Source organism: Ostrinia nubilalis, chromosome 24, assembly GCF_963855985.1.
Source record: "Ostrinia nubilalis chromosome 24, ilOstNubi1.1, whole genome shotgun sequence".
NCBI classification, from domain to species: Eukaryota; Metazoa; Arthropoda; class Insecta; order Lepidoptera; family Crambidae; genus Ostrinia; species Ostrinia nubilalis.
In genome coordinates this window covers 6,779,678-6,914,509 of record NC_087111.1, presented here as the reverse complement: position 1 = coordinate 6,914,509, position 134,832 = coordinate 6,779,678, and the positions used below count along the sequence as shown (strand labels likewise).

The 134,832-nt window shown below is 37.8% G+C and overlaps 4 protein-coding genes and 3 long non-coding RNA genes across 7 annotated transcripts; 1 reads left to right on the top strand and 6 right to left on the bottom strand.

The window, feature by feature from the left end:
* Positions 1-26,705: 26,705 nt before the first annotated feature.
* LOC135083973 (uncharacterized) lies at positions 26,706-27,538 on the bottom strand. The gene is made up of 2 exons (XR_010259738.1): positions 27,170-27,538; positions 26,706-26,878 (listed from the first exon to the last, which is right to left on the bottom strand). It is a non-coding gene; the product is annotated as an uncharacterized LOC135083973 (long non-coding RNA).
* A 15,742-nt stretch (positions 27,539-43,280) lies between these two features.
* On the bottom strand, positions 43,281-46,654 carry LOC135083735 (uncharacterized). Its single transcript, XM_063978463.1, has 4 exons — positions 46,436-46,654; positions 45,370-45,711; positions 44,278-45,150; positions 43,281-44,002 (listed from the first exon to the last, which is right to left on the bottom strand). Exons 1-4 carry the CDS (start codon positions 46,616-46,618, stop codon positions 43,700-43,702), a joined length of 1,701 nt encoding a protein of 566 aa, XP_063834533.1. The 5' UTR covers positions 46,619-46,654; the 3' UTR covers positions 43,281-43,699.
* Positions 46,655-53,386: 6,732 nt separating this feature from the next.
* On the top strand, positions 53,387-102,161 carry LOC135083648 (protein polybromo-1). The gene is made up of 36 exons (XM_063978354.1): positions 53,387-54,068; positions 54,563-54,712; positions 54,848-55,019; positions 55,250-55,380; positions 55,595-55,849; positions 56,814-56,981; positions 59,419-59,536; positions 59,849-60,080; positions 65,424-65,533; positions 67,273-67,520; positions 68,151-68,427; positions 69,131-69,395; positions 70,689-70,787; positions 71,834-71,995; positions 72,777-72,983; positions 73,523-73,705; positions 74,457-74,605; positions 75,978-76,096; positions 76,586-76,699; positions 77,154-77,320; positions 78,022-78,088; positions 78,174-78,279; positions 79,389-79,522; positions 80,090-80,209; positions 81,030-81,153; positions 81,689-81,877; positions 84,958-85,101; positions 85,585-85,709; positions 93,774-93,800; positions 96,643-96,745; positions 97,816-97,857; positions 98,849-98,971; positions 99,476-99,707; positions 100,123-100,199; positions 101,063-101,237; positions 101,677-102,161. Exons 1-36 carry the CDS (start codon positions 53,943-53,945, stop codon positions 101,957-101,959), a joined length of 5,523 nt encoding a protein of 1,840 aa, XP_063834424.1. The 5' UTR covers positions 53,387-53,942; the 3' UTR covers positions 101,960-102,161.
* Positions 60,472-65,346, bottom strand: LOC135083757 (uncharacterized). Its single transcript, XR_010259689.1, has 2 exons — positions 64,393-65,346; positions 60,472-64,058 (listed from the first exon to the last, which is right to left on the bottom strand). It is a non-coding gene; the product is annotated as an uncharacterized LOC135083757 (long non-coding RNA).
* Positions 88,391-90,419, bottom strand: LOC135083756 (uncharacterized). The gene is made up of 4 exons (XR_010259688.1): positions 90,233-90,419; positions 89,881-90,023; positions 89,307-89,521; positions 88,391-88,985 (listed from the first exon to the last, which is right to left on the bottom strand). It is a non-coding gene; the product is annotated as an uncharacterized LOC135083756 (long non-coding RNA).
* Positions 102,162-102,196: 35 nt separating the features above from the next.
* Positions 102,197-105,656, bottom strand: LOC135083742 (protein BCCIP homolog). Its single transcript, XM_063978479.1, has 7 exons — positions 105,466-105,656; positions 104,828-104,954; positions 104,173-104,300; positions 103,856-103,992; positions 103,470-103,606; positions 102,887-103,032; positions 102,197-102,364 (listed from the first exon to the last, which is right to left on the bottom strand). The coding sequence occupies exons 1-7, from the start codon at positions 105,583-105,585 to the stop codon at positions 102,293-102,295; spliced, it is 867 nt and encodes a 288-aa protein (XP_063834549.1). The 5' UTR covers positions 105,586-105,656; the 3' UTR covers positions 102,197-102,292.
* A 2,878-nt stretch (positions 105,657-108,534) lies between these two features.
* LOC135083745 (odorant receptor 85b-like) lies at positions 108,535-131,561 on the bottom strand. Its single transcript, XM_063978484.1, has 11 exons — positions 131,488-131,561; positions 124,859-125,016; positions 122,745-122,897; positions 122,157-122,336; positions 120,761-120,913; positions 120,168-120,294; positions 118,534-118,630; positions 116,247-116,348; positions 111,160-111,248; positions 108,822-108,888; positions 108,535-108,668 (listed from the first exon to the last, which is right to left on the bottom strand). The coding sequence occupies exons 1-11, from the start codon at positions 131,544-131,546 to the stop codon at positions 108,612-108,614; spliced, it is 1,242 nt and encodes a 413-aa protein (XP_063834554.1). The 5' UTR covers positions 131,547-131,561; the 3' UTR covers positions 108,535-108,611.
* Positions 131,562-134,832: the final 3,271 nt, after the last annotated feature.

Sequence of the window (134,832 nt, the reverse complement as noted above, 5' to 3'; positions counted from 1 at the left end):
TTCCCAATTAAAAAGGTGTGTCACGAATTTAGTTGAAACCACAAAACTTTTGCTACATCAAACGTTACATTTACAGCCTTTGTGCTGCATTTGCGGCAAAAAATTAAAGCAACATAAATTACAGAGCCGTAATTATCGCGAAAACACGTGTTATTGAAAGAAAGCCGTAATAACACACGACTGTTAATTTGCGCTTGTGAAGTAATTAACGCTGAATGATCCGGGGGTATATCTAAAGTACACGTTTCGATCCCTTTATTCGTAACTTAATACCACAATTTCGAGGCGATGGTAGGGCAAAACTCCTTTGTGATGATACCAATTTAAATAAACCCGTGCGATTACGATCCTGGAGTATTTAAATACGTCTTTCACATACGAAATTGGAGTTTTGGAAGCTCAAGTTAAGCTGGGGGTCTTGAAAAACAGTTGTGTATACGAAATATTTAAATTGGAAACGGAATAATTATGGCATACAATCATAGGATGTTATTACGTTACGTTTGTTTTAGAACCGCAATGTAAAGGTAGGAAATTTGTTTTGTAAAGGTGTTGCAAGCTGTAATTATTCTCTTGGGTTATATCATTTGTTTAATTTACGGCGTGGAAACAATTTTGGATCGCATTATGAGTTTAATGTGCCATTTCTTTTCACAGCTTGAACGTTTCATGTGAAAGAAAAATGCTAAAATGTGTTGAAAGCTTTATTCTTGAAAATACACTGGCTGATTAGAAAAAAAACAGATTTTCAAAAAACGAAATGTGCCATTGTCTAGTTTCGAATATTAGCCAGAGGTGTACGAGACGCAAAAGTTTAGAAAGATTACACGAGTAATTTGACCAAAATGTTCACATCACAATCTGATACGTCAGTCAAAGGACGTCACTTATATAAATTCTTCCCGAATGTACGCGAACGTCTAACTAGGCGATGGTTAGAAATCGACCATTGCTCGTCGCAGTTCCTCACGGGACATGGCAACTTTAAACATAAACTTCACGAATTCAAACTAGTTCCGTCTCCTTTTTGCGAGTGTTCCACTGATGATGTCAGTCATGAGCAGTCTGCCCATCATATCTTGTGGGAGTGTGATCTTTGGAAACATGAACGTGATATAATGCTTAATTCAATACAACATACATCTGTTTCCGCAATTTATTACACCGATCTTGTCGCGACAAGGAAAAATTTCCGTGCTTTTAAGCGATTTTGTGAAAAATATTATTGGCAGGTAGTTGCTAATTGCTCATAAGATAGGCCCCCTTAATTTAATTTATTGTCCGTGGTGCATAATCTTTTTCTTAAAGGTTTTAAACCTTTGTTTGTCACCTGTCATCCGCTTTGCAATGGAGGGAAGTCGAACCTTAATTTCGAACTCCTCCTATGTTCTTCTGATTAATTTCGTTGCGGGTCCAATGACAGTTTAACTTTCCCCCGGGACAAACTTGACCTTCATTGGTTGGGTTTTTGTGGCGGTCAAGCTGTAGATCCTGGCTACACAGGAGTTGCAGTGGTGGGAACGAGAGGTGGGAATCACAATCTTATTCCAATAGACAATTTGACACCATTCCCCAATAATTCGAAATCACAACTTTTCTAAAAACACATTATTTTCATACTGGTCTTAAAAACTTCATTAATTTTAAATTACCTGTAAATTACGATTTTTGGTTGCGTTGTAATTGAAAAAAGTAGTTTAATTGAGTTGACAAAAATAGTGACGTCACTTGTAGTGCCATACAAATTCTATGGGAGAGTTTCGTGTTGACAGTTTTAAAAAGTACGTCAATTGATTGGTGGTGTGTGTTGTCTATTGCAACAAAAGAAGTTCGTTCGTTCGTTCCACAATGAACGGTCCTGCGCTGCCCGCATCCAGGCTCTTCCCGTGACACAGCCATGCTCGTAGAGACAATGGCCGTTGGGGTAGGAAAGTTCTCGAGTGGCGACCACGGGCTGGACGTAGCGTGTGCAGACCTCCTACTAGGTGGACCGACGATCTGGTAACAAAGAAGTGTTGCGAACTTATTGGCTACTTTTGGCGACATGAACTATTTGACGCTGACTGTACCTCTGGAAGAAAATAGAATTTTCAAATTTTTAGCACAATATTTTTAGGACATCCTGTAACACGCCTTAACTCATTACCACCGTCCTTTCTAAACGAACTATCCAACGGTTACCGTCATAGAATTAATAGAAACATCATTTTAATTACAATAATGGCGTCAGATAATTAATTTTAGACAGGCGTCGCCGCGGGCTCCGACAGATGCGCATGGTTTTTGTGAATCGGTTTTTAAATTAAATATAATTAAACGTATTTTAGACTTATTTATGTTAAGTGATATGGTGTTTAATTTGACTAATAGGATTTATATTCCTTTAGAAGTGAATAAGTGTTTCGTGAAACTTGTAATGACTAAAAGAGTGACTGAAAACTGAAACTGAAAATAAGCGAGAAAATGAAAAGAAAAATGATTTTCAAAATGTTACACTCAGATACGTGTAAAGCTGAAACGTTGCTACACAATGTTGATAGCTCCTGAAAAAAAAATTACCCTCTTTCTGGCGCATGTCGGATAAAAACAATAATAAAATTGCGTTCAGAAATCATAAATAAGCTTTGTAAAACTAGGTAAGTATACTTTGCGTCCATTTAGATCCTTAATGGAACACTGAATAAAATATGACCACACATTAACGGAATTAATCGCCAAAAAAATAGACCCACATTTTTCACGGCGCATAGATCCAAAATCGAGTGCATATCGAATCAACAAGAGAGCGAATAATAAATCATTCGCGCATTCGATTTCAGTATCGATTCGAATGCACTTCGAGTACAATCGCATGCACATAAACCTTGCTCTAATTTTGAATTTAAGACTGTTCCAAATTCGAACTTAAAATTGGAAGCGTAAAGCTGTTGACTGTTGTATTGATAGTTGTGCGAAAATGAACTCTATGTCAAAAAATAGAATACAGGGTTGCCAAAATCGCACAATACCGTTGGAAGTGGAGTGAAATCGCAACAATGGCTGATAATGAAGTGGTTTTGTCATGTTTTTAGGCGTGCGGCATGTGTGGGTATATTAAGGCACAATTATGTTATAAATGGCCGCTTATTGGACGATTAGCAGCCGGATCGAGTCCGTTGGGAAACTAGGTTTCGTAAGCGGTACAGTCGTGGTGAGTAAGGTAAGTTTCATTTATATTTTATTGCTATGGTCAATGTGATTTTATACTTACGTGGGTGATTTCAAATAGCACTTTGTAGACTGTAGACAATATTATAAGTACGATGACTTTAGACAGCAATCGAAGTGTGAATATAACATAGGTTATTACAACATTTTCTTAGGTTAATTAAAGTATTACCTAAATCATGAACACAGTTTTTCATGTTAAAAACTTACTGAACAGAATCAAGGTGCAATGGACAGGACAAAAATAAAAACACTGAAATACTTAAATAGCAAGAACTTGTTTTATGTAAGCGTTTGCGTATCGTACCATCTTTCTTTAATCCTTAGGTAGTGTGGATCTGGACGATATTTATTTCTAGCTTCTCAGTGGTTTCCCAGAATGGTTGATCCCACAACTATAAAAAAATAATCTTCTGATTTGTGTTAAGCATTTTGCTATCACCAGTACCTGTTGAGGTGTTTACGCCTTTTCCTCACTAATTGCCAGTCGGCAAGGTGACTTCAGTCGGCCATTATTAGACAATGACACGATCGTCTTCGTTTGGCAAATAATTAATACGTAATTAGCACTTCGATGACTATGGAGGCGACGTGTGATGACTGATACCACAATGAAGGCACATCAGGTTTTATAGTTTTGTTGGATAATAGTACTTATTGTAACTGCGTATGGTTTATTTAAAATTGCGTAAGGTTTGATAATCATTGCTTTGAAACCTTGACAAAGTATCACTTTTGTGTGAGTATCATAAGATCTTTTTTAGCCTAAGTACCGTACTATACCTGCAGTAGTACATACCATCGCAATGAGCTTTATTAGTGCTTTTTTTGTACTATAGATCTTAAAGGTCTATTATTTTTTATGAATTCTATTCTTTCTTCTATGGTGTGGGTAATTACAAATTCGTTCGTTCGTTCGTTCGTTTCAGCCAAATGACGTCCACTGCTGGACAAAGGCCTCCCCCAAGGTTTTCCACAATGAACGGTCCTGCGCTGCCCGCATCCAGGCTCTTCCCGCGACCTTTACCAGATCGTCGGTCCACCTAGTATGAGGCCTGCCCACGCTACGTCTTTCAGTCCGTGGTAATTACAAATTATGGTCACAAATTGTCCAATATCTAGATTATTCCATTGATCCTGTTGGATATTTAAAGGTGACGTCAGATATTAAGGTCCTAGCAAATTGCTTAACGCCAGGTCCCTTGACTCTCTTTACACGTTCAAATTAAAGTAGACCTATTTAGAAGAATGCTAAACCTTTAACCATCTTATAAAAGTACTAGCTGACCCGGCTAACTCTGTTCCGCCTTAATGGCAATAAATAAGCAGACTTTTTTTTATTTCGAACGGGATAAAAAGTATCCTATGTCCTTCTCCTGGCTCTAAACTACCTCCCTGACAATTTTCAGCTAAACCGGTTCAGCCGTTCTTGAGTTATAGTGGTGTAACTAACACGACTTTCTTTTATATACAGGATGGAATTTTGTATTGCCACCTGGAGGGAAAGTACTCTTAATACTGCAGATAGATAATTTTACTGAAAGAAAACATTCCTTTATTTTTGAAAAGAAAGAAAACTGCATTCATAGATTTTCGAATTTTTTTCGAAAATTCACTACCATACCATACAATTTTCTGTTCATAATTAAAATAATTTAAATTTTTATGGATTTCCTTTCATTTGATTTATCAAGTTTGTTAGAGAGATTTCATCCTTATACTTGACCCTAACGATCGATGCAATAAAAATACAGGGTGTAATTTTTAACAGATTTTAGTTGGTTTGATTCCCGGGTGTGGCAAGCAAATTTTTGGAAATCTTTGAGTGCAGTTCTATTTCTTTTCAAAAATAAAGGAATGTTTTTTTGAGAATTTTTTTCTATCTACAATATTAAGAGAAGTTTCCCTCCAGGTGGCATTAGAAAATTCCACCCTGTATACAGGGTGGAAACGATAAGTGATCTCACTCGATTATTTCTAAACTATACAAGATATTGAAAAACTGGTTACTGATCCTGAAAGTGCTTCACGAGCTCTTTCAAACGGTACCAATAATAGGTTACAGAATAAACTGGAACTATCCGAAAATTTAATGTTTCCAGCTTCCATACTAAATGTATGCCAACATTGCCAACCACACAATATTAGAAGTGTAATTTATTTTTTGTTAAATTATAAACTTAAAAAGTCGGTTAAATAAACTTGTGACTTGCATCTTATTTGAAATTATTTGTGGAAAACATTAGTTTTAGGCTTTACTTGCTATAATATTATCAAGAGATGAGTGTCATGACTGTGATAGTACTAAATGTATGGAAGATGGAAACATTGAATTTTTGGATAGATCCAATTTATTTTGTAATCTATTGTTGATACCGTTGGATAGAGCTCGTGAAGCACTTTTAGGTTCAGTAACTAGTTTTGCGATATCTTGTGTAGTTTTTAATATTATGTAACTTTACCAAATATATGGAAGCTGGAAACATTGAATTTTCGGATAGTTCCAGTTTATTCTGTAACCTATTATTAGTACTGTTTGAAAGAGCTCGTCAAGCACTTTCAGGATCAGTAACCAGTTTTTCGATATCTTGTATAGTTTAGAAATAATCGAGTGAGATCACTTATCGTTTCCACCCTGTATAGACTTGTATCAATCTAATACGTTTCTAATACTACTTATTAAAAACAGTTCTACTCCATACAAGTAGATATCGGAGCTTTATTTAACTGGTTATTAAAAATAAGTTTCCAAGTTATTAAATCCATCGCAACACGCCTAACAAGCGTCGTCGGGTCGCCGTGTGACATGACACGTGTTTAATCTCTGCACGAATCATTTGGGCGCCACAGAGTTGCTACAAGTCTGAGAAGAGAGAGCTACAGAATTACTACATGCTAAGCTTATTTAAAGCCATCAGATCGTCATGTTCTTTGACATCTGATTCTGATCTGGTGGTGTCTGAGTATTGTCTCGAAGCGCTGAATACGGCCTGAAAGATATTATGAAAATCAGCTCATTTGACGGAGCTTTTTTTTCTAATTCCGAATCTGCAATAAAATGTTTTTGGCTTAGGTGTGGGTACCACAATGCTCTTTATGTAAAGGTGCCTTATGGACTACTTTTATTGGTTAAATTTTTAGTGTTCATAAATGTAAAAACTTGGTAAAAAAATGAAGACTATTTTAATCTCATTCCATTTAGAAGCTTTGGACGCACACTCCTGCTATGCGCCTACCTGATAAGATTTTCAAGCCAAAAGGGAGCTTTAAAAATTCAATCGCACGTCGCATCTCTATGGCGTTTTCCATTTTTCAAAAGCCAAGGCGGCGCGGATCAAAATCTGTTTGAATAGCTTATGTATCAATTGATTTGGGATAAGTACTAATGAGGCGCGGTTCCTTTGGTGACCGATCGCTGACTGTCATCCAATAAATTAAGCTACGAATGACCATTTTTAACCTTATCATAAAGGAATAAGGATAAGTAAGTAGTAAAGTTAAGTTTGTAAGTCAGTAAGCCGATAATAACATTAAGCATCTATTTAACGTCTGCTCTGACGGGAGTGACGTGCTTTGTAACGACAGCACGTCAGGCTATTTTTTGTTGCAAAATGAACCCTATTAGAATGTAATAACGTCCACAGTATTTACGTTGATGTGCCGCCTTGGAATTGTTTTATTCGTGCGGTCGATTTACTTTGAGTCATACACTGAGAAGTATGATTAACTGAATTATTTTTCAACTTTATCTAAGAAGAATTTAGTTAACAATAGAAAAAACTTTGTAGTAAGCAGAATGTTTATGTATAATATTTGTTCTGTGTTTTGTTAATGAGCACCATGCAGATTGCAAAGTTGAAAATTAACATTGATTGTCTAAGGGGAGTTGCACCACCTAAACTTTGACCGTAGCTATAACGATAACCGGTGTTTTATGTATGGATTTTGACAGATTTTTGACGTTTGTAAAAGTTTCTTTAACTATAACAAACGTCAAAACTCTGTCAAACTCCATACAAAAAGCACCGGTTATCGTTGAATGAAAGTAAGATGGTGAAACTCAGTCTCAGTATTCAACTATGTATTAGAACAGTTTGAAACCAAAGTGAAATTATTTTTTTATCATTGACAAAGAATTTGTTTGAAGTTTACTTTACCATCTTTAAAAAAACCACTACAAATTATTATTTCACGTTCTGAACCGAATTTCATAAAAATTATAACTACGCACTGTTTCGTTTCACGTACCAAGTGTCGGGCACATCTGTAGCAAGAAGCCCGTAAATCATGTGAGCAGAAAGGATGTTTAGTGAAACGAAACGTTTCCAAGATAAAAGCTTAGCCCGATTTGATTGCTCGTATATTTTTATACTTGTCTTGTTTCTGGTTACATTGATACAGTGATGATAATTACAATTACCTAGAATACGGTAGACCCTCTTACTATTAAACTCTATATTAACGCGCGTATTCCCAAACATTACTATGAGGTCTCACTTGCTGCCCCATCGGCCGTCAATTCTGCGTACTCTGTGCCCTGCCCATTGCCACTTCAGCTTGCTAATCCGTCGGGCTATGTCAGCGACTTTAGTTCCTGTACGAATCTCCTCATTTCACAATAGCACAAGATTTGTTCATTTCGTGTAAACGATTCGATCTGCAATTCGAATGTCCATTCGGTAGCACATCAAACTTTACATTTTGTTGCAATAAAGAACCTATCACAACTGCACAAGGTCCCTCAATAATTACCTCGATGTGCTGTAATTTCAAAAGCAAGCTAATAGCTTAGAAGTAAATCTCCCGTTCCTGTTTACGAAGACATGATTAATATCAAACACGGTAAACATCAAAGGCGAAAGTTACGATTATGATATTCGTGTGAAATTAATAATTAAGTAAACAACAGACAGATGAGCACTAAATCATGGCTTTTGTTTTATTTCATTTGATATTATATCGTTTGTGGAGGTAATAAATGTTAGATGTTACGCGCGTATGGCTCTGCTACATTTTAGCTTCATTAGTTCATTGCTTTGATCGTAATGAGGAGCTAGCGTTGGAGGACGTAGAAAAGTCGGGACATAAAAAAGCGTGACATGGAAAATTCATAGATGAGAAAGTGAAATTTTTATAAGATTATTTTAATAAGGATAGGATAAGACATTAATTCACGGAGATCCATGATCCATTGAACCTTATAATCAGATCCAATTTATCTCTGGCTGGCTCAAAGGTTGAGCGGAAGACAATGCCATATGGTATGGTGGTGGTGCCATAAATAATAATATTGTGATGTGAAATAAAGTTTTAAATAAATCAAATAAGAGAGAGAAAATACCTACTACTTTTTAAAATAATAATTTCGATGTCCCGCCCTTGCTTTTAGCGGGACACGTTCTTGTAAGGGTAAACACGGGACGTTTCTGCAAATGAACATTAGCAACACTAGAGAGCGGAAGTGTGTGAAGTGTCCAATCAATCGAGGCAACTCGGATGAAACCATCAGGTGCTTTGCGGGTGCTGCTAATGCTTTACACAACGTATAATCCACAGCACATAAGACTATACATTTTTATTCTAAAATAGCACTTAATCCAACGACATAAGATGCCAGTGTTAAGTTTGATGTGCCGTCGTTGGTACACCGTATTCATAGATTTTAAGTACAAAAATGTTACTGATAATTGCGAAAAGTAGCAGAAACACATTAGCTCCACTTTGACGGCAGTAAGAGCTTATTTAAGTTGATTACCTAAAGGAACCGAATCTTAGAGAACATAAGACGGTAGCACTACTTACATGGTAAGTATCAGCAAGTTTAGAGAAGCTAGATTGGTCTGATTACCTACAACTTCGTAGTAAGCTCATGATGCTACGCTTGGAAAAGTTAGGGTTCCTAAAGATATAAACGGGCAGGCTATTTATTACAAAGCCGAACCGTATAGAAATTACACTCGTTCAGCTTCATTTAACTTAGTACTGATTGGTTAGTTAGTTCATTTGGGTTGGCTCTTTGAGTATTGAGTATGGAATGGTTTTTTCCTGGAACATCACATTAGGTAGATAATAGCATAGTTTAGTTTAGTTTGGCATACCTACCTACCATTGTAATTCTAATTACCTACTCATTAAATAATTTCAATTATTCTTCATACTAATCCTGCTCTACATTACATTTTACAACTAGTGCGGAGCCGGCTTATACGAGTATTTCTAATGGTGACACATAGAAAAGTTAAAGAGCAAACAAACTGTATAGAATATTAAAACTAAAGTACCTACTTAGACATTGTAACTTCTAATTTGTAATCAGAGCATACATTCTCTACATTGCAAAATATTAATTACTTCTCTAACAAACATCAAGTCCTCAAAATGCGCAAAGGCGTGTACATTCTTAATAAACCTAAAAGGTTAACCTCATTAACTTAGCTAAATGGCCACACATAGGCTTTGCAAATGACCACAGTATAGTAACATTTAGTAAAGTGAAAATTGAAAATGGTGGAAATAGAAAGTAGAAAAGGCCAAGCACATTGTAAATAATGATCACGTGAAGCGCTTAATATGTAAATACAATTATGGATAGATTTTCCTCCCTCTACAGCATACTTAGACATTTTTTTATAATTGGAAATACGAGTATAAACGGGCGGGGCACATAGTTCGCAGAACTGATGCCCGCTGGGGCAGAAAAATTCTCGAGTGGCGACCACGAGCCGGAAGACGTAGTGTGGGCAGGCCCCCCACTAAGTTGGACCAACAATCTGGTGGAGGTCGCGGGAAATACCCGGATGCGATCAGCGCAGGGCCGGTCGTTATGGAAATCCTTGGGGGAGGCCTTTGTCCAGCAGTGGACTTGGCTGAAACGAATGAAAGAGAAAATTGAAAATGGTGGAAATACAAAAGGCCAAAAGCTCATTACAATAATGGTGATATTATGTAACTACAATGTACAAATAACAAGCTAATTCTAAAAAGTACCTGTTAAAATCTGCATTCTATACAGGTATTTTCTGATAAAAGACTATTGTACAGATAAAAATAAACTATAATACATTTGACGCAAAATAACAATATCTATTACAACTAAATAAGACTCCACAGTCTAGCTTTTTCTGCCAAGAACCTAATAGAAACTACTTCAGCTACTAACTTTACCTACTCTGTGACACCAATCAACTCTCTAGATTTTACAGCTGTTTTGTGAAACGCGTGATTGGCCCACGAATATACCTACTGTAATTTAGAAACACTGTTTTATTGGAGATATTACGAAACCATTGTTGGGTGGAACCATTAATAAATATTCAATTTAATAGCCATTGTCAGCTCGTATATGGGATTTTAATTGCAAGGTTATAAAAATGCGTATAATTGATTCTGTGGCGAAAACCTGAATATAGGATTAATTGCCATGACAATACATGGTTCATCCCAACTTAATATTATAAATGCGAAAGTAACTCTGTCTGTCTGTCTGTCTGTCTGTCTGTCTGTCTGTCTGTCTGTTACGCTTTCCCGCTTAAACCTCGCAACCGATTTTGATGAAATTTGGCATAGAGATAGTTTGAGTCCCGGGAAAGAACATAGGATAGTTTTTATCCCGGTTTTTGAAACAGGGACGCGCGCGATAAAGTTTTTCTGTGACAGACAAAATTCCACGCGGGCGAAGCCGCGGGCGGAAAGCTAGTAGTGAATAAAGATATAGTCTTAAACACAATTAAGGCAGAAAACCCTAATTTGTTGATTGTATCGAATCTTCATCATCATCATTTCAGCCGAAGGATGTCCACTGCTGAACTAAGATCCCCAATGATTTCCATATTTAGTGATTGGTAGTGGCCTGCATCCAGGGCCTTCTTGCTACCATAGGAGAATGTTTGATGAAAAGTTTTCACACCATAATTGCTAAAAAAAAAGAAATAGGGTAAAATAGACGATGAAAATATAGAGGAAAAGTACTGTCAATTGTCATGATACATTTTACTGAAATCCACCTGCTGGTAAGTTAAGTAGTTGACATTGAAATTCTTCACAATAACATTCTTCTTCCATTATTAACAACATGCGTAAAATTAAGAAAGATAAATGTACGTTTTCTTAATTAAATTACTAGTTTTTTCACAGTGTAACCAATCGTCTGGAACCAAATTTGAATATTAGTGTTTATGTCCATAATTCTTAAGCCTTAAAATAAATAAATTATGCATCCATACTTAATCGAAAGATGCGTTGAATATTTGCAAGAGTGTATATTTTAGTCGAAGGGTCTTAAATTTTTGATTGCGAGTTATTTGCCAATTTCCATCATATCATTTTCGTGAAAACTCGTTCGTTTCAGCCAAATGACGTCCACTGCTGGACAAATCCCCCAAGGATCTTCTGGCCCGTGGTCGCCATTCGAGAACTCATGAAAATTATAAGTAGGTAAAGTGCAATACTCAACATTGACTACACAATCAAATTTTCGCTAAGACGACTGCAGAAGCACGAATTTTGTGTTGATATGAAAAGTGAAAATGACAGAAAGCCTTTTTCAATAAGTTTTCGTCGACTATCGCAATATACCCGGCATTTTTGCAATTTGCAGTGACGTTTTATAGCAACCCTTGTCGTCCAGGAACGTGAGTGTTGATGGTTTTCGTTCCGTTATTTGATCCTTGTTCTGTTCAGGCAAGTGCACGCGACTTAGCATTTTTCTACAGTATTCTAATGAGTTATTGTGACAGGTCCTAGATGGAACACACACGACGAAACACGACAAAAAAAAATTGGGATCTAAGTAGGTATTCGTATTACCATGAAAATCATAAAAGAGATCTTTTAGGACTTTTTTTATGCATGACAAGGCATTTGACCGCAATCGCACCTGGTGTTAAGTGAGATGCAGTCTAGGATGGTACCTGCCCTGTAAGTGCCTATTCACTCTCGCCTTGAAAAGACCCGGATTATAGTGTTCAGGAAAGACAGCAGCAGGCAGCGAATTCCTCGATATTATGAACGGAATTGTAAGAAATTGTTTCAGAAAGGTTATGTATCTAAGACAGCAAGTACAGTTACATAAATTAACTATCTTCTTTTTCTTTGTTAGCCATTTCCCCATATTTGAGATCGTTCTGCGGTGCTAGGAGTCTGTCCTGGGTTGTCGAAACATTTGTTTGGACACGCTCTCCTTGGTCTAATTTAATAAATTAACTCATCTCGTAAATTGCCAAGATTTTCTAAAGTAATTTTCATCCTTTTATTTATTTTTGTCATTGTAGCAATTATCACATTATCCTACTGCAATATATTTTTCTATTTTGTAAATTATGTGATACTGAATAAACATGTTTTCATTCTTTCTTTCAATCAATTCACTCTCTACTATGATTCACAAGGCATAAGCTTTAAACCTCCCATCACAGATGCTCCACCATTATTCTTAGTTCATAAAACGCAATAAATTTCCCCAGCCCGCACATTTCACCCAAATGCCACCATATGCGACCCACCGCGCGTATTTAATACTAATATACGAAGAACATAAACAAAGCCTTAACTCAGGCCCATTTTGGGAGCGAAATACTCCTAATTATGTCGAAATAGGCGTTAATAGGATATCTAATAGCCATTTTTATGGCTCTACGAGCCGCCAAAGGAACCCTTGTATTTATTGACCCCCTTTCGGCTCTAAGTTTTTGAGTAAACACGTCGGATCAGAGATTTCAATTCAATTTGAGCTTTTTATAAGCTCGAGAGCTTGCGCGTTTCCGTTTGTTGTACGGTAAGCGTTTTTGTTTTTTTACTTGGGTGTTCGGTAGTAAAAAGCTGTGTAGGTGTTCTATTAAAGTTATAGAGTTGTATTGAATAATTTACTCTGATTATTATCCTGGTAATTTACTAGTTTTCCGCTCAACTCTAGGGAGAGTATAGAACTGCAATATTTGTTGTGTAATGGCAGAGTAAGAAAAAAATTCGAAGTATTTGAAGAAAATATAATGTAGAGATACATAGTGACATGAAGTTTTTTCTTTTGTTGTGTTCGTTAGCAGTTTCATCTAGGAAATTTTAGTTTTAACGAAGGCCTATAGGGAAAACTAGTTTTAACTAGAGAAAACACGTTTTAACTCAAAGCGGGCCTTCTGTAAAACCTATAAATAAAGAAATTGTATGGAACGCTGGTTTATTTAAACTCTACATAAGTTTTACACGACACACGAAAAATATTTTTATCTGAAAACTGATTTCTGAATCATTGTGCAAAACAGGCTGGGTTGCATCATCTTACTTTAACTTTGACAAACGTCAAAAATCTGTCAAACTTCATACAAAAAACACCGGTTAACGTTATAGTTACAGTCAAAGTTAGGTGGTGCAACTCAGCCTTAGGTTACAAAACGGTCACGTTGTTCCGTAATTTTGAACCATCCATAACAGAGGTGTCAACAGAGACAAACAACTTGGAATTGACCCTTGACTCTGCTGTCAATCATGTTGTTCAACATAGCTATCAATATCATCGATATATCGACGTGTATGACATTTACTTTGACATTTTAAATTGTCCTGTGTACAGGCGATGGCATATCAAGGTAGTCAGTGGCATTTTATGAGATAGGGAGTTTTATTGAATGAAAAGATTGAAAGCTGATTATGAGAATCAAAAAATCTATTAAAAAGATGGCCATTATGGGTCTCTACTCTTTTTGCCAATTTCCCTTTTGGGCTCTACCAGTGTTGAAGCTTCAGGAGTTATACAGATAATATTATATATCTGTATAACTCCTGAAGCTTCAAAAGTCAACGGTGTAGGAAAATGCAACCAATCTACTCATCAGCTAACCTAAAATTTGATACTTTCAAACGTCAAAAAATTAAAAAAGGTAGCCCTACCCCTTTGTGTCTTTTCACACTTTTCTTCATAACTTTGGGCTCTACAGTGTTGTAATAAATCAATTTTGCAACCAATCTACCCATCAGCTAACTTATACAACTATGTATTTGCCACTTCGTAATGTCCAAAAATTAAAAGAGGTAAGTAGCCCTTATGGGCCCCTCTTCACTTGTCATTTTATTTGGGCTCTACCACTGATGTTGTAATGAGATCGATTTTGCAACGAGGTAGTAACACTGTAGCTGAATGTGTGCTATTCTAAAACCAACTCTTGAAGCTTTAAAGTCAAATGTATAGGCCTGCCAACCCATCACCTAACCTATAACAAGATTTGCTACTCAGGAACCTCAAAAGGTAGCCCATAATAGGGCTTTTCAAATATTCCTAATCATTTAGGCTTTAGCACTGATGTTGTAAATATGTAGCTACGTCTATGTGATATGCAGATGTATGTGTGCTATTCTAAAACCAACTCTTGAAGCTTGAAGGTATAGGAAAGTGCAACCAATCCACCCATCAGCCAACCTAAGCGACTATGTCAAAAGAATAGGCTGCACCATTACTTACGGCTCGGTCAAGCTCGCCATAAGCGGTAATAGCGTGCCAGACACCTCATGACGTGGGAGGGAGACGCAGCTATACGAGGGAGAGGGATGCCAGACCAGAAGCGCCGCTCCGCGTCAAAATACGTGCTTCATTCGTTTTATTGCCTTGCGGTGAGGGCGCGGTGGGAACCTGTCGATATCGAGACATTTATCGATATATTTTTTAACGTCTTATTTTGACGTTTAGATTGTAAAAACTGCAGTCACATCTCTAATGTTATCTGTCTACCTAAGCTACCAGGCTCGGCTCTATTAGAATCATCAATTCATAGACCTACTTGCTTGACTTACTTGACTTAAGGTCCTATGTCCCCTAGATGGGGCAGAGGGCGTCCACAACAGTCCTCCATCGCGTTCGGTCTTGAACTTCGCGCTTGATCTCGCTCCAGGTCTTGCCGATCTTCTTCGCCTCATCCGCTACAGTGCGCCGCCAAATAATATAAAATAATATGAATATTGTTCAGTAAAGGGTCAATCTTGAAATTGGGCGTATTCGGTTGATTCCCCTGGCACTTTTTAAAACTTAAGAGTTTAAACTTTTACTAACAAAAGGCTAAATATCACATCATTGTAAACATATTTCACAAATAGGCATCACTGTCAAGTGTTTAGATATAAAGATATATGAGTTTAAAATTTTGGTGCCAGGGGAATCAATATAAAATGCCAGGGGAATCAAAATAAAACATTTTGTATAGAATAATCGTTTATTTTAATTAAACTTACCAGTCTTTTGGTTTCATTTTGGTACTTTAGAGTCATCACTAATCTTATAAATAGTATTATAAAATTTAGTATTTTAAATTATCTAAAATCTATCAAATTAATATAATTAAATCATCTAACGTAAAAAAATATCTAACACAAGTCAATATTGTAGACGGTATTGTATGCATAAAAGTATAACACCTTTTCATGCGGCAACAATGACGCTATATTATGTAACTAACAGCGATATAAATGAATATGATTTGCAAATGGACAAACAATAAAGTAGAAAATATTATAATTATCAGTGGAATCCGAGTCTTTCCTGCCATAGAGAGCAGACGTTACTACTTTACACATAGAATCGAAAATTAAGGTTTTATTTACTGAAGGCACATTAATCCTGATGATAGATCAGATGGAATATGATTATCCGATTGAATGCTCTGAACTTCAGTTGCAGCTAGCCCATAATTTGGGTTCGAAGTAGAAAGTTTATCGAAGTAATTTTCTTTTACAGTCCTCTTTGATTTCGCGGTTTCAGATGTACCAGTGCTGTGCACATTTAAACTTTTGATATTATAAAAATCTATATGTTAACCATGAGGACAATGTATTGGTTCTTCCAAACATTTTTCTAAATGACAGCTAAGACGTCTCATGGTGAGGACTTTTATTGATCCATATCACCTGATGAACATCCATGGTGCCCCGGAATTCTCTTAAATCAGAGGAAATTAACAGATCCTTCTCCAACATACCAGATTCTTGATTTTTTAAAGTGGCCACGGTAATCAATGACCTAGTGAAACAAAGCCAGGGGAATCAAATTCTTACCTTCGTAAATCCGGCTTAGAAACGTCGAGACGTATGACCTCTACTCGTGATGTTCAGAACGCGACTAAAGCCACTTGCCGATGTGCACGTTTTCGCTGTAGACATTTATAATAGCATGGCAGGTGGCATTTAGTGACGCGCCAAGGGAATCAATCGTTGCGCTCGGACAAACACAAACTATTTTTTAAATAAAAAAGAGTGATTGGCACAGACTTTGTGTATTTATTAAATCATTAAACAACTCACCCTTTAACTCTTAAATTACAAAAAATCTTAAATTTATGACTATAGATAGGTAAATTATTAATGGTTTGTTCAAAAAATTACAAAGGGACAGCCCAGGGAAATCAAATATCAAGGCTTCGAAGATTTTTTTCAGATGTTTTAAGCTAAAATAAACACCGTTTTTGTTGTGCCCCATTTAATTTAAACATTAAAATAACAGAAAAAAAAATCTTACATTAAAATTTAAACGTTATGGGTAGTTTTTGCCCCCGGACATTGTTTTTTTTGGCTTTCAGGATTGACCCTAAAACAACCAATCAATCTTATTCGTGATTGCAATTTGACAGTAACAAAATAACCACAGCGTAAATGTAGTTAGTAAATAAAAAAGTAAACAGTAAAGAGCCTATATGACCGTTTTAGAGTGAAGATTAAAAAAATAACGCGTAGGTAACAGGCCTTGATGATTGACATTAATTACCTATTTTCAACATTAATTAATTAACATTTGAGCGAGGCTCTCTGAAGGTTCTCAGATGTCTATGATAATGATTAACACATATTTAAAATTATCAATATCAGTCATTTAACTGACAATTTGTTGGAACCAAATACACGTATCGGCTTGCTTTAAATTATATAAAATTTTAAAATATTGACAGCTTCTCGTTTAAATGTCTAGTGGATTGTAATCTCTTGGCTTTCAGGTTCTGGTCGCGATTACTTGAATGGGAGGAGAATTGTATTAAATGACTTGAAAATAATAACAAAATTTTGATATCTCAGGCTGTGTTGAACCATCTTACTTTAACTTTAACAAAACGTAAAAATCTGTTAGACTCCATACAAAAAGCACCGGTTATCGTTAAAGTTACGGTTAAAGTTAGGTGGTGGAACTCAGCCTCAATGTCTCTGTAATCTTGTCAGCTCAAAACATCGAACTTCAAAAATCTGTCAAACTCCATAAAAAAGCACCGGTTATCGTTATAGTTACGGTTAAAGTTAGGTGGTGCAACTCAGTCTCAATATCTCTCTGTTTAAAACATCGATAACTCTCACCGCCACCCGCCTTGCTCGCGCCCGCACTGGGGCGGCTCGGCGGCAACATCAAAGGCGGCCACCTCTTTGATGTGGCCGCCGGCGCGCGCCTCCAAACGCCGTAAGCGACAAATCCATACGTCATCCTCCTGTCATTATAACGCCTCACAATCGCTATGGGAATGTTGTATTACTCACAAGACAATATAAATTGACAAGCCGGCTTAATAGTGCTCGTGTCATTCCTGATCATCTGAAGTCAAGTGGTTAATGGATTATTTCAATTAGTTGTAACGCTTTCAACGATTTCGTCGATTATAGTGTGATTGGCGCTGTTTTGTATGCGTACAAATTTTATTGTATTGATACGTTTTACCGAATTTAGATAGTCGATGTAGAGATGTTCGGAAGTGACCGTAATATTCGAATTGCGTTCAATTATGTGTCGGTATGTTGAATACGATTAACGACTGTTGTTGATAAGTGAAAAATGTTATGTTTGATTCAAATGTTTCGGTATTAGGCTGATGATTCGGGGGTCGCAAGTTTGATTCCTATCGATGGCTGAACTTATGTGATTCACTTTTAATTATATTGTAAGTAAATGCTGTAATAATGTTGAAACAATAAATTACTTATTATACAGGGTGTTAGGTAAATGGGTATATGAGCCGACACTAGCCCATGTTAACATGGTCATATAAATGGTGTCAGAAAATTGATATCTTCATTTTAATTATTTTAACTTTCATACAAATCGGATTTTATAAAATTTAATAATAAATTAATTTGTATGAAAATGCTCATATACCCATTTACCTAACACCCTGTATACCTAATTAATAAAATATAATTCTTATATCGAATAAAAAATAAATCAAGTGAAATAGTGAGCACCTAACTAATTCCTCAATTCTGCATTTTATTCACAACAATAAATATTTTTTAGTAATTGGGAATTAACACTTCCAGATTGATTTCGAATGATTGAATGCCCTCGTTTATAAAGAAGCCTGTCCATTTAAGTTTATTTTTAACTCTAAAGTAGTCACGCTATCTGAGATTGACATGATTGACAATCAATGACTTTTGGAATATAAATTGATTTCGCCGAAGTTGTAATGTCAGTGCTCGTGAAAACGGTTTGTGGTTAACATATTATAATAATGTAGGTACATTTATTGATTTAAACTTGCACAATGGATTTTGATGGTTTTGATTTTCAGTTAGAAATTAACCACATAACTTTGATGTGCCCTTAAATTTTAGCTGTAATTTTGTTTAACTGTTAAAACATCTCAACATTGTCTTTGGTTAAAGTTTATGCTAAAGACCAAAATGAAATTACCAAATGACCTAAGTATGTCAGAATGTATACTATTCTATTGCCTATTATGCCAATAGTCATTTATTTAACTCATTTCTTCAAGTATCAATCCCTCTAAGGCTGAGTTGCACCACCTAGCTTTGGCCGTAACTATAACGCTAACCGGTGTTTTTTGTATGGAGTTTGACAGATTTTTGACGTTTGTCAAAGTTAAAGTAAGATGGTGCAACCCAGCCTAAAAGGTGAATTGAGATTAGAACCATTGCGTCACCAAATAGACAATTTCCATTCGGAAATAACCCAAATGAAGCCTAGACATACAATTTCAATTTTGTAATAACCTAAATGCCCAAATAGCAGATTGAAGCCCACTTAGGCCTTTCCTGAACTGGGTCCGCGCACCTAACAATAGATGGGCCAATTGTAAGAGCATAAAAAGAAAATTATTGGGCGGGAGAGTCGCGAGCATTGTGCACGATAATTTGGTAACCCTTCGGTCCCCGTCGATTATTTCGTATCTTTGTTCCTTATGTTAATTTCTATAGGCGTTGGAGGGTTATGCGGTTGAATACAATGTGCTGGGAATTTTGTACGGCGAAACGTGATGAATGAAAAATTGCCTTTTCGTTCATATTGGTTGGTTTGGAGGAAGTTAGTGGGAAAATTTCAGTGATAAACGTAATTATGTCAGTTACCTTCACCAGATATTCCAATATGATAATAATTGGGTTGCACCATCTTACTTTAACTTTGAAAAAACGTCAAAAACCTGTTAAACTCTATTAAAAAAACACCGGTTATCGTTATAATTACTGTCAATTTAAAGAAAATCAATCAATTTAAGCGCAAGAAAAAGCTTAGTTTATTTTCAGTAGTTTCATGGTGTGTGGTCTTGAGTCTTGACTATTTAGTGCCATTCAAATTCCAGATTGTACAAATTGGTTCGACAACCTATGTCAGCAGTCAGCTAGAACTTGAAGGGTTAAAAATACATCTCCCGATCAACCGTACTATAAGTGCAAATAGATTGCTTTAAAAATATACTTACTTAGGCTGAGTTTGCACCACCAAACTTTATCGGTAACTATAACGATAACCGGTGGTTTTTTTATGGAGTTTGCCAGATTTTTGACGTTTGTGAAAGTTAAAGTAAGATGGTGCAACCCAGCCTTAAACTTGCTGATTTACAAAAAAGATTCTTTTCGACTGTATTTACGCAACTGTTGACCGAAAAAAAACCGTTTAGACTTTTTCAACTTATTGTTCCCAAGCCCCCGCTGCGATCCGATTCTGCATTTGTAACCTTGACAAAATCCGCGGTTGCCGGCCATTAGAGCGACCCGCCCCCTAGCGGACCTTTCGGTAATTAGCGATCATTTATCTTTACAGCTCTGTCAAAACTGTGTCGCTTCGTCCGAAAACATTTTAAAATACGCCGTAATTATGCCCCCTTGATTAATTCGAAACAGAACGAGCTCTTTGTACGTCAAATTTGGAGCTCTCGAGGTGTGAATTAGACGATTTTTCTTGATGATAAAGGTTGACGGATGGAAAATCTACTTTTGTTAATTATGCACGGTTATCTGTTAAATTTATTTAATTATATGCTGCCGGCCTTCGGTCAGATGTTCGGACCTAGCTGTTGATTAATGATTTAATTCGTCTACTTAAGTCTAATGTATAATAATAATAACGTACTTTTTGGTAAGATTCACTGATAGCACACATTTAATTAGAAGACACGAGGTTCTGCAACAATAAAACTAGACATTTTTCAATGAAATAACTATATTAATTAAGTCGTAGTTAATCGTCATCGTGTGCCAACAAAAACAGTCTGACAAGTCACACTACCTCGCAAATTGGGGCAACTCATTAAGTAATTGGTTTCAATAATTAATCATTGCTTTAAAATTTGCTGTACCGCCTCTTTTTTCCCACAAACGACTATGGGTTTAGAAATTGTAACATCTTTATCGAAATTTGCGATCGTGGGAACGTGTTCTGAGCCTTACTACTTCTGAACGTGAAGATGTCTACCAGAATGAGTCAGCAACCTTTCTATTAACAGGCGGCCAGCTTACCTTGACCCGCCTCCAGCTTTTAAGCTCTAAAACAGCGCTACTACCTCATCCAATCCTGGAGATCTACTTAAGTTGGACGTATTACACCTAATGAGTGGTTAGCTTTTCTTCTCAAAGTGAACGTGTCATAGATAATTCGATTTAATGGCTGAGACCTGTTAATTATCGAATTAGGGACGTCTATTACGATGCTCGGTGACTGCGATTTTTTTGTTTTCTGGAAATCACTTTACTCTAATAGTATGAGTAAGATCTGATAGCTACTGTGGAACCAAATAGGGGGTTTTAACGAGATATTGACTCTACATTTTAACAGTGGTCCATTAAATTAAGGCAACTATTATATTTTCAGATGTAGGTAAATAGTCCCGTCTCCTTCTTAATTATTTATAAATCACCAAATAAGTAACAATAAAGTTGCTACTAAGCCTCTTTCAGAATGAAAATTGAAAATTAAAACTGTTTAATTTTTTTTTTTCAGAATTTTAGCAAAATATTAGTCTGATGTAAGTACTGTACTGTCTATAAGGCCTCCTAAGGACTCTAACATTGCGAATAAAGCCTCCAAAAGACTCTAGAAACAAAAGCTCCAAACTGCCTAGTCTCCAGTCCTCATCCACTCATCGAAATTACTCCATTTAGGTTTTTAGTCCGACTATCTAAAGTCTCTACTCTAGTCTTCATCCACTCATCGAAATGAGTCCATTTAGTCCGCCAATTCGCGCGTCTGTCAGGCCGGCGTCAGTCGCGTCAGATTATAAACAATACGTCAATGACGTCAGCTTCTTTAGCGGCGCGGATTTATCGCTAGGGACGCGCGGGATGCTGCGGGTTCGGCGATATCGATTATCGATAGCAAAAGTGAAATAATTGATGACACAACAACAAATCTATCTATCATCCATAGATCTATCTACATATATCGTAAGGATTAGCCCTTGAAGATGATACACTACATACTTACATCACCAATGGAAAGTCTACTGTTGAAAAAAAAACATTATTATTGAAAATCTAACCATCGCTTTTTTGGTGACAGACGTTTTCAGAATTCTGGACTCAGGAATTTCATCTATAACAAAAATGAAATGATGTAGTCTTTACATAATTATGTATCCTCGAAATACCTACTTACCTACAGATATTATGTAGATAAATATGGGCAACACAACAGTAGCCAATAGCTCTATAAGGAGTCTTCACGAAACAAGTTTCGAAGTATTTTTATATTAGAAAAATTCAATCACGAATACATATTAGTTTTAGAGCAGACATTCTTATACCTTTATTAAAATAGAAGCGCAATATTAGATAGAGCTCCATCAGTTGAGATTACGTACTAAATAAGTAGCTAACACAGTTAATACGAGACAACTAGGTCTTTAATTCAGGTTCTTCATAACAGGATTTTACTTTCCATTTCAACGAGAGTCATCAGGGTCGATGTATCTTCAAGGCAATGCCGACAGACCTGAGGGCGAGCGCTTCTTCTAAATATATCATACAACGTATCTTTCTTCATCAAAGTCACCTGCTGCAAGATGACAATCGAGTTACACAGATACTATCATAATCCAACTTATGCATAATTCAATACAAGTATTGCGCCTTGAGCTTATCGATACGGGCACGGGCGCGGCCCTACCAGCAACCCGTTCGTACTACTACAAACAAACACGCGTGCTCCGTCTCTATCGGCGCGGGAACTTTCTCTCGCTATCTCTTTTCTCCGCGCGTTACCGCTCGTGTGCCGCGGCGCGTTTGATGTTGTTTAGCCACGCCTCCCGCCCCGCCCCGCGCTCCCCCCGCTTTCTGATGATTCGTCACGCGTTAATGACAATGCTTTTAATTACAGAAAGGCACCGTCCGAGCCGACTGTGCTTACTTACGGTAGGGATTATCAGGAAGCCGAGGAAATCGGAATTCGCAATTTGCGGACCCTTTAATTGGATTGGTAAACGTTTCGGGAAAGTATTAGACCTACTTTTATTATACAACTATTTTAATAGAGAATTACATCAATTGCAAAATCTGCATACTGCCTAGATAGTTGAACCAGTAAATGGGCCAATCACAGTGTAAGTAGAGCCTTGTTATTATCTTGCGACGGTAATGATAGCTTTAATAAGCTGAGATTTGCATTGATTTTCAATTATTTTTGCTCAATCGAGACCACTCAAATCACTGCACCTTAGAAGTACTTAATAAGCATAATAGGCAATAACAGTTACAAATGGCACAACAATTTAATAATCAAATAAAAACGAAAAATCAAATGTAGAGTCAAAAACTCAATTCTAATAAAGTCAACCCATTTATTTTCCACAAGCAATCCCATGAGCGATTACCATGGCATTCCAAAGGGAATGGTCAGTGCTATTTGCTATGTAAACCCATAACAGTGCTCAGTTGAGAGACCTAGAACGTCCGTGGGTTACGTACGCCGCAAGATCCGTGCCGACCGATCTTAAGTAATTACAGGCCTCCTCCTCAAAGGTGCCGACGAGCCGCGCGGCGCCTTTGTAGTCTAATAAACGAGTTTTGAACTCCAAGCGAGAATAATCCTTAATTTTTAAACTGTAAAGATGAATTTTGAATGGGTTGTGTGAACTTTCTTAACACCTTAACAGCGTAAGGGTCATATCAGTTAGGGATTTTGCCACGGATATGTCAAAAAGTGGTTTTATAGCGCTTCTAAATGAGGGACCTCACGGGGCGAACGAATTAGGTCATTGCGGTGTTATAAGGCAGTTTTGGGATTGATTTAACTGGCATTCCGATGATGACAACCTGTTTCGACTTCAATTGATGTTTCGGGAATCTTGTTAGGTGGTTGATTTTGATGTTCTCTTGTCTTATTTGACTGAATTTTTTTTTATTTTTCTTTCTTTTTTTAGTTTTGTTGATTTTGATTTTCTCTTTTCAAATAGGTAAGTAAAACGCATTTTCATATCCTATTTTTTTCGTTTTGTTATAATTGTAGAGTTAGATATTTCTCTGCCTTGCTTTTTGACCTTTACACTTTCTCCGAGCTTTGGAAAAAGCGATAAGTACCTACTTATGTTTTGTCGCTAACTGTTGGTAATTATGCCTTGAGGTTGCCATTATTACAACAATAAGATTTATAGGCTGTAACGGTTTGTATAAGCACGTAAGCTTTTGAAGCTTCAGTTAAGCGGTTTTTCAGGTTTTTCTGAAAAACAACTTAGGTATGTAACTTTAGAAGTTTATAAACTCTACATACTATAGCTAGTCAAAGCCTTCCTTTAATTAAACAAACTAACAAAAATAATGTTTTTAACTTTTTCCAGTTAAATAAAAGTCTCTAAATTATTATAAAATATCGTCTTTTTTTACTATTTCTACGTATTCCTACGAGTAAAATAAACCAGTCAAAGTTTTTTTTTTCTTTACAAGCTTTACGCCAAAATAAGTCCATTGCAACCCATTAGGTAAGTCTACTTTACCTATCAAAATTAACTAATCAATTTTTTCTGCATCCGGGTAATTGACATCCAAGTAGGTAAAAGCACAATGGACGACAAAAAGTGGTTTTAAAATACGTCTATCTCACTCATTCCGATATCGTCATCCCGCTCCTACATTATTTGTTTTAATAACAAAGTTATTGCGTGCCAGCGGCCGTAAATCGCGTAGAACGCTTAATTTTCTTTTTAAGAGGCGCCAGTGTCCATCGATCGTCTTTACTCTGACTAGAGACGGGTGAGAGCTCCTTCATAAGCGGTAGCGGTAGCGGTGTTCGACATAGTCCTGAGTAAGGTCAGGTTAACCTCATACAACTAGACGCTGAAATTATTCTCTTCCAGTTTGAAACCGGTTTGAAATGGTCTCGTCATGTGTGGTCTCTCAACGGAATCTATGGCAGAAACTTAGATGCAACTCAAAAGTAACTAGAAGTTGCAGTTTCGTTGCAATTTCGTTTCACCGTGTGTTCTGGGCCTAAGTGGAGGTTTTGTAAGTTCTAAAAGTCCGTAATCCGTAATACAGAGCGATGTTCAAAATTAGATTGAATATTGAGCAGGCTTTTGATTAGTTTAATTTATATTATTTCGACTAATAATTACCCTACAGAATCTATCACGAGCTTAGAGCGTTGTGCTGTAAAACGGACCTTAAACAAAACCTCTCCCGCTCTCGTCATCACTGTGCCCTTACCCGGCAATCCGGCGCACCTCACACAGCGCTGATCATTACAACCTTTAATTCGTATCACGGACCATGGTACCGAAGCCCATCCATTGTGACATTGGAGTTGCATCACCTAGTTAAACGACAATAGCCCAAGTTGGAAGCGACAATTGGCCAATGGTGTCAGTGCCGGGTCAGATCGGAGAAACGCAGACTCGAACCACATCGCGTCACTGGTCTATCTATTATGGTAAACCCACTCCTCATACTCGTACGAGCATATTAATTTAGGAGTTAACGGGATTATTCTTTTATAAAAACGCTATCTCTCCCGCTCTTTTCGCCACAGTGCCTACACCCGGAAATCCAGCGCACCTCACACAGCGCTGGTCATTACAACCTCTAAAATGTCACACATTCAGTGAAGTCACAGTTCCGTCAACGTGTTCACTCAGTTTAATATCCGACCTACAGTGTTGCGTCAGTGATTCAATTCTCACCTGTCAGTACTCAGTTCACGGAACTTCAGCGATACCTATGTTCGTAACTGCCAGCGATGGCACTGACACTGAGAGCACGGTGTCGTCACTGACACTGCCAAAGGCAAGCTTTCATAGAGAATGTATGAAATAATATTTCTCACAAACTAAAACGCTATCTCTCCCGCTCTTTTCGCCACAATGGCCACACCAGGCAATCCGGCGCACCTCACACAGCGCTGGTCATTACAACCTTTAACTCGCGCTCAATTACCGAGATGAAATTATTAACACTAAACGGGAAACCCTTACGACAAACAACGGTAAGTATCGCCACTTTGACAGCTTCATTTCGCAGAGTTCATTCACTTTTCGTCTACAGACGTAGAGTTCGTTCGTTTCAGCCAAATGACGTCCACTGCTGGACAAAGGCCTCCCACAAGGCTTTCCATTATGAACGGTCCTGCGCTGCTAGCATCCAGGTTCTACCCGAGACCTTTACCAGATCGTCGGTCCACCTAGTAGGAGCCCTGCCCACGCTACGTCTTCCAGCCTTCCAGAATAGTAAATAAATAAAATAAATCTAAGTTTACAATTGAAAGCCTTATAAAATGCTGCCTTTGAGAGCCCTTTCGTTTCATGGTTTTCAAGTAAAGCGGTATACATATTTTAAACTTGATGATAAATTTTTCAGGAAAATTAGCTGCAATGCGCGGCATCCTGTTCTGGGGTCTACCTCAGAGCAGGACACAATGCTGAGCGGATGCCATTTTGGTTCAAACATGTACAAATACTTTGAACTGTAAAATTGTATAAATTGTACTTATTAATTGTTTTGGACCAAATTAAAAAAAAATCTTTCTTTCTTCTTTCTTTCAATGAAAAATGGTTAATGTCAGAAAAATAGTTTATCTATTATTTTACTATCATACTTTTAAGGCTTGGTATTTCTGCTAAAGTAGGTATTTCGCGCTGTCAAAATCTGCGCGCGCAATTCTTCGCCGAAGACAGCGCGCCAAAGAGCTCCCGCCACAATTTCCAGCTACATAGTATAGAAATACGCAGTTGGTTAGTTTAGGTCGACTTCCTTCCCTTCAAGCGTCACACTCACAACACTTTCTAATACAAATCATATCCAAGTGATACAAATTAAAACACCTTACAGACTTTTTGGGAATATATTCTAGAATCGAATAAATATGAAATATAACTGCAGAAGTAAACACGGTTCAAAGTGGCCGTGGCGTCGCCTGACCTTCTGGAAGTTCTGCGCCGGCTTAAAGAATTTCAAGATTACGTCACCCGACCTATCGGTAGGCCCTTGGAAGCTTGAGCGACTGGAAAAACATTTTATGATAAGTTACTCTTAGTAGCGATTATTTAGAGCTTGGATAATTATAGTTGTTGCAATTCACGAAGATTTGCATGTGGTTAATAACATTAATCAGTACACGCATTAATTTTGTTCAGTCTCTTTGTTTATTAATAAATAAAAATATCATACTAAAATTGCAGAAACATATTTGTTTGTATTGGTCTGGGTGTTTTCTTTCTATAATATGTATGACGTATGTACGGGGTTCTGTATCGAAAATTATTATGAGCATCACACGCGGTTACCTGCTTACCTCTGTGCACTCATGGGAGTTTAAGCAGAGGTCCCTAGAGTTTGACTTTGAGCTTTGTTTATAGTCATTACGAAGCAGACTGATGGGAAACTGCACTGTCTTGAATTCGAAAGGGCAATTTGACGGTGTTAGGGGAATTCTAGGAATAAATACAGAGTCTCCTCATTGAGATTGAGACATTTCAATTTGAGATTTCACTTGACATTGAACACAATCTGACATGGAGTTTTCAAACACTTGTAAAAATAAAAAGTAATTAAATCAAAGGCACTAAGTAGTATTGATATCAACTTCGAAGAAAATGACTGCCAAAATTACTTTCTACCCGTTCCACACGTCTTTCATGAATTATATTAAGGAATTGTTAAGCTAAATGGCAATGCCAGATTTTGTATGGAAAGTGGCGTCTTTTTTTTTTCGCGTGGCCATCGACCAAACTTTGTTTTTTGATTACAAAATAGTGTAATAAACCAAACTTACTATGGCATGTATACCTCTAAACTCAGTCTGAACTGAGTTACGAGCATTAGAAGTTTGATGATTTTCATACTAGATTTGCTTTTTGTGCGCAAGTTTTGTAAGAAATTGCAACAAAATATTGCGCTATTTTTTTATTGCGCTGATTCTGCTCCATACGGATGTCTGGAGCCTTTAATAGATGGTGTTGTTTGTTTACACATACAATGTCACTATTTTGTTGCAATTTCTTACAAAACTTTGCGCGTAAAAAGCAAATCTAGTATGAAAATCATCAAACTTCTAATGCTCGTAACTCAGTTCAGACTGAGTTTAGAGGTATACATGTCATAGTAAGTTTGGTTTATTACACTATTTTGTAATCAAAAAACAAAGTTTGGTCGATGGCCGCGCGAAAAAAAAAGACGCCAATTTCCGGCATTGTCTTTTCAAGTAGATTGAACCAAGGAATCACTTTGTCCCATACAAACTTTGCCCCCTTTTTTCACCCCCTTCATTTCATGACCCCATTTCGGAAAATCTTTTCTTATGAGATGCCTACGTCATACAAAGAACACACCTTCCAACTTTCAGGTCTCTACGATATCCGTCAGTCATTTAGGACGAAGCATTTTCATTAGTTGTCCAATACTCTATCGTTCCAGGTATGTCATTGACAGGAGGGCGCTACTATCTTAATGGGTTATTCATTAGTCCCAACTTTATGCCACTTGACATTTCAGAATCGTTTGACTTTAGATACCTAAGTGATTTGATATTCGGAGTCTTTTAATGAAATCAAGTTCTGAAATAACTTGAGGTGTTGTACCCGATCAAGCTTTTCATTGCAGGACAGTTAAATGGTTTTATTATTAGTTTCTTCTCTAAGTCTTAATTTGTCAGAGTAGGTAAAGGCTCCATGAGAGCAAAATTTAGCATTATAATATAGTTTTTAATTTTTTTCTTGAAATATTTGACGCCTTGTAATCTCTCGTTAATATAGGTCCACACAAATAAATAATGTTTGACTTCGACTTTAATAATTATGCTCTTACATAATTATAAATAAACTAGGTTTCCGCCCGCTGCTTCGCCCGCGTGGAATTTTTCGGTTTTTATTAACCTATATCTGTATGCCGATGATCTTCAACTTTACCGACATTGTCGTTTTGACGAAATTGACCAGGCTGTACATCGCTTAAACGATGACCTTGAACATATCAGGGAATGGTCAAATCGTTACGGCGTTGCTGTTAATCCCAACAAATGCCAGGCTATAATAATCGGGAGCCAGCGACAACTCTGTCGTTTAAATATGAATAGTGTCTCAACTGTCACTTTTAATAGTGTGGATATACCATACTGTACTAGTGTTAAGAACCTTGGCCTATACCTTGACTCTACTCTTGGCTGGACGACTCAGGTCTCAGAGATTAGCCGGAAGGTCACTGCCACATTGCGTTCTCTTTGCAGATTAAAATATTTCCTTCCTGTCAAAACCAAGATTTTACTTGTCCACGCCCTAATTTTCCCGCTCATAGATTATGCTGATGTGTGTTATCCGGACCTTAATCAAGTTCTCCTTAACAAACTGGACCGCCTTCTCAACAGTTGCATCCGGTTCATATTTTGTCTACGTAAATATGATCACATCTCCTCCTACCGATCTGAGCTCAAATGGCTACCTGTTCCTCTACGGCGTAATGCCAGAATTCTCACTACACTTTTTACCATCTTAAACGACCCTAATGCTCCTTCCTATCTTAAATCTCAGTATACTCTTTTAAGTTCAACTCATGTAAGGCAACTTCGTTCCTCCAACAAACTTCTTCTTTCTACCCCATCCCACCGCACTGGTTTCCTCTCTAATTCATTCCTTCTCCAATCTATTCGCCTTTGGAACGCTCTTCCCGAGAACATTAGGCAGGCTCCCAGCAAGTTTGTGTTTAAATACTCTGTGCGCAAGCATTTCCTTGAACGTATCTCGTCGTCTTGATCTCTCTTAAACCTTCTCGTTATCCACCTTATATTATGTATATGTATGTATTTATGTAGGTATATATTTTGTATTAATATATTATAATATTTTATGTATTATATTAGTATAAGTTTTTTTGTATTTGTACTATTTTGCACTGCCTACTTAAATTCTCTGTTTTGTCTAATTTTCTGGTTAGCTGGAAGAGAATGCCACATGGCATTAAGCTCGCCTGTTGTACCACTGTTTTTATGTGTGCAATAAAGATTTTAAATAAATAAATAAATATTAGGCTTTCTATTGGTGAAAGATTTTTTTAAAATCGGTTCAGTAGATCCCGAGATTACCCCTTACAATTTAACAAATATACAAACACACAAACTTTACCTCTTTATAATATTAGATATAGATAGGTTATTTGAAACCCTATTTTGTTTTATTCTTTTTTTTATTTTAAATATTTCTGTACCCCCAGTGAAAAGGGATCTAACTCGACTTAGATCAAAATTGACTTTATAACATAATGTGAATCTCTGAAAAATTAGCTATTTTTGTATCTAATCGGTATGTTTCTACGACGTATAGAAAAGAAAATAATTTTGTGCCAAATGATACAAGTAAGGCTTTGTGAACCAATTTTGAGTTTTCTTTCGTGTATATTGATACATGTCTACTTTTAACAAAGTGTACCGGAGGCTTCTTTCAATTTTTTATTGTGTCAAGAGGTACGACTCGTGTTACTACTTTTTACACGATTGAAGTTGTTCAGATTGAATTTGTGATTAACAATATAAGATGACTCATATTAATATACACAAAAAAAACTATGTATTGTTGGTTGGTGAAAAAGAATGTAACTTAATTTATAGCACAAAGAGTAAAAGACAAATGATTATTTATTTTGTGTATAATGATTCAATTAGACTAATACCATTAACCACAAAAGTTTCGTACATGTGTAAAATGTTATCAGTTACTTAGATCAAAAACATTTGAAAATCGCAACTAATGATTTGGTTAATTATTTGGTGTAAAATGTTATAACTTAGCCCAATTGTCAGATTAAAGGAAAACATAATGCGTAGTTTATAAATCAAAGAACTTTAGTTAATAGTTTTAATAAATAATGGTTAACATCTACTAGTAAAACATTATAATTGAATTCATAGTGCCTAACGTGTCAATAAAAGTACTTAATAAGTGCATTATACAATTTACAAGAGCTCCAACTACCAGAACTCTTTATAAACAAAACTCATCACCTTAGACAACAAATTGAACTGGGCGAGTCATGTCGAGAACAAAATAAAAATGGCCTGTATAGCATTCCATCAGTGCAAGAGACTCATTGGTAGTAGATGAGGTCTCAACCCAAAGATAACACTGGCTCTACACGTCGGTTATATGGCCCTCTTACACAGTCATATTATTATAGATCACTTGTGTGGTGGCACAGAACACAACTATCAACAGCAAGATCAAAACTCCAAAGCCTGCAACGCCTAGTAAGCATAGCGGCCACTAGTTGTATGAGAACCACTCCATCGACATCACTTGAGTACCTTCTGAATCTCAGATCTTTAGACCTCATCATTCAGGAGGAAGCGCAAGCAGCCGCTCTAAGACTTAAAGGTAAGAACGGCATATAGAAGCAAAACAAGGAGACAGGACATTCCACGATCCTGCACAAAACCCTAATAAAAGAAATACCTCTCACCGAGGCACCTATCGGCAGAATTCCCTGTGTCACTTCGACTGAAGATATAATATCCAGCTCACAGCGGAAACGCAAGATTGCTCTGGAATCAATGAAGTTAGGATATTACACTGACGGCTCCAAAACCCAAAAAGGTACGGGAGCTGGTGTCTTCTCGAATTACCTAAATATACTAAGAATATCAACAACACTAGACAAACACAATGCAATTTTCCAAGCAGATTGCAATCAGAGCAGCACAGGCGGTTGCAACCATAGACATCCGAGGTCTGAATATAAAAATAATCTCAGATAGTGCAAGCAATACAAAGCAACTTAATATACTACATTATAATACTTATATTTGAATGCCATGACGCGCTCCTAAGTCATTGCAGATGCAAATGGCGTTACCCTGCACTCCTGAAGTGGATCAAAGGACACTAACTCCTTGGGCAACGACGCAGCAGATGAACTGGCCAGAAGGGGATCGTACACGACGGTATTTGGTCCGGAACAATTATAATGCCGATACCATAAGCACAGATCAAGACCTGGCTGCGCTCCAAAATAGAAAAATAACACCACACAGAATGGAAAGATTGTGAAAGATGTAGGCAAACAAAAGATGCAGTTGTGGATATTATATCGAAAAAGTCAAAGACTCATAAGACTAAACAGGGACAACATCCGCAAGGTCCTAAGTGTAATAACAGGTATGTTAAACAAACACCTACACAGTATAGCTGTACAGACAGCCTGCTGTGCAGAAGATGCATGGAGGCAGAAGAAAAACCACAGCACGTGCACAAGGAGTGCAGAAGCGTAGCAGATCAACAGGCTCAAATTCTCCAATCACCAGGGTCGCTGCAGAAGGCCTGTAGAGACCTAGATAGGCTGCTGCTACCTGGGGGGATCTGGAGCGGTTGGAATAGGAAGATCAAATAGCGCACAATGGTCTAATCAAAAGGTTAAGTGCAATATTCGATTGCCCTGCAAAACTAACTACGTAAGTCCTTATGAATGGATACTATGTATAAAGTAAATAATTATGTAAATGGCATGTGTTGCTGGACTTTATCTGCTTAGCTCGCAAGTATAACATGTCTTGTTAATCATGTCTCTATTGATTTAAGAAGATTCCCGTCTTAGGCAGTTCGATTTTTTCAAGTTATTTATGATTTAAGAAGAGGCTGACAAGGGTGGCTAAATATCTTGCGCTGCTTCTTCTCAGCACTGACCTATTTATGTCCCAAAATAAAAGTAGGGTTCAAGTGATACTAGGACGTGTTAAAGGGCTTTTTAAAAGCCTCTTTGTTGAAAACAAATGCATTTTATGACTTTACTTTTATATTATCCTTCTGTAGCCAAAAAGCAATCAATATAGCTTGACATCATCATCTCTGGTCCAGAGTTTGATTCCTAATAAGGTAATTGTAGAAAACAAACTTTTCTCTGTCTCCTGTCTAATTAGTTGATGTGAAACCATTGTTGTTTCTGGTCTTTATTACCCAATTGCTTCAACTAATACTTACTTTAAAATAGGAGATAATGTATGTGATTTAGGCCGATATCATTCATGGTATATGGTGTAATAATTAATAAAATAGTAGTTTCAGATCAGAGTAAATAATTAAAATCCACTCTAAAATTCTAGCCTTATTCCTTTACAATCGCCACTTATATCACTTTACACATAATTATTAGGATACTTAGATCGCTATTATGTTAGTTAGATCAGTTTACACATTTTTTTTCTCATCACAAAATTGGTGTATATTGATATAAGTAGAAATTTTTGGACGATTTACCCTAAATAACCTGAAATAATGATTCCTCATAGTGTAATTACTAATGTTTGTTTTACAACTTTTTCTAAAATTAAAGAAACAAAAAAATATCAACAGAAATGGCGTAAAATGTATCACTTTACACTTGTTAGCGGGTGGTCAATTCAGTGTGGTGTAAAATGATTTATATCCCATTACATCACTTTACACGAATGTAAAGTTGCCGTGCATGGCGATATAACTGGGTTTTTATTTAATTGCGAAAAAACTACATGCTATATTTCCCAAACTGGCACACTGCCTAATTATATCTAACATTACCTTTCACCTAAAAAATATTTCACCAAGTTATCTCTAATAGCGACGAAGCAGGATTTTTTTTAACTTCAAATGCGATTTCCCAAAAATCACCATTTTTGACTTAACTCCGTTTTCACTGGGGGTACAGATTTCACAATCCAAACTAATATTTACTGTAAGTAAATGCTAAATAGTAAATATTAGTTTGGATTGTGAAATATCCTACTAATATTATAAAGGCGAAAGTTTGGGTGTCTAGATGTCATGATGTCTGGATGTTTGTTACTCTTTCACGCAAAAACTACTGAACGGATTTTGTTGAAACTTCACAGTATTATTGTTTATAACCCAGATTAACATTATGACGATATGTGGCAAATAAATTTCAATAAATAAATAAGACGTGTCTAAAAAGCGCCATCTATCGTCATTGGTTAAAATCTACAGCACTGGACAAACTACGGTATGACGTTCGTAAATATTCATTCGGGGGAAGCCGTGAAACGCCATCTATCAACAACGAAGTAAAACATCATATCTAACGGGGGTAAAACGAAGTCGCGGGCTGCCGCTAGTTTATAATAGGTAGCTTTCCCTCCGCAACCTTATTGGTATTCCATGTATGTGTCTTTTAACTGATTTCTGTTAAACATTTCATGTAAAATTTGTCCAGTTATAACTCTATTTACATCTGCATCTGTAAGCAAGGATTCATGTTCTCCAGCCCAGATGCCGAGTACAGAATCGTCTTTCAGTGATGTGCAGCTGCCCCTATATTTGACCTAATTTTTATTATTTATTTGTGTCATTGTGCTCTTCTAAAGAGTGTAAGACGATTATATGTAGGTACTATAAAAATGTAATTTTAACTCATTGGTTTTGTCTCATATTTGAGGAATGTACTATGTATCATGAGTAGGGTCTTAGTTTAAAAGGATGCCAACGATTTAAATTTCAATAGGTAGACAAAATTCATAATTCTTAATTATCAAAAATTTTAGCTTTCTCCAGTAACACTGATGTTATTATACTGTGACTCATCAAAGTCATCATTGTCAAAAATATTGACAAATCGCGAACTGTCACGACCAAAAAACTGACACGCGTCCGTCCTCCGTAAGCGCCACCGCGCGACTGATTGAGATTGTCCAAGCCGTCATGGGCGATTTTTTCCACATTTTTTAACATAGTAACTAAATAAGAGCCAATATAAAAATGTCATCCGTTAAAAGCCCTCAAGTTATTTCTGAACTTTAGTTTAGTAAAAGATTCAGAATCTCAAATCGCTTATTTAAAAAATAAAACCATAAATAGAAAACGAATAGAGGTAACTTTGGGAATTTATTCTATCGAGTCAACTTCATCAAATCGTGTTTCCATCCGTTAATAGCCCTAGAAAATATCCTCAACTATGCCCAAATAAAATCTTAGCCTTTAATTTTACTGTTTAGTACCTCAAAAATGAAAAATGAAAACCTCATTTTCGCCATTTTCACTGCTACCCGGCCTTAATACCTGTTTATTTTATTGCAAATAGAGGAGAGATTATTAACATAGACTATACAGGAAATGTCGAAGTAGCTTTTAAAGCTCCGAAAATTAATAACTAGTTTTCTTGATTTACTTTCTAATTTTCAACTTTAAATGCTAAAAGCTACGTTTGATAATATAGTTCTTTAAAATCTAAAAATACTTGTTTGACAAAAATTTAAGACAAAAGTAATGCAAATTGAATATGAAGAATATTGTATACAAAATCTTGGATGAAATACGTAATTAGTAGCCTTCTCTACAATTTTCAGTTCCGGCAATAAAACAGTAATAAAATCCTGATTCCATATTTATGTGTACTTATGTTAGTACCCATAGAGAGAATTACTGTCCAATTCTGGAACTGCGCACTCAATCCATAATAATATAAAGAAAGTTTGTCCGTCTATTATCTACCTCAAACGATTGAATGATATTTTTATACAACATACATCTATGTGTCAACTTCAAGCACGGGCTCCTTTTCCCTCCAAAAAAACCGTTTGTAAAGCGTATTCACAGGTGTGTGCCTAAAATTATAATACGTGAAATTCACGCGAACGAAGCCGCGGGCAAAGGCTAGTGTGGAATAAATTAATAGATCATTGTTTGGCGTCAATAATGCCTTTCTTTAAAGCCCGGTCACTAAATGTATCTTTAACTTGAACGTGCTCAATATTTCCTTGAATTTTTAACATGAAAAGTTCACTCAAGTAGATAATGAGCATGCTAAAGCTAAAATCTCAATCCAGAAACCGGGCCTGAGAGACAAAATTCACGCGTTCAAAGCCGCGGGCAAAGGCTAGTGTGGAATAAAATAATAGATCATTGTTTGGCGTCATTAGGGGGTGCACGGCACGGCCACCCGCGCCGCGCTCTCTCTCGCTGGTGGTCCGCGGATATGGTTGCCGCGTTTTTTCGGAAAAGCCAATTTTGGGAAAAGAGTTTTTGAACTTTATGAGCGTTTACATGAACTGTTGGGTGGCTTATGTAAAAGTGATTGGGAGATTATGTTTTGGGGAATTAAAGAAATGTGAAAGTGTTGTCACTGAAAACGTTTTCAGGGCCTTCTTTACATTCATTGAGTTCCTTACGATTCGTAAAACAGTAAATTGCGACTTTTGTTAAATGGAAACTCATGAGACTGGCATGTAAATACCTAATGGTTAAAGGACAATTTTAAGTTACCTTAATGAAGAAAATTCTAAAGTACCTAACTTGTTTAATTATTGTGCGTACCAATATATCTTGAGATTACTTCTCCATGATCGTAGAACGTGCTGTTAAATGTCCTTATATAAATAAATATTGTTCCTTGGAATACAATCGGATGTATAATTCAAGCTATATATGTTACTGTAAAAGCTCGAACTACGGTTAATCTTAAGATTTAAGTGTAAGTCTTAAGATTTACCAACATGAGTTGGTAAATGTAAGTATTTCTGAAAATACGACGATTTTTTCGAGCTTTTACCATTCGAATTCAGTATATGCTAGGTTTTACCTCTGTTAGCTGGTAGATGTTGGTTTTAGGAATAAAACAATGAGTAATTCTTAATGGGGAATTATAAAACGATCGACTAAAAAATAACTTAGCGACTGATGATGGCATACTTACTGTAATAACTTGAGCGGTATGAATTTGAGTAAGCGAAAAATTAACTTAACTAACGACGAATATTGGTTAATAATCAAATGCAGAACGAGCTTACAAAAAGTAGGTTATGTTTAATCCATTTTAGATATTAAAATTCTGTCCGTGCGACTACATTACTAAGTGAGCGACTAGAAATACAAAGAGGGCAACTTCAATATTAAGATAAATTCGATTTTTTCCAATTGAAGTAATTTCTGATGATGATGATGATGATGAGATGCGCTGAGCACGTTATGACATGTTTTGTTTTTCAACATTTACCGTGCCATTAATGTAAATCCTAAGATTTACCAACGAAATGGTGGTAAGAGTTCGAATCGCAAACCTTTTGGGACATTTACCATTAGAAATTGGTAGATCTTAGGTTTTACTGGAATATCTTAGGATTTACTGCAATTCGAGCTTTTACAGTAACATATACACTACTTTTTTGCTCAATCTGCACTAAAACGTATTCTACGTAACCTTTTAGGGTGGATTCGACCAATCAAGACTAAATAATCATCTCAAAATAAACTTGTCATTTTGACATATTTCCCATACTGAAACTGTCAATGTGCCAGTTATACCAGGAGTTATTCTCGGATTAAAGTTCAGTCGAATCGGGCTAAGTAAGATTTCCCAAGCCCTGCCAACCCTACGAGTAACAAGACCTAACAGGCCCCGGACACCATAGCGGTCATTTTTTACGCGATTAACCACAAGTGTTTATAATAAATAATAAATCGCCGCTCCGTAATGTATGGGACAGAATTAAAATTGCATTAATTCTTGCGTCACTGATTTACGCCACGTTCAATCCGGGAGTAATTGTTTTGGGTGATTTATTTTTCAGGGAAATTGACGCTCCGTGGTACTGGTATGTAAGTATTTACTAGTAGATTATTTGTTTCTAAATTGTTATGGTAGACATTGGAGATAGAGCCAAAATTAGTTTAAATTAGGCATGTAAGAAAACTTTAGGAAGTGATACAAAATACTGAAAAAAATGTTAGGGCATATTCAGATGCAGTGTAGCCCACAAATCTTGTTTTCAGAAAACTTTATGCCTGAATCTTTCACGGATGGGATTCTTCAACTTTGTTTCTATTATTTACACATTTCGTAAGTATGTGATCAACATAATAACTTTCTCTATAATTAACCTATCATTTTGGGACTTTTCCCACCGCTGCAACTTCTGTGTAGCCAGGATCTACACCTTGACGGCCAATAAAAACCCAACCAGTAAAGGCCAAGTTTGTCCCGGGGGAAAGTTAATCTGTCATTGGAGGGATTCGAGAATTAACTTAACCTGTCATCTATCCTGTTACCATAAGAACGACTAACTAAAAAAATCTCTCTTTAAAGACAATCTCTATAATGTAGAGCCTTACACCGAACTCTTAAATTCGTGTGCGAACTATTAAATAATAAAAAACACAGGCAAATAATGAGAACTTAGTAGAGAAAATGCAGTCATTACTGTATAAATATCTCTAATACCAGAACTGCTAGTTATAGTAATTTAAATTGAATGGCCGAATTACTGAGCAATAGCATCACGCTTTCATGTCTACAATACATGAACTAGCATTAGTTTAATAGACAATTAGATATAATGACCACTAATATAAAACACACATCAACTTTCCCAAAAATACACAAACAATTCTGTTGGAATAGCTCTAAACATCACGATATAGCAATAAATGCAAGAACTATAGCACGTACAGTGATACAGGGTGGTCCAGTTTTATTAGGCAGAAATTGTTTGAGAAAGCCACTAAAACGTAATTACAAGAACTTTAAATAAAGAATAACCCAGTATTAAAGTTAAACAAATACAAGTAACCATATATTTTTAAGCTTTTAAGTGTTTTAACACAAATAATCAATATTTTTAAATACAACGCTGTGGTTCGCACCATGTGCGGTAGGCAAGTATTAAACTTATTTATTTTCGTTTGTTACACTGATTTTATTTTACAGTGTAAAGTTATTTACTAGTAATTTTATCAGTGAAATTATGTTAAAGCGTCAATTTTCCCACATTTTTATGACTGGGTATTACAAAGAATATAAATCTTTATATTCTTGCCTTCTTCTTATTCTTAACTATCTCAGGTAAGATTGCATTGAAGTAAAAAAAACTTAAATCTTAAGTAAAAAAAAAGCTAAAATTAAGCCTTATTTTGTGCTGTTTTAAGCGACTTCAACAAAAGGTTGGTATGTTTTTTTATTAGCTCAAGTTTTGCTAATTAGATAACCAGTAGATCACCCTGTATGAAATTACATAATTGACCCCAGACTTACATTGGATATCTTCATTACCGTTAAGCTGTTATTGATAGAATCAGAACGTACAGGCACATCAAGTTTAACACTGGCATCTTAAGCAGTCGTAATAAGAGTTATTTCGCAACAAAAATGTAAAGCTTCATGTGCTATCCAATACATTATAGATATTTCTCGGCTTTTCGAAAGTCAGCATTTGTGGGCCGCTAATAAATTACTTCGGACCTCACATAGAGGGTTTAAGACGCGACAGATCAAGCTTTACACTGTGGGTTCTTATGCAGTGGTGATAAAGGTGAGATTATATCAAAAATGGGTAGGCTGATGTGCTATTGTCAGTGCGTGGGCCTCTCGTGCTCTGGCCCCGCCCGATTGAGACAGCTGTATTGGCGTCTCTGTCTACTGCAGCGGATTTGCCTTTGATATGGTTACCAACTTGGAGGTCTAGAAGCTATCAAAGAAGGTAGGTACAGTAAACTGACCATAATTATTGTATTGGAAATTGACAAAATTATTCTTAAATCCAAGTCTTAGGCTGAGTTTCAACACCTAAGTTTGACCGTAACTACCTACTTATAATGATAACCGGAGTTTTTTGTATGGAGTTTGACAGATTTTTGACGTTTGTCAAAGTTAATGTAAGATGGTGCAACCCAGCCCTAGAGAAGATTACAAGCTTACTTGCTCGCACACCTAGATAAAAGTCAAGATTTTTTTACAACAATTTAAACAAAAGCTTACGAAAACTACAGGAAAAACGTTTTGTTCTATTTTAAACAAAGACAGCCTAGAGTTTCCTCTACTTACGAAATATTTCTAGCAATAAATGCTCTACTCTAGCTAGAGCATAGTTAAACCAATTCCTAAAACCTACCTATTTCATAGCCATTAAATAGTTGTTTTCACGAAAAATTTCAAACGATTCAAAATCATTTGTGATAATTGCTGTAAGTATCCTGGTTATCCTTGTGTAGTTGCAGTGGTGGAAACAATAGGTGGGATTTGTTCCCTTAATAAGATGAGTATAAAATAGAGATTATAATCAACTTTTCACGAACCAAACGTACATGCGTTAAATTCGTTGGGAAACTGAGCTGACTTATATCCACCTACCATCTGTAAGAACATTACATTGCAGACGTTAGTTACATGGCTGGCAGCTCGGAAAATTCTCCAGTGAACCATCCACCTTTAGTTATGTACTTACCTATCCTATACATATTTAATAGTTTAATACTACATTATGTTTTCCTTTCAGGCACCTGTCTTTGACTTTCCAGTATGCCCACAGACAAAGAAATATCTGCGCGTGTAGTGACATCCCTATTACAATGTAAATACATACGTCAAAGTTGCAATAAACGACCACCGCGTTGTTTATTTAGTGGCGCTTTCAGTTATTTAATTAAGTTTTCTAATTAGTCGCTCCCTCACATGAAATTTTAGTACTGTCTCTATGTGCGGCTTGAATTATTCGAGATAATTTACATTTATGTCTGTTTTAGAGGCTATTGTTATGAGTCATTGTTAGTTTTTCAATTACGATACCGATTAAGTATATTTACTTCAGTGATTACATAAAATAAGACCCGAGTTCTATTACGTCAATGCAGTTTTAATGAAAAATATTCCTTTTTAAAAAGCTCTCCTAAAGTCGCCTGGTCCAAATGAGAATAGAAGCCTATTGCAAAAGAGAAAATAAAAAAAATGAAACATATAAACGTCCATGACTTCCAAAAGCTCGTGCTCGTCACACTAACTTTAGCCACCGGGAATCGAACCGCCTAGGATTCGCGCCGCGATAATCTTTTATCGCGCTATTTTATCCATTTTCGCGATAAGCCCATACATTTGTCGTTTAAAAGCCTCGTTAAGATTTTATCACGGGGCTTATTCTAGCTAGGGTGGCGTTTTAAAACGTGAACCGTAAGGCCAAGCTTTGCTTAAAGTAGGCTAGGTAAGTCCTACCTACCTAGTTGAAAAAAAGTCCCGTCATTTATAAATTTATAATTTAGGAAAATGAGGTTTTAGTTTTTAAATTTTTTATCGATAGCGTTGTTGGTCATACTCTTGTAGCTACGAAGTACAAACCACTGACCTATGACGGCTTTCGGCTTAAGTGGGTATGTCCAAATGATTGATCACGTCCCATCAACAAAAGAATTGTCCCGAATGGTCTGAAAGCGTGCGAAAGGTGAGGCGATGATTGCTGTGTCGCAACTTAGGCAATGTTAAGTTGATAGTGCGGTAATGAGCACCTTCTTTCTACGAACAATGTAGGCATTTTGTGTAATGCGTAGGCCTGGCTGGATAGTTAAGTACCTACGTAATGTAAATTCGATGAATTTTTTTTTCTTTAACGGTCTGTATTTTGTACCTACATTAACTTGTCTTACTTACCTATCCCCTAGTATTATTATTGAAAAACAATATTCAAGTAATTAAGTAGGTAAATACTCGAAATTAAGTTCGTAACACACTACAAAGCTTGTGAAAAATTTCGGACAAATCTTCCGAGTTTTTCCTTTGTGAAATTTATGTCTAGCAGTGACATCTAGTTTCGAGTAATATAACTTGTAGGCAGAAACTTATAATTTTTTACGTTACGATAGATGGCGTTATTTTAGAAGCATCTAAACCATAGACAAAAGTAATACTGTGTACCAATTTAATTTATTAGCCAAAGGAGGGCGCTGACTTACAAAATCAAACTCAAAAAACAGAGCTATCATAAAATTATAAGTATTTAAAATTTATCAATGTTACTGAGTAGGACATAGAAGAATAGAACTACTATTTCTTTATTTATTAACTTTAATTTTACATTATTAAATATTTAGTTCTCTTTTCTGCCGTTTTGTGGTCGCCAAGGCTTTGACATTGCACAGTTGATTTTGACATTTGTTTCATTGTTTGACACTTGCGAGACCGTGGTGTTTGTTTTGTGTTTGTTTGTTTGGTTTCTTCAGCGAACAGTATTAGCTAGACTGCGTGGTAATTTGGAGTGTCCGAAGTTCTAAGTGTTACTTACCATCATGAATAATAAAATGATTGAGAAAATCATACAATCTAATCTCGGTGTGTGTCCGGAACTATTTTACAAGAATCCTATTCTCGACAAGGATGTAGCCCAAGCGTTGGCGAAGAGTTTTGTGAAGATTCTAAATCTGTCGCAGCAGAATTCCAACATTCACAACAACCTGCGGCTTTCGATTCTCGAGACTATTCGGAAGATGTGCCTTGTTGAGCCTAAAGGTCATCTTTCCACGGACGAAACATTAACAGAAGCTCTGAGCGATATTTACGCGGAACAAATGCAAGTGGACGCGGGCGATTCGACAGATAAGGAACTCGACGCATTCTTCGTTAGAAGGTTCAAGAACATGAACATGAATTCCCAGCATGAGTCAACAGTCAACCCAGAAATCGTGCAGGCACTCATAAATTTGAATGAAAATGGTGTTTATTTGGAAATTTTAGCCAAAGATATTGTTCACTGGGATGCCAACAAAGGTAATTACTTATCTATCATCAAGGATTTGTGGAAATCAGAAGCTGTAGACAAGTGTCTAGAAAATATGTATGATGATCTGGCCATAAAACTGAAGCCAGATATCGAAAAAATTATACTCGGTGTATGCCATAATATTTTAGTCCAACGTGATGTGGAATTAGATACTATGTTCTCAAATTCCTCTCTAATACAATTAGTCAAACGTAGTGCCATTTCTCCCGAGTGCTTCCAAGTATGCACTGGTGCATTAAATTTTCTATTTATCATGACCAATTATGACCCCAAAATTCAAGCTTTCATTACTGCGTTCATAAATAAAGTAAAGATACATTGTCCACAAGTCACTTTTTCAATTTTATATCCTGTTCACATGAATCACATTGTTGTAATGCTTGATTTCAAAGTGACTATGCTTCCCGAGCCATTACGTACTCATTACATCGAACCAACGTTGAAACACATGAATGAGCTCCGGGATAAATCTGAACATGATTTTGTTATGTTAATGTCACATTTTCCACAATGGTTTGATATTTATTTCAAGAGTAAACAAAATGTGTCTCCTATATTTTAGCATACTTTTCATAAAATTAAGTCATTTACTATGTAATTAGTTTTGTAATCAGACTGCCATTAATGTTAAGAGTAATTACTTAATCAGTCTTGATATTAGGAAATATAGTATAATTTTATTGAATCATGTATTCAAAACAAAGAATGTCACCCCTTTAGTGGTATTTGGCTTACACTATTTACTCTGTAACTTTTAAAAATGATCTACTCTCATCACTTTATCAAATGTGATACAAATTTTATTTATCTAGAATAGATATATGAAAAGTTTGTGACTTATAAAAATATTTTTTACATTCATGTACCTGTAATTAGTTGGTAAGAAAATAAAACACTAGAATTTAAATCTTTCTTTTATTAGTTATATTTAGTAGTAAGTAACAAAAAACAAAGTGCAGTATATAGAAGACTGCTGAGTTGCACCACCTTATTTTAACCGTAACAATAACCGGTGCTTTTTGTGTGGAGTGTTGAGGTTTTTGACATTCGTCAAAGTTAAAGTAAGATGATGCAACAGCCTTACACAGTCTATATCAAATCAAGACTTTATCTTGTCTAATCTATATCCATAAGACTGACCATATACTGCCCATATAATCTTGAATATTTATTTCAAGCCATCTATTGTCTTCTAGACATTGTATCTAAAAATTTCTTATTTAAATAGCTTTATGACTAATCTATGTAATGGTAAGTTTTGGTAAAAATAAGTAAAACTCATAAAAAATAATAAAAGGAAATGTGCATGAAATGTATATTTTACACTAGATTTAATTTCGATGGCTTGACTTGTGGATCAGTTGTGTTCAACACTTTTTTAAGTTGGTACAGTGCTTCTTCACATGAACTCTTTAGAACACCCAAGGTGAGCAACTGGAGATATAGGATATCTGGGTTTTTGCTAGTTATTTTCATCATCTTATCATCCACGCGCAGTTTTCTGAACACTTCATACTTCACCCTCTTAGCGACTTTGTGGTGTTTCGAGTTCAAATGCTTCTCCATCAGCTCCCAGTAAGGATACAGTTTGTTGCATGTGCCGCAATGAAAACGATTGCGCACCTAAAAATAGAAAGGGTTATGAGGAAAATGTGTTATTTTGATGATTTAAAGCTAAGTTTTTGAAGTTTCTTTTTTATTTGCATAAAAATCTTAACAAATCTTTTGTACCTATTAAATATTACTAGCTTTTGCCCGCGACTTTGCTCGTGTGAAATTTGGTCTATCACAGTAAACTTTATCGCGCGTGTCTCTGATTAAAAAACCAGGATAAAAACTATCCTACATCCTTTCCCGGGACTCAAACTATCTCTCTTCAAATATGTTAAAATACTTACTATCCTTATGAACTCTCCCGGTATATCCAGCACTCTTAAATTAAGGAATTCCTTTTTATGGGCTGAGGTGCTATAATGCTCAAAATCGTAGTCAAAGCGGTAAGGAGCATTGCAGATAAAGCATTTCGTTACGTCATACTGAAAGCGTTTATCAATATTGTATACCATGACAAAAGAATGGATGTCGAGGCAAACGGTCTTGTTGATGCATAGAAGGTTTTCTTCTTTCATCACGTACACAGCATTCAGCCGTTCTACTATAGACCTGTGTGTGTCCGTGCATGTCTTGTGTATTCTGCTAGATTTTTTCCCATCCAGCTCCAAGTTGCCTCTATGCCGTGCGCCTCTTACGTGTTCTTTGAACAATTTCAAGTGGCCCGATATAGTTGTCGTGCATAATCTGCAGTACCCTTTACTCCCGCCTGAGTTGAGTCTTATAAAATTCTTGCTCCCATACTCCTTTAGCTCTCGTCTACGTTGCCCGTGATCTGTCAACTCACAGAACACCACTTGATACTTGTCATCTTCCGAGTCACTTTCTACTTCTTTAATAGGTTTGGAATTTTCATGGATTTTTTTATGATCGTGCATAATTTGGAACTCTAACTTCAGCACACATTGGCACTCATTGCATATCGCCAGATTCTTATCGTCAAGCCTCTCGTAGTCATATTTCAGACGTTCCAGAAGAACCTCTTCAATTTTTTGCTTAGGATTCAGGCGATCTTTTATCGCGGTAGCGGTAGCATAAGTGGTTTCGAAGATACAATCGGCTTTAAAGTCGATATGCTCTTTACAAGTCCAATGGTCCTGGAAGACGGACATTTGTAGTGCTTCCTTACAGCATAAGCAGTAGAAGCGATCATTGTAGAGCTGAAACCAGTATTAATAAATAAGTGCAAAATTGCCTCTTTTCAGTTACGTTTCTATGCCTAACTTTTCACGATCGAAAACCAAAATTTACGTTTTAAGTAGGTAAGTACCTTTAAGTATTAAGTTAAATAGATTTGTATTAACAATTATTCACCTTTATTAGCTGACAGTGCTTTAAAATTATAGTATCAAAACGTTATTTTCATAGTTCGTACCAACCTTTCTGTAGAACTTATCGCCTTCGACAACCACCTTAGAGCCAATCAAGTTTATGATATGGTCCCGTGTCCTGCAATGCTCTACCATTAAATCGCCGACGAGGAAACCACACACCAGACAAAAATTTTGATGTGTTATACAGTTCCAGTCTTTTTCCTCCACGATTATGTCCGTAACTATAACGTACTCCAGTTCTCTTGTACAGGCGGTGTTGATGAGTTCAGCTTCGGTCTTCGGTTTCGCTTTGCTGGCTTTATGGTCATCGGTAGCGACATGGCTGTTCATCACCTCGATGCTTGGCGCTACATAATTGCAGACTTCACAATAAAATAGCTCTTCCACCTAAAAATAGGCAATAGAAAGAAGTAAGTATTTCGCGCCTAACTAATACCTTTAAACGATTATAATACGTAAGTAATTTAGTAATCTTGCAAATGAAATAGACTAAGTATTTTTAATAGCTCGAAAAATCGAATTGCCTAAAGTGGGAATCGAACCCACGACCTTTCGCTTGCCGGGCGACTGCTCTTAACCATCTAAAAAATTTTACTAACTGTATTATTAAGTTTATGTGTTTGTAAGCGAAATAATATAAGAGACAGGACAGTTCGACGTGTAGGTAAAATGCAAAACCGGAATAGATTGCCACGCAGGCATAAGTTCGCCTTTTCGGCCTTTTATACCTAGTACCACTCCCTAGTAGGTACAGTAAGTAAGTAAGTCGGCTATGAATAAATAAAGTGAGCTTCTGGGATACCTACTTATGTACTAAATTGCTATGTCAACTATAATAAGTATTAGGTGCAGAAGTAGCCTAACTTGTGTACTTAGGAAAGCTCTTCCTACTAGAAAACTTAGGTCTTACTTTTTAGACCTATTTATTAATTTATTACTTACGTAGCGTAGGTAGTTCGATTATATTAAATACCACTGCCTGTATTACTTTCCTCTATGCCACTGCCTCTGCTAAACTATAGATAGAGGGTCGTGCATTGAAGATATTATTATTATGACCCGACCGCTGACGATGCAATGATGATGATAATAAAATAAATAATATACAAACCTTGTAGACGATGTCCTTCTTAAACTTGTGATTTTTAACCTGGGACTTCAGCAACTTCCTGTGATTTTCCCAGCGAATGTGCTTGTCCAAGTCGGATCTATCCCTAAAAGCCTCCACACATAACAAACAATAAAAATCTACTTCCCCCCACAAAATGAAGTTTCTGTAATATTTATTACCCATTTCGATAATCTTCGTCCACTAATTCGTGAGAAATGAATTTGTAGATAATGTACGGAAGACAGGTATAAAATGTGGGTAGGGTGGATAATTTATTTGTAAGGTAATCGGCAAGTTTGTTGATTCGTAAAGTGCGGGTTTGTGGAGCGCGGGATGTATTTCTATTGGCAATCACACTTCACAAAGCCTCAATGAAACGAATCACAGGTGGCGCTTTAATAGTAGATTCTATCTCAAAATAATAAAACCCTACATTATTATAGTGTTTTTTATTGTTTTATAGCTAATGGTGGCTTTCGTTTATAATGTTTTTACTTAATGGGTGGTGATTAGTATTGATTTTAACGGTCTTTATTTTTTAATGATTCCACTTGTAGATCTAGCTACAACAGCGCCATTTTGAAAGTTGCCATGAAAACTTTTCGTAATCTGTGATCAATCAAATGTCAATTTGAAGTTTATGATGGCCGATTGTCAAATTCGTCTGAAAAAGGGACGCTTGACTGGCTCGCCGCATGTGACAGTGGCAACACGTGTTTCAGGTGTTTTCGGTGTTTTCAGTAAAAAATCAAAGCTTTAGCGTTCATTTTAAGCAAATAATTTAATTCTAAGCTTAGTTATTTCTAATAAGTAAACACAGGTGACGGTCTTATCGGGTAAACCGTAAGTATAATGGATTTAACCCCTCCTGAACCCCCGGATCCCCCGGACCCGGCTTCCCTCCCAATGGACATCTCTCAACCGCTTTTTTCACAAGCCGCGACAAAGCGCCGCCTAGATACGGAGGTTATCGCAGAGCCCGCTAAGAGATCCAACAACCCTTCTGCTCCAATGACATCCCCAAGCAGTCAACCGGTGTACACGCACCCATCCTTAGTTATTGCTCCTAAAACATATACTGACCTTGACAAAGGCCCTTTCTTGGTGCATGTTTCACGCATTGAATCGGAGCCTAACTCCCCAACCTTCATCCAACCAATACGATTTGGAAAATTTTTGGTCACCAACAAAATATCTGACGTCATCAATGACGGCGTTAAAAAAATTGGCAGGAACCGAATCTCCGTAGAGTTTTCCTCTGCCAGTGCGGCGAACAAATTTTTAAATAGTGAGGTCTTATCACTTTGTAAGTACTCTGCTACTATCCCCACTTACAATGTGACCCGCATGGGCCTTATTAAACAAATCCCTTCTGACCTTCCAATGGAAGAACTTGCAGAGTCATTGACGATCCCTGATGGATGTGGCATCCTTCTGAAAGCCCGACGTTTAAATAGAAAAGTGACCACAGATGGACAGGCGTCCTGGGTCCCTACTCAGTCAGTGGTTGTTACATTTAAAGGACAGGTCTTGCCAAAAAGGGTGTTTTTGTTCCACAACTCTATACCGGTCGAGACATATCAGCTCCCCACCATTCAGTGCCTCAACTGCTGCCGCTTTGGCCATGTCAAAGCCCAATGCAGGTCGAAGGCAAGATGTTTTCGATGCACGCAACCTCACTCCGCGGATAGCTGTGATGTTACAGAGGAAAAGGCCACCTGCATTCACTGCACTGGCCCGCACTTCGCACTCAACAAATCCTGTCCTGAGCACTCCAGACAAAAAGCAATTAAAATAGCCATGTCTCAAGATAATATTTCCTACGCTGAGGCTTCGTCCCTGTACCCATCAACTCGTAGGTCTTATGCAGACATCACTAAGTCTCCATCTTCACAACCTCTATCCTCCCCTTCCCAACCACTCCATTCGCATTCATCTCACCTCCCTCTCTCCTACAAGAAAACCATTTCCCGCACCCCCCGCTCTCTCGCGCCATTAGGAAAAGGTTATGATAGGCAGGCACACCAAGCCATTATTGGCAATTGTGCGTCTAGCCTCCCTAATGGTTGTGCCATTAATTCCAACAACTCTTCATCATCGCCGTTAGCCGACGAGAGTCTATTAGACCTCGTCCTAACTCTCATCCTTCAGATTGTTACCCAGCACAAAAATAATATACCGTCCAACGTTGCCCACAAACTTTTCCAAATTTCTCAGTTATCCAACAATAATGGCAATCCAGGCGGTCCAGTGGAACTGCCAGAGCATTAGACGGAAGAAACATGAATTATCCTACTTAATCAATAAATATTCCCCGTCGTTTCTAGCCGTCTCGGAGACCTGGCTTGTACCGGATTCACACTTCCGTGTGTCTGGCTACTCATGTCTCCGTGATGATAGAAACGACGGATACGCTGGAAGCGCCTTTCTTGTAAGGCGTTCCCTTTCCTATTCCCAAATCCCTCTCCCCTCACACAGCCAAGACATTAATGCCGTGGCTGTGAGAATTTTCGACCTTTCCATCCTATCCGTATATATTCCCCGTCCTAACTCATCCTCTCTTAATGAACTGCGTTCAGCCATTTTAGCTCTCCCTTCTCCCGTCCTTGTCCTAGGTGACCTTAATGCCCATAATACCGCATGGGGCTCATACCATACGGACTCTCCAGGTTCCTTACTTCTAGACCTTTTAGACGACCTTAACCTATGCGTTCTGAACAATGGCTGCCCGACTAGAAGATGCTCTCCATCTCAGAACCCAGCTACCGCTGTGGATGTGTCTTTTTGCTCCCCCAACCTTATGTCTCTGCTTTCCTGGAATGTTCTGAAAAGTACTTTTGGCAGCGACCACTTCCCTATTTTGATCACCATCCCTAACAAATCATCCCCAACAGCCCGACCCCCTCCTTTACTGAGATACAAATTAAAGAACGCCGATTGGTCAGCTTTTTCCGTATCGGTGGATAACAAATTAGATTCCCTCCCTATAATTACTCCTTTAAATCCTATTTTAATATACGAAAACTTTACAAATATCCTTCGGTCGTCTGCAGATGAACATTTCCCCCAAAAAAAACCTATTCAAAAGATCTCCCCTCCGTGGTGGGATGCAGAATGTTCAGCCATTATTCTTAAACGTAAGGAGGCCGAAAAGCAATATAATAGGTCTATGAATAATTATGGAGAACTACCTACACTATCAGCAGACAGCTGCCCAGACAAAGAAATTTTTATCCAAAAAGAAAAAGTTAGGATGGATTAATTTCTGTGAGTCTTTGTCCCCTAGGACTCCGTCTTCTGTGGTATGGAAACAGATAAGAAGGTACCGCCAATCCCTTTCAGCATCCAACTCTCCCTCTAATGATCCCTCTGTTTGGTTGGATAAATTTGCTGACAAATTAGCCCCTCCCTTTGTTCCTTATATAGATTGCTTCCCATCCTCTCCCCTTGTTTCCATCGCTCCAACCGGTATTTTAGATTCCCTCTTTACCGTTGATGAACTCTTGTCCGCATTAAGTGGCCTCTCTGATTCTTCCCCTGGAGCCGACGGATTGCCATATTCGTTTTTAATTAATTCCTCCCTTCGTGCTAAATCTTTCTTCCTACAACTAATTAACAACTTTTTTGACCAGGGTATCGTTCCTGACTCTTGGAAGGAACAAATCGTCATTCCTATACCGAAGCCAGGGAAAGACCCTTTGGAACATAGCTCCTACCGCCCTATTGCCCTATCCTCTGCCCTTCTAAAAATCATGGAACACATGATTAGAAACCGTCTAGAATGGTTTATGGAGTCTCGCGGTATTCTGGCGAAGTCTCAATTTGGGTTTCGCAAAGGTCTTAGTACTTTAAACAGATCGGTGAAAAAGCTAAAAATAATTTTTATGCCTTAAGTCACATTTCAACCTCGACGTGGGGTCTAACGTTTAAAATCCTCCGAGTAATATATTCGGCCACTTATTTAAGCTCCATTTGCTATGGTGCACCAGTTTGGGCTGACAGAGCTACTATAGGAGCCGCTCGACGGAAACTACTCCAAAGTCAACGCCTTGCATTGATTTTTCTTTGCAAAGCTTACAGAACTGTGAGCACGGAGGCTCTGCCAGTCCTGGCTGGTGTACTGCCGGTCGACTTAGAGGTACAAAAGCGTGCGGCTATGTACTTCGCATCAAGGGAAAATATAACATCCGATTTCTTAAATAGCCGCGATCGTTCTAAAATAAGTCGATTATTTGATTCCCGAGAAGTCGTTGAAGAAGATTTACTTAATGAATGGCAGAAAAGATGGGATACGTCAGTCAAAGGACGTCACTTATATAAATTCTTCCCGAATGTACGCGAACGTCTAACTAGGCGATGGTTAGAAATCGACCATTGCTCGTCGCAGTTCCTCACGGGACATGGCAACTTTAAACATAAACTTCACGAATTCAAACTAGTTCCGTCTCCTTTTTGCGAGTGTTCCACTGATGATGTCAGTCATGAGCAGTCTGCCCATCATATCTTGTGGGAGTGTGATCTTTGGAAACATGAACGTGATATAATGCTTAATTCAATACAACATACATCTGTTTCCGCAATTTATTACACCGATCTTGTCGCGACAAGGAAAAATTTCCGTGCTTTTAAGCGATTTTGTGAAAAATATTATTGGCAGGTAGTTGCTAATTGCTCATAAGATAGGCCCCCTTAATTTAATTTATTGTCCGTGGTGCATAATCTTTTCTTAAAGGTTTTAAACCTTTGTTTGTCACCTGTCATCCGCTTTGCAATGGAGGGAAGTCGAACCTTAATTTCGAACTCCTCCTATGTTCTTCTGATTAATTTCGTTGCGGGTCCAATGACAGTTTAACTTTCCCCCGGGACAAACTTGGCCTTCATTGGTTGGGTTTTTGTGGCGGTCAAGCTGTAGATCCTGGCTACACAGGAGTTGCAGTGGTGGGAACGAGAGGTGGGAATAGTCCCGTAGTACTCTGGACAGCCTAAGCATACTTACTACGGATATCAGACTGGCATTCACAAATAAGGAATTCCTGGTGGGATTTTTTTTGGACATTTCTTCCGCTTACGATAACGTCTTGCTTCCAGTGCTCAGGCAAAAACTGCTACATCTGAGTGGCTCGGAGAAGTTGGTACGTTTCATCTGTAACTCACTAATGGCAAGATCTGTCTCAATTAAATGCCAAAATATCACATCCCCGCCCCGTTTACTCTGGAAGGGTCTCCCTCAAGGATCGGTGCTCAGCCCACTTCTTTATAACTTATACACCTATGACCTTGACCAAGCTGTGAATTCCTTCTGCAACATTCTACAGTACGCCGATGATATTGCCCTTTACATTACATCTAAATCGATAGATGAGGCAAACACACGCCTTAGTGCTGCTCTTAACTATCTCGGCGACTGGATGACTACTCACGGCCTATCCATCTCGGTGCCGAAATGTTGCTGTGTTATTTTCACCCGGAAACGGCACATTCCAGATATCGAGGTATCTTTAAACGGTGACCCTATTCCTAACTGCAACCAGGTCAAATTCTTAGGTCTGATCCTGGATACTAGATTATCAGGTGTCGCTCACTTTACCTACATCCTTAAAAAAGCGGAAAAAGGAATCAATGTAATTCGCGCCCTTTCTGGCACTTGGTGGGGGGCCCACCCCTACTCCCAAAAGCTTCTTTATAACGCCATCGTTCGCAGCCACTTTGATTACGCGTCTTTTCTTCTAGACCCTTGCAATAAAGCTCCCCTCGATAAATTAGCTAAAAGCCAGTCAAAGTGCTTACGTATAATTTTGGGAGCCATGAAATCTTCGCCTATAAACGCGTTACAAGTTGAGTGCGTTGACCCTCCCCTCTATTTACGTAGGCAATACCTCAGTGACCGTTTCTTTGTCAAGGTCGCTCAGAATGCTTCCCACCCTCTTTTAGAAAAACTTGAGCTTCTCTCCTCTCCTAACAACCCATCATCATCTCAAAAAACCCCTTGCATTCTGCTAAGCTTTCAAAAATTTGGTCGTCTCCCATGTCCCATTACTAAAATTACTACTTTCCCCCTTTTCTCAAACAGCTTCGAATCCTTAATATTTCAACCTCCTATTATTCTAAATTTTGGTATTTCAAAAGACTCTCCTACAGCTCCCCAAGAATTTAGAAATATTTTGTCCGAACACTGGCAAGGATGGCTCACGATGTACACAGATGCGTCCAAGCTCGCTGATGACGGCTGTGTCGGCGCAGCAGTGTGGATACCTGTGTACAAAGTCGCACTTAGCTTTAAATGTCCCCCGGTTACATCGGTCTTCACCGGTGAAGCTACAGCTATCTTAGAAGCCATACTTTATGTGAAATCCCATTCGTTAAATAACGTTTTAATTTTCTCGGATTCCCTTAGTTGCCTCCAATCAATTTTGGCTAACCCTTTCAAATGCAAAGTAAAATTTCCCACAGTTCTAAAAATAAGACAAGCCCTTTTCGATTGTCGACTGAAGGATATCAACATAGTATTGGCTTGGATTCCTAGTCACAGAGGAATCCCAGGTAATGAATCTGTCGACTCATGTGCTAAACATGCCATATCCTTTGGTTCACTAGAGCACTACTTTTTATTCTCACACGATGCTGCTTCTCTCTCCCAAGCCCATCTCTATAAATCGTGGAGAACTCATTGGGATAACTCAAAAAGGTTGGCTGGCAAATATTATGCAGATATTCAGAAAGATATTCCCCCTAGACCTTGGTTTTTTAAATACAAACACCTTCCTAAAAGCTCGGTTTCAATTATTTGTCGGTTGCGAATTGGTCATGCGTGTACTCCGGTTCACCTCGCGAAGATGCATATAAAGGATAGTTCCTTGTGCGAATGTGGCTTAGACGAAGGCACAACCAATCATATTTTTTTGAATTGTCCAAACATAGGTTCCTCCTTATTAGATTTCCTCGCTGACAGCGTTCCTCGTCCTACTAATATTAAATGTTTACTAAACTCCATGAATCCTCCGCTTATAAAACAAATATCAAAATTTATCCAATCCCGAAAAATTCGCTTGTAGGTATAATCAAAATTATTTTTCCCCTCCCAATCTCCCATCCTACCCTCCTTCTTCCAACTATTTTAATCCCTGTATTATGTATATATTTGTGTTGTCTCAATCTGTGATGTCTTTTTTGTTTTGTTTTAGGTACTCACACAAATAATTTCGCTTATTGTTAAAAAATTAAATATTGTAAATTTTTTTTTTCTCTCTTAAAACCCTGTAACTTTGTCAAAGCTGTTTACGTGACATTGGCGAAATCATGGTTCTCAAAACCAAGCCGTCGCCAAAATAAAAGAAGAAGAAGAAGAAAGGGACGCTTTCGCTTTATTTTCGTGATTGTCCATTATTTTCCTAAATACATGCTTTTCTTTCTGTAAAACCCTTAAACTGTAAGTGTAAAATGTAATTTGAATCTCATTGCACAAGTTTTACGCGATCTGTATCCGATTAGAAACGGGACGTAGGTAACCATGAGTAAAAGACGCCGGGCGTCTTCTGTGGCCAGCCGGGGGGCCGACGGTGATGATAGCGACGATGTAGAGCTCAGTAACCCTGGGCCGCCGCCATCGGCTAGGAAGAAGAAGAAGTTGGATCCAGTAAGTAACCGCTTGAACCGAACCCGCGTAAGTATGGTCTCTTTTAAACGGTGTGACGCTTCAGTCGCTGCCCTGCGAATAAGGAATGTTTTTAGACGATATGTAGAATGAGCGCTGTTTCTCTGATTTTATTTCATTTGCATGCTTGAAGATCAAATTGCATGATGTACTTACCTACATTTTAAAATACTTTCTATCAAATAGTTAAATAGGCCATGCCAATGTAACACAACATACACATAGCCTCTGTTTGTAAGGAATTTAAATAGTTTTTGTTAAGTTTGATTGACAGCATGGTTTTATTTTTATCCTAACCCAAGTAGACTATCAGAAGTATGTAAATTTCTCAATTTATTAGCAACCCCCTGTCACTTGTACTAAGATTACAAACATCTAGTTAGCGATCAATCATTCATAGCTCGACTCATGGCATGCCTTCATTATTACTTAAAATTTTAGTCACATAAAATCTACAACGCTTCTATGGTTTTTAGGGAGAGATTTGCCAACAACTGTACGATACGATAAGATCTCACAAAAAAGAGGATGGAACTCTATTGTGCGATTCATTTATACGAGCTCCTAAACGTCGTCAAGAACCACACTATTATGAAGTTGTATCCCAGCCTATTGACTTGTTGAGGGTATGTGTTTTTTAACAGTTTTACGTAAACTAATAACATTTAAAAATATTTTTGTTTCTGTTGATCATAAACACACCTATTTGATTATAATGTTTATAGCTTACGTCTACTTCAATCTCTTTTTATTTATTTTAGGTTCAACAAAAACTAAAAACGGATACGTACGAAGACATTGATGAGTTGTCAGCCGACATTGAGCTTCTCGTGAACAACGCGAAAGCATTCTACAAATCTGATTCAGTGGAGTACAAGGATGCAAATGACTTGTGGAAACTTTACACTCACAACAGACAAGCTCTTGAAAATGGTATGTTATTTTAAGTGTTAAATAAGCATTGTGCATAATGTATATTAGTGTCCAGGAAATTCAGTGGAGTGTCACTTCTTTGAGATAAATCTTTAATTTAAAGATATTTTAATGTAACAAAAACAAACAAATAATAATAATGCTTTTACCATCATGGCTGCCTGTAAAAAATAAGGACTTCTCAATTTACCCTCTAATTTATTAATTAAAAATTAAACCCACATTTTCAGGAGAAGAAATCAAGACTCCAAAAATGTCTCGTAATGGGTCTTCAAGCCGTAGATCTGATGTGGCTGAGGATCTATCAGAATCGTCCACTAATAATGAGGAGGACAATGTGTTTGAGGAGTTATTTAATGCTGTAAGTTTATCACAAATATTATTCATGACTAAGCATGTTGGGGAATTTGGAAATCTATGTATTTAATACGAAATTATCTTGTTGAGTGATTAGTTTTTTATTTTACTTTTTATTATTTCATCAACATCATTAATTTGTGAAAATATTTCACTTATGTCAGCAGTTTATTGTAAAGAAATAAACAGAAATATTCAAGCAACAATTTTTTCTTCAGGTCATGACAGCGAACGCCGACGGCCGTCCTCTCTACCCAGCCTTCCAGTTCCTACCATCAAAGCGCCGCTACCCAGAGTACTTCAGTGTCATCGAGAACCCCATAGACTTGAAGACAATCGCACAGAAAATACAGGGTGGCGAATACTGCACACTACTTGAGCTGGAAAGAGATCTACAGATGATGGTCAGGAACGCCTGCCATTTCAACGAACCTGGCAGTCAGATTTACAAGGATGCTAAGACACTGAAAAAGGTAAATTGATTAATTATTAATGAGGGTTTTCGCGATTGAAAAATCCGCCAGATGGCAATACGTAGACGCGAGGTCTAAATGCTGTATGATTGGTGGATTTTCACATATCTGTCAATGTCATGTCAAAAATAACCAATCATGCAGCATTTTGGACCTCACGTCTACGTATTTCCATCTGGCGGATTTTTCAATCGCGAAAACACTCATTGTAGCAAGCACTAATATTCTAAATAATAATAAAGTTACGTCAAAAGTAACTTTTGACATCACTTTAGTTCAGTATTTTACAGTCAACTGACTGAATAATTATTGTTTTCTTTTCAACCGACTTCAAAAAAGGAGGAGGTTCTCAATTCGACCCGTATGTTTTTTTTTTTTTTTTTTCTATGTTTGTTACGCGATAACTCCGCCAATTATGAACCGATTTGAACAAATCTTTTTTCGGCGTATAGGTAATACCTCAAGGGTGGTCCCATTTAAATTTAATCATAGAAAAAACAACCCCCAAGGGTGGAAAATTGGGGATGAACTTTTTTATACGCAATATCTCCGCCGATTATAAATCAATTTGAACGATTATTTTTTTGTTGAATAGGTATTATCAAAAGGGTGGTTTCATGCGAATTTGAAGAAAATATTTCACCCCCAAGGGTGGAAAATTGGGGATGAACTTTTTTATACGCAATATTTTTAATTTTTAGTTTTTTTTTGTGTTCACGCATTGAAGTCGGTTTTATTTTTTTAAAAAGTTAATTATTTACACAATGTTTTGGTGGCTAGTAAACTGATTTTGTGGCCCTCTAAAAAACTCGTAAAACTCATTTAATTTTGCAAGTAGGATTTTAAAAAGCACCTTTACTTTTAGTCCGATCCCAGCTTATGGAACTCTGATCTAGAATTCTAGAGCAAAGTTTAAATCCATTCTCCAGCCATTCCTAACCTAAGTTCTAATATCCCATTCCAGGTGATCACAGTACGCAAGCAAGAAATCGATCAACACGGGCGCGGCGGGCCACCGAAGACTTCCGAACGGATCCGCAGCAAGCGCACGTCTCGTGTCGGCCCCGTGCCGTCCAGTAAAGCGCTGGCGATCATGGAGCCACCAGGGTCTGACCAGGAGCCCGATGTTAAGGTAGCTTTATAATTTTTTTGTCCATGCTTTTAAACGATTTGCCGAACTTAGTAAAAAATTAAAAATCAAAATCCATTTATCCTACATCCTACTAATATTATAAATGCGAAATTTTGGATGTCTGGATGTTTTTACTCTTTCACGCAAAAACTACTGAACGGATTTTGATGATACTTTACAGTATTATTGCTTATAACCGAGAATAACATACAGGGTGTCCCGTAATGTAACGTCAAGCCGGAACTGGGTGTTGAGGAAAGTTGTGCTGTGCTGGTTATCAGAAAAATTAAAAAAAAATCTATGTGGCATATTTTCAAAATAATAGGCATTCAAAAAAAATCTAAAAATTCTACTCCAGGTGACGGTCCTTTTACTCGTGTTGCCACAAATCTTCACTTTTTCCAATTTTTTTTTTTGTTATGTAACTATGAATAATGCTTCTCTAAATTGTTATCAAAATTACAAAACCCGCTGCTCCAGCTTGGATGAAAAAAATACATTATTCCCAAAAAAAATTTCTAAATAAAAATTTTGCCTAGTTTAAACTGACTGTACTGAAAAAAAAATGTACTACGCGAGTGTGGCAAGTGACGTCATAATTTGGCGCATTTAGTAAGGATTCCAAAATGGTATAACACTTTGTAAAATCTTGCTGTAATTGTCGACAATTTTTGTTTATTGGAAATAATCCCGTTTTTAACTTTATCTAGCTTGGTTAAAAATATTATTCTAATGTGCCCAAAATTCAAGTTTCTGGCTTAAGTGAGGTGGCGAAGCCATTTTAAAAGGTATGAGCGGGACGGAGATAGCCATCTTACCAAGCAGGGATGTTATGGATATCCGTAACCGTAACCGAAACTATCGGATATCCGAAATAAAAAAATATCCATAACCGTAACCGAAACTGATTCAAAAGTTACGGATAGTTTCGGATAAAGGCGGAGTCTAAGGGTACAATTCCAAACTGCAAAACTCTATGCAATCTGCAGTATACACGCCGCAGCTGCAATGCCGCGCTGCCGATTTCATAGTTTTGCAGTTTGCGGTTGCAGTTTGCAGTCTGCGGCCCGTCTTGGAATTGTACCTTAAATCTTAATATTTGTTACCAACTTGTCTGGCATTCGCTGGCACCATCTAATATGCCAGCCTGTTTTACCTTTATCATACATAGGTGTCGTCTTAGTTGGTACATAAAGTAGCTATGTGGGTCACGCTCACGCAGCATCTTGCTATTTGTATTACCTACATTTTTGAAATTCTAATAATTCCGTAACCGAAATTATCCGAAACTTTCGGAAAATCTGAAATGATTTCATATCCGTGACCGTAACCGAAACCGGTATAATATTATTCTAATATCCGTAACCATATCCATAACCGAAACTTCATATCCTTATTATCCCTGTTACCAAGTACAAGTGCAGGCAGAGCAGATAGTAAAGGCGCGCGCGCACGGGTGACTTTTGTCACAGTATGTCTACTACTAATTTCTGTCATGGTGACAAAAGTTTCTGTGACTGACTGTACGGTAGTCAGTCACAGAAACTTGAATTTTGGGCACATTAGAATAATAATTTTTAACCAAGGTAGATAAAGTTAAAAACGGGACTATTTCCAAAAAACCAAAAATTGTCGACAATTACAGCAAAAATTTACCAAGTGTTATACCATTTTGGAATCCTTACTAAATGCGCCAAATTATGACGTCAGTTGCCACACTCGCGTAGTACATTTTTTTTTCAGTACAGTCAGTTTAAACTAGGCAAAAATTTTATTTTGAAATTTTTTTTGGGAATAATGTATTTTTTTCATCCAAGCTGGAGCAGCTGGTTTTGTAATTTTGATAACAATTTAGAGAAGCATTATTCATAGTTACATAACAAAAAAAAAATTTGGAAAAAGTGAAGATTTGTGGCAACACGAGTAAAAGGACCGTCACCTGGAGTAGAATTTTTAGTTTTTTTTAAATGCCTATTATTTTGAAAATATGCCACATAGATTTTTTTTATATTTTTCTGATAACCAGCACAACTTGCCTCAACACCCAGTTCCGGCTTGACGTTACATTACGGGACACCCTGTATAGGCTATAATTTATGACGATCTGTGACAAACTAAATTTCAAGCAGGTGAAGCCGCGGGCAAAAGCTAGTTTGCTTCATAAGCGTTACAACATAAAATATGTTAATGTAAGTAACGGGATAGGTCCCTTTAGTAAATACACTGGTAAATAAATAATAGCTAAGCTATAAGGACCTACTAGGTCCTTTTGTAAAAACATTTTTAGAACGTCTGGAAAAGCAGTTGTCTTATTAAAGCTTTGCTTAATTACTAGATAAAACTAGACAGCACAGTGTAAAATTTCTTACATAATTAATTTATTTATTAGTACAGATATTAAGTGGTCACTCATTTTTTCCTTTTTTCTTATCCCAAGTTTCGCTTGCAGCATTCGGAGGACAGCGCGGGCGACAGTGATGAAGAGAAGATCGAAAATGAAGATTCACCGCAGTGGAAGCTGTTGGAGACAATAAAGAATCACCTTGGTTCTAACGGTACGTTTTTGTAATATACTGGGTCTATTGTTTAAACTCTTAAGCACCAGCGAATAGGGATGCAATAGAATTTAATTTGTTATAAACGAGTTAATGCAAATAGTAATCGGTGATAAAAGAGGTCTCAAAATGCTTGTGACACGAGTGGGCTCACCACAATAGTCGAGCGTCAGTAGGGTTCGAACCCGAGTTCCTCATCATATTAATATACTACTCATAATACAATACGCTTGGAAAGACCCAAACCCAGCGCCTAGAAAGAAGGTTGATCGTTCATTTACCTATGTAATATTTTTCCTTACTCTTATTCAGGTACACCAATGGCCGAGCCATTCTGGAAGCTGCCCTCCCGCAGAGCTTACCCAGATTACTACAAAGAAATCAAGAACCCCGTCTCTTTGAATCAAATCAAGAACAAAATCAGACGAGGCAGCTACGGAACCCTGTCCGAAGTGGCCGGAGACATGAACATCATGTTTGAGAACGCTAAGCAGTATAATGTGCCTACTTCTAGGCTGTATAAGGATGCTGTTAAGCTGCAGAGGTAGGTTTTAGATTGCATTTTTAGCTAAAGTTAGTTTTAGGCCCAGAACACGGTGAAACGCAACTGCAACGAAACTGCAACTTCTAGTTACTTTTGAGTTGCATCTAAGTTTCTACCATAGTGTCCGTTGAGAGAGCACACATGACGCGACCAGTTTGACCAGTTCAAAGTTCAAATTGATTACCATTCTTATGGAATATTACTCTGATGAAGGCTACTGAAAGAGTTGAACTCTGATCCTATGACATTTTGTTACTTTTTGAAGTTATTTTTTAAATGTGTTTGGATGTCAGGTCTCGTTTTCTATAGCAACGTTGCAGTGTTTTGAAGATTAATGAAAATTTTGGGACCATGGCTACTAAGTGCAAAGGATTTGTTAATGAAAGAAAGATTATTATAATTTACACTTATTTATTTAAAACACTTAAAACTAACTCATACATCTACAATTACATACTCTTGAAACTACAAATAATGAATACAGTTCATCCCTGTGATGACTTTATTCCCTTCACTGGTACCAGCTATCAGTTCACCACTGTAATTACTTTATTCCGTTCACTGGTACCAGTCATTAGTTCACCACTGTTCCATCAATCAGTTCACCACTGTAATGTCTTTGTTCCCATTACTGGTACCAGCTATTAGTTCACCACTATAATGACTTTATTCCGTTCACTGATTCTAGCAATTGTTTAACACTGTGATGACTTTATCCCCTTTAGGTACCAGTGACTTCACCGCTGTGATGACTTTATTCCCTTCACTGGTACCAGCTATTAGTTCACCACTGTAATGACTTTATTCTGTTCACTGCTTCTAGCATTGTTTAACACTGTGATGACTTTATCCCCTGCAGGTACCAGTGACTCACCGCTATGATGGCTTTATTCCATTCACTGATTCTAGAAATTGTTTAACACTGTGATGACTATCCCCTTCAGGTACCAGTGACTTCACCGCTGTGATGACTTTATTCCCTTCACTGGTACCAGCTATTAGTTCACCACTGTAATGACTTTATTCTGTTCACTCCTTCTAGCATTGTTTAACACTGTGATGACTTTATCCCCTGCAGGTACCAGTGACTCACCGCTATGATGGCTTTATTCCATTCACTGATTCTAGAAATTGTTTAACACTGTGATGACTATCCCCTTCAGGTACCAGTGACTTCACCGCTGTGATGACTTTATTCCCTTCACTGGTACCAGCTATTAGTTCACCACTGTAATGACTTTATTCTGTTCACTCCTTCTAGCATTGTTTAACACTGTGATGACTTTATCCCCTGCAGGTACCAGTGACTCACCGCTATGATGGCTTTATTCCATTCACTGATTCTAGAAATTGTTTAACACTGTGATGACTATCCCCTTCAGGTACCAGTGACTTCACCGCTGTGATGACTTTATTCCCTTCACTGGTACCAGCTATTAGTTCACCACTGTAATGACTTTATTCTGTTCACTCCTTCTAGCATTGTTTAACACTGTGATGACTTTATCCCCTGCAGGTACCAGTGACTCACCGCTATGATGGCTTTATTCCATTCACTGATTCTAGAAATTGTTTAACACTGTGATGACTATTCCCTTCAGGTACCAGTGACTTCACCGCTGTGATGACTTTATTCCCTTCACTGGTACCAGCTATTAGTTCACCACTGTAATGACTTTATTCTGTTCACTGCTTCTAGCATTGTTTAACACTGTGATGACTTTATCCCCTGCAGGTACCAGTGACTCACCGCTATGATGGCTTTATTCCATTCACTGATTCTAGAAATTGTTTAACACTGTGATGACTATCCCCTTCAGGTACCAGTGACTTCACCGCTGTGATGACTTTATTCCCTTCACTGGTACCAGCTATTAGTTCACCACTGTAATGACTTTATTCTGTTCACTGCTTCTAGCATTGTTTAACACTGTGATGACTTTATCCCCTGCAGGTACCAGTGACTCACCGCTATGATGGCTTTATTCCATTCACTGATTCTAGAAATTGTTTAACACTGTGATGACTATCCCCTTCAGGTACCAGTGACTTCACCGCTGTGATGACTTTATTCCCTTCACTGGTACGAGCTATCAGTTCATCACTGTGATGACTTTATTCCGTTCACTGCTTCTAGCATTTGTTTAACACTGTGTTGTCTTTATCCCCTTCAGGTACCAGTGACTTCACCGCTGTGATGACTTTATTCCCTTCACTGGTACCAGCTATTAGTTCACCACTGTAATGACTTTATTCTGTTCACTGCTTCTAGCATTGTTTAACACTGTGATGACTTTATCCCCTGCAGGTACCAGTGACTTCACCGCTGTGATGACTTTATTCCATTCACTGGTTCCAGTAATCAGTTCAGCACTGTGATGACTTTATTCCCTTCACTGGTACCAGCCATCAGTTCACCACTATTCCGGCAATCAGTTCATCACAGTGATGACTTTATTCCGTTCACTGATATGAGTAAACAGTTTACTCTACAATGCATAAACATAAAAATTACATAAATACAATACTTAAAATAAAAAAAGGAAAACATACACAATAATCTTAACTATTTACAATTCATAAGAAAAATATTTAAAATAATTACATTATATTTTACAAAGAAAGAGTACCAAAATAAAACTAAGGCTAGATGATTTTCTGTTTTCCAAGCAGCTTAATACTAGTTTACTAGATCTATAATGCTACGTGATTTTCCTAATTTCAAGATTTTCCACAGTCGTAAAATCTTGGTATCTTATCAAGGACTCATAAATCATAAGTAGGTGTTGAAATAAATGTAGCTGTATTTCCACCACCGATTGTTTCACTTGTGTGATGACTTTATTTTCACTACAGTTTGAGTTCTCTGTGTTGCCAGTTTATTACTGTGATGGCTTTATATCCACCACGGATTATTCCATCAGTGTGATGACTCTATTATTTCCGCCACAAGCTGTGGTCAGTTGACCACAGCGATGTTATTCCACCACAGATTGATTCACCAGTGTGATGACTTTATTATTTCTGCCGCGAGCTTTTCTCAATTGGCCGCTCCAAAGTTATTTTGCCACGGTTTGTTCCATCAATGTGATGACTTTATTATTTCCGCCACGTGTTCTCAGTTGACCACTGCAATGTTACTGCGATGTTGTTCTCAGTTGACCACCACAATTGTTCCATCAGTGTGATGACTTTATTATTTCCGCCACGAGCTATTATGACCACTGCCTGAGCCACTGCGATGTTATTCTACCACAGATTGATTCATCAGTGTGATGACTTTATTCCCTTCACTAGTATCAGCAATTAGTTGACCACCGCTATGTTATTCCACCATGGATTGTTCCATCAGTGTGATGACTTTATTACCATTACAGGTTGTTTGTGTTGCTAGTTTACTCCTGCGATGTTATTTCCACCACGGGTGTTCCACCAGTGTAATGACTATTATTCCCACCACGAGCTGTTCTCAGTTGACCATTGAGATGTTATTTTGCACCACGGATTGTTCCATCAGTGTGATGACTTTATTATTCCCACCACGAGCTGTTCTCAGTTGACCATTGAGATGTTATTTTGCACCACGGATTGTTCCATCAGTGTGATGACTTTATTTCCACTACAGGTTGGTTGTGTTGCTAGTTTACTCCTGCGATGTTAATTCCACCACGGCATGTTCCATTAGTGTGATGACTTTATTCCCTTCACTAGTATCAGCAATCAGATCACCGCTGCAATGTTGTTTCCACCACAGATTGATTCATCAGTGTGATGACTTTATTATTTCCGCCACGAGTTTTATTCTCAGTTTGCCGCTGCGATGTTATTTCCACCACGGGTTGTTCCATCAGTGTGATGACTTTATTATTTCCACTACGAGCTGTTCAGTTGACCAGTTACAGGTTGTTTGTGTTACCAGTTTTTGACTGCGATGACTTTTTCATTAGAGATTGACTTCATACCGTTTATTTGTTACATCTGAAACAAAGAAGACCTTATATTAGAACTGACAATAAGGAATAATAAATCAAAAATAAAATATTGTCTGTGAGTCTCTATTATAGAAGATGGAATAACATACAGAGGAATAAAGTACAACTTATTTTGTACAATACACACCACAATACACACACAACGAGTAATGATATTCGACGACTTAAAATTATAGATGAGGCGTTTTGCATACTTATTCCGAGGCCGCAAAGTTTTGGGGTTATAATGACAAAGTATTATTTAAAATCTACGTCTATACATTGTAAATTGTAATAAATGATGTGATGATGGTGCAATGTAATAATGTAAATCAACTTACCGTTCTCAAATAGTTTTAGTTCGTCTTGCAGTCAACCACAAACTGCACATAAAATAACACTGTTCGAATTTATTTTACAATGTTCACTTTAGATCCGCTTGTTACAATGGTATATTGTCCTTCCACTATGTTTCACGCTCACTTTAGTAAAGATTCCACAAAAATCAACACAATAAATAATTGTTCTTGCTTGACTCTAAAGGTTGTTGACCCGAACGGTGCGCGAGCGCGAAGCGAACTGACAGATCGCGCCGAATGACGCTGTTTTATACCGGCGTGTGGGCAGTGTTGCCAGTATAGCAACTTTTTTGCACGAAGTAAATAAAAACAATTGAAAGGTGTAATATCCTAAACAATTTTTGTTATTTTCAACTGTTTCACTTTTCTTTTATCTATTGTTTATGTGTAAAAATTATGGTGTTATGAAATAATATGGGTAGTTAAAATACCACGTGCAGGCTTCGTAGCTAGACATAGTTGATTAGTTTGTATGATTAAACAACTTTTGTTGTATGTTGTCTATTATCATATTAGAATTTCTTGTCGGGTTAGATACATCGATAGATGTTTTGTTGATGTCTTTGTCGAATAGACAAGTTATTGTAAGATGTTTATGAAGCCTAAACACAATGTGTGTTAGGCATAGTAATCAAATTGATCCTTTCTTCTTTGTCCTAGCAATTTCCCATTATTTGGGGCTGGCTCTCCTTGTTCTGGATAGGACAGTCTGTCCTGGTTTATCGAAACATTTGTTTGGGCAAGCTCTAAAAGTCCTTGGCCACCAAAATTTATGAAATTGATCCTACAGTCAAAATAAATAGGCGTCAGAAAAGAGAATTGATTGAGAATTTTGCGCAGTAAATACCATTGCGGTTTTGATCCAGAGCGCTAATAAAACCTAACCTACTGTCAGCATCAAATATATCTTACAAATTACATATTTGGAAACTTAAAGATATTACGAACTTTTAAATGATTTTACTTTAATTAATAGACATATTTGATGCTGAAAAACTGTTTAATTGTTACAGACTAATGCAACAACGCGTTCAAGAGCTCCTAGACATCGTGCAAAGTTCGTCCAGCGATGACGAGAGTTTGTCTTCGGTGAAAAACCAAGTGAACACCCCCAGACCTAGAGGCAAGTAGAATCATCATCATCATTTCAACCACAAGATGACCACTTCTGAACATAGACCTTCGGGGAAGATTATTTTGCGTCAATTCAAAAACATTAAAAGTAAATGATTCTGATTGTAATAATGACTGAATCTTCAAAGTCTTGTAGCAGTGGCAGACAAGGTTGTAGGTATATTCTTTGGTAAGCATTTGCTATTTTAAACCATCTATAGATCTTCATCATTTATGCACTGCACGCCCTGTTCTCAAAACTATCAGAAGTAATTGTGACTCAAAACTGCGGGACTACTCTCTGCATCATTTCGATTGTATTCATCTCTCTTACGCAAAGGGAGATGTCAGCATGAGCAACAGTGACAGATAGAATCGACAGCTTGACAGTGAGAAGATTGAATAGTCCCGGAGGATTCCATCAGTTATTTTGGAACCCCACGAATTCATCACAATATTATGGGAGGAGTTCGAAGTATAATATGGACTTCTCCTATGTTAAATTATTTGTGTTTTGTATTATCTATAACAAACTGCAGATGTTCAATTTTATAAAATGAATGTTTGTTTGTTTGTCCCGATGCGTTCCCAAACTGTTCATCCGATTGCAATACTTTGGTGAGTTAAATGTCCACACACCCGCCAAGGTTTTGATTTTGCACACATTAAAAACACATACATACAACGCGAACGAAGTCGCGGGGAACATTTAGATTCAGTTTTTTGATGCATAGTCAAAACAACAAATTGGCAAATTTTGTTACCAGTGGTAAAATATTAACAGAATGTAAACTAATAGTTAAAAATTGTACTAAAATTCATACTAATCATCGTAATAAAAACGCATTTTTCTGATATTTAACTTGTCATTAAAGACATTGGTTATTTTGACTGCGGATAAACCAAAAACTGCATTAGTCATCAGTATTTAACACATAAAGGGATGTGAAACATGAAATGACTAATCCGCAAGGCCATTAAAGCCTTTCTTAGTATGTAATAGATAAGACGTACATTTCTATTATGTATTGTTTAAAAATGAATCACTTAAAAAGGGTTAAAAGATAAGAAACAATAGGCTGTAAGCGAATTGGCATACCTACCTAATGATTGTTAAAGTATGTTTAGTCACTTTTGCTAATGGTATTTTTAACATTTTAATAACACGTGCGCTTTGAAAGTTTTATTATTAACTTATCACTGTTTTTCTCGCGGCTCCGTTCGCGTGAATTCGTTTATTTTTATTTAAATGACATTTTACACAGATTTATTCTACTCTGCAATATTGTATTTATTTTATTATGTTAAAAAAGCAAGGTTCGGAACCTTTTAATGTGTAATATATTATTTTACTAAGTAGGCAATCTTTTGAACTTAATTATTGACTACAAAAATACTGACACCTACGATACGATTTGATTTTTATCCTGAACTATTTAAAATCGTTTAACTCATACAATTTCGGCGCATGTTTTTAGATCAATTCTTGTAGTTCCGTTTTAGAGCGCTTTCTCATTCAGGTCAGGCAACTTTAGCAGCGCGACAAATACGTGACAGCATCGCTGCCGATAATATCATACTATATGACCGCGGATACCTGCCTTTACATTATCAAAACACCGCTGCCGCGCTGCTGTCGCGCTTCTGACGCCGTATTGTGAAAGCGGTCATAGGATTCGAATACAAGTACAAGTCTGGCTTTCCAGACTTGTACTTGTATTCCAATCCTAAAGAGTATTCTATTCCCAGGTCGTCCGCGCCTGAACCCCACTCCAGCGTCGGCGCCGTCACCCTCGCCGTCTCCAGTGCCCAAGCCTAACGTGCCTCTCAAGAAGAAGCTGCATTACATCGCTAAACAGCTCCTAGAGTATACGTGCCCTGACGGCAGGCAGCCCATGCTTCTGTTCATGGAGAAACCCAGCAAGAAACTGTACTCGGAGTACTACAATGTCATCGAGAAACCCATTGATATGATCACCATTGAGGCTAATATTAAGGTGAGTGACCATCCGGTCATCAAGTCTCCTCTAGTGCTTACACAATGTGTCTCTCAAGAAGAAACTCCACTACATCGCTAAACAACTGCTGGAATACACCTGCCCTGACGGCAGGCAGCCATGCTTCTGTTCATAGAGAAACCCAGCAAGAAACTGTACTCGGAGTATTACAATGTCATCGAGAAACCCATTGATATGATCACCATTGAGGCTAATATTAAGGTGAGTGACCATCAGGTCATTTAGTCTCAACTCCAGTGTCCAAAGCCCAACGTGCTTCTGAAGAAGAAACTGCACTACATCGCGGTTTTTTACCCTTTGGGTACGAAAACCAAAAATGTTAGTCAAAAAATACGGTAATGTAGTGCCTAAATTAGGTATTTACTCCGAAATTGCAATTGACACCTCATGTCACACATTGTCTCTATGTGATCGCCAAGTCAGCTATTGTCATTGTCAAATATTTATAGGCGTCAAACAGGATACTTCCAAAAATACCTAGTTAAGTTATGACAACTTTTTATTGGCGGTGGAAAGTTCTCCGGGTCAGCTAGTAACAAACAGACGAAAGCTCCTCTCGTATTCATAACTTTAGTACAGTTAAACATTTAACGTTATCTTATTTCACAGAACGACCGCTACAATACAATGGAGGAACTAATATCCGACTTCCGGCTTATGTTCGCCAACTGCCGACAGTTCAACGAAGAAGGCTCCATGATATACGAAGACGCGAACCTTCTAGAGCGCGTCATGTTGGAAAGACTCAAAGAACTCAGCAGCGGCACTCATGAGAGGAAACAGAACTTGAAGAATATCAAAGTTGTTAAGAGCAAACAGCTGACGCAGTTTGAACAGAAGCTGAGGACGTTGTATGACGCGATTAGGGATTATAGGGATCCCAAAGGTATGACTATTTGTTACATCATCATCATTATCATTTCAGCCATAAGATGTCCACTGCTGAAGATAGCCCTCCCTCAATGATTTCTGTATTAACCCATTGGTAGCAGTCTGCCTGCATCCAGCGCCTTCCTGCTACCTTTATGAAGTCGACGTTCCACCTTTGTTATGTATCATGGTGTTGATATACAGCTATCTCTCATCTTTCTCTAGACAATGTACAGATCGAGCTCTTTTAGAGTCAGTGCCTGAGATATGGGAGTGGCACGGGAGGGAGGGGGCTTTTGTGACGTCAAACGTTAGTGAGACTTCAATGTGCTTCAGATTTGTATGCTCTGTCGCGTCATATGTCACCTCTCCCGTGCCGTTTCTTACCTTATCGATTTCCATAGTTTGATATTATTAGAGACCGGTAGATCTATTCTCATAAATAAAACACTGGATACTTTCACATTATATTGCCTTAATTTAAGTAGCAAAAGAACGCACGGAGTCGTCCGGCGCGCGTACCTCTATTCTCACGTATTCTAGTGTAACATTGACATTACGTCAATGTCACTATGACAGCAGCTTATTGACTATAACGATACCGTTATTTTAACGTTTTAGATTTTTCACAATGAACAATAGAAAGTAACATAAGTATTAACTTTAAGATATAAGCTTCATTTGAATACTTTAATCAATCATATTTACATTTTTCACAGCCAACCGCCAACTAGCTCTAATCTTCATGAAGCTGCCCAACAAGATAGAATACCCCGACTACTACGAGCTAATAAAAAACCCTATCGACATGGAGAAAATAGCTCACAAGCTAAAGAACAACGGCTATAGCTCCGTGAACGAGCTCGCGTCTGACTTTATATTGATGTTCGATAACGCGTGCAAGTATAACGAACCTGACTCCCAGATATACAAGGATGCGCTTATATTGCAGAGGATGTGTTTGCAGACTAAGCAAATGCTTAGGTGAGTGTTTTATTAAATTTATTTCTCGTTGTAGTGCATGACCGAGAGTTCTCATGCTATACAGAAGAACTACAGCTTCATGTGAATGAAGTAATAAGTTTTTAAGTTATCTGACCATACATGTAGCTTAAGTCAACTAAATTGCATTAAATCAATCGAATTTGTTCTTAACTATGTTTCAAGTCTACAAATAATAATTCTTAGTTTAAGGCTTACTTGCACCACCTTACTTTGACCGTAATTATAACCGTAACCGGTGTTTTTGTTTAGAGTTTGACCTACTTTTGACGTTTGTATAGTTAATGTAGTATGGTGCTCAACCCAGCCTTAAATAAAGCAAAGGCAACAGTTATGACTAGAGAGTCATAAAGTCCAAAACAATGAAAAATCTAGACTTGCTCTGCCCTATTAAGGGTAAATCCGACATGTATCAATAAAAACGTAAACATTTATTCCCATTATACAAACGAACATTTTTTAGTATAGTCCGTATAAATAAAAATAAAAATAAAATAAAATAAGCCTTTATTGCTGTTAATTTTTTTTAACTTATTTCACTATACATAATATTACAAATTATAACTAGAGGTAAGAAAAAATTCATTTAAACTAAAATAGTATTTTCGGCATTCGGCTTATCTCTCCTCTTAACAGCTTGTCTTTCGACAAAGGCCTCCTCTAAGGATTTCCATTTGTTTCTGTCCTTTGCTGTACGTAACCATTCTGGCCCAGCTACTTGCTTCAAATCGTCTTCCCATCGCTTTGGTTGTCTTCCTCTACTTCTTCTGCTTTCTCTAGGGTACCATTCCGTAATTATTCTGGTCCATTTCTCTTTCTTTTCTCTTAACATATGTCCTGTCCAGCGCCATTTTAATTTCCTGCATAATGATTGTACTTTTCCAAACTTTGTCTTCCCTTTGATCTTTTTTAATTGCATTTTATCCTTTCTTCTCACTCCTAGAACGCTTCTCTCTATCCCGTTCTGACATATATTTAATTTATTTTGTTGTTGTTCAGTTAAGGCCCAAGTTTGGCATCCGTATGACTTTCCGTTTTTCAGCCATAGGCATTTCATTATTTTTCATTACTTCGCTCAACGACCAGAATCTTTTCCAAGTGTTTGCTATTCTTCTTTCTATTTCTTTCTGCATACTCTCTGTCGGTGATACTAATTGTCCACTTACATATTCTAACTGTTGGTTATTAACTGCAATATGAATGTTTTGTGAGGAGTATAGTCCGTATAGGATTTATTTAATGTAGTGACAGGATCCTCTATAATTGTTACGACAGGGAGGACGAGGATTCAGTGCCAGACGTGCCGGCCGCGGTGCAAGAACTTCTGCTCAATCTGTTCACCACAGTCTACAATCATCAGGATGAGGAGGGCAGGTAAGGAACTTGAGATTATTAAGTTCTGTATTGAGACCCGTTGAAGCATTTAATTTTTTTTCTGGGAATGTTATCAATCAAGTGATGTACAGTCACGGAATGAAAAGGTTCGTCAGTTTTCAAATTGATTCCTTCAACGAACCGCGAGCACATATTACCTTTTAAAACTATGTTACGGAATAATCTCGAGTTAGAGAAAATAATCTTTAACTGTTCGTCAGTAAAGTTCAAAATTATTCAGATCAAAGTTGTTTGACGATTTATCTTGCCAAGAAGATTATTATGATTGATAAACTAAAACCTTCTTGTTGGTTCAACCTGCCATTATTATTTCTATTAAATAAAAAAAACTATTGTCAATTGGTCAATGTCATCATTGCATTGCACTGATGGGATAGAAAAATAAACAAGGAAAACCTTATTCGTTAGCAAACGTCATATTTATTTAAATGTAAGCAGCACTGTTTCTTGCACTGTTATGTTGGCAGGTTTGACTCTTACAGTACCTAGTTCAAGCGAAAACCGACACTAAGGTGACGAACCTTTTCATTCCGCGACTGTACTTTTTATGATTCGACCAAACCTTTTTCCTTGGAAGTATCCAGATGTGACGTTACTCCTCCCGACTGCGACAGTATATGTAGATAGATACTCGTGGATCGATTTTCATGATTCTTATGGTGCGTCCACACTGGGCGAACGGGCTCGCGCGGCACGCTGGTCATCCTGCTCACTCTGCTCTTGAGTGAGCAGGATGTTGAATTTGCCGCGCGAGCCCGTTCGCCCAATCTGGACGCACCATTACGACATGATAGCTTTGTCTTATTTTTGAGTGTCATCAAAGACAAACAGTAATCCAAATTCCATATAGGGACTACCAGATGTCTTGTCTCTAGAATACTGTTATTTAATATTGATTATGGTTCAGGATCCATAAAAAATTCTCAACAGAATCAACTTTAATAATTTCTTCTTGATTTACTTAGGGCTTAAAGATAAAATCTGTATTTATTTGTTTGGTTAATCTTTAATGTTATATCCTACAGATGCTACTCAGACAGTATGGCGGAACTCCCAGAACACGACGAGTCGGCTAGCGGCGAGAAAGTCCGCGCTATATCGCTGGATCTAGTCAAGCGCCGTCTCGACAGAGGCCTGTATAAGCGGCTAGACCACTTCCAGCAGGATATGTTCGCTGTTTTCGAAAGGTTAGTATCAATATATTTATCGATATTCCATAGGGTAGTAGGGCAATGGGTCCGTGGACAAAAAAGGTAACGCTCGTATTCACAAACATTACTATGAGGTCTCACATTGCGTGTGGAGTCCACACGTGGACGTGTGCACTGTGGACGTAGAGCTCCATTCAACTCTGTGCGTGATTTGCTGCTTCACTTCGCAGGCATCGTTTGTGAATACGGGCGTAAGAAACGCTGCCACAGGGGACAGTGGATATTTAAATATGTCCTGCGTAGAATGTTTTTGTAAGGTCAAAACGTCAGCGAGTCTTCAGATTCGCTTGACATTTTATCTCTGTTACATAACAACGGGCAGCAGTGCTCTCTGAAAAACATCAATCTTTTAAACTGCGATCTCCAACCCGCCTGCCCAGCAGCGTCGGGATTATGGCAAAACCCTCCACTATAGTAGAGGAGGCTCATAGTCCAGCAGTGGACTGTAAAGGGCTGTTGATGATGATGATGATGACATATCGTAAAAACCAATTCAATTGAATTAAAATATTGTATTGATTGTTAAACCTTTATAACTACCCGTTTCGTTTTCAAATTCACAGAAGTTATTCTTTGACATATCGAATCACATCATCACCTTGCTTTGACTGTGAAATCCAGATACAATTTTATTTATATATTCTTTGGTTTTTGGATGCAGGCCGCTACCAACCGGGCGACGTGGAAGTCAATGGCGCCTATGTTTAGCATTGGACGTCCTGTGGCTAAAATGATGATGATGATTGTTTTGTTTCAGAGCTCGTCGACTCTCGCGCACCGATAGCCAAATCTTCGAGGACTCCGTGGAACTTCAAGCGTACTTCGTGGAACAGAGGGACCTTCTCTGTCGGAATACCTTATCGTCGCCCGCGCTGTCGTTCACTAGAGATACGCTTACAACGAGCGTGGAGTTGGTTAAGCAGTGTAAACTCCTGCAAGAAAACGAAGATGAGGATGATACCAAGTAAGAGCTGGTTGTACTAATATTGACAATTAGAAAGTTTGGGAATGTAGCGCAAAGGTATAATGATTAGTTAGGTATAGTTTATTCTTGACGAAATCTACGCGGACGTAGTCGTCGGCAAGGACTAGTTAAGAATATGTTTAGTTAAACCTAGGAGTCTCGCCCCTACATCTTTATTGCTAAAGTTTTCACTCTCTACTCAAAATGGTCTATAAACGACGAATAACTGATTTATATTTGATATTTGTAATAAGTTATGCAGAGCAAGCTTTTCTGATATAAAATGATGTAACACCAGGTTTCTTCCACACAACGCCATGTTATTCCTTTAAAACTCAGAGAACGCAACGAAACGAGGGAGCAAAACAGCAATATTTGACTCACACGTTTCATGTCTTGTTAATACATAAAAGCAATTGATACTGTGATGAAAATCGCAAAAAATGTGCTCAATGAAGAATGCAAATAGGGGCGAAATAAAATAAATAAAAGGTCAGTGGTGTACGAAAAGTTTGTAAATTAATCTATTCCTATTCCAGATCAAGCATAGACGACTCCATGCCTGCCGGTAGCGCACCTCTACAACAGACTCAGTACAGCAAGGGAGACTTCGTGTACATTCTCCCAGAGAAGGGAAACAAGGAGCCCGGCATAGTGCAGGTGGAACGCGTGTGGACTAACAAGGATGGCGTGCCGATGCTGTACGCCAATGTGTACTATCGGTGAGTACTATTTAAGGCGATTATCACACTGCACTGCGCTCCGCCGCGGTACGCGGGATGACAGATTTAATCATTGTATGCTAATGCCTCAGTTTGTATAGGAAACACGCGCGGCACAACACACTGACAACGCGTCTGCGCGCGGGATTCGTGATATGTAATCACGCGGAGCGCGGTGCAGTATGATAATCGCCTAATGCCCTTTGTATACTATTGTTGATAGTGAATTAAAATATGCTCACATAAGCCAACGTGTACGTGCACTATTATTATATTGGCAAGGACTAATAAATATGTACATGTACTCCAATGTATACTAACAGCCGTAGTTATACGTGTTTGTATACTATCACATAATTAGCTTGACGCAGGCCTCCCACGCGGGAAATACCTGGATGCGAGCATCACAAGACCAGTCGTTCAAATCCTTGGGGGAGGTCTTTGTCCAGCAGTGAACGTCATTTGGCTGAAATGAACGAATTCAGTTGACGACACATCAATCAAATTGGCACTTCTTCTTATCGTGTCGACAACAAACCTACACAGTGTGAGCCCAAAACTCCGCCACCAGAGTGGCGTTGTCAGGAGCATTAATCAAATCCTGCGTGCAGTTGCTCGAGCACTCAGTGCACGACATCATGTGCTTTATCGACTGGGGAACAAAACCGCACCTGCACTCCTAAAGTCACTCTTATTTAGCTTAGAATAAACGTTATTTTGGCACTCTTAACTATTTCTCTGACCTTTCCAGTCCCCACGAGACATTCCACGTGCTGACACGCAAGTTCCTACACCAGGAGGTGTTCAAGACAGAGACGCACCGCACCGTGCCGCTGGACCAAGTCAGCGGCCATTGCTACGTCATGAACGTCAAGGAGTACTTCAAGTTTAAGCCGCTAGGTAATGATAATAAGGCTCAAATTCCTTTGCAAGACCATAGGGCAATGGTCAACGCAACGATGTACCTGTAGTTAAATTTCAGCAGCAGCGGCCACTGCTACGTGATGAGCGTCAAGGAGTACTTCAAGTTTAAGCCTTTAGGTAATATAATAAGGCTCAAATTACTTTGCAAGACCGTAGTGCAACGGTCAACGCAACGGTGTACCTGTAGTTACATCTCGGCAGTTCAGCGGCCACTGCTACGTCATAAACGTCAAGGAGTACTTCAAGTTCAAGCCGCTAGGTAATGATAATAAGGCTCAAATTCCTTTGCAAGACCATAGTCCCAACGGTCAACGCAACGAAGTACCTGTAGTACTTAAATTTCAGCAGCAGCGGTCATTGTTACGTCATGTACGTCAGAGTACTTCAAGACTCAAGTTTAAGCCTTTAGGTAATATAACACGGCTCATATTCCATTGCAAGACCGTAGTCCAACGGTCAACGCAACGGTGTACCTGTAGTTACATCTCAGCAGTAGTGGTCATTGTTACGTCATGTACGTCAAGGAGTACTTCAAGCTTAAGCCTTTAGGTAATACTAGCTTTCCGCCCGCGGCTTCGCCCGCGTGGAATTTTGTCTGTCACAGAAAAAATTTATCGCGCCCGTCCCTGTTTCAAAAACCGGGATAAAAACTATCCTATGTTCTTTCCCGGGACTCAAACTATCTCTATGCCAAATTTCATCAAAATCGGTTGCGAGGTTTAAGCGGGAAAGCGTAACAGACAGACAGAGTTACTTTCGCATTTATAATATTAGTTGGGATAATACGACTCAAATTCCATTGCAAGATCGTAGGGCAACGGTCAACGCAACGGTGTACCTGTAGTTACGTCTCAGCAGCAGCGGTCATTGTTACGTCAAAAAGAAAGAAAGTTTCAGCTGCTAGGTAAGAGATAGAGCAATCGCCTAAATTAATATTACTGAAATTCAATTGAAAATAATTCATATTTAAAAGCAACACAGGCGCGGGCCTAGCCCTGAAAAAAGGGTTTTGGGACATCACCCCTACGTGATTTTTATTTCACTAAGGCATTTGGTACAATGTCAACAGCCTGTTGATCTCAATAGACCATGAAATAATGGCGTATAAAGCCCACTCGCACACTCACTGCGGGCGCCCGTCGCACAGTCGCGACAGCAATATAATTCCGCGCGAGCGATAAGGATGGGTAGCTTGGGGTCATTGGACAAAATTCTACGTGCTCACGGACCAGGCTTTAGTAGTTCCGCGCTTGTGTCTAGATTTACACTGGGTGGGGGCCTTTTTGGCTCGAGAGTACCTTTTCCTGTCTTTTTTTTTCTTAAATAAATGTTTTCTTTCTCTTTCTAGGCTACTCTGACAAAGACGTGTACGTGTGTGAGAGTCGCTACAACACCAAGAACAGATGGTTCAAGAAGATCAAGGTCTGGGAGGGTTCGGAGAAGGAAGCCACTCTAGTTCCGAGAGACGTAAGTACTTGTTAGACAATTTAAAACCTTGTTATCAAATACTGAAAATTGCATATTGTGTGTTACACGATTTATTTAATGATGTGGTTTTGGTCAATTTTAAAGTTCTCGTCCCGTCCTTACAAGTCATTATCGCCTCATATCATGGCCGTCAATCCTGAACTAGTCTAAAACGTCATTCGTTATGATGAATAGCTGGAGAAATGATTGGTTCTCTACAAAAATGTTGGCTTAACCTTTCAACTTTATCCTTAACCAAGCTAAAAAAGTAATTTGTTTTCAACCGTATCTTCTCATCATATAGTTCATCATTCTCAGCATAAAGTTCATGGTTTTAAAATGTATTTTTCATCATTATTGTCCTTCTCTTAGGTCATAACTTTCTCTATACCAAAATTGGCAAAGTTGGTTTAGGCGTGAAAGACAAAATGTATACTATTATGTATTCTTATTATACAGTACAGTTCTTTATTATGTTGTGTGTTATAGGTGCCTTTGGAACCCAACCGAACGGTGTCAGTGTTTCGTGAACGCGTCGAAAAACACAAGGACGAATTGGCAGAGCTTGAAGTGTTGGAGAATGTACAAGAAAAAGAGAGGCCTGTAAGTATAATATAAAAGTGAAAGGTCACTGACTGACTGACTCACTCATCACGAAATCTCAGAAACTACAAGTGCTAGGAGTCTTAAATTTTGGATGGGGGTTCCTTTTAGAACGTAGGTGCTCACTAAGACGGGATTTTGCAAAATTCAACCCCTAAGGGGGTAAAACGGGCGCTAGTATTTAATAATCCTTGAAGTAACTTATAAAATGACAATGTCACAGTCAAAACTCCTCGGTCAAAAACACTTTTGACTGCAAAAGTCAAAGATGGTTTTGACCGATGCCCTTGTTCAATATCATTTTTAACTTTTGACTGATTTTTGCAGTCAAGCACTTTTGACTGATTATGAATTTGGATTGTAACATCAATATGCCTCCCATCGCACATATTCCACGTAATATATTAGCGAGTTTCTTTCATCGTTCCGACTAAACCCAACCACCTTTCTACAGGACGTAGTGATGTACAACCCCCTCGGAACAGACGACGAGAACACGTACTATGAGCAGTACAACACAGTGTGTTCCGGCGTCATCAAGACCGGCGATTACGTATACGTAGTCACGGACGGCGGCAAGCAAATGATCGCACAGGTCGACACTATCTGGGAGACTGGCGAGTGAGTTGTGTCCTTTATACAGGTCGTGGTTACGTCATGCCGTTTTAGGGTAAGAACTCACAGCGCGATTTTCACCCGCGCCCGCGGCGGTTGTGGGTTTGCAGCTTCTGTAGAATGCAGATACTTATGTAAAAACTAATGTACATCTCACGATGCGGTTTCGCTCACGGCGGGCGCGGTTGTATGCGGGTCCCGCTGCACCGGCGGACAACAGCTAGTGGAATCGCGCGGGCCGCGGTAACCACAACCTCGGCGGTTTTCGCCCGGCGGGCGACCATTTTGTACCAGTGACTTAACGCGCGGCGGGATTTTTACCGTGAGTTCTTAGCCTAATCGCGCATATAACCGCTCCCGTGAGTTTTAAATCAAACCACAATTCCAAAACCGCCGCGGGCGCGGGTGAAAATCGCGCCGTGAGTTCTTAGCCTTATTTTTTTTTTTGTAAATATCCTCGGACATTTTAAACTGCGCATCTAGTCTCAAACTAAGAATAGCTTGTACTACGGGTACTAGACAACAAATATACTTAAATACTTTTTTATAACTGAAACTTTTTAATACTGTTGAAACATTACCCTTAGCCTTATCTAGACTAGAATAAATTAGTAGTTAATGATATGGAATTAAAATTCTTTATTCCACACGTTATGTAGAATCTTTAAAATCTATTTATGTATTCTTACTTGATACTTTTATTTCAGTAACAAATGCTACTTCCGTGGGCCATTCCTCATTTTCCCGTCTGAAGTCGCCAACATCATCAGTAAGGTAATACAAAATTAAATAATATCCCAATTTGACAGATTAATGTATAATTCAAAAACCTTAATTTTGTCGTGTGTATTGTTCGTAGCCTTTCTACAAACAAGAGGTGTTGCTAACAACGATCCATGACACCAGCCCACTTGTGGGCATCGTGGGGAAGTGCGCGGTGTTGGACTACGACGATTATCTCAAATGTAAGTGCTGCCGAAATTGTTTTTCACTGTGTTTTAGGTTCGTTCGTTCGTTTCAGCCAAATGACGTCCACTGCTGGACAAAGGCCTCCTCCAAGGTTTTCCACAATGCACGGTCCTGCGCTGCCCGCATCCAGGCTCTTACCGCGACCTTTACCAGATCGTCGGTCCACCTAGTAGGAGGCCTAAGCTGCCCACACTACGTCTTCCAGCCCGTGGTCGCCCGTGTTTTAGGTACTTGGCATGAAATAACACAAAAAGATGGTGTCCGATAATCTTTAGAAAAGGAGCGTGAGATAATGAGAGGTGAGACTATTCCTACCTGAGCAATGATTCTGAAAATCTAATTACTGCAACTCCTGTGTAGCTAGGACAATAATTTAGCCTTGCCGCAGACCACCGACTTTTAGTTAGATAGTTGGGTCGGACATGTATGAACGTGCGCACAGTACACCGACTTGGTATCGGCCAATTCTTCATACAAATTATTTATTTATTTAATAACAATCTTAGCTCTAACATTACAGGTTACCCCAATGCGATAGAGTAGATTAATTAGTACATATTTAACAATTAAGATTGCCGCTATGGCTATAACATAAAATAAATAATGTAACCTTTGTGAATTCAGTCAAAGAACAGCTGAATATGTCAACGGTTCTAGCTACTACATTAAGTGTACGCAACGTTCTGGTAATTGGCGCCTCTTTTAGCATATTGGTTCTTGCATTCGGAATTGCGAATAGAGAAGGCCGCCGGCGCCGCCATACGTACCGGTCCGGCACACAAAGCGTCATCGACTAATTAGATTAATAATTAGTCGATGACGATGATGATGTAATTAGAATCGATTCTCAACCTGTCTGGCCAGTGTGGAGAGTGTAAGCCAAACCCTCCATTTATCATCATCATCATCATCATCATCATCATTTCAGCCATAGTACCTGCTGAACATAGGGCTCCTTCAGTGATTTCTACAAAGGCCTGGTTCCACAAAGGATTGGTAGCGGCCTGCATCCATTTGCCTCTGGCAAATTAGAGAGTACGTGTTCCTTCAGTGGTGACTAATCTGATGAAGGCGACAGCTATTCTACAAATATTTGTCTTTGCAGGTCGCCCAACAGAGATATCGGAAGGGGACATCTACGTATGCGAGTCGGTATACGACGAGTCTAGCCGCGTAGCGCGTAAACTCAAAGCCGGTCTACGCAAGTTTGAACACACGAAAGACGTCACAGTAGACGAGGTAAGCTTTTTACAGTTTGCATTACTCGCTGATAAAGTCTTCGGTAGCCTATCAGGAAGTTATCTGCCAGATAAACTATAAATTTTGGTTTCATAGGTTAGAAATGTCTAAACAAAAGTCATAGGTGACCAGCAGGCAGGACAGGATAATCGTATACGCTCTAAAACTTTATAAGGAACTTCTTTAGTAAAAAGGGAAATCTGATTGGAGGGGGATTTGATAGACAAATCTTTTTTTGTAATTTATAAATTTTTACTCTGCCTATTTTAAATGCTCCACAAGTCTGGGCATTTAAGTTTACTTATGCCTATACTTTTCTTCTCAATTTGAGAACAATTTTGGTTTTGGGAAGTAATTTTTCAATTTGTCTGTCCCATGTGCAAATCGGACCCAGCATCTCCAGATCAATAGATTCCAATCCCACACACTACCTCAGATTGAATTTTTTTTTATGCATAACAACGCAGGTATTTGACCACAATCGCACCTGATGTTATGTGGGATGCAGACTAGGATGGATGGAATCTGAACTCTGAATCCGAACTCTAACAAGACTTTTCTCCTCAGATATACTACTTCCCCAAGCCGCTGGGCCCACCGGCGCTTGCCACGAGCCTCGACGTGCAAGCCTCCACCAGTGCCTTTAACCAGAAACAGTTCAACACCAACGTCAATATGGACCACATGGTAAGAAGACCACAAAATGTACACACGACAGCACATCAGGTTACCCATTTTTGTTGCAAACTCGCCAATATTACAACTGCACAAGAACCGACAGTGGTTACGTTGACGTGCCGTCGTCTGTACTTAAGAGCAAAACAAAATAGGGATGTTTCCTGGGTAAAAAAAAGATTTTTAACTAGTCTAGTCTAGTTAACTTATCAAAAAATACTCGACACGTATTTATTGCTTTTTCAAACTAATGAAAATTTAAAGAGATAAAGTGCGCCAAAGGTATAAAAAGAGGCCCGTGACGTCAAGGCGTGCTTAAAACTGTAGCACTTTGTGACGTCACGTGGAACTTCAACGCATCATACTTTGTAATTACTTGTTTGATTGACAAATAAAAATATACATGTCCAATATTTTTTTATAATGTAATTTAATTGACGGTCCACACTCCAGTCATGCTCCATTTTCAGTCCAGCTGATGTGCAATTGGGTATCGCGGTAAAGTTCACGCGCAAACAAAGACGAAACAACGCATTTAAGCACTTTTCATTAAATTAAGTCCGAACACCTTATTTTTTCACTAAAACACTGCATAAATCCGTTGGACTTGCGTTTGAGAAAAAGTAGCTTTCTGTCATCTTTTACACAAAGACGCAGGTGCGTTCCGTTTACGTTACAGCTTCGTTTGAACTAGCTGTCAAAGCGACACCGCGATACGAATTTGTGCAAACAGCTGATTTTCGTTCGTAGTCCAGTCGCCTTGCAGTTGAAATTTTTTGCGCAATCGGGACGCAGGCTTTCAGTATTTTTCTGAACACCATCTACGTTTCAGGACGTGAAACCTCAGTTCACGAATCTCATCAACACGACCATCGGCAGCCAGGACGTCGAAATGCTTCTGGAGAACTCGTTGGATGATTCGTCGCTCGCTTCGCCGGCCACGCCTCTTTCTATTGGTAAGCGTTCTCATTGATTTATTTAGAAAACCAAAGAGAATGTAACTAATGACAATAAAATCTATTTTTTTTTAAACAATAGACCCAAGTGAGATACGTTACTGGTACGTTACAATACAGTACAGATTTCTAGTTTCAGATTTATTTCAATTCTAAGGCTGAGTTGCACCAACTTACTTTGACTGTAACTATAACAATAACCGGTGTTTTTTGTATGGAGTTTGACAGATTTCTGACGTTTGTTAAAGCTAAAGCAAGATGGTACAACTCAGCCTAACTATGCATCCACTTCTATTAACCAGTTGTCGCCAAAGTTCGACCCCCAAAAGTGATATTTATTCGGGAATAAAGTAGGTATATTTGGTAAAATAAACCCGCAGAAATATCAAGGAGTATCTGAAAAAATCTTTCAATGAATATCACACTACTTTTACTTCAAAAATGCTATTGATAAGTTAACCAAAAGGTACGTAAATCTACGTACATATTAGCTAGCTTATTTAGTAATCACTAAAAACCATTCCATACCATCCAGGTGGCAACAGCAACCCATACAACCCCACCATGACCGCCACACCCAGCCAAGAGCGATCCAACACATCCGCTACCCCGGCCAGCAGTAAGAAGAAAAAGGAATCCAAACAGAAGATTGTCACCGGGTACATTCTATACTCTAGTGAAGTCCGCAAGGCGATTGTGGCGAACAATCCCGACTGTACTTTCGGTGAGTGTGATTAATATGGATATTTCTAAATTTATGTTAACAAATGTTTTTACCTTGTGTTTGTTAGTGCCTTTTCCTGTGATGCGAATTTTGGCACGCGTGCAGACCAGAGGTGAAATTGTGTAAGGCTGGTTTTAGTGTCACGCGGACCATCCGGTGCGGACCCGCTCCGCACGGCCAATCTGTATGAACTTCTAGGGAGCGTTTTAGAGTAATGCGGTCCGGAGGAACCGCTCCGCTCCCTAGCAGTTCATACAAATCGGCTGTGCGAGCGATCGGCAATGACAGTCCGCGTGACACTAAAACCAGCCTAAAGCAATCGTAATCATTTGACAGTTCATAACGTACGATTATTCTGTCAAACGCTTTGTTTAACTGACTTTATCCGCATACTGACTCCCATTATTTCATAAATTATGTTTTTCCTATTACGCGGGCTATCGATTAGAGAGACCAGATCCGCATCGCAGGAAAAGGCAGACACATTACAGACAATTTTTTTTAATGAATTAGGAAACAATATTTCCTTTTTAGTCACATATTTGATTATTTCATAGTAATCTGCCACATATTCTGTTACATAAACTTTGCGGCTCGGTCCGCTTGGTATTCAGGAAAGAACATGTTTACATTGGTAAACAAAAATGTTCTTTCCTGAATACAATACATAAATAATAGAATAGTAATAATGTAAATCTTCATATCCCTAAAGGACATCATCCATTTTGGTCCAAAATCAAAAGTGCCGGCCAAAAATAAAAGTGTTGTATTCTGATAGAATACGTCCGCCTTAGCATTTATTACTATGGCACCAAAGCTGTAGCACCACTGTGCATCGTAGTATTTGAGTTCTAAAAATATATGAAACGACTGACTTTGATCTCAAATACTACGACGCACAGTGGTGCTACAGCTTTGGTGTCATAGTAACAAATGCTAAGGCGGACGTATTCTGTCAGAAGACAGCACTTTTTTTTATTGGCCGACACTTTTGATTTTGAACAAAAAATGTATGAATCGTCGATGAATTTTAGATCTCAAATACTCGACGCATAGTGGTGCTACAGCTTTGGTGCCATAGTAACAAATGATAAGGCGGACGTATTCTGTCAGAATACAGCACTTTTTTTTTATTGGCCGACACTTTTGATTTTGAACAAATAATGTATGAATAGTCAATGACTTTTAGATCTCAAATACTCGACGCACAGTGGAGCTACGGCTTTGGTGCCATAGTAACAAATGCTAAGGCAGACGTATTCTGTCAGAATACAGCACTTTTTTTTGTTGGCCGGCACTTTTGATTTTGGACCAAAAATATATGAAACGTGGATGATGTCCTTTATGCCTTTGAGATTTATGATAAAGCGTTACAAATGGACAGAGTTCCATTCGCATTCGTGTAAAGTATCAAGAAGTTTTATCATCAATTCAATTCACCCAGTTCTTATGAAAAATATGCAGCTTTTTCAAAGCATTGTCAGCTTGTCACTTGTCATCAATTGCAACAGTTGATAATGCTTTTTAAAGCTAATTGAACCTTAAGTCCTATTTAGTAAGGTGTTTGTTTCGGTAAGTAGCACTCCCCCTGTCATCTCTGTATATTTTTCCGACATAGCCATCGCATGAACCCATATACTTACACTTTTAAATGTTAAAAACATGTCGATTCTTTCACAGTACTGTTTCATATTTATGTCTGTTTCATTTGTGATAAATGTACGAAATTCGTGTTTTACAAAATCAATGTTTTTGTCTCATTTTTGACAGTTATTTTGTTATTAAGATACGGATTTTCTATTTTTTTATCCCCTACAAGTAATTGTGTAACATTGTTCAAAATTATATTAACAATTTTTAATGTATTTATTGGCATATAATTATAAACCATACTGATCGAAAATCTATGTAAAATTTAGCAACCAAGGATTCGAAACGTTTGAAATTAGGTAGGTGTTGTTTTATATTAACCTAGATTTTTATATAATATACTAACTAGCATAAAAGCCTGGATTTGGGTGATTTTTAGACATTAGACTATAGTTTGGTGTGTAAATTATAAAAGTAATTAAATATACGTAAAAGAAAAATATTGCATGAATGCATTGCATGATGATTTTTTTAGTAATCGATTTATTTAATAAAAACGCAAAAAACTACTAAAATATAATATTTTGTTGAGCTTTCGTGTAGTAGATAGATATCTTTAAATATTTTGACATAATCATAATATTCTTTCACTTCTTTGTGTAATCTTGCACGTTTTCTACCGCTTAGTTGCTTTTAACTAACTTATAGTATTCAAAATGAAAAAAAAAAAAAAGAAATATGAAAGTTTTGCCAACCAAACTATCGACGTACAGTCTATCGAAATAAAGTCCGGTCACCGAGCACATGGAATTTCTTCCAATGACCCCAAGCTACCCATTAGGTCGCTCGTCGCACAGTCGCGACAGCAACATAATTACGCGCGAGCAATAAGGATGGGTAGCTTGGGGTCATTGGACGAAATTCTATCTGCTCGGCGACCGGACTTTAGCACATATTACAACTAATAATAAGATGCCGCGGTGTTAAGCTTGTGTTCTGTCGTCTTACATTAATGTGACATTCGTGTACTCATTCATAACATCTATTCATTCGCATACTATAATATTTTATTCACATAAGCGGCTGTGTTTTGAATCAGGTCTGTTCCAACGCATAGCGTTAAGGCATATTACATTGCTACGTGACGTAAGCAAAGCGTAAGCTACACGGACAGCTGGCTGCCACATAGCATTGTGACTTTTAAGGTGTTATGTCCACTTAACGTCACGTCTTAACAGTTGGTTTGAATCGCTTTTATTCTGCACTTGGTACCAAAATTGTAAAGCAACTGTTTGACATTTAACCTTTGAACGTAAACTACAGTACAGTCAAATTGCAGTTAGATTACAGCGTTGCAGATGTGTGCGACCTAACATTAGTCACACATCACTTAAGTGGGCAAAACACCTTTATAACCCAATTCAATCATATTTTTAGAACTCCACCAAAACCCAATCACTACTTAATCAATAAAACAAATTATTCCCTAGGCGAAATATCCCGGATCGTGGGCAACGAATGGCGTTCTCTGCCCACCTCGACCAAGCAGAGTTGGGAGGAGCGCGCGACGCGCTGCAACGAAGAGACGGCCGCTAGGCTCGCCGAGGAGATGCGAGAGTTGTCACAGCATGTGAGTGAGCCTGAACAAGTCGTTCCCATTAGGGAACGGCTTCGCTCGCGTAAACATAAGTAGTATACTTCATCAGACATAGTAGGGAGGAGTGCGCGACGCGTTGCAACGAGGAGGCGGCCGCTAGGCTCGCAGAGGAGATGCGGGAGTTGTCACAACATGTGAGTGAGCTTGAACAAGTCGTTGTTCACATTAAGGAGCGGCTTCACTCGCGTAAACAGAAGTAGTATACGTCATCAGACATAGTAGGGAAGACCGCGCGACGCGCTGCAACGAAGAGACGGCCGCTAGGCTCGCCGAGGAGATGCGGGAGTTGTCACAGCATGTGAGTGAGCTTGAACAAGTCGTTCCCATTAGGGAGCGGCTTCGCTCTCGTAAACAGAAGTAGTATACGTCATCAGAGTTGGGAGGAGCGCGCGACGCGTTGCAACGAAGAGACGGCCGCTAGGCTCGCCGAGGAGATGCGGGATTTGTCACAACATGTGAGTGAGCTTGAACAAGTTGTTCCTATTAGGGAGCGGCTTCGCTCGCGTAAACAGAAGTAGTATACGTCATCAGAGTTGGGAGGAGCGCGCGACGCGCTGTAACGAGGAGACGGCCGCTAGGCTCGCCCATAAAGTTAATATTCCTTCGGAATAGAGCAACAAAGAATGAGCGAGCGAGATGTCACTATCTGCAACCCTGTGTGATAAAAAGAGATGTGTGATGCCGTCACCGTCACGTCAATAGAACCATTTTTGCAAAAGATTTGACAGGCAGTGACACTAAGAGGCACAAAGAAAATTTCTATTAAGAGCGTTGTAGCAAAAAGTTGGCGTTCGAATTTTAGGTTTTTATTGCTTGACGTCGCGTAGTGAGTGCGCAAACTGCATTTATCTGTACAATTTCAACGTTGCGTCGACTAAACGATCTTAATCCGTAGTTGTATCGTACCTAAGACAGTACATCATCTATACTTATAATAAATCTGTAGAGAGGTCAATTCTGTACATGAAATATATTTTCAAAATAACTATCAGGGGGTGATTAGTGATCGATACTGATGCCAAAAATTCAATCAGTAAAATTTTTGTCTGTCTGTCTGTCTGTCTGTCTGTCTGTCTGTCTGTCTGTATGTTCCTTATAGAAACAAAAACTACTTGACGGATTTTAACGAAACTTGGTACAATTATTCTTCGTACTCCTGGGCAGGTTATAGGATACTTAGGAATTCCCACGGGCACGGGAATTAGCGGGAAAATCCGTTTGTATGAAAAATCTAAACTGCTTAAGTTAGACGCTTGAAATTTGGCATGCAGGTACCTTAGTAAACTTAAAGCTTAGTTGCAACAGGATATTGCAAAATTCCCACGGGAACGGGAGTTAGCGGGAAAAAACATTTGTATGAAAAATCTAAACCGCTTAAGTTAGACGCTTGAAATTTGGCATGCAGGTACCTTAGTAAACTCAAAGCTTAGTTACAACAGGATATTGCAAAATTCCCACGGGAACGGGAGTTAGCGGGAAAAAACATTTGTATGAAAAAATCTAAACCGCGTAAGATAGATGAAGGGGGTAAAACGGGATCCACGCGTACGTAGTCGCGGGCGGCCGCTAGTACATAATAATAAAGAAATAATGTATAATTTACCTATTTGATTTTTTCTCAGATCAGTCTTTTAGCAAAATCAAGTTACGTAATTAATGTATTTTTTACAGTAGTAAATCCCGCGACAAGTTTTTAATCTTTAAATTGAGTAAAGTAATAAGTTGATGGGTTTGAAAGAATTTATGTTTTATTTTATTCTTTTTACAGCATCAAAAGCTTGTTTATGAAAAATATTTACTATTTAAATTTTACTTTTGACTTTTTAGTTTTTGTGATGCGGGATGGAAAAATTAAAATTTATTCTGATTTTGTGACGTTTCCGCACATAAATATGGATAGGTTAAATAAGTAGAATGAAATGTATGAAAACGAGCGTGCCATTTTTTAAACGTTATTAATATCTGTGTCCATCAAAGAGCTCGTAACTAAACATCGTAAGCGCCATTCAAATTATTATCTAAAAGTCAATAATAAATATTTAGTTTTTGTAAATCTAAACAAGTCAGGAAATCAAAGAGGTAAATACTGATATCATTGTGATTTTATAGAATTTATTATTATAAACCACGGTCGTATAATGCTAAAAAATCAGAGGTAACTTTAAGATTTTTATCCATAGAGCAAAATTTATCTAATCGTGTTTTTAAACAGTTATCCCATTAGGTACACATGCGTTCTGTGATACAAACCCATCAAAAACAATACTTGTCAAAAAACCAAGTCTCACTACTCAATTGTTCTACGGTAAAAAGTTGTGAGATCCATGTAATACCAAGTCCAGTCCAGGAAATCATTAACGTTTTACATAAATATATTGACTTGGCCATCGCATGAAAACACGTGTAAATTAAATTATTTAGTGCGAAATGAAACGAAATTTTGCATGCCTGTGTAGACATGCAAAATTTCAGCTCAATGGGAAAATGGGAAGTAAGTAAATTTTAAGTTGCAGGATTTTACAACTCCAGATGTCAAAGAAAATAAAAGCTTGTAGATAGCTTTACAAAGAAAAGAAAGATTTATGAAGAAAATAAAAAGTACTGTCTACGATACATTTGTCAGGCCATGTTGCACCGTCTTACTTTAACATTGACATCAAAATTTTGGATGTCAAAAATCTGTCTAACATAAAACACCGGTTATTGTCAGTTAGGGTCAAAGTTAGGTTGTGAATTTCAGCCTTAGTGTATTTTAATTAAATTTAATACAAATAAGGATGACGAAAATAATCGATAAGTGATCTCACTCGAATATTTCTTATAGTAGGTATACAAGATGTCGAACAAATGGTTACTTACTGAAAAAGTGCTTCATGAGACCTAGCAAACGGTATCAATAATATGTTTAAGAACGAACTGAATCTATTCAAAAAACCTATATTTCCAGCTTTCATACATTTAATACAGTTACAAACAAACACGAAATCAATGGTTTCTGAGAATTCTGAGTGCCTTAATGCCGTCCCCTTTATCTGTTTACTAGATAAAAACCCGGCTTCGCTCGGGTGAAATTTGACTCATAATACACAATTCTAGGTGCAAAATGTAGATAGATGTTTCTGTAGTCATCGGTTCTCAAAGAATATTAAATATAGATTCATATAGCTTCGTTAGTTGTGTTTAATAAATATGGTAAATAAAAACTGCAAATGTTTTTACACAAATTATTTTTATTTTAAATCAACATTCAAAATAAAGTAAGACAAATTAACAAAACAATCAAATTCAATCGTTAATATAGGTTATGTAAATAACTCTTATTAATAGTCAGAAACGGGATCAGATAAGAAAATACTATTTTCATCGATATCTGGCTCCGGAAGTCCGAAATCTGTTAGTCTCTTTCCATGGAGTTCTAATGTTTCATCAATTTCTTGTAAAGCCAACTGTTTGGATAATATTTCAGGGCGGGATCTTGTAAAGTATTCGATAAAATGTGATGCAATTTTTTCCCAAAGAGCATTAGGATCAGTTACTTCACAAAACACGCAAATTAACGCAAACAGCTGTCGTAATTGCCGAGGAAGTTTGAAACCAATTGCTTCATCCAAACATCTTTCCCATTCTTGATCGTCAAAAAGCAGCCCCCTTGCTTGAGCAGCTTCTCGAAATGATGTGTAAATAATATTTTCATATTAATAAGTTCTAACATCTCTGAAGCAAGTCGGCCCTTTGACGTGAAGAAGTAATAGCCAGAGATAATATCGTTCCCGATCAGAAAAGGAATAATTATACATTCTTGCAATTACTTTATCAGCCGCTGACTGAGGTATTCGTGGTTGCCACTGTCCATGGATAAATCTGAAATGTGTCGGAATTTCAGTGTAAAGATATTGTCGAGCACTTTCATCTGTTCTGTTTAGTTCAAAAAATGCTAATAATATTTCTGGAATTGGCTTTAAGACTGTCTGGGTCCTATATACCTTCCCATTATGACAACAATTTTTAAAATGATTTTTAATTTTTTCACCTAAAAAATGAAGTGCTTGACATTGAACACATTCTTAGATCATAGAACCAACTGAATGTACTGATACTTGAATGGTGTTATTTGAAAGTGCTAAATATAAATAGTTAGTCCTGGGGGGCTGATATTCTGTACTAAACCTCTTGAATATTTACGTTTTTTCGGGGGTCTGCCCGCCATTTGATATGTTTTCTTTCTCTTCTTCTTCTTAAGAAATAAAATCACTGCTGACTGACAGCAGCTGTTTTTCCTTGTTGTCCGAAGAAGCATCATCACTGCTGACTGACAGTAGCTGTTTTTTCTTGTTGTCCGAAGAAGCATCATCAATCATCAATGAATCCTCGATTAGCGTCAACTCTTCGTTATCAACCTTAAAAGAGAAATATATTTATGAATAGCTAATTTAAAGCTTTAATTTAAAGATTTAATTTAAATTTTTAATGCTATATTGTGTTACTCTTATTAAACAAATTTAATAAGATGTGATGAAAAAATACACCACAACAAATACACAACCACATGCAGGAATTGAACCTACATCCTCGACTTCTCCGTTTTCGCGCTCTTACCATCAGAGCTAACTGAGTTTAATAAGAGAAATATATTTTATTTTTAGACAAATATTCAAATAATAATAAGTATTGTGAATGTATGTAGGTGTAGTGTAGGTATATCCTCCCACCTCTATATTTATTTTACTTTACTCAGTGACCTACACTATTAACTTACCTGAAAATCATCAAATAAATCTTGTGATGCAGCAGAAGCAGCTTTTTGCTTTTTAGGAAAAAGGTTTGACAGTGCCCGAGCCTTGTTTATTCTTAACTGCCTAATTGTTTCTAAGCCACAACACTCGCAATAATTGAAATTATCTGCAAAAATATATTACACAATTATTTATAATAAGAACCAGCCGAGCTCAAGTGGAACTTGCGCATGAAGGAGTCTATTCCGTTATCAGAAAAAACGGTGCAAAAATCGTGTCTGTTTCTGTATTTATGTTGATAACAACTCAACACAGGCTATGCATGTGGTCATTTATTATTTTTCGGGTTAAATAAAAAAAAATTAAGCCGCTTACCGAGTATAATGTTGTCGCATTCCACACATCGACTGCACATTTGAATTTGTTTGCCGTTTCTTACAAATATTTTGCCATTACAAAAATTGCATGTCACTGGAATTTATCACTGTGCGAAACTAAATGACATTGACATTTGAACTTCAACTTTTATGGTTATGGCTAATATTATTTTTCTGTGGTTGAATCGGCCAATACCAGGTTTAAAGAAAAAACACATAACAAAGAGTATAATCATAAAAATCGCGAAACGCACTGTGATGACCCACGCTGAACTGTCCCACCAAACTCAATGACAGGGGGGCGCTACCATCGTTCAACTAAAATCGGAAGCAGCGATCCGGTATTGACGGTGGCGCCACGCTGTCAATGTCATGGATAGGACATTTCAGTATTTTGGAACTATGCATTTATTTATGGATCGATGACAACCCAGCAAATAGTTTATATAAGGTTTTGGCGTTGATCGCATAGTGAGTGGATGGTGAACTACTAAAGATGGCGACAGCTGTTTGTTTGTCAGTGCCATCGGAATTTAACGAAATTCTCCATAATCCGAATTTTGCGGATATATGTTGTCGACTCAAAATCGTTATTTTTTTATGCTTTGTTATTCATATAAGGTTTCGATCCAGTCTACCGTACCCCTTGACGAAATTATTAATATAGATTTAGTATTTATTAATTAGTATCTCTTGATGATATTGTAGCAAGTTAAACCTAAAATCATGTTTTCCGTAAATAATTTAAATAAGAATGCAATTAAGAGTTTGTTGTTTGATTATTATACAGGGTGTTAGGTAAATGGGTATATGAGCCGACACTAGCCCATGTTAACATGGGCATATAAATGGTATGGTGAAGTCAGAAATTTGATATCATCATTTTTTTATTTTTTATTTTCATACAAAATAATTTTTATAAAATCCTATTTGTATGAAAAATAAAATTATTAAAATGAAGATATCAATTTTCTGACTTCACCATACCATTTATATGACCATGTTAGCATGGACTAGTGTCAGCTCATATACCCATTTACCTAACACCCTGTATATTACTCAATTTAAAATTTAAATTTAAAAAATTAACACTTCTAATATGGTAGGTATGGCTGGCGGCATACATTTAGTATGAAATTCAGAAACATTGAATTTTCGCATAGATCCAGTTTATTCTTTGACCTATTTATTGTTATTGTTTTAAAGAGCTCATGAAGCACTTAGAGGAACAGTAAACAGTTTTTCGATATCTTGTATAATTAAAAATCAAGTGAAATCACTTATCGTTTCCACCCTGTACCTATACTTTTAAAAATAAACTCATTTTATACGTTCATTTGTATATAAGTATCTACAATACAAATACCTCACCAACTTAGTTGACGTTTTATAAAACTATTTGTCTAAGTGTCATCGAGCGACCGCTGGTGGATTTGCCATTTACCTGACCTACCCCTTTCTTACTAAACGTTTAATATCAGATGAATAGTTACGCACCAATTTCTTTCATTCAGTCGTCAGCAATTGAACTTTCGGAAAAACATGACGAAGCGTTGTGTGACCATACAGACGCTATTCAACTTTTATTAGTAAGGAAGAGTATATTTTATGTTGGTAGAAACACAATAGCATAGACTAATGTTTTGACACCCTGTTAAAAATTTTATTAGTCATTTATTTTTTCCTGACCAAACAGATACCATAATAATATCTTTTATCTATTCTACCCATATTCTGTAAGTAAAATAATAAAAAGTTTGAAAAGAAAGAAATTACAAGTCCGATTTACTTAAACAAATAAATTAAAAATACTTGCGGATCAAAAGTACTCAATCATACTACAATTTACGAAAAAATCACGCGTGACGCATATACGTCAGTGGGCAGTCAACTGACATAGACCCGGCGTCTACGAGTGCCAAAGCACGACTGATTTATGCCATTTGATGCACCCGATTTTATAGTATTTTCAAATTAATTTTTCATTTGAAGATTGAAGATAGATATTTTTTCTTTTTCACACAATAATAGTACTATGTTTCTTCTTAAGTATTAAGTAGTTTATGTTGCCAAATGACTTTTAGATTATGAGATGTGACCTGTTTTCTTGCAGTAATTTTCTCGAATTTTGACTATCTTAGACATGATAAAAATGCATTTTAATGAATTAAACATCAAAATTTTCTCAATACACTTTCTTCTTCAGGGTATGCTTATTCTAATGAATACATTCTATCTTCTTACTTAGAAATAAATTTGTTGTAATATTAGTTCAAAGTTGTGCCTTCGCGAGTTACCTGGAAATCGGGCTTTCGAATTTCCCTTTTTTCGTAGGCAAAAATCCAATTTGAACGAGATTTTGTCAATAGACATTCCGTAAAAACGTATGATAATTACGATGATATATATAAGTCAAAATAAGCTATAACAATAAATTATATGACTAAAATCATTTCGAAATCTGCCAAATTCTCGATTTCTGCATGAAAAATGTGACAACGCTCTTAATTGTTTTTTATAAAAAATTTGTAAAATCCTGTTTATTTTTGGAAAAATTGTATTCTAATATAATGGTGACCGGTTCCGTCCTTGATTGTGATGTACACCAAAGAAATAATCCCGCAAAATATTCATTTCACAGGTAAATTAATTTAAATCGACACCTCCAAACTTTAGCTTTATTTTTGTGAATGCGCTTAGAATTTTAAGCACTAAGTGTGATAATTATGTTCTTTAAACATTAATTTAACTTGTGAGCAAATATTTCAAGCACATAATCCAGAATTTACGAATATTTTGTGTAAAGAAATAATTTTCGTTTTACACTAGGGCTGTACCACAATCGATACAAATATTTTGTGCGCTGTCTATCACAGTCACTGCTGCTTATTAGGTACATAAATGGCGTTTATATATGAATTTGGAAAAGTATTATTTTGTAATTACCTGTTAGTTAATAAACTAAACTAAATATTAGATACTAAACATAATAATAAATATTATGTTCATGCACACAAATGTTTGTACTGTGCGGGAATCGAACCCGCTACCTCCGGAATAGTAGTCCGTTTCGAACCACTACACCAAACGGCCAATAACGATTATTACAACGTTAGAATCCAATTTTTTACGTTATCGACAGAATTATCATTTTTTAATTATCGTTCTACTCCTACTAATATTATAAATGCGAAAGTTTGTATGGATGTCTTGATGTTTGTAACTATTTCACTCTTTCAAATAAATTATAAGTTGAATAATTTTAATCTTTTGAGTTGTTATTTTATTTTCTTAGGCCACTCTCCCAATTCCCATTATACAATCCCATTCTATCCTATTTTAGTTCTATTAATATTATGACTGTTAGGTGTTAATTAATATAATCGATATCGATATTCATGTGAAAAGTAACGACATACATCACTGACATGCACACATATCTATTTTTACACACACAAATGACATCTCAATTTCGGTCTCGTTTGACAGCTCGTGATTGTTGCTCTATTCCGAAGGAATATTAACTTTATGGGCTCGCCGAGGAGATGCGAGAGTTGTCACAGCATGTGAGTGAGCTTGAACAAGTCGTTCCCATTAGGGAGCGGCTTCGCTCGCGTAAACAGAAGTAGTATACGTCATCAGACATATTAGGGAAGACCGCGCGACGCGTTGCAACGAGGAGACGGCCGCTAGGCTTGCCGAGGAGATGCGAGAGTTGTTACAGCATGTGAGTGAGCTTGAACAAGTTGTTCCCATTAGGGAGCGGCTTCGCTCGCGTAAACAGAAGTAGTATACGTCATCAGAGTTGGGAGGAGCATGCGACGCGGTGTAACGAGGAGACGGCCGCTAGGCTCGCCGAGGAGATGCGGGAGTTGTCACAGCATGTGAGTGAACTTGAACAAGTTGTTGTTTACATTAGAGAGCGGCGTCCCTCGCGTAAACATAAGTAGTATACATCATCAGACATAGTAGGGAGGAGCGCGCGACGCGCTGCACAGCGGTCAATTTTAAGAATTTAGGGGTACTTAATTATATTATATAGAATATCATGCTTAAACGTTAAATACTTTTATTTTATACATAATTTAGGTATGTGAAAGTCATCCCTCAATGATTACGACTTCTGGTTCTTGTAACAAATTTAGAACTTCAGCTGACAAGGTGTTCTTATTATTCACGGTTATAGATCTCATATTAGACATGATGGGATCTGAAGATAGAAGCAGTATTTTAATGAGATCTTCATTGTTTAGTTGTCTGGTCATTTTTCTGGTGTCTTTATGGCGACTTTCTTGCGAGTCCTCTCCGAGCATGCCGATTGGTAGTATGAAATTGTCTATGATGTTTTTTCCGTGTACTAAAACTTTATGAACGGTTGGTGTCATAGAATACCAATTATAAAGATCAACATATTTCATAGCAGTGTCTTTAGCATATTCTCCGAATTTGACGCTATTTATTTTGTAACCAGAGATAAGGGTTTTTAAGATGATACCGAACCTCTCAATTAGATCGCTATCAATTCCGGTAATATTTGACGATATACTTACCCGGATTAGCAAAGAAGCATCTAGCAGTATTGCCATCATTGCTGTTCCCGAACCTAGGCTTAGGAACATCAACTAGCAAACCAAGTTACTCCTTGAATTGCGTTTGAATGTGTACTTTTCTTTCTGCTACAATTTTCTTGTTTATTTCGCCACGAGCTTGTTTATTTCTTATTGTATTTTTTACGAAATATGTAACAGACACTCATAAAATCCTATGAAGGCATGTGAAGGTGATATTTCGCAATTTTTTACTGTTTTGAGCTGATTTCAGCCACAATCTTGAAGTAATTGTACAAAAATTATGAATTGCATTTTGAAAATTTTTTTGGTTTGTTATGTTCAATTCTGATACTCCAATAGAGTCTAAAATAAAGTTGAACAATAAATCTTTGCTATTCTGGGACATCAGCTTCATCGAAGGATTTTTTGATAATAATTCAAATAATTCCATGTTTTTGATAGCACTTCCATTGCCTAAAAAATTGAAAAAATCCAATGAAACTGCAAATTTCTGCAAATAAAACTGATATTTTTGAATAGGTAACACTTCAGCCTATGACCAAATAACAAAAGTTTTTATTTCTAATTAGTTCCTAAAAACGTATGTTCCTTTTTATCTGCTAAATATGTATAAAAACGGTAGTCAAATTCCCTATTTATTTATGATATGAAAATCTGCCAGATTTTAAATTGTTAATATGAAAATAGAATGTACTGACCTTCACTAATTATCACCATTTTTTACTAAACTCACTATTGGATAGGTATTTAGCAAATAACAAAAGAAAACTCGCACAAATCCGTCTATCTTAAAATAGAAATACTAGAACACACAGATTACTAACTTTAAATTAATGAATCTTAGGAACCGATAAGAGTACACTGATGATATTTCTTTATAATGTAAACAACTAACCCTAAAATAGAAATATCGTTTATTTTTCGGATTACCTGCACATTGATAAAGTCGAATTTTCTACCGCTAAAGTTTGAAAATTGACCACAGTGCGCTGTAACGAGGAGACGGCCGCTAGGCTCGCCGAGGAGATGCAGGAGTTGTCACAGCATGTGAGTGAGCTTGAACAAGTTGTTGTTCACATTAGGGAGTAGCTTCGCTCGCGTAAACAGAAGTAGTATACGTCATCAGACAGTAGGGTGGAGCGAGCGACATGTTGCGACGAGGAGACGGCCGCTAGGCTCGCCGAGGAGATTCGGGAGTTGTCACAGCATGTGAGTAAGCTTGAACAAGTCGTTGTTCACATTAAGGAGCGGCTTCGCTCGCGTAAACAGAAGTAGTATACGTCATCAGAGTTGGGAGGAGCGCGCGACGCGCTGCAACGAGCAGACGGCCGCTAGGCTCGCCGAGGAGATGCGGGAGTTGTCATTCCTATAGTTACTCCATATGATGTAGGTCTAAATTAATTCTCAAGACACTCGATATAAATTACTAGCGGTCGCCCGCGACTTCCCCGTGTTACTCCCTTAATAGGAGTTGAATTTTGCAAAATCCTGTCAAAGTTTACATATTAAAAGGAACACTTGTGCATTTTGACACTCTTAGCACTTGTAGTTCTGAGATTTCTTGATGAGTGAGTCAGTGACCTTTCGCTTTTATATCATCATCATCATTTCAGTCATAGGACGCCCACTGCTGAACATAGGCCTTCTCCGATGATTTCCACAATGGCCAGTTGGTGGCGGCCTGCATCCAGCGCCTTCCCGCTTCCTTTATGAGGTCGCGTCGGTCCACCTTGTGGATTGACCTAATCCTAATCCGTTGGGCTATGTCAGCTACTTTATATGTGTAGATGTATTGCAAGTATTTTTTATTTATTTATATGATATTCCCGTTGACTAGACCCCAATGGAGAACACATTCGAGTGCGCGTGGGACAACTGTGACTACCAGTTCGAGGAGCTGGCAGACTGCATGGAGCACTGCATCGGGGATGGTGGAAACAGTAAGTGTTCACTCTTCATCATCAGTTTATATCAGCCATGTTGATGTTATAGCAATATGTATGATACAGAATCGGTTATTGTGGAAAAGTAAGTATTCACTCTTCATCATCATCAGTTTATATCAGCCATGTTGATGTTATAGCAATATGTATGATACAGAATCGGTTATTGTGGAAAAGTAAGTATTCACTCTTCATCATCATCAGTTTATATCAGCCATGTTGATGTTATAGCAATATGTATGATACAGAATCGGTCATGGTGGAAACAGTAAGTATTCACTTTTCTTCATCATCATCATCACCAGTTTGTGTCAGCCATGTTGATGTGTAATACATATCACAATGTATCGGTGGTGGTGAAAACAGTAAGGCCCAGAACACACGGTGAAACGCAACTGCAACGAAACTGCAACTTTGTGATGATTCTGATGAATGAAACTGAAACTGAAAGTTTCAAACTGGTCGCGTCATGTGTGGTCTCTCAACGGACGCTATGGCAGAAACTTAGATGCAACTCAAAATTAACTAGCAGTTGCAGTTTCGTTGCAGTTGCGTTTCACCGTCTGTTCTGGGCCTTAGTGTTCACTCTTCATCATCATCGTCATCATCACCATTTTGTGTCAGCCATGTTGATATGTAATACATATCACAATGTATCGGTGGTGGTGGAAACAGTATCTAAGTGTTCAGTCTTCATTATCAACATTAACATCGGTGGTGGATTTGCACACTTGTCATCGGAAATGTAAAAGTAAATCTGTAAAAAGTTGAAAAAATCAATTGCCTCTTTTCCTATTTTTATTGATTGCGACCTTTCGCAAGGTCGTGGGTTCGATTCCCATCTGAGGCAGTCGATGTTTTCAACTTCTTAATAACATTGTTTGAGATGCAATTCTTAAAGGCATTAATAAATAACTTATGTAAACGTGAATCGTTTTGATGAGCAAGTTGCAGACTTCAATATCTAATCTAATCTCTGTCTAATATTATTATTGTACTCCTTCACATTAACTTGCAATTATTGTGTTCATTTTAAACTAACACCATATTTCATTGCACGCTGCCAGTGATTGGGACATTTGTTGAAACAAAGAAGAGTAAGTTGGAACGTGAGTATTGTATTTCTAGATATTTACTAGTCAATAAGTTTGGGGGATACACATTTTACCCAGTGTGCAATTTGATTTGGGCCGGCCCAACAACCGGGAATTACTATTGGTTATGAGTTTGTAGTGTAGCGGCACTATCGATTCTATGATGCTGGAGATCTATTGAAAAGTTTTGTTTAGAGGTTGCCTGTGGGTCATCATCAACAGCCCTTTACAGTCCACTGCTGGACTATGAGCCTCCTCCACTATAGTGGAGGGTTTTGCCATAATCTCCACGCTAGGCAGGCGGGTTGGAGATCGCAGTTTAAAATATTGATGTTTTTCAGAGAGCGCTGCTGCCCATTCTCTGTTTGATGTGTAGTCCCTAAGTCGCCTCTTACGACACCCGCGGGAAGAGTAGGGGTTGGTGACAAATGTATTCTACTCTGCCGTCACCACACGGCTGGCCTGTGGGTACTATCATTTTATTCGGAAACGCGAATGAATAATGGAACTTTCAAAAACAAATCCCGACTGTTTAACATACATTTTAGATCACCTAAAACCAGTTGCACGGGGGCCCATAGTTTCTAACGCCCTTCCCAATCTTACACAGGCTGGATGTGACGACCTAAAACCACCCTTATTCCAAGCTCTGAAGAACCATTTGCAAACTTGATCTCCCTTTGTGTCTATAGTCCAGCTTCAAGACCATTTACAGTGTCTGACTGAAGCCATTTGATTAATTTTGACAGTCTATTGAAAGAAAGAAAAATTATTAAGAATTACTCCCTCATATCAAAGCCAAAGCACACGATGCATGACGGCGCCGCACCGCAAAGTTTTCGCCGTATCAATACACGAGCGGTGCGGCACCGCAACGTTATGTGAGACGACGCAGCGAGACCGCTCCAGCGTCGCATCGCCGCCGCAACGCATCGTGTGCCTTGGCTCTCATTGTCGAAACTCCTGCTGTATCCTCTTTATTCTCCCCCAACATACTCGGGCGTAGCGGGCCACGTGCAGCAGTACTACCGCGGCGCGTTCACGGAGTACCCCTGCCTCTGGCGGAACTGCACGCGCGTGCGCAAGGGACAAGCGCCCTTATTGCTAGCTCTTAAGAGCCGTTTGCTCACTTGAACTGCCTTTGTGTCTATAGACTTGCTGCAAGAGGCCAGCCATTTTATACAGTAGTGTCTTACTGAAGCCATTTCATTAATTTGACAGTCAATTGAAAGAAAGAAAAATTGTTAAAAGTGAACCTGATGTATCAGAGCCAAAGCACATGGCGTGACAGCGCCTCACCGCAAAGATTTCGCCGTATCGGCACACGAGCGGAGCGTCACCGCTACGGCGTCGCGTCGCCGCTACGGCGTCGCGTAACCGCGCCGCAACGCATCGTGTGCTTTGGCTCTCATTGTCAAAACCCCTGCGGGCGGTCAGACTGTAAGATACTCGGGAATCGCAGGGGGACGTTGTAGAATTTTTAGAAGCGCCACGCAAATCGCGTTTGTCACGGCAGTGGTGCTGCCACTGCCTCTAGTTTGAAAGTGTCTTAGGCGATTTTGCAGCTTATAGCCTTGTATTTAGAGTCGTCCGTGCACACTTGATTAGCGTGTCATGTAATAAATGTATCGAGAATTTCTGCTGTATCCTGTTCTTCTTCTCCCAACATACTCTGGCGTAGCGGGCCACGTGCAGCAGTACTACCGCGGCGCGTTCACGGAGTACCCCTGCCTCTGGCGCAACTGCACGCGCGTGCGCAAGGGACAAGCGCCCTTCCCCAACCTGCCGAGGTTGTTACGTCACGTGAGAGACCTACACGTCAATAAGGGCAACGGAAAGATGATGGCCGTTCATGAGAGGTCCAGGTTAGTAGTGTTTTTTTTTAGTATAACGTTGTGCGGTTCGCAAGTATAAAATCCGGTCGCCGAGGAGATAGAATTTCGTCCAATGACCCCAAAGCTACCCCACCCTTATCGCTCGCGCATATTATATTGCTGTCGCGACTGCGAAATTCTATGGTGCTCGGCGACCGGATTTTAGCCAGTGCTAAGTAAACTTTTTCAAATAAATAAAATACAAGAGGTAAAAGTAGCCCAAATACTGGAATGGCAGTAATAATAATAAGAAGTTTAAAACTTTGATACACTAAAACAAAGTTCATTTTCTTTCGCCATTAGAAAGTAGTGCATGGTATGTTGTAGTTTGTAGAAGCTGAGTATATTTTACAACTTTACGATTACGTGCTATTAGATTCTAATGCACTATACGTTTATGTTACAGGAATTTCGTACCGTCAACAAAGAAACCACCGAAGACTTACACTGGCACTACCCGTAGCGGTGTTTTATCGCCAGGAGGTGAGTGTATTTTTAGTACTATATTTTCGCCTGCCTGAATTATCGGACTCTATCGTACCTACTCTATCGTATCGTAATTGGAAATTTCTTTCCCCGTCGTCATACCCTTTCTAAACCGAGATAAAAAAACTTCCCTATGTCTTTACCCTTATCAATTTTATTATAGTCGGACACAACTCGGTAGCAAAACCTAAGTGTGCCAGAAAATGCGCGACCGATGCAAGTTTCATAGTATTCTATGAAACTTGCATCGGTCGCGTATGTAGGTTCATAAGCTTTCGTTACTGTGACCCGTTCGCGCTAAGTTTGCCGGTCCGTGGAATGCGCGTCCCCTCCCCCAACCGGGATTAAACGCAATTAGTTAGTGATTAAACGCAATTAATGTGTCTTATTTTACGCAAATACACAATTTTTATCAATAATAATAAATAAAAAATATTTTAAATATAGTTTGATTTGACGCGTCATATCGCCAGCGGCAAACTTATCGCGAACGGATAGTAGAGAAACTAAAGCCTGGTCCGTGAGCACGTAGAATTTTGTCCAATGACCCCAAGCTACCCATCCTTATCTTTCGCGCGTAATTATGTTGCTGTCGCGCTCGCACACTCACTGCGGGCGCCCGTCGCACAGTCGCGATAGCAATATAATTACGCGCGAGCGATAAGGATGGGTAGCTTGGGGTAATTGGACAAAATTCTACGTGCTCACGGACCAGGCTTTAGCTAAGATCATAACAAAAAAAATATCATTTTTACCTTTCCGCAATATTTTTGGTGGGTTGCAGTTTGCACGATAGTTTAGCGAATTTAAAATACTTACTTGAACAACCTGCATCTATCTACGGTATTTAACATTTCCAGCGTCGCTGTCAGGCATGTCGCCTGTAGCCCGCAACACGCCGTCGCCCGGCGCGGGCGCGGGCGGCGCGGACGTGGCTGGAGCGCTGGTTGCGGGCGCGCGCGCGGGCTTGGAGCCGCTGTTCGTGGCCGCGCCGCCGCGAGCGCAGCGGGTCACGCACTCCGAGGCGTATATCAGGTGATGTATATCTTTAACGCAATCACAGATCGGTACGAGCAAATTTGTCAGAACCGAAATTGATTCGCAAATGAAGTCTAGGACACTTGTACAACGGACCGACATTTCAGCTTTATACGCAAGGTCACTATTACGCTAAGGTTTTAGGTCGCAGGATGTAAGCCGCTACCAATCTTGAAATAATTGGGGGAGACCTATGTTCAGCAGTGGACGTCTTATAGCAAAAAATATGATGATATTTTATGCTTCCGTGGAATATTTTAGTCGGCATGTCTCCCCGCTTTGTATTGAAGACTGAAGTTGTGTTTCTATAATTCTATAGTTTTTATGATTTTGCATTTAAGATGCAACTCAAACTGTTTTCATCAAATCAATAACGATAGCCGAAAACCAGTCATGTTTTCAAGGAATGTGTTGTTAACTTTCATATCTATTGCAGGTACATCGAAGGCCTGCACTCGGAGCAAAAGTACATCACTCCATGGGAGAAATCTCTCACTCCGATGCCTGTGAACCCCGACCCAGGTCATTACAACATGCACAAGCTGACTGCCGCCCACTGGATGACGGATGACGCCGTCAACGGCTATCTAGCCCAAGACAAGAGTTTGGCAGAAACTGACATCCAAAAGATGGATCAGAACTCAAAACTTCTGAAGGGATTGTGCGCATTGAGAGATTTCATGATGCGTGACGCACTGTCTATTTACAAGAGCACTTGATGACGCAAGAAGTAATGACGCACTTAATATGGTGTGAAGTGTTGACAATCATGTTAATACGATTCAGCATGGACTGAAATTTAAGTTTAAGCATAGATATTTAGATTTTTCTAAGCTATAACGCAATCATGTTTTTTCACTATAAATCCATTATTGACATTATATTAGTAAGTAAAGTAATTAATAAAATAATTAGATGTTATACCTGAATTTTTATTCTATAATTGAAACAAGTAGTTATGTGTAAAGCTTATATTTAGTAGTAATAGTAAAAATATAAATACAATGTATTGAATGGCATAAATATGTCATCGGCGGCGATACAAAAGCGGCTCAGACGGACTCCACCTCTTCTTTTATAAGTCTAACTAGGTTGTTGAATTTGGAACCTTCGAATATTAGTACCTGGAACAAAAGATCAAAATTTTAATAAGAAATTACATTATTTAACTTCCATTAAATCTTTGACGTAATAAAAGTACATAATATGTATCAAATTCTAAAGTAATTTCGAAGTCAAATTACGTAGTTGGCCCCTAGCATCACTATTGCCTAAGCAATATTGCGTATAGTTGGCATTCAATGTGTTAAAATTAAATAATGTCTGATTACAGGTGTGCTGAATATAGTTTTCACTTTTGAAGTGATGTGACTTGTCGAAAAAATATTTAAACTTATTTGTAAGGGCTGACCCCTTTGTAGATTTGCCCATGAAACATAATTTGAATTTCAATTTATGCACTAGTCCGCACTAAACATTAGTCAAACCAGAACTTTATTATTAGTCTAGAAGAGAGATGAAGAATCCCTACTAATATTATAAATGCGAAAGTAACTGACTAACTATCTGTCACGCTTTCTGTGACAAACAAATTTTCACGCGTACCAAGTACGGGCACAGCTAGTAAATCAAGTCACAAAACTCACCTTCCTACATGGCGTGAGAGCGCCTCCCTCGTAGTCCCACTGCGAAAGGTCTGCCTGCTCCGTCACGTCCACGTCAAAACTGCCCAGCGCTTCATCAGCTATCGGTTTCTCCTCTTGGTTCGCGAACAGAACCTCTGAGGCTTCAACTGAGGACAAGACATTGGATGTGTTAGCTCCATTTTTTCAAATTCAGGAAGAGACCTTGTTTTTGATCAGAAGAAATGTTTTGGAGTTTTTACAGGTAAACAATAGTTTTGTTATGAGAAGGAATGTGGTTATATGGGTATGTCACTAAAAGTTGTAGCAACAAAGTAAATAACTTGAATTTTGTGAAGAAAATCTGGCCATGCCAATAAAATACAATTGGACAGAAATCATAATCATCATAACAAATACTGCATTCTTACATACACAAACTTATGACATCAATGATGTCACATCATAAGTTTGTTTGTGTATGTAAGAATACAATATTTGTTATGATGATTGGACGTTAGGGATGCCCAGTAATGGACTATGAGATAACAAATCTTAAATCAAGAAGTTGATTTATCTTTTTGCATCAAGTTAGATCTGAACTCACCACCAGTATTGTAAGTTTTGCTTATCCAGATCAGGTACTGGAATGTGTATGGCATGTTCTTTTTAACTGCTTTCTCAAGTTCCGACTGTAGTGACGAGAATAGGGGCACACTGATTGCTGCTGGAATGTTGAGGATCCTGAAAAAATTGTATGGTCATCATTATTATCTATTATTCTAACTTAGTAAGATAATATGTATAAAAGCTTGTAATAAGATTAATTTCCAAGAACTTGGTACAATTATCTACTATTTTATCAACTCATAGCTGTTCTATGGTTTTATAAGTTTATTTCAGCTTTTTTTCAACTAAATGTACTATTGGCAAAGTTCACATTAAAAGAAAGTATTATCTATTTCATAGAATTCAGAAATTAATGCGAGTTACCTTTCATTTATGACAAGACCAACTTGTGAAGAATCTTCGGACAAGATCTTTTTGATTAGCGCTTTTGTTCTGTCATTTGCATTTTCCTCTGCTAAAGTTGTCAATAAAGTTCTAATTTGTTGGATACATTTTTCTTCCTGAAATAAGAAAGATGATATTTTTCTAAAAGCTGTGAATTCAATTAATCAATCCAACAAAATCAAAGATACAGACTCAATAATTAATTAACTCAATTATTTTATATTATGAAGCACAAACTATATTTTTACAGTAACAAGTAACAGCAGCTGGCATCCATAATGCAAAATCTTACTTACTTTTCTTTTTGTAATATTGATAATGGTAGTAATTCCAAATACTCCGTCACTGCCATCATCATCGTCATCATCATCCTCCTGTCCGTTGTCCAAGCATTGTTTCACTACACTGCCAACGTAGTTTTGCGCTGGAATACATTTTATTATCTTTAAAATAGAATACAAAATAGAAATTAATTTGTGCAATATTTTGGCAAATGTCACTTGTACTCTATTTTCTTCCTTTGAAGTATATATGTTACGGCTAAATATAAGTGTGAACATAAACTTAAGATTAGCCGGCTAAACTTAAGTTTATCATCGACAAGGTGTTAATGTTAGTTTCTTCTATCTTTAGCCGGCTAAACTTAAGTGTAACCGCAGGCCCTTGGCTAAAAATGTAGAGGAAATGGAAAAAGAAACAATGTAATAATGTTTACTATTTTAACACAAAAACTTTATTAAAAAATAATCACTTTCATTACACATACTTTTATGTACCTATGTAGGTATTCAAAATTACAATTATTACAATAACAAAATATTAATTACTTAAAACAATATCTACCTAATCATTAAAATAGAATAATAAGAAACCATTATGTTCACAACTATCTTTAGCCGTAACATATATAATACAGGTGTAATAAATTATCTTTTCTATGAAGAAACTTACAAATTATAATCTCAGCAAGACCTCCCAAGTCAACATCCGATTTCAGGAAGAGTTGGCGCAACAGTTGCTTGATGCCATGGAAATCACAGTCTTCTGGGTTGCGGCCTTCAAAGTCAGCTTGCAACTCCTACAAAAAATAAATAAAATGTTTGAATTAAATATTTGACTATTACAAACAATAAACATGTTACACATTAACAGTTATTTGATAACATTATGAAACAATTCTTTTTCAAATGGTTTCTTTGGTCAGAGGGTATAAACATTAATTGAAATTGAAAATTTTCTAAAATTGAGCCACCCATAGACGAGTGAAGGAATACCATTGGCTTTACCATTATTCTGTGCAGGACAACTAACAACACAAACTTGATGTATTATAGCCACATGACTTTATGACTCATTGTTTCACTTTATTATGAAATGCGAGACCAAATTTTTCACATGACTGACATGCAAATGTTATGGTTGGGGAATTTTGAAATGGAGGAGAGGATTTATGAAAATTTTCATGACTAAATGCTGTTAATATCGTAGCGATACCAGGTTAAAGGTGTAATAACCTAAACAATGTAATAAATACACTAACATGTAAAATATGGCACGCCATGTGTTTGCAGGTTATGTTGCTAACGTACCTTGTCGCCGATGTAGTTTCCATCAGAATCAAAGTCTGAATCCTTCTCGCTGCCGGATTCCTGCTCCTCCTCACTTTCGCTCTCAACCTGCTCAATATCCTTGTTCCTCTTGTTGGACATCTTAATTTAATTTATTGCACAAGCCGCAACAACAACGCACTCGCAAATAAAATTTGACAGATGAAAAGAAAACAACAAAGGTGACATTTTTTTTTTTTTGGTTTCGTTCTTTCCTCTTGCAGGAAAAGGCAAAGGCATTCGCCATACAGCCAAGTCTTCAGTTTGTATTCACAGAGACGGCGCGAGAGAGAGGAAACATTTTCATTTTGAAGCCGACTGAGTAATTTCCCTTCAATATTATTTTTTTCCCTTCAACTTCGGCTTTGAATTTCTTCAAATTTCTTCTTTAGTGGTAACTAAGAACTTGTATAATGCTACGAAACAGTTTTCATTTTTGAGAAGATCAGGTAGAGAGCGCGGGATGACTTCTGGTTCTTTATAAACTTGTATAGCCTGACCAGGAACATAAAAACCCTAGCATAGAGGCGCGTCAATTGCATTTGATAGTGCAACACTGAGTACAGTCGTACATGCGTTAAATTAATAGGCTAAATTTATGTATCAGGATTCAGGATTACGGGTTAATTTGATATTTTCATAAATTAACGAAAAAATATGATTAAAGGTACCTAACCTGGTTTAAATAAATTAAATGAAACCATCAATCGAGCTAGTAGGATTTATTTTATTATTCATCAATAATCAAATTCAGAACTTGAATATTCAACTGCAATGTCTGCTCATGAACGCTTCAAACTCGGTACTTCTTTCCCAATTCCATAAAATTCAAAACTTAGAAAGTGACAAAAAACTTTAAAATAGGTAGTTGAAACAGACTTCAGCTAATTTTCATAGTGGACTGTACTATACGATAAACATGTCAGTCAATTTGACAACCTTTGTCGCAAACATTATTCAATGAAAATATTGTCCGAACCCTTAGTATTTCTCTTCGACAAATACATTAACACATTGTGAACCACTTTTCTTTCACGACTATAAAAATATTTTAGCAATTTAATTCACAAAATCAATTGCACACATTTAAAATAAAGTTTGTTTACACTTTGACAACAATAGACTGACATGCAAGGTGACATGTCAATGAAGTTTTCAGTTATTGTTGCCATTAAAATAAATTAGTACCATTAGTTTTCCGCAACATGGCGAGGGTTTTTATGTTCCTGGTCAGGCTATAATAAGTCTTCTATCAAAATGAGTCTTTGGAGTGAAAATATAGAACACTCGAAGAATATGTGATGGAGGGATTGATTAGCTTGATTGCAGAATGAGCATGATGGGGAGGTGATCATGTTCATCCGGTGGAGATGTTCATTAAAACGGCCATGTCCAATTCTTAATCTTGATATGTAAGAATAAAACTTTCTGTTCTTATAGGTTCCTTTTGTAAACCAGGGCTTTCCTATTCCATGGTTAATCTGGTGGTACCATTTTCCTTTAGTTTGAATACTTTCTTGCCAGTGGTCTAGCCATTTTTTCTTCATTAGTTCTTTTAAAAGGGTTGAACAGTCTGTATATGATATTTTGATCTTTTTAACAGGTACTACATCTGATGTGTTTGTTATAAGCTTAGCTAAAGTGTCTGCCTCTTCATTGCCCACCACGCCCACATGTGAAGGTGTCCAGAAAAAAATAATATCTCTGCCCATGTTACATAGTTTGTGATATTTTTCTTTTATTTGAAAAATAATATAGTTTGTTTTTGCGTTATGACACGGGTTCGACAAAGCTTCTAAAACACTCATGCTGTCGGAAACTATTATCCATTTTTCAATGTTTGAATGCTCAATGTACTCCAGAGCAGCCAGCACTGCGCATGCCTCGGCAGTATAAATACTTGCTGCAGATGGTAATTTTATCCCATGACCAATCTTGACATTTAAGTCATAAAATGCCATAGAAACCTTATCTTCGGTTCAAAGGTGACATTTCGTTAAAAAAGTTGTCAGTGGAAAAATGAGAATCAGAGATATTGTAAAGCTGGGATAGGCCGTTCATTTCCAATCAAACATGCAGCAGCCCAAACTGCCCAAAGAAAACTTAAAATAAAAGTGGAAAATTAGAAATTGCAATGACTATTTACCTACCTGTATACTGTTAATGTTTTTGCCAATCAGCTAAGACAAAATGAGTCATGCGGGAACAGTCCATTATAAAAAAAAAAGAAAAAAAAAATCTTCATGGCGGGAAAGTGGATGTCATGTTTGGGCTTCTTCGCGGGATAGTCAAAATATGTATGTTGGTAATGTTTAGCACTGTTGTTTTACCTATGTTTAACCGATTATTGGCAGCGTAATACACTCAACATCAAATAAATCGCACCTTCCGCAACGCGAACTGAAGATTTTCTTCTGACACAATCATGGTGCCCCAACAATATTGGTGTTATTTGAAAGCCCAATAAATAAACTTAAAGAAAAACACATTTAATTTTTTTATAAACAAATAACAGGTACTATAAATGTGACTTGAAAAAAGACATCAGTTGGGGCTCACCTCTGGGACCAAGTAAACCAATTTCTGTGGTTATAAAACCAAATAGGGATCTTACGTGTCCTTTTTAACAGATGGGTAGCGATTAATCCCAACTTAACAGTTTTAAAGTCATAAAAGTTGGCTCAAGTGTAACTACCTATTTTTTGTAGAATTGACTCTGGATCCTTCTAAAAACATATTTTTTGGGTAAAAACCTTTCCTTTAATGAAATGAAGTTTAGAACTAGGCTTTCAAATGGTACCAATGTTGGTGGGAAGTGGGGATGCATACGTTTGATAAGTGCTTGTCGCGGGAGGTGCGATTTATTTGATGCCGAGTGTAGTTGTGGATTATTATGTGTTCGTGAACGTGCATTAGTGCAAGCAATAAAGAATAAAAACAGTGCAACATTTCAAATTATCTTAAGAATTCCGCGTAAGCCGTGAGGTCTTATTATAGTGCCATATTATTATCTTCAACCAAGAGAACGGGGAATCAATATTTTTTACATCATTACATTTTTATTAAGTTTATTAATGAATTAATTTTAGTACAGTTATTTTTGTACTTATGTGGGTAGTTACAAATATCTACTGTTTATAAATGTTGAGAAGCAGTGTGAAGTACGACCACGCTGTTTTGATAATCTGAAATAAAAGTAGGAAAATTAACTATGTATTTTGATTAGGTTAGCAAACTTACTTGTTTTCCACTTTAAATTCTTTCTATGCTTTCGTGTTCTTAATAAATTGGCTATTAAGATTTCTTTATAAAGATTCTAAAAGTGCTGATAAACTTACCGTAGTGTAGCTTGCAAGCGAAATCACAGAGAATCCGTATGTGGTTACGTGGACTTCCTTTTGTGACCTAAAAATAGGAAATGCACAGTGGGTAAGTACCAAAGTACCTAATCGAATTTTGGGTACTTAACACTTTCATGGACAGTGAACTGCTATAGCAGTCATAACAATTAAACTTTTACTGTGTCTGGGTTGCTGTCCGGGAAAGTGCTAATTAGTTTTTATTTTATCCCGAAACAAGGACCAAAATTTTAGACACCATCATGATAAAAGGGTATTTAAATTTCATAACGGGACTATTCCCACTTCTCGTTGCGACCGCTGCAACTCCTGTGTAGCCAAGATCTACAGCTTGACCGCCAATAAAAACCCAACCAGTGAAGGTCAAGTTTATCCCGAGGGAAAGTTAAACTGTCATTTGAACCGCAACGAAATTAATTAGAAGAACATAGGAGGAGTTCAATGTTAAGAAAAGATAGGCACCACGGACAATAAACATCAATTAAGGGGACCTATCTTATGAGCCTACATGGAAAATGTGTAATAATTTTATACATAAGTAATTAAGTAAGGTAAACGGCTACTAGTTCGTGATAGTACGTAAGTTCGTAAGTTTTTTTTCTAGCTCAAATAATAAGCAAATGGAATATTATTTATAAAAATTCTTCATTACTACAAAAGCTCTATTATTTAAGCTATCTAAAAAACCAAGTACCAACATTGTGGTGCCAAAAATGAGAGCAATACGAAGCTTCAAACTCTCAAAGAGCCAAAAACATCCGTGCGGCTTGCAAAGGTTGCTCTCACCGTAAGGTTAGCGCTCCAACTTCTTAAGCTTATAAAAAGGCGTAGGAACGTCCATTTAAATAAAACTTGTAATAGTGGTTTCATGTGTTCCTTGACAATTGATTTGGCTTAGAAAAAAGTTATATGAAAACGTAGAATTCCTTTAAAATTGCGATTAATTGACTCACGAAATAGCGTACATATTATTTTTCGGGTGTCCCCTATTTCGTGACACTACCGAATCAAGGATATTATGGATAACATCTTGATGCTTGGTTTTTAAATAATTATTTATGATAATTTAAATGTAAGTTCTGAAACAAATAATGCATTTATTTAAGTTTCTCATGACCTAAATTCGGTATATGTTTCGTTCACTAGAATTTATATGACACGAGTTTGAAGTTCACATAAATGACCAATTTTAAGATAAATTAGCATAAGTAGTACCAGCATAATTTTGGTTTTATTTCGATTTGTTATTTTTATCTTTGTTTATTCGTATTGTATATGGAATAGATAATAGTTAATTGACACATTTTGACAATAATCCATGAATTTTACTTGGGGAATTTGGAATAATCAGTATCACGAAACAAGGAACCGTATTATTGTTTTTTCCAAGTTCGTGATATATAAATGTATGGTGTTAGGTATTTTTATGACACATACCATCAAAGAAATCGACATATTTTTTAGTTTTTTATACTTACCTATCTAAGAAATTAATTAATTACTTACTTTTTATTATGAGTCATTGGCGTATCTGGGGTTATTTTCACCTACCCTCACTTAAAACAGCTCCAGGGGTGGGATTATGGAGAATCCCCCCCCCCCTCCTCCCCATAATCCCACCCCTGGCATCTAATGGCTTGTGTAAATATTTTCACATACTTATCGTTACAAATAACAAATCAAAATTTTATGGGTACGAAGGGGGGGGGGTGGTAGCCCCCCCCCACATTTCTAATGGTTATATAAATATTTTCACATATCGCTAGAAATAACAAATCAAAATTTTATGGGTACGAAAGGGGGGGGGGGTAAGTTCCCCCCCCTACATTTCTAATGGTTATATAAATATTTTCACATATTTTTAGAATTAACAAATCAAAATATTATACGTAGGTACGTACCTAGACTCACATTATTTCTTATGAATATTTCAGGTAAGTAATATCGTCAATTTTACATAATTATTTTATGCTAAATTTATATTATCGTTTTTAAATTTATTAAACCCTTAATCATTATTAAAATATCCTAACTGGATGCATAAAACCTTATCCCGAAATAGGGGACATGAGTTCACGAACTTAGAAACAGAGCAAAATTTTGTCACGAAACAGGATCCAAACAAGAGGTCCGCAGAACAATTAATATAAAAAAAAGTTCAAACTATATAACTATAAATTATGTATTAACTTACTGTCAAAAGACCAAAGTTTAGCATACAAAAGCTTTCATACTAATATCATGCTTGGTTATTTTTAAATAAAATGTTAAAGTCGTAAGAGCCTTAATATACCGAAGTAGGGGGCACTTACCTTACCTGTGAATCATAATCAGAATGGAGCTCTTAATTTTCTTCGTGGCTTTGTACCATCCGCTGTTGTATAAAGCGTCTGATACGCCTTCACTCTGTAATTAATATTTTATTTGAAGTAATTAAGATAAGGAAGGACGCATTTGTAATGGAAGATTATTAAGTAAAGAGAGGGAGAAATGTAGCTCTTCATGCATGAAAATCGTGTATGTGATACATCTGAAAGAGCGCTTTGTTTTAATTCGTCTTCCTTATTTGGTAGATTTGAACAAAATGTAAGCTTACGTCAGTCAAAATTAAGTTTTTAAATTTCTATTATCGATATCGTAATGGTTAACTAAGTAGGTAGTTCTGCTAGTACCTACCTACCTAAAAAGTAAAGTACAGTTTTGTGGAAGTCCTAAAGGCCTCCCCGCCTTTGTCCAGCGGACGTCTTTCGGCTGAAACGAACAGTTTTGTGCTTTTGGTAGTAACATTCAAAATAATGTAACAAACCTATGACATCGATATTGTCCCTTACGACTTTTAAAATGTCCATCCATCCATGGTACATAAGTTTAAGTCTATCACGTCTGAATCACGTAATTTCACGACCCGAAGAATTCACAAAACATATTTTCCCCAGACGCCATCTTTACATGGAATTTAAATGGAAATTCCTTCATCGAGAGCTCGAGATTAAAATTGGAATAATTACGCGATGTTGTATTAATCGAAGTACAGACGTCGGCACGTGAATTTAAACACTGTCGCATCTTATTTAGTGGTAATAGGTGTTATTTTGGCGCAAAAATGTATAGCCTGTGTACCTCTAGCACGAAAACTTTCACCTTCAAATCGTTTGCGTATTCGACAAAATTCGATACAGCCTTTGAATTCAACGATAACGTGACGGTCTCGATTATCAAAATTAGTTTCGTGCTACCATTTCTCTTATGTTCACTTCACGTCACGTTCACAGGGGCGCTGTTTATGTTTTCATACTAAATCTTTTGATGGCGATTCGATTACGCAAACGATTCGAATTTGAAAGGTTTTCGTGCTAGAGTTACTGATGTGGTCGACTGTACAGATTATGTCGGGATCGGCTATGAATAGCCGTTGCCGGATTAGGACCTCGGGACTCGCAGATTGCTTTAAACGAGTACTTATTTATGATCCGCTGGGCTTAATGTTATTAGAGTTTGTATTTTTAAGTGCTTGAGGTTTATACAGATTAATTGGAAGCCTGTATAAGCAGCTGATAAGTATTTTGCGGAGCGCAACCCGTGAAATGTTCCAATTGCCTTAAACTTACAACTTCTAAAATTTTTTTTCATCGGATTAAAGCTAAAATGGCGTTCTTTTCGAAAATTTACTCGAATGTTTAAGTTAAGTGAAGTACTAGTATTTATTCTGTGGATAAGTTAGGTTTAAGAGAACAAATAAAATATGTAACACGACAACTTCAATCGCTTTAAAATAAGCTAAATAAAGCGTGAAGCGTTTTTTCTTATTAAGGGGGAATTTTCTCGAAAGTTTAGTAGGTACATGGTTTAACCAAAGAATAAATACTTACTAAGTGAGAGTGAGAACAAATAAAGTAGATACTCGTATACGCGAAAAAAACCTTTTAGAGTGAGGCAAGAATCGACTAAAATAAACTGACTAGACTCTACCGTAAAATAACGTAAAGGAAGAAAATGAAAAGTTAAGGGCATTAAATCTACAGAAAGTCACTATAAAATTCTATTAGCGCACTAGAAAAGGTTTTCAGCGTAGGTTGTAGCGAACAATCTACTCATCGCAAACATATCCTTTTGTACACATATGTATCTACTTGTAGCAGATTTCAGTAGATAATATGTTACACTCAAAACTCATAAACGGTCAAAACCACTTTTGACTGCAAAAATCAGTCAAAAGTAGTTTTTACTGATGCCCTTGGGCAATATGACATTTTTTGCAGCTAAAAGTGATTTTTGCAGTCAAAAGTGGTTTTGACTGATTTTTGCAGTCAAAAGTGGTTTTGACTGATTATGAGTTTTGACTGCAACAGATACAAAAGGCATCATAAAAAGGACAAGATCAGTGTTGTTCTATAGACCACTGTCCAGAGATTATCGATATGAATCCATTGTTGGTAATTTTAATGAAAATGGTCACAGTGCGATGGTATAGAACTCTCGATTAAAGCGAATATGAAGTCAGAATGTTTATAAATGGTGCTGATAAAAATTAAACTTTGACTTGTATTAAATTATTGATATTTCATTCTAAATAAATAAACAAATTTTAAATTATTTGAAAAGTTAGCATAAACTCGTTTGGTTTCGTCGCTAATAATTATTTTACTTCGTCAATTACAATCACATCGTAGGTAATAATTATAGTGTCCTAGTTATTAGAGTAGCTATCGATATCTTGGCAACGTTATTGAATAGAAAAAATAGGAGGAAGTTTGCTTGGGATTATCCTCTAAAGCCCTATCTAGGGCTTACAACGGATAGATATCATAATGTGCTCCATTCCATCCCGTGTCCAATAAAGATTATATACAATACATGCTTACCGTGCCTATCAGCAAATATTGACATAACAGATTATCTGAAGAATATTATCAGAAAGAAAGCTTTCTGATAATAATATTATTCTTCCTAGATGTAAGAAAAATATCTTTATATTTTTCTATTCTTTAGGCAAATCATTCATAGAGTGTAACGCAGTAGGTACCTATTTACTAAAGAGCTAGGTATTAAAACATTTTAGTCCGCAAACTACTTCTGTTAATCCCTCCTAAACTAAGTTATTTAAATATCAGAACTGACGGCCGATGGGGCAGCAAGGTTCTGGAGTGGAGGCCGCGTACCGGAAAACGCAGTGTGTGACGTCCACCCACAAAGTGGACCGACGACATCATCGACAGCGTGGTGCAGGCGGGCGGCGGCAACGCGGCCGCACGTGTGCACCTCGACCGTCTCGAGCTCGAAGAGGTGGTGGACGCGCTGCGCCGACTCAAACCGAAGACTTCCTCGGGGCCGGACGGCATTCCCCCCTTCGTGTTCCGGGACTGTCGAGCAGTGTTGGCCGCGCCCCTACTACATATATTTAACTTATGTTTAGGATCCGCGGTGTTCCCAGAACGATGGAAGGTGACACGAGTGGTCCCGGTTCCGAAGGGGCGAGTGTCGAGTAGGGTGGAGGGGTACAGGCCCGTGGCTGTGCTATCCACGCCGGCGAAGGTGTTGGAGTCGGCCATACATAAGAGCGTATACGCGCAGGTGAGCTCGCAGCTGACGGACGCACAGCATGGTTTCCGAGCGGCGCGCAGCACCACTTCCAACCTTCTCGCTTATATGGCGGACATAGTGCCAGCAGTTGATAGTGGGGTGCAGATAGATGCCGCTTATTTTGACTTCAAAAAAGCTTTCGACCTAGTCGACAATGACATACTCCTTAAAAAATTAGCGGGTGTCGGCTTCACCCCGCACCTTTTGCGACTGTTTGCCAGTTACATGGGAGGTAGACAGCAGTACGTGGAATACGCCGGGTATGTCTCGGAGCCGTATTTCACAAGATCGGGGGTGAGCCAGGGCAGCAATCTTGGACCTTTGGAGTTTTTGATCATGATTAACGATTTGCCAAGCGTCGTAACGGAGGCCAAATGCTTATTGTTTGCGGACGACCTCAAGTTGTATCTGCCCGTCGAAAGACCAGGGGACTGCGAAAGGTTGCAGGGGGACATCGACAGGGTGGTGGCTTGGAGTGAGGGCAACCGACTACAGTTCAACACATCCAAATGTGCAGTTATAACATTATCACGGGCGCGTAATCTTGTAGTACATAACTATGAGGTTGGAGGTGTAACTATGCAAAGGGTCGTAGAGGTTAGAGATCTAGGCGTGCAGCTGACTTCCAATCTTTCGTTTAGTGAACATATAAACAGTATATGCAAGAAAGCATATCGCAGCATGGGCTTTATACTGCGCAGAGCGCATGGGTTCTCGAACATCACCGCGATTTGTGCTTTATATAACGCCTTAGTCAGAAGTCAGCTGGAGTGTAATGCGGTTATCTGGGCACCTCACGAAACGAAATATAAGCTCATGTTGGAACGGGTTCAGAACAAGTTCATTAGGTATCTGTACTTGAAGCTGTATGGGGTCTATCCATTTTATCCGCTGAAATACCCTAATTTATTTGTTCTGGGAATGGTTGGGTATAGCGAGCTGAGGGTCAGGAGAGACTTCGCGTTGGTGTGTTATATCCACAAAATGTTGAGGGGGAGGGTGCATAACGCGGAGCTGTTTCGACATGTGCGATTCAGTGTGCCGGACCGGTACGCGGAGCGGCGGCGCGCGCCGCGGCTGCTGGCGCTCCCGCGCGCGCGGACCAACCTGCTGGCCGAGGCGCCGCTCACGCGCGCCTTGCGCACTATTAACTTGATAGCGGAACAAGTGGACGTGTTTGCGTGTTCTCTGAGTGAATTCACAAGGACGGCTTTGGGTATTATTAGTTATAAAATGTAAATAGATACTGTATGGTTAGTTTTTAAGTTATTATTAAGCCTACCTAGATTAAGTTATGCTATCGCATTAGGTTTTAAGTACCTGTAAAGATAGTGATAATGTGTGTGGAAATAAATAAATAAATAAATAAATAAATAAAGGTAGCAGGAAAGCGCTGGACGCAAGCCGCTACCAACCGGGTAACATGGAAATCATTAGGGGAGGCCTATGTTCAGCAGTGGACGTCCTATGGCTGAGATGATGATGATACATTTATCTACCTATTATGTGTTTACCACAATAGTCCAGCGGTCGACAGGGATCGAACTAAATATCGGCAGTTTGACGCCGAACCGAGATCGTTGGTTTAGTGGTCGTTCGTTCGTGTTAGCCAAATACGTCCACTGCTGGACAAAGGCCTCTCCCTAGGAATTTCACAACGACTGGTCCTGCTTTGCCCGCATCCAGATATTTCCCGTGACTTTCACCAGATCGTCGGTGAACCTAGCGAGAGGCCTGCCCATACAACGACTTTTCTTTTAATGTTACCTGGTTATTAATCACAGATATTCAGTAATCTATAATATTTATGTGCCATTAATTTACCGATTCCAGGAGCCTCTGACCGTACCAGCACAGCAGCCATGTTTGGGACAGTGCCGTCGTCAGGAACGATTTGTAGACCATTTCGTTCCATTTCTCAACGATCTGGAAACAAAAACATTTTCTAGTAGAATAAACAGTGAGGTTACTTATTAGGTAGGTATAATATTGTTTCCCGTGGATTCTTTCTGTCACAGAAAGTTTTTACCAAAAACACTTTGTTCTTAATTTAGACTTAATTTGTTCTTAACATGAGATATTATATGACTCTTGTGTCAAAAGCTTCTTTAATCAAAAAGCTCTATTCTTAAATAAAAACTTTCAAGCACCGACTTCAGACTGTGCTTAAGTACCTACTTAGTTGAATTTATATTTGGATATTCTAGATCTAAACTAAAAGTCTGTCTGGGTGTCTTACTTGAATTTAAGAAAGTATTTTTAGTATCGTTGTTACGCTCGTATTCACAAACGATGCTTGCTGAAGAGAAGCAGCAAAACGAAGGCACAGCGTTGAATAGAGCTCTGTGATTGGTTCGTGTGTCACCCTGTGCGTCCACGCGCACTGTGAGACCTCATAATAACGTTTGTGAATACGGACGTTAGAATCCACACGATTTAATTTTAGTGTGGGTTGTATGTGACAACTGAAGTGTTAACCTCTTACGTCTTCACACAGAAAACAAAACACTGTTCTGAGCTAGGACTTCTACATAAATAATGATAGGTAAAAGGAATTTGTAAATGGATTACGACTTTGTGGAATTCGCGGGAAATTCAGTCACATAAGTCTAAACTAGCAAGGAACAGCTAGCTTTAACTCAAGTTAAAGCTAACTGTTTAACTGCTGTTGTTTCCTATTCAATTAGGAATAAGGAGAAACTTGAGGAGAAATAACAATGACAAAGACAAAAGTAATAGCAAAAAAATTTGTAAAGAAACCTCCATTATTCATTTCAATGTTTATCCAATCATCCATTATTATAAAATCAAATTAGAGTTAACACAAAAGACAAAGGTCTTTTTTGCTGTCCCAAAGTATCGTTCAATTACAATCTTCTGATAAAATTCACTCGTGTCTAGTTCAGAATTTTAATTAATTTTTCCACACATGTAACACGGGTAATCGTCGAAAAACTAATTTTCTCACAATCGCTGTGGATCTATTGCCCATTGAAATACCAATGCCAGTTGAAATTAATTAAAAAATAGTGATACAATACTCGTACTTTTATTTATTTCTTAGATCATTTATCATCATTCGGTCTGATCATCACTTACCATCAGGTGAGATACAGGTCAAGGGTTTCCGCGTTGTGGATAAAAAAATATAATCTGAAAATCTCATAGACCTATCGTACAAAGTCGTCTTTTCTATAGGCCATGGTCGGCTACTTATTGCCATTTCAATTTTCAACTGAGCAAATTGAAAAAGTAATTCAGTGACTAATAAAACAATATACTTAACTATGAAAACAAAAACACGTGACTGAGTTTATTAAAGAGTTTAACAATGAGTGAACAAACCAATTAAAACGAATTGCCCTACACCCTCGACCAACGAAATAGGACACAGGTATGTCTAATTAATTTAATGTTGTGCAAGTCAATTTGAATCACCCGTTTCAGTGTTATTTAACTTACGTAACTAATTTCAGTGCACGATGAAGAAGAATTCGGTATTTTTGATATCGGCCCGTCGAATAGTTACGGAGCTAATTTCCTGTGTCAAACAGACAGGAAAGGGCCCAGAAAACTTGTTATATTTTGTATAGATAGTGCCATCCACGAAGACGCGCCCTACCAATTTTTGGTCGAGAGAAGCGCGGGGTTCTGGGAGTTTGATCCGAGCGTTCAGTCGCGAAATATTGTAGTGTGCGTTTGCAGTCATGGATAATTAGCGGGTACCGATAACACTCAAACATTAGCGGAAGCATGCATACATAAACTACAAACGATTAGGACGAATGGTGGGGCGCTTCTTCGTGGATGGCACTATCTATACGGTATACCAAGAGGAAATCACCTGTGATAGATAGACATAGATACACGAGGCAATGTACGTGCCGGATAGCGCAGCGTAGGACGTCCACCCACAAGGTGGACTGACGACCTCATAAAGGTAGCGGGAAGGCGCTGGGCGCTGGGTGCAGGCCACTACCAAGCGGCCATTATGGAAATCATTGGGGGAGGCCTATGTTCAGCAGTGGACGTCCTATGGCTAAAATGATGATGATGATGATGAAGATGATGATGACACGAGGAAATGTACGGAACCCTAAAAATAACTTACAACACAGCAGAATCCACAGAAGCAGATGATGATGGAACTGTTGAAGAAGTTGACCAGTAGCGCGAAGCTGAATAAGTTCTCTACGTCTCCTGCAAGTCTGTAAGCATATAATATTACCTTTAGTTACGAGATAAGATAGCACAATTTAAACGCTAATGGCATCTCAAGCTGTTAAGATGCTATTTTGCAACGAACATGTGCACTGATTGCAAGGAAAAAAAAATAGTTGGCTTGGTACCATATTGGTAAACTACTGAGTAACTAATGAATAAAGTCAGCATCAAAGTTCGTGGCACCCAAAGCAGCCAAAAAGTTCGCAACATGTCTTTGTTTTATAGAATACTAGCTTTTGCCCGCGGCTTCACCCGCGTAAAATTTAGTTTGTCACATATCGTCATACATTATAGCCTATATGTTATTTTGGGTTATAAACAATAATACTGTAAAGTTTCATCAAAATCTGTTCAGCAGTTTTTGCGTGAAAGAGTAACAAACATCCAGACATCCAAACTTTCGCATTTATAATTATACGAGTATTAGTAAGATAGTAAGAAATAACTTTGATATTATGTCAACTTTTTGACCACTTTAGGTATCACGTACGAAATATTTGACGCTGACTGTACAGAGCAACTGGCACTACGAGTAGGCACAGAATAAGTAATAGTACAGGTACAGAAGGATTACTCTGCAAGACGATTTAAATAAATGCGAGTCTTGCTGCGACGCGATACAGTCGAATTCAGCTCGCATAGCACTACGTACCTACAATTTTATTCACCTTCAAGTTTTGTCTCTTTCTATCGCGTGCCTCTGAACTCTTCTTACGCTGTTAGGGTTGCTGTCTAGTGAAAAAAATAATTAATCTACTTATATGTCATGAGGTACGTAGGTACCTCATGACACGTATGTATGTAAGTACGCATTAATTATGGAAAACCTTGGGAGAGGCCTTTGTCCAGCAGTGGACGTCATTTGGCTGAAACGAACGAACGCATTATGAGCAGTAGTCATGGTAGGTTAGGTTCCTAACTATCCTAAGAATTATTGATTACCTACATGGCCAACATACCTTTCAGCATCTTTGGGAAGCGAAAAAAAAAGATAAATCCGGTAGATTTCTTTTCGAATTTAAACACCCGAACGCCGCACAATATTTCTTTCTCTTTATGTCCATTTTTAAATAATACTTCGATCATAGAATTAGGTAGGTACTACAACGCACGCCAGGGTCCTGACGGGCGCGCGCGTGACACTCGACTGATATAATACCCGCCGGCGGGGCGCTTCGCTGTAGGTAATTATCGGATGTACCGCGCGGAGTGAGCCAGGCCTGGAGTAGGTAGGTATACGAGATATTATTAGGTGCTCCTATAAAAACCTTTTCTCTGAGAATAAGTAGGTAAGTAGTTGAGGGAAAGGGGTGCTTAACAAAAAACTTTCTATGTATTTTTATGAAATACTTCCAGGCGACGACGTGTCGCTTACTGCGAACGGTATTTCATGGAAATACATAGAAACCAGTGCAGTAGTGTCGCTGCGACACGTCGTCCGCTACCAACTTGTACCTAGAGTGCGATATAAGTGGACGTTAGTTTTCAAACTAAATTAATGACTAAAGTTCTTGATATAACCTGATCAAAGCGTGATGCCTCCGTATTATATTAGCCAGCAGCTTTCGGTGTGTCCTGTCCCAGTCGGCTTCGTTATACATGTCGATAGCCGCCTTGTTGGTGAGGAGGTGCTCTTCAGTGTATTCCGCTTTGAAAGGGTTAAATTTTTGTTAATGTTTGTATTGTTTAACAGTTGCTACGATTGTTCTGTACTACGGTTTCCGTAGCAATGTAGTACAACAATAGGCATGTAGGTATATATAATTGATCGCACGTAGATGAAACCATCTCATACTACGGTTTTCGTAGCACCTTGTAGCGCAAAAATGAAACACGCTTGCAGACAGCCGAGCCTCATTAGTGAGACGAAGGATAATAATAGATTTAACGTTTATTCAGGCAATTTTTTCAATTAATTTTCAAAAGAACCTTCTTCTCAGCACTAGCCAGTATGTTAGCCCAAAGATATATTTGGGACCTATACATATAAGCGTCCTGGAAAGGGCCTTACTGAATAAAATCTTTGACTTCTTCGAAATGCAACTATAACTTTATTTAGGTAGGTAGGTACTTTTAAAAATGTATTGTCCACAAAAGAACTTTCAGCTCCTTACCCAAAGGATACTCCTTGACCAGCTGTCCGTCTACCGGCACGTATATCAGCCTCTTGATCCTCACTGAGAGCAGGTCGAACTGCGTCGTGATGTGGCTGAGGAAGATGCAGAATAGCAGGTCCCCGCATAGCATGAACCAGATGGTTATCAGACCTGGTATCAGAAATCACAGTTCACACGAAGGCTAGGGACTATTCCCACCTATCGTTCCCACCGCTGTAACTCCTGTGTAAACAGGATCTACAGCTTGACCGCCAATAAAAACCCAACCAGTGAAGGCATGGTTGTAGGACCTGGTAACTGCTACACTACTGTACAGTACGGGGACTATTCCTACCTCTCGTTCCCACCGCTGCAACTCCTGTGTAGCCAGGATCTACAGCTTGACCGCCAATAAAAACCCAACCAGTGAAGGTCAAGTTTGTCCCGAGGAAAAGTTAAATTGTCATTGGACCCGCAACGAAATGAATCTGAAGAACATAGGAGTATACTGTACAGCAGTGATAGATGAGTGTTGTATGACTAAACTTTACGTATTTTCAGCCATTTCTCATAAAACATTGTTTCCAGGTTGTAATCTTCTTTCCAATAAGTATCTAAAGAGTTCGTTTGTTCGTTACAACAAAAAATCGACATCTGCGGAACTGAAGCTGTTCCCTTCACTTTTTACTTGTTCACTAGATCATCGGTCCGCCGAGTGTTAGGTCTGCCTACACTTGTCTGCTTACTTATGTTATGTATCTTTAATATTGTAACAATCCAACGTCAAAGGCAGTTCAGCCATGCAAACATTTGCCTTATAAAGGTAATGGCTGTACCGACACTTAAGTAAATATCTCGTGAGACTTGAAAGCGTTATGTCATAAAAGCTATTAGGTATTCTTCCGTAAAACTTGAAAATAATATGCCTCACACGATTACCATGGCATTGTTAATGGCTTCACCAACTTGGAAAAAGTCATTACATAGGAAAAATAGCTAAAACCAAACTTTCTGCATGTCCTTGTTTTATAATAAATCTTTCATATTTTTCTATTCTACCTACGTATGATTTCTGATTACTTGATTTCGTATGATCTGAACTTAGGCAAATTATGTTTGTCAAAGGTACCATGTTGTTTTCTTTTAGGGAAAACGTGTGTAGGCAGGTCTCCCATTAGGTGGACATTTTTGGGGAGGCCTTTGTTAAGCAGTGGACGTCATTTGGCTGGAACAAACGAACGAATACTTACCATGCCAGGTCTGGAAGGCCAGTATGACCTCGTAGTAAATTCTCGCGAATGGGTCGAAGGGGAACCAGTAGAAGAAGGGCAGGATGAGCGGCACGCTGTGCCCCATGGCATAGCTTACTAACTTTTGTTATACAATATGCTGTAATGGACGAAAGAATCCTTACCATGCCAAGTCTGGAACGCCAGTATGACCTCATAGTAGATCCTCGCGAATGGGTCGAAGGGGAACCAGTAGAAGAAGGGCAGGATGAGCGGGACGTTCTGCCCCATAGCTCGCTTGAGGATCTCCACGAAGGGCGGCGAGAGGAATATGACGAGGAGGGCGTTGTTGCACCAGTAGTAGCCTGAGGAATGGTAGAGCATTTTTAAGATGTTTTTTTAACGTAAGGTGGCTCAACGACTGATGATTATGTCCATGGACGTAGGACCCTAGTACTTATTATTATTCTGGGGTAGGACCTCATGTAACTTATTCTTGCTGCAAAGATCTATATAGGTACGTCATATTCATTTTTAACCAACTGGAAATAATAAGGGAGTTCTGTTTCACTGATTTATGTTTTTTTTGTTTAAGGATCAAAGGGTCCGCGGAAGTAAGGCTAAATGATGGTGACTTGTTGGTAATAAATAAATAAAAAACTACATACAATCGTTTGAGCTATCTGTTAAAAGCAACGCTGTTCTGCAATGAAATATGCACTCTAAGCCCAGGAATACCCTGGGCTTAGAGTGCATATTTCACTTCTGCTTACCTTGGACGACGTAGTTAAGCTGCCTGAGTGCTGTGCTGATGATGGCGTCTTCCTCTTTGGTGACGCGACCGCGTGGCCACATGCCTCGCAGCTCGCTCACTAAGTTCTCGTAGATTGGACGGTAGTAGACTATCTTGTAGGACTTGGCCATGGCTGGAATAAGAATAGGCAATTAATTTCAAAGACTGTTATTATTTATAAGAAGTATTTATTTCTAAGAATTTGGTAACATAAATCATCTTGGTACAGCCAGCGTCAAATAGTTCGTGATACCCAAAGTGGCCAAGGAATTGATAAAACAACCTTATTCCATGTAATAAAGACGTGAAGCGAACTTATGACTACTTTGGGTGTTACGAACTACGAGTATTTGTCGCTGACTGTAGTACCTACGTTCGTTAACTTCTGCCTCTGCTAGTGAAATAACATAAAAGACAAAAGCATTTACACCCGTATTCACAAACGATGCTTGCTTAAGTGAAGCAGCAATGCTATACGAAGTCGAACGCACCGCGGTGTCACTCCGCCACTCAAGTACCTATCAAGTCTATGAATAGGTTTTTGGGACCCTGTGCGTCCACGCACACTGTGAGAGTAATGTTGGTGAATATGGATGACAAAAAAGCATTTAGCGACCATAGCCTATGCCAATAGTCTAATGGTTTTGGCATAGGACAGCCGATTCGAGTGTTGTTGGACTGTAATGTGAATATTAGTATTGTATAATAATCTACAAAAACAAATTTTAATTGACTGGTCATGTATTAATCAAAGCCTGAAGGAGGGTAGAATGTTAATTATCTCCACGTTGTTTGTAATTAACATCCTTTACGTGACAACGTGATGTGTTGATTACTTCATTACGAAAATTTTCATGAAAAATATTTTTATTTACATATTACATAATACGAAGATAGGTTATATTTTGTGCCATACGCCGAGACACATGGGAATAGTTATTAAGGTCAATACGTTTTAGATGGGAATAAAATGAGATTGTGATACATATCAAGACATGTAATACCTTATATTTCATAACAATGACGCGTTTTTCTCAAGACGATAAGAAGACCGAACAGATTGTGCTTCAAAATATTACAAGTTCTGTGCTATTATACTCGTATTAGATTCTACAGGCAGTAGAACAGCTCCCAGCAGAATCTGATCATCATTAGTGACTAGCTCGACCCGCGGCTTCGTCGGCGTATTACATCTAACTCAAAGGATGTTCTAAGAGGCGACTAAAGGACAAATACGCGAACATCAGACCTCCTTAGCCCATTCAGTCAGCATAGGATGTAGGCCAAATCCACCATTTACCTACCTCTAGTAAGTAAATTAGTGTCGTGCTCCTGCAAATGACCCAATGACGATGGCTAACCTAGCAGCAGGTAGCCGACACATGGCATCATCCGTAAGATCTCGACCATGCGTTCTGAAAACCACCTGGAAGGAGTCTGGAACAAGAACTCGAACCATTAACCAGGTCCCAGTCCTCCGCAGGTCCATTGGCCAGGTCCCAGTTGAACCAAATCATTATTTTAGTAACTAATAGCATATGGCCGCGGTTTCACTTGCATGTAGGATATGTCTTAAAGGTAGACATTGTTTCCACCTAGTGGATACATACCTATGTCCTGAAAGCCCAACGTGATACACTACAGGGTTTACTTTGCTAGCCACGACTAGTACTGACCTAGCAGCAGGTAACCGACGCATGGCATCATCTAGGAGAGTTCGATTCTGAGTACTGGAAGAATTCAACCCAGTAGAACCGGTCTCAGCAGAACCTAATCATTATTAGTGACAGCCTTTGCCCGCGGCTTCTCCCGCGTGGTGGATTAAATCCTAAAGACCCAGTGTAGAACACGTTATGGGCTTATTCTACTTGCCATGACCTACTGACCTAGCAGCAGGTATCTCGATGGGGTCCTGGAAAGAGCTACAAAAGAACAAATACGCGAACGCAAACTAGTAGAACAAGACATCTTAGCAGAATCTAATCATTGTGACTAGCTTTTGCCCGCAGCTTCGCCCGCGTAATGGCTAGGTCCTGAAGGCCCATTTTGGTATACCTATGTATACCTCAACCTTCATAGCAATGAAGTACTGACCTAGCAGCAGGTAGCCGACGCACGGCATCATGCGGAAGATCTCGACGGCGTCCTGGAAGGAGCCGCCGCGCGCCGTCTCCGCCATGTTGATCAACTCCAGCCACGTTACCACGAACAGGTTGGCGAACTCGAACCAGTAGAACAGATCCCAGCAGAACCTATATAAGATTCAAGTTTAAATTAGGACCTTTTTGACACCAGAGGGCTTAGTGTGAATTTACATCAAACGTCGTCACTAGCGGGCGCGTTAAAATATGAAGATTTTAGTTCTGGAAAGTTTCCGATAGGGGCGCTGTACAATCCGTCATATATAATATTTAATGTCACTTTTTATGCAGTCGACATCGAATGCGTTTGACGTAAACTCACACTACGCCCCCAGAGTCCAGACTTGATTTTCAGGGCTTGATGGGTTTTAAAGAAACTGTCGTTTGTTCTTTCGTATCAGCCAAATGACGTCCACTACTGGAGTGCATTACCGTAGCAAAATTTTTATAAATGTTGTGCTTTAGAGAGTCGAGAGTATAGCAGATAATTAGTCCATCGTGAGCAGAAATTTGCGGCGTTTACCCGTGGTCCCCCCAACATGTCCCCCTGGTGGGTCCACGGGTATTTTTTTTTACCCGTTGTCCCACCGTTCTGAACAGTTTTTGCCAGTGGGTCTACGGGTAATTTATTTTAACCATAGTCCCACCGCACAGTGGTAAACGTTGCATGTCACCTCACATTCTTGAAAAAAAAAACGATAAAATAAAATAGAAAGTCTATTTTTTTACATCAATTTTAATTAAAAAATAATTGGAAATAAAATAAAATGAAATAAATTTTCTTCTTGGAATAAAATTGAAATTAAAGGATGATGGGCACAAATGTATGGAAAGTGGTACCCGCTCCAATAGCCATAACCAATATATATTTCTAAAGGCCTTTAGATGTAGGAAAATGTCTGCTATGGGGCCAGTTCTAATTAATAATTATAGATTTTTTTATAATTATACCTAGGTGACATGCAACGTTTACCACTGTGCGGTGGGACTATGGTTAAAATAAATTACCCGTAGACCCACTGGCAAAAACTGTTCAGAACGGTGGGACAACGGGTAAAAAAAATTACCCGTGGACCCACCAGGGGGACATGTTCGGGGGACCACGGGTAAACGCCGGAAATTTGTCCACTAATAGCAAAATTCGTTCAAATTATAGTTTTAAAGTTATTAAGAAAAAACAGATTTTGCTGGGGTAATGTTTGAAACGTTACCCCAGCAAAATTTTTTTTTGAAAGTCGTTCTATCCCGGAACCAAATACATGGATAGATAGCTCTTGTTGCGTAGTAATTTGTCCACGAACAGCAAAATTTGTTCGTGTTCCGGTTCTCAAGTTATTCAGAATTTTGCTGGGGTAATGTTTTGTGATGTCTTAGATCTCGTAAATGACTCAACGCAGAAGTTTGAAAAAAATACCAATGATAGACCTTGATATGTCCAAATTAGTTCAAGCATTAGTAATTGATTTGAATGATAAACACCAGTGTAATTCAATGATTTCGAAAATCAGATAAAACGGATTTGTGAGTAAACCAGTACTCTTACAATCGAATAAAAAGATGTAGCATGTACCCTTGGTACACCTTTATAACCATAGTAAATATAAATGATGTGGCTTTGCGCAAAAGAGAGATTTCAAGAAATTTAATTTATTTTAACAGTCTTACTTTCGTGGCCGAATACGCGATTCCCTTATAACAAGGGAACATGGCATACAATGGACAAATTAAAATGTTCCTTGAATAAGCTATCCTGTTAATTTCAGCTTTATATTACGGCTTATAAGAAAGTTATCGGACTGCAAAAAAATATCAGGAATTCTTCTATAAGCCGACCAAATTATAAAGGTCACAAAAAAGCGACCGTTTCATACATAAGGCTTGCCATCTTAAATCAACGGTATGATATCGAGGTTTCGTCAGTACAGTTGCGAACAAAGGTGTTGTGTTGAGTTGAGAGGTCAGATTATTGAAATAATAATATGAACATTTTATTTTTTAAATACATTTTATAATTTACATTACAGATAACAATGAGAGGATGACATTGCAAGGTGGTGCCAGTCCAGTCTTAAATCCGTTGATATATGCTGCATCTGCCATCTTTTTGACTAAAAGATTCTTCTATCTTGCAGCGTAGACCTTTAGCTACAGACCTTAGACAGTATTTTTGTGAAAATTCTTACGCATGGTGGAGGAAGGGACGCTCTAGACACTCAAGTCTACAAGGAGTCACATGAACTCCAGTTTTAAATCCGTTGACATCTGCTGCATCTGCCATCTTTTTGGTTAGAAGATTCTTCCATCTTGCAGCGTAGACCTTTAGCTACAGACCCTAGACAGTATTTTTGTGAAAATTCTTACGCATGGTGGAGGAAGGGACGCTCTAGACACTCAAGTCTACAAGGAGTCACATGAACTCCAGTTTTAAATCCGTTGACATCTGCTGCATCTGCCATCTTTTTGGTTAGAAGATTATTCCATCTTGCAGCGTAGACCTTTAGCTACAGACTTTAGACATTATTTTTGAAAAAAAAACGCACGGTGGAAGGACGATGGAGACTGATTAGAAATTTAATATTTAAAAATCGTTTGCACGAATTACAATATTCCACATAACTGTACAAAACATTGACAGCTAAGCTACTAATTTGCAAAGTATACCTGTATGTATGGAGTGATCGCTTTTCTGTAACCTTTATAATTTGGTTGGCTTATAGAAGAATTCCTGATATTTTTTGCAGTTCAATAACTTTCTTTTAAGTCGTAATATAAAGCTGAAATTAACAGGATAGCTTATTCAAGGAACATTTTAATTTGTCCATTGTATGCCATGTTCCCTTGTTATAAGGGAATTGCGTATTCGGCCACGAAAGTAAGACTGTTAAAATAAATTAAATTTCTTGAAATCTCTCTTTTGCGCAAAGCCACATCATTTATATTTACTGTGGTTATAAAGGTGTACCAAGGGTACATTCTACACCTTTTTATTCGATTGTAAGAGTACTGGTTTACTCACAAATCCGTTTTATCTGATTTTCGAAACCATTTAATTACACTGGTGTTTATCATTCAAATCAAGATAAAGATAAAGATAAAGATACATTTATTTGTTCAAACATGTGTACATAAGGTGTTAAGTCAGCATTTAAAATGGTATCAACATGTCGTACCTTTGCGGTGTACAAATTAAATTAAAAATAAAATATCAATTACAATAATACTGCATAATCAAATCAAATTAAAGTTAAAGTCAATGTTGCATAATCAGATTAAATGGAAAAAAATATATATTAAGAAGTAAATCAAAATTTGTCACTTAGGAAGTCCGTCAGATTATAATAACATTTTTCAATTAATAAATTTTTAACCTTTATTTTAAATTCATACAATTCTAATTTTTTTATTGTTAAGGGGATGTTATTGTAAATTCTAGGTGCCATACATAATATACTTTTACTCATAAGAGCCGAATTTGAGGGGGGCATCCGTAGTCTTGAGTAGTCGCGTCGGTTGCGACTGACAACATCCTCTAAACGAATAAAAAGTGACGGATTGGCCTTAACAAATAGTACTATTTCTAAAATATATATTGACGGAAATGTTAAAATTTTATGTTTTTTGAAAACTGGCTTACAACTATCAGCCGCTTTCATTCCAAACATTGCTCGTATACAACGTTTCTGCATTTTAAAAATAATTTCCTTGTCAGTAGAATTCCCCCAGAAAATAACGCCGTATCTCAAATTCGACGCCACTAAGCCATGGTACGCCAAGAGCAGAGAATCAACGTTTAGTAGTGGAGCTAACTTGTATAGTGCGTATGCAGAACTACTCAACTTTTTACTTAGGTACTCTATGTGTGTCTTCCAGTTCAGTTGTTTATCTATGAATATTCCTAGAAATTTTGCACTGTCTACTTCAGAGATTGTCATGTTATTGTATATTACATTTATGTCAGGTGCAGATATTATTCTTTGTCGGAATTTCATAACTTGTGTCTTAGAAATATTTATTTTTAAATTATTATTGTCTAACCATGAAATTATTGATGTCAAAGAATTATTAATGTCATTTTCATAAATGTCAGGTCGCTTACATGCTACAGTCAGAGTACTATCGTCCGCAAAAAGAGTCATAGGGTTGTCAGTAGATCGAGGTAGGTCATTAATATAAATTATAAATAATAGTGGGCCCAAGACACTACCTTGTGGTACACCATATTCAACATGACGTTCATTTGATCGATATTCTAATTCCAGTTTCGAGTTATCGTTTAAACGTGTAATGGAAGTATATTGTTTCCTGTTGTCTAAATAAGATTTTATTAGTTGTGCTACATTGCCTCGAATACCATATGTCATGAGTTTGTCAATCAGAATGTCATGTTTTACGTGGTCAAATGCCTGAGTCATGTCACAAAATATAGTACACACGGGATTTCTTTTGTTGATATTGGGTATAACGTTGTTCAAGAATTCAAATATAATCAATTACTAATGCTTGAACTAATTTGGACATATCAAGGTCTATCATTGGTATTTTTTTTCAAACTTCTGCGTTGAGCCATTTACGAGATCTGGGACATCACAAAACATTACCCCAGCAAAATTCTGAATAACTTGAAAACCGGAACACGAACAAATTTTGCTATTCGTGGACAAATTACTACGCAACAAGAGCTATCTATCCATGTATTTGGTTCCAGGATAGAACGACTTTCAAAAAAAAATTTTGCCAGGGTAATGTTTCAAACATTCCCCAGCAAAATCTGTTTTTTCTTAATAACTTTAAAACTATAATTTGAACTAATTTTGCTATTAGTGGACAAATTTCTGCTCACGATGGACTAATTATCTGCTATACTCTCGACTCTCTAAAGCACAACATTTATAAAAATTTTGCTGCGGTAATGCACTCCCACTACTGGACAAAGGCCTCCCCCAAGGATTTACATAACGACCGGTCCTGCGCTGCCTGCATCCAGAAGAAATTGTGTCTTGGAGTTTTTGACTAATGTGATTTGTAAGCTTGGATTTTGGACTGTCACAGAATTGACCTGTTCTTGACAAAACATTATATTAAAGATTCAGTTGATCAATGGTACATGGACTTTCTATCCTAAACTTGAAGTCGCGTGCCCGACATGGTTCATTATTTTATTATTCATCTTCTAATCAAGCGAAATAGGTGCTGTTTTGCTACAAAAATTTAGTTTGATGTGCTGTCGACTGTAGGTATCTACATTTTAGTTTAGCAATAAACTATTGAGTATCGAAACGTATCTGCATCCCTCGACGCAATGACCCTTGGGAACCCTTGGGTAAAGTTACATATTTTTTATTACAACATAAAATATCAGACCAGACATAAAAAGATACGCTGCCTTCAATTTCTTCAAAGTGCAATAAAATGAAAACAATTGCAATATAATTGCTTCGATGTAATCAGGTTAATTGATAATAGGGGTGTGCGACGGCACCCCGCCGTCGGGTATTGAACTATTGTCTCTGGACACACGGTGACAGCAAGATAGCTCTTGGGATAGAGGAAAAACACTGGGACAATTATTGAGCTTGCTTCGCACTGGCTATAAAACTGCATGACACAATTTTATAGTCACGAAAAAGTAAAAATTAAATAAATAAGGTAATACCTCTCAATCGATCAACATGGAAAGCATTGGGGGAGGCCTATGTTCAGCAGTGGACGTCCTGTGGCTGAAATGATGATGATGATGATGATGAAGGTAATACCTTAGCTGAATTAGAGATATTGATTGATGGAATTTTAATTAATCCCTTTGCAAAAATAATTTTATAAGACAAGTTGTGTTCCAAAGCTTCGTTTTGTGACATAGACTTGAGATAGTAATGGATCTAGATATATCTTATTTACAAAGCTGCTGATAAGGAAAGAAAGAACAGTATTTATTTGGTACAAGTAAAACCAATAATTTGGCCGTCACATAACTTAGTGCTCCAATATTTCTACCATTAATCTGTTTCTATTACTCTTGGGGCAATAACGAATACCGCTTGTTCCCCAATTAGTGATTAATTTCATAGTGTTATTACGTGCTATGAATGCCAAGTAATCATTTATCGAGGAACGCTAACATGCACTATCCACAAATTTATTATTTGAGAAAGGTAACCGGTTTTCTTTGAGCGATACGTTTTAAAGTTAGGGAAAAGACTCGGTCGAATGCGAGGATAAAAAAGGAATTGTTTTTAAGCATTCATGCATATATTTTAAGCATTTACTTAAGTCTGTCGCCATAACAACAATGTTAACAGCATTGTTGTGTTCCGGCAGTTAGAGGTAAGATAGCCAGTTCCTCTGTGGTTGAGGATTCCAGGTGAAGCTCGCTTCCACCTTCGGCCTGATCATCACTTACCATCAGGTGAGATACAGGCCATGAGCTTCCTCGTTGTGGATAAAAAAATGTTTGAAACTGAACAAACGGGTCTTTTTTTCACCACGGCCAAACATCAAGCTGTACTACCTTACTGTATAATAAATGTCTTTTATTAAACTCATAAGTTCTCAATACAAAAGAAGGAATTGTAAATAAATACTCACTTCACGAGCTTAGAATCTTTCCTGGTGACCCTGAGTCCGACCAGTTTTAGAATGGCCATGGGAATATCATACGTGCGGTTGTAGTCTTCCACGGAGTATACATATTTCTGCAAAAAAGAAATAAAAAGAAGTTCGTAAGCAGATTAAGCATCAACAAAAAAAAACAATCGGTCTTCGGTCAACCCATTGGTCAACCCGAAAAAAGTTATTGTTTCTCTTTATTGCGTTTGCCTTTAATGGCCAGTATCAACTACAAAGCAAAGTTACCGCTCATGTCTTTTGTTTTCTTTAATGTTGCTTGGTGACTAGTAATTAATTTATGTCTCAAAATCGTAGGAAAAAAACAACATACGAGCTTTAAAATTATGTGGACTAGAATTTGTTTATTTCACTTGGTAAGTACTAGAGTACTAAAACACGAGCAAAAATAAGGAATGAGCTGAGCATGATAATTTGGAAAAACTACATATTACTTAATTAAGCACATTGATTGAAGTCTTTTTCTTGGATTTCTTTTAGTCTTCCTTTGTTACATTAAGTTGATAACGCTGGTATTAAGTAGTCCAGTGAACAAATTATTTAATCTAGGGTCACTTTATTTTCCTATCTTCGCTTGGGATAGCTCTGTAGCACTGTAGTACTCTGTACTCTGTAGCGCTTGCAAGGTATTCACATAAAGTAGCTACGAGAGGAATGCGTAAGATGCGAGCACGGAATTTGTGCAAGGCAGTGTAAAGAGCTAGGTTACAAAGAGCCTTGCATCCTTGTACTTCCTTAGCTTTGGTAGTTAGGTCACACTTTGGAATACAAAGCATCGTAACACAGACCACACTTTCCCAAAGATTTTCTGCATTTGTTACAGCACTTACTCGTAAATGCAGCCCTAAAGATGTCGCACAATTATCAATCCGGAAAAGGATCGTAACCGTATCAACTCGAGGCGGTCAGTATTCTTTGTATGAAACTTCATAATGCAACGCACACGTCTTATCCGCACCGTAACGTAAACGCCACGGACTTCTTGGCGGGAATCTGAAGCATCATGTTAGCGGTTTTGTTTTATTTTCTCAAATTCGTGTTTGGGCGACTATTAATGTGTAATAATGGTGGATTATTAACCATTAAATGTTCGTGAACGTGCATGAGTGTGGGCGAGTGAAGCAAAACAGTGCATCGTGATTCTTCTGGTTCTCTCAAGTTGTCCATAGGAGGTCTCAGTAAAGCACCACAATTTTACTGAGACTCAAAGGGTGGGAAGGGGTATCATCTATCATCCTTCATTATATCATTACTTGATCTCATTTTGTAACTCGTACCTATCCGTATCACATAAATACTTGAAAATGGCACAAATCAAGTCGACCTCGACGTGTATTGCCAACATCATCAAAAAAGAAGAAGAAGAAATGTGATGACAGCTCGCGAAAGGCGATACGGTGTTGATCCCTTTCCGAGTTGATAAGTCTGCTTTGAGCTTTACCCTGATTTTTCCAGAAAAACAATTTCTATTCTTGTATTTACCTGCTTTTCTACAATATTGACGTTGGGGTCTTTTGAACAACAGTTTTTCAGTAAATTCATCTTGATTCTAGTATTGGGAGGTAATGAATGTGTTTTGGATATTTGACTGAATTTTATAGGCTGAGTTTGGAGTTCTTTCAACGAATAGGTAAACCTTATTTATAATTCGATTAGTGGAACAAACTAATGAATTAATGGCATTTTATTGTCAAACTTTTGATCTGAACTTTTATAAGTATTAATACAAGTTTTCGTACTTAACGGTTTCGTCATATTATTATCTAAGCACGAGTGAGTGTAAGGAACCTTTTTTGTGAAATTAATTCGTGTGAACAAAGGCAGATTTTTATTTCATTACTTTAGCAGTCAAACTTTATCAAAGGAACTTTTTGAAGGGCCTTAAAGGCGTTGTGTATACGTTACTTTTACAAACTAGTCTAACTTTAAGTTGTTACTTTACTAAAGTATTTGTTTTGTGAGAAATTACTCAATCGGTGTAACAAAATTGTAATGAGTTTCACTCGTAATATAACATTTCTAAGAACTGCCAAAGGCATATTATTATCTTAATTTAACATTAGAACTCATAAACAAAATTACGATGCGAGGAATTTCTAATAAAGCTCGACCTTTTTATTTGTTACTTTGTGAATTTTATAAAACAATGAAAAAGTAAGTATGGTATCTAATTGAAAATGTTACTAGGTATGCAAAATCACTTGAAACCTATGTTACAGTTAAGCTTTTACATTTACAAATACATTAGTTTTTATTTCATTCAAAAATACCCAGTAGTTATGATTTTATAGGCATTCAAAGTTCGCTTAAATATTGAGTCCCGCCGACGGTCACGTGACCCCGTGTGACGTACATTCACAGCGTCCGCTCACTAGAAAACGGATATAAACATACTTAAATATTTTTTTTTTGTAAATACAAACTTATTATACATATTAACACCCAGACCCATCACAGAAATTAAAATTGAACCAAACCCAAACTTGATGCGATTGTGTCGTTTTATTGCGAATTACCTTCCAGCTCCATCATTAGACCCCGATTACTATATAGAATTAAAATACTCATCAATACAAAACGAACGAGCCCAAACCAGGCCTCCGTCACTCGCCTATGCCGGCCGAGATAATTACCTACAGCGCGCGACAACTTCAAGTTGCAAATCAGTCAAGGCCGCCACGCGCCGTGACGCGCCTGTGAGCACACGCGTATTTCTATACACGCTCGGTCGATTATCGTCGCAATCAAGGTTTATTGTTCCAACAGCACTGTTATTCTTCTTTAATGGAAAATCGTAATATTTAGGAATAATAATTAACTGTAGTAATTTAAATAATTAAAAAAAACTACACTTTAAATAATTTTGAAATACTTATGACAAAAAACTGTAGCAAAAAAATTATTTAGCTAATAAAAACATTAACTTTACTTCACCGTGTCTATTTTCCGACACTACACCTTTTAAAACTGTGTGTCCAATTTCGAATTATCGCAACACTGAAGTTTATTAATAGGTACTTTAGAGATGGTACGATTATAAAAAAACCACTAGATTAAAGTTTACCAATCGTAAATACAATAAATGCTTCTTAAAATTAAGTTTTTATTTATTTTAATTTGCTTATTCAACCCTGACGCTTGAGCTGTGAGGTAGATCAATTCTGAACACAAAAAAATTGCGGTCTTGTGAGCGTAGTGTAAGGTGCGATTTCGAATGCACCATGTGCGTTGGATATTTTGCATTATTATTATTACCGTTAAAATGTCGGCATCTGATCCTACACAAAGGAGTGCAATTTCTGTTGC

Excerpts from the sequence above, each read along its gene's own strand:
- LOC135083648 (XM_063978354.1), top strand. The coding sequence starts at position 53,943 with ATGAGTAAAAGACGCCGGGCGTCTTCTGTGGCCAGCCGGGGGGCCGAC. Across the intron at positions 55,381-55,594 it reads TTGAGGAGTTATTTAATGCT|GTCATGACAGCGAACGCCGA; the intron begins GTAAGTTTATCA and ends TTTTTTCTTCAG. Across the intron at positions 81,154-81,688 it reads GGCCACGCCTCTTTCTATTG|GTGGCAACAGCAACCCATAC; the intron begins GTAAGCGTTCTC and ends CATACCATCCAG.
- LOC135083735 (XM_063978463.1), bottom strand. The coding sequence starts at position 46,618 with ATGGGTAATAAATATTACAGAAACTTCATTTTGTGGGGGGAAGTAGAT. Across the intron at positions 45,712-46,435 it reads AGAAGGACATCGTCTACAAG|GTGGAAGAGCTATTTTATTG; the intron begins GTTTGTATATTA and ends GCCTATTTTTAG. Across the intron at positions 45,151-45,369 it reads GCGATAAGTTCTACAGAAAG|CTCTACAATGATCGCTTCTA; the intron begins GTTGGTACGAAC and ends TACTGGTTTCAG.
- LOC135083745 (XM_063978484.1), bottom strand. The coding sequence starts at position 131,546 with ATGGCCATTCTAAAACTGGTCGGACTCAGGGTCACCAGGAAAGATTCT. Across the intron at positions 125,017-131,487 it reads AAAGATTCTAAGCTCGTGAA|GTTCTGCTGGGATCTGTTCT; the intron begins GTGAGTATTTAT and ends AATCTTATATAG. Across the intron at positions 120,914-122,156 it reads GGCGTTCCAGACTTGGCATG|GTCTGATAACCATCTGGTTC; the intron begins GTAAGGATTCTT and ends TTCTGATACCAG.
- LOC135083742 (XM_063978479.1), bottom strand. The coding sequence starts at position 105,585 with ATGTCCAACAAGAGGAACAAGGATATTGAGCAGGTTGAGAGCGAAAGT. Across the intron at positions 104,301-104,827 it reads TCTTGCTGAGATTATAATTT|CGCAAAACTACGTTGGCAGT; the intron begins GTAAGTTTCTTC and ends AATGTATTCCAG. Across the intron at positions 102,365-102,886 it reads CTCTCACGCCATGTAGGAAG|GTACTAATATTCGAAGGTTC; the intron begins GTGAGTTTTGTG and ends CTTTTGTTCCAG.